Genomic DNA, 143852 nt, shown 5'->3' with positions numbered 1-143852 from the left:
GCAGGGAGAGAAAAGCCAAAATAAGCCTTTTCTTATAGTAATGAACCATTTGCGGGCATTTATCCCCAGGAAACTACTTCTCCCATATGAGTGCATATAGTTAATGTGTGTGACTCTGGACAAAGAGATGGCCGATAAACATTAGAAAATATAGAATGTCTCTTAATATGTAAAGAGATCTTTCTACCATTGTGTTGACTTGTAAATTTTGTTTTCTCCAAAATGATGTATGGCTTGCAAATTGAACATGGTCCTATCATGTTAAGGGCATATGACTATAACCAATAGTGATAAAGGGCACCTAATTGCAATTTTTGCTTCTATACTTCCTGCTTGCAAAACTATAAAAACTAGGTAGAACAAAGTGCCAGCGCGCTCTCCCTCAGATTTCTGTCTGAGTTGTCGCCGCTTGGCCAAGCTAGACAATAAAGCTTTGGTGTGTAATTGACGGATTTTGTTCGTGTCTTCAATGTTTCAAGTCCCTCCGGACTATCTGTCCCTCTTTCTGTCTCTGTCACACACACACACACACACACACACACACACACACACACACACACAGTGCTTCCCTCTGTGGAGGTGAGCCAGGGTCAAAGGAGGGAGTGAAACTAACTTTTCATTGGATATTCTTTTTTTTTATTTTTATTTTATTATTATTCACTTTTTTTTAGAGAGGAGAGAGAGACAGAGAGAGAGAAATGGGGAGGAGCTGGAAGCATCAACTCCCATATGTGCCTTGACCAGGCAAGCCCAGGGCTTTGAACCGGCAACCTCAGCGTTTCCAGGTTGACGCTTTACCCACTGCACCACCACAGGTCAGGCTCATTGGATATTCTTTTATACTGTTTGACCACCTACACATTTTATTTATTTTCCTTTAAATTTAACTTTTAGAGAGAGAGGAAAGGGGAGAGAGAGAGAAAAAGAGAGAGAAAGATAGTGAAAGACTTGTTGTTCCACTTACTCATGCATTCATTGATTGATTCTTGCATGTGTCCTGACTAGGGATCAAACTCGCAACGTTGACATGTCGGGACAATGTTCTAACCAACTGAGCCAGAGCTCCATATGCATGCTTTTAAAATATCAAAACATTATTTTAATAACATCTCTTTAATGATAGATCACCTCAGTGGGAAATAATTTAATGATTTTTAATGATTTCACCAGGTCATCAACTGACTTAGGAAAACTGGAGGCTATTAGCTGCCCTCTTGAGATATCTGATGGCTTCCCTGGATGAGCAGGAGTCCAGCGAGATCCTATGGAAGGCTGTTTCCTTTTGTTGGCTTCAAGAAAAAGAATTAATAGCTTTAAATACATATTTAAAAAGAAACCTCCAAAGGCTTTCAACATGTGAAGCCTAGAAACAAGGCACTACGCTATCAGATGCCTCAAAATCCCCTAAGATGCAGAATGCAGGCTGTTTTTAATTGCTTGCCCTGCTCAGAACTGCAATTATTTTGCCTAAATTATATAGATTTCTTTTAAAAAGTTCTCATGTTCTTTGTCACAAGACATCTAATTGTTAACAGCAAAATAATTCACTAAAATAAGAGCACAAACTGCTGACCTTTAAAATTCAAAATTTAAAGCAAAAATACACTTATAAGTATTATACTTTAGCTTAGCATATAGTACAATATAGTCATATAAACCAGCAAGGGCACTAAATCACTTGCTATTTGTGTTCCTAATAAAAGCAATAATGTCAATCAACTGTCGTCTATATGTGTTTTGATTCTTTACCTAGGAAATTGGGAACAAGCTCTTTGCTTCCCTCCCCCTCCCTTTTCACTTTAATGGCTATAATTTAACTGACTTTAGCCTTGGGACATTAAGTAGGAATAAAGTCTACTGCCTGACTGAGTTCCAAAGTTTCACCATCCACCCTGGCCAGATGGCTTGGTTGGTTGGAGCATCAACCTGATACTGTAAAATTTTCAGGTTCAATCTCTGGTCAGGGCACATACAGAGATCAATGTTTCTCTCTCCTCCCTTACTCTGTCTCTCTAAAATCAGTAAATAAACATTTTTAAAGTTTTAAAAATATGCCAGGTCTGACCTAGCTGGATAGCTCAGTCTGTTAAGAGTGTTGTCCTGAAACTCCAAGATTGTGGCTTTGATCTCCAATCAGGGGACACAAAGGAAGCAACCAATAAATGTACAACTAAGTGTAACAATAAATAAATGCTTCTCTCTCTCTTTTCCCCCCTTCCTATTTCTCTGTCTCTCTAAAATCAATCAATTAAAAAAAATGCCAGATCTATGTAGGGAGCTGGTCATGTACTATCTTTTGTTCATTTTTAAACATATATTAAATACCTATCATGTATATATATGACAACCTGCTATGGTTAGATACACCAGCAAAGACTGTGGGTAGCCCATAGACAAATCCTCACATTCTTGAGACTGCTCTCTCTGGGAAACACCACAGACACAGCCTGAGCTCCAGGCTAGAGAGTGGCTCATGCCACAGTCGATTTACAGAGCAGATTCCACACTGAGTTTCCCCAAAGGCTTTCAATTTTTAGTGTTTTTCTACTTTTATTTCAATTCTTAAAGAATCCACATATATGATTTTTATGACTTTTTAGATTTAAGAACTTCTATTTCTAAAATATTTTTAAACATATCCCTTATTTGAAAGCTAATAGTATTGAAATAACAGTAAAAGAAAAGCAATAGTTTCTTCCTGTTCTGTTTGCTCAAATTTTATTAATACCATACATTTCTGAAGTGACAGCGAATTTTAAACTCTTAAACTTGTCTATGACTCTTTTATCTACCTTGAGGTAGATCATTATTGAGGATTTGGCTTTTATTCATTTTTTGCGGATTTGTTCCCTTATTTTCTCAAGAATGGTCCAATTCCGAAATACCTCAGGATGTGCTCCAATCTGCTACTGGTATTTTCCCCTAAGATCTTCCTTTTTGGGGAAGGCAGAGGATCATCAGATATCGTTCTTTCTAGGCCTCAGGCATAGTGGGACTTTTGACTTAGGAATTGTCCTGTCTTGAACTCCTGGGGTCCTGGGGCCTACATACTTGGCAACCAGCCAGGGATGTCTTGATAGTCTGGGCTGACCTTGGATTGACTTCTAGGGCCTCATAAATAGTCCTTTATTTATGGTGGTTTGAATCAGGCCAGCTCAAAGGTCTTGCTCTGAGATAGCTGAAAGTCTTCCAATCCACTCTGGGAGAGCCCTTGCTCTTGGAAATGGGGCTAGGAATATGACCTTTGGAGTAACTTCCTCTTATAAGAGCAAGTAGAGCCTACTTGTGCTGGTTGGTTACTTTATTTGCCCCCTACCTTACCCGCCCAACCGCTGGACACATTTTCTGCCCTCCCTACCTGATCTCTGTGTCCTGGACTATGTTCCAGGCTCTCTTGCCCTCCGCCTTCCAGTTGGGTATGGTCCATGGGAGGCACATCCAGGGGAATGGAGGGTGGGAGGAGAGAGAGGCCAGGGTATTTCTTCCCATTGCTGTCTCCTCTACATGAGGTGGTTCTGGCAATGACTGCTTCCTCATTGGCTGCAGCTCCTATTTTGTGCCCATTCTCCAGGATTCTAGCGCCCTTCTTTATTCCTACTAGTATAGGCACAATAATCTCTTCCCACTTTTGCTAAGCTCTGGTTAATTCCCTAAACTCTGCCCATACCTCTGTAATTGTCCCTTCACTTAAAGCTGTTTAAGTTAAAATCTTTTGCATGTGCCATCAATTTTCATCCTGGAAAGGACCTTGACAGATAGTCATACCAGGTTATACTACCTCCACCGGGAAAATGTGAAGACCTTTCCAATTAGAAGCAGCCATGGCGTCTGTATCCACCTTTAACATCCACAACTAATACAAAATCTAGAACATGAGCCAAAGTTTGCTAGACTGAAGGCTCTTCCACTGCAGGAACACTGTTCTGAGCATCCCCAGATCTCCACCACCCTTGCCACCCCCCAGTCCTTGGCATATAGTAGGTGCTCAATAAATGTTCCCTATAGAGGCAGCACCATTGGGCCACAAGAACTTCAGCCTCAGTTCCCTTTTTCCTCTTCTCCTCCCCCACACCACCTACTGAACTGCTAGCACCTGTAAGATCTGTATCATGCAGGCCAGCTGGTTTATTTCTTATTGTTCCTGACAGAGGAAGTTCATCCACGTGATTTTTTTGCAGTATCCAGAAGGGTGGGTACACTATGTCCTGCAGTGAAAGGCTGTGGAGGAATGCAGGTTTTAGTCTCATCCCCACATCTCTGCTATTCCTATGGGAAAATTGTTCCTCCTCATGCAGACACTGTCTCCATACCACACAAAAGCCTTAAAACATTTAATTTTGAGATGTGGGATTAAGTATATGCAATGAGCCAGGAGCAGATGACCAGAAATAGACCCCAACTGTGTTATACACCGGAGACCTTTTCCAAAACACTCAGAGTAATTATTATTCAGTCTAGACAGCCATGAGGCATCTTATTTTTTTCAGAAACATTTACATCTGGGTAGGCCTGAATTTTTAATATCCTTGGTGGGAAGCACTTTGAACCATAAAGACACACACACACCAAAAGGCAATTGCTATGGAGACTGAGCCTCTGATGTGCATTCCTGAGTTTTCTTCTTGGGCGCTTTAACATCCACAAGGTGTCCTAGGAACCCTGCTATGGGTGGGAGGCCGGGCACAGCAGAGTTGGGGGGGGGCACCGACTTGGGACTGGAATCCTACCCTAGGATTAAAACCTGGAGATGGCTGCCCCACGTAGTGTGTGTATGTCAGAGGTGGGTGGAGGGTAGGTTCTCAGGGTGTGCAGGCCCCCAGCTCGCCAGCCTTGTAGGGGACCACGTGTGGGGTCCCCTGGCGCGCAGCCGTGGTGGGTGCCTGCACCCGGCCCGGGGTATCCCGAGTGTACCGCGTGCGCTTCTGGGTGGGCGGAGGGCCTCGCGCCGCCCTGCTACCCACCCCTCCAAACCCCGTATGCGTGTGTGCGCGCGTCCTCAGCTCATCGCCCTCCGAGCGGTGTGTGCGACCGGGAGAGCGCGCGCGCACCCGTGCGGTGTGTGTGTGTGTGTCTGTGTGTGAGTGTGTGACAGTGTGTGTCAGGTGACTTGGGTCACGCAGTCTCTCTCCCTCCTCGGGGAGGAACTGCCGCGCTCCGGCTGAGTCCTCCGCCAGCAGGCGGGAGGGGCAGCGAGGGGGCTCCGGGTGCGCTGGGAACCGCGGGACCCAGACCGGAACGTCGCCCGCCGGGGGGGCTTACAGCCCCCGCCTCTGCCGGCTCCCGCCACGCTCCAGACAAAACCCAGTTCAGAGAGGTTGCGAGCCGCAAGCAAGGAGGCTTAGCCCCTAACCCGGAACTCGCCGCCCCCGGGCCGGCGAGCCGGTGGGCGCAATGAGCCAGGTGCTGGGGAAACCGCAGCTGGAGGATGAGGACGACGACGAGGAGGATGAGCTGGTGGGGCTAGCGGACTACGGAGACGGGCCGGACTCCTCAGACGGCGACCCGGACAGCGGGGCGGAGGAGGGAGGTGAGCGCAGGATCCCCTGCCCGGCCCCCAGCCCCGCGCGTCCTCAGCCGGTACCCCGTCCCTTCCCTCTGGGTCTTCTCACCCCTGGCCGGGCCAGGCAGGCGGGCCCCGGACTTGGAGGTGATCCAGAAGAACAAGAGTTGCAGGGTGGGGGTGGGGATGGGCGCCAAAGGAGCGATCGCAAGCTGCAAAATGGGAGAGCCCGAGTGCAGGCGGCAATGGGGGGACCCGGATCAGTGAGGAGAGCAGAGAGAGGAAGCTTATGGGCTGAAGAAACGTGCGCTCGCTGGCTGGTTCCAGGGCGATTATCTCCCCCACCTCTCACCCGAACTCTCGGCAGGATCTGGAGGTTGGGGAGGGAAGGGACCGCCCGGCTCGCCCTGAGATCTCTCTCTCTCTCTCTCTCTCTCTCTCTCTCCCTCTGAATGCTGTTGAAGTGGGGTCAGATGTCGTGGCTAAAAAAGGCAGTCAGCAGCGGCATGACTGACAGGGTCGTCGGCAGCTGCGGGTGTCAGTCTTGCCCCGCGTCGTTGCGGGAGGGGTCGTGGGGCCGCCCAAGTCTGCGGCTTAGGGGCACCCGTGGAGAGGCGGGGAGATGCACCCAGGTGATAAGAGAGTTGTCGAGTGGCCGAAGGTTTCCCGGGATTCAGGCAAACACTGTTGTTAGGACACCTTATCTGCGCACAGTGTCACCACCTGGGCATGGCTCCTCCTGCCCTGGAGTGAGCGCGTGGTGGGGGGAATACATTGCCACTCAGAAGTAAACTGTTTACTGTTCAAGAAGTGGAATGTAGCAGTTGTTCAGCCTGCTGGGGGGCTCTCCTGCTTTTAATTCGTAAGGCCTGAGGAAGTTAAGAGCTTTTTAGGCTTCCAGAAATGTTCATCGTTTTTGTTTTCCTCCTAAGCAAGGAAAAAGTCCTTTATAGTAAGGTCACTTGAAAATGTCAATAGAAAGACTCTGTTAAACATAGCATCAGGTGAAGCTGTGTGCCTCCAAAGAAGGAACTTCCAAAGAAGGAACTAACTTGAAACATTTTCACATGTTGAGAATTGTGTGAGGGTTAAAAATACCTTTGTGATTGTTGACTTTGAACTTTTGAAATCCATGGAATTTATTCTAATTTCCTGTTCAAAACCTTTCTCGGGGAAACAGTTTCATTATTTTGAATATGGTAGGTGCTACATTCAATGATTCAGAAAGGGATGAAGGTTATCTAAACCTTGAGCCTGATTGATGAGAGAGAAGCTTTCCAAACCACCCTTTTTCATCGTGATCTGTCTCCAGGGAGGATTTATGCTCATTCCCCATTTGTTTAAACTGGTGTGTGCACCTGTGCACTTCTCTCCTGCACTCTCCATAATTGGTCCCACAGTTGAGCACATGGTTACATTTTTGTAGATACAGGCTTTCAACTCTTTTGTAGGAGTCCCTATGGCTACCTCTGGTAATTAAATTGTTCAGTCACTTCATTATTATTCAAATTGCGTTCGGTGGTTCCTCCTAGATTCTTGGGAGACTCAGAATGGGGCTGAATTTGCAAGGTATTTGAAATGGTAGACACATAACAGGATGTATTTGTAATACTCTAAAGAAAAGAAAAGTAAGAGACAATATCCAGGAAGAACAGCCCTGTAATTTGATATTGTCCTGGGGGCCAGAGAGGTTCCTGTGAAAGCACAGGACCTGTTTATTCTGCAGCTTGTGAAGGGGGCACTTTTAAAATTGATTTGGGACTTGAAATTGAAGTGAAAGAATAACCCTGCCTAAGGGGTGGGATTTCCAGAACAAAGGGCTTCCCCAGAGTCTGGTCTCAGATGTTCCCGCTGTTCCTAACCTATATTGCAAACCCTTCCAGAACTGATCCTTTTGATTGCTTCACTGATAAAATCCTCCCTTGTGAGTTCTTGCATCAACCTGGAATATTTTTTTAAATTAATTAATTTCAGAGACAAGAAGGGGGAGAGGCAGAGACAGAAACATAAACATCAACATCGATCTGTTCTGTATGTGCCCTACCAGGGATGGAACCCACAACCTCTGCACATTGGGATGGTGCTCTAACCGACCAAGCTATCTGGCCAGGGCAGGATCAACCTAGAATCTTGCTATAAAATAATAGCATTGAGTATATTTCTGTAGTAAGAGGACCCACAAATGAACATTTGCTCTTTCAAACACTACTGAAGCCAGACCTTTCTCCACTTGGGCCTGCTGTGGATACGTGGTCTCTTCTCAGAAGACATTCCATTATCTCAGGCTCCTGTTTCTAACGCATGTTCCTGGCTTTGATTTGGGGTTTCAGGCCTGAATGCAGAATCTCTGTCAGAATATTCGCTTTCTAGAGTAGCAGGTAGGCTTCTTGGTCATCAGCACAAGCAATAACTGTCCATTCCTGGGATCTCAAGGTGCCACCATAGGGTCATCTTGATTTTTTTTAAATTTTTTAAAAATGTATTTATTTTTTACAAAGACAGAGAGTGAGTCAGAGAGAGGGATAGACAGGGACAGAGAGAGATGGAGAGATGAGAAGCATCAATCATTAGTTTTTCATTGAGCATTGCAGCACCTTAGTTGTTCATTGATTGCTTTCTCATATGTGCCTTGACCGCGGGCCTTCAGCAGACTAAGCAACCCCCTGCTGGAGCCAGCGACCTTGGGTTCAAGCTGTTGAGCTTTTGCTCAAACCAGATGATTCTGCACTCAAGCTGGCGACCTGGTGGTCTCAAACCTGGGTCCTCTGCATCCCAGTCTGACGCTCTATCCACTGCTCTTCCGCCCGGTCAGGCTCATCTTGATTTTTAATGGGCCCTGGGCATGTGTTGCAGTGTAATCCTGTTATTTTTTTGGTAAAATTTACATTTACCTACTCTCAAACTTTAAACAAAAAGGAATGTGGGAGTAGGGGGAGGGACTTATTTATATTGAGAAAAGGTGGGTATGGTGTACTTTGAACCATGAGAAAGCGTTTCTCTAATGAACTCTGTCTCCCTTTACCTTCCAAATGGACTTGGTTTAGTGCCTGCGCTCAGTGGAAAGTTGGGGATTTTTTCGGGAGGTTCAGAAATCTGCCCTGGCAGGCAGGATCTGACTAGCATCACTCTATAAAAGAAAATGATTGAAGGTGGATAGTGTGATTTTCATTTCCCATATTCTTATAAGGAACCTCTGATTTTATTTTTAAACCGACTGTCTTGAAAGTTTTACCACATTGTGCAAAGTTTGAAAACCTAGTGCAGCGAAGGTGAGACTTAAGTTGCACTTCCCTGGCTTGCTCCAAATTTTATTCATGAATACCAAGAGTGTTCTCGGGTACGTTAGTTTTCTGAAGGACAGATTTGGGTACCTCTCAATGCTCCTTTCTGAATAGTTAATCAGAGATAAAGTAAGTTTCAGCTTCAACTTCCACCCTTCAGATAAAACTCCAGAGAGAGGAGGCAGTAAATAATTAAGTCATTAAAAACCATTGCATTGGCCCTGGCCGGTTGGCTCAGCGGTAGAGTGTCGACCTGGCGTGCGGGGGACCCGGGTTCGATTCTTGGCCAGGGCACATAGGAGAAGCGCCCATTTGCTTCTCCATCCCCCCCTCCTTTCTCTCTGTCTCTCTCTTCCCCTCCCACAGCCAAGGCTCCATTGGAGCAAAGATGGCCCGGGCGCTGGGGATGGCTCCTTGGCCTCTGCCTCAGGCGCTAGAGTGGCTCTGGTCGCAACAGAGTGACGCCCCAGAGGGGCAGAGCATCGCCCCTGGTGGGCATGCCGGGTGGATCCGGTTGGGCGCATGCGGGAGTCTGTCTGACTGTCTCTCCACGTTTCCAGCTTCAGAAAAATACAAAAACAAAAAACAAAAAACAAAAAAAAAAACCCCATTGCATTGGTCCTGGCCAGGTGACTCAGTGAATAAAGCGTAGACCCCCCATGCCAGAGGTCATTGGTTCAACCCCTGCGTGGTCAGGGCACCTACCAGAAGCAATCAATGAGTACACAACTAAATGAAACAACTAAGGGAAACAGTGAGTTGATGCTTCTTCTGTCTCTCTTTCCCTCTCTCTCTCTCTCTTAAGTCAATGGAAAATAAATTTTTAAAATTGCATCAAAAATAATGATGTTTTTGATACATGGGCTTTAAAGCTTTAGAAATTATGGTGCTTTAAAAGCTGTAATAATGAGGAAAGCAATTAAAAGACCATATTTAATCAAAAAGTGAAATTTTTCCCCCCCACAGTCTCAATATTTAAGGGAAACCTGGCTAACACAGCTGCTCACCCACAGTCCAGCTAAGTACAGGCTTGTTTCCATAGCAGCCTGTGTTCTCTCTTAGGGTTTGAGGAAGTGACAGTTTAGGTGGTTACTGGAGGCACCAAAAAAAAAAGAAAGAAAGAGAAAAGAAAGAACAACCCAGGATCAGCAGGTGGTATTTCCCTGATGAGTATAAATGCTGTGAATCCAGAATTCACATCTATGAATTATTAATCAGCTTTTTTTCCCTTTAAAATGATTTAAAATTTTTTAGCGAATTCATCTTCTCTCAGTTCCTTGAAAGTAAGCAGAGATCATTGTTCTCCTGATATGCTAGCAATGCCAGGGGACCTGTCTGCAGCCACAACATGATGTAGAACTGAAGGCTTAGGAGAGGGTCAAGTTTGTGAAAATGTAAGTCTCTTTTCTTATAATTCTGCTTTGTCCAAAAAGAACTGGGTTGACTACAGCCCTGGCCATAACTACTCTCTTTATTTGGTTTCCTTCTAGCACTGGAAACACAGAAATACAAAGAATTGGAATAGACGTAAATACAGAATAGTTTAAAATCTTTGACCAAGGTCATACCTGTAGGCACAGTGCTTGTTGGAATATATATATTAGAGAACGTATGTTTTTAAAAAAATACCCTGTTGGCCCTGGCCTGGTTGTTCAGTGGATAGACTGTCATCCTGGCATGCTGAGGTTGCTGGTCATGGGATCTTTCTCTCTCTCGCTTTCTCTCTCTACCTTCCCCTTCCAAAAAAAAATCAATGAAAAAAAGAAGAAAAAAGTATATTCTATTAACAGTTTATTATAAATTTGTTTCACAGGCCCCAAGGAAATACAAGGACTATGTATAGTCTCTTGGGAAACAGGCAGGGAGCTGAGGAGGCCCAAGATGAATCTAGAGCCTTGGTGGGTGCATTCCCAGGGGAGGGGCCCTGCCCTGTAAGGGAAACTAGACAGTCCAGTGAGACTCCATGTACAACGGCGTAGCAAACAAACCCCAACGGGTCTAAGGTAGCATGACCCTGGGGAACCTGCCTACTGCTCTGTGGAGCTACTTCTATAACTCTGGCCAAAGGTCAAAGAAGGCCTAGCATTCCTGGGTAGCGGCCACATTCCTCGAAGGGGCATGCCCATTGGATTCCTCTTCCAGGGGGACCCAGGGGAGGCCTCCTACCAGGAAGTGAGTGCATCACGCCTGGAGGGGGTTCCCCTCTGCCCATAGGTAGGGAAGGACCTGCATGGCCAGGTGAGTGCTGGGTAGGGGTCCCTGCAGTACTGGCTGTGGCAGCAGCTGCAGCAGCAACAGTGCCTCTTCTTTTGGGGGTCATCCCCTGTTGGAATGACCCGCCAACTGCACAAACTGGCCCAGCAAGTCCTGCAGGGGCCTGAGCCTGGGAACACCATGGGGGATTCCTCTCCCAGCAGCCCTGCCATCCCTGGGCCCCCAGCAGCTCCAGCAAGTGGCACTTGGACAATGCCTTTATCTTTGGGAGGCTGTCCCTCGACTGTCATTGAGGCCAGGTTCTCCCCTGAGGCAACACCTGACTGCGGGACTAGCTTCTCTTTCTGCTTGTTTTGAGTTCTTCAGCCTGATCTTCCTCAGTTAATCACTGTCACAGAGGATCAAATTCATATGCTTGTTGAAAGCCTTGCAGGTGCCAATGAAGATACAGCTCCTTGTAGGCTACACGCAGTGGTCCCCAAACTTTTTACACAGGGGGCCAGTTCACTGTCCCTCAGACCATTGGAGGGCTGCAACATACAGTGCTCCTTTCACTGACCACCAATGAAAGAGATGCCCCTTCCGAAGTGCGGCAGGGGGCTGGATAAACGGCCTCAGGGGGCTGCACTCCGCAGGCCGTAGTTTGGGGATGCCTGTGTGGGTGAACTGCAGTGTCCGGCCACTCTTGCTCACAGTCATGGTGGTGGTTCTCATGGCTCTGATTCCCGCCAGAGAGCGTATTTTTATATTGGATGGTTTGTAAACGTGTTTCAGTGATTCAGTGTGTCATAGAATCTTGACTCTACTCTTATTAGAAATCTCTCCCATTTTAATATTAGAACAGACATAGGGTAGTCTAATGGAAATAAGAGGCAGAAACATAAAGTTCTGGAGTTCTAGATAAGCGGTGTGGATCTTAGTGTGAAGGTCATCTTTTTCAGTCCCTAGGTGACTGTCTCTCAGAATTTACTCTGCTTCATTCAGTCTCCCACACCGAGAGCTATTGTTGGTGACACATTTCACTTCCTACCACAGCCACTGCTTTCCTGTTCATTTTTTTCCTTCTCTATGTCTTTTATTCTTCCTCTCCTTTTTTATTCTCTTTTTTCTGCAAAAGCCTTAAAGCACTCTGTGACAGTGGCTTTCCCGGTTCTGCCATGACATTCAGACCTAAAGTGTGCAGGGAACTGGCCAACTTCTCCTCTTCAGGACCTCTGGGAAAGACTTCAGCTGGGTTTCTCTGTGTAAAACAGGGCTGTGTAAAACCAACCTGGATCATTCTCAAAGTGATTGTTAAAAAGAAGTACACAAGAACAGTTTTCCCTTCTTGCAGGAGCATTGGTAGATCAGGATACATATGTTAAGGAAATAGTCATAGATGAAGTCATGTTTTTTAGTTACCTGCCAGTGTAATAGATTTCAGAAAAAGATTTGGTCTTCACATATAAATAAAATAAAACTCACCTTTATGCCTTTGAAAATATGTTTTATTTGCATTTAATTCTCCTGACTAATCAAATGGACAGCGAATAATCTTCATGATTTTTCAGTCTCTTATTAATGGTACTATTTATTATGCATGTATTTAATTCCACTTGGGTTGGAATTTCTTACTGAACTCCTGGTAGTTCTAATGTTCAGGAATGTAAAGGCCCATAGGTAATGTTGCAAATTGAAATGAGACCTCGCCTGACCAGGCGGTGGCACAGTGTATAGAGCGTTGACCTGTGGTGCTGAGAACCAAGGTACAAAATCCTGAGGTCGCCAGCTTTTATGCATGGGCTCACCAGCTTGAGTGTGGTGTCACTGGCTTGAGCGTGGGATCATGGACATGACCCTCATGGTCGGTGGCTTGAGCCCAAAGGTTGCTGGCTTGAGTAAGGGATCACTGGCTTAGCTGGAGATCCCCCCACTCCAAATCAGGGCACATATGGGAAAGCAGTCAATGAACAACTAAAGTGATACAAGTACAAGTTGGTACTTATCTCTCTCCCTTTCTGTCTATATATATGTCTGTTTTTCTCTCTCTTAAAAAGAGGCCTCTTCCTAAAACCATAAATAAAATAGAACCTTAAACCATTGTTGGCCTTGGCCAGTTGGCTCAGTGGTAGAGTGTCAGTCTAGCATATGGATATTCTGGGTTCGATTCCTGCTCAGGGCACACAGGAGAAGTGCCCATCTGCTTTGTCACCCCTCCCCCTCTTGCTTCTCTCTCTCTCTCTCTCTCTCTCTTCCCCTCCTGCAATCATGGCTTGATTAGAGAGAGTTGGCCCTGGGTGTTGAGGTTGGCTCCATGGCCTCTACCTCAGGCTCTAAGAAGAGCTCAATTGCTGAGCAATGGGGCAGTGCCCCAGATGGACAAAGCATCACCCCCTCAGTGGGCTTTCTGGGTGGATCCCAGTCAGGGCCCATGCAGGAGTCTATCTCTGCCTCCCCTCCTCACTGAAAAAGAAAATACCTTTGTTGACCCCACAGAATACTGATAGGGAAGAAATTCTAACTTTCCTTTTAAGGCTTAGTGAGCCTTTCACTTTAATCACATTCCACAAAAGCCCCTTTCCTTACCTATGCATGTGTTCACACATGCTGATAGAGACTGACAGATGAAGAAATAAAGACTCTTGGACTAGGGGTCATGTAGAAGGTGGTATAGCTGGTAAATGACAGCGCTGGGACTTGAATCCCAATCTGGCCCTAACCCAGTACTTTTTTTTTTTTTAATTGATTGATTTTAGAGAGAGGATGGGACACACACACACACACACCACCCTGACCGGGATCAAACCTGCAACCTTCATGTTTCTGGACAACACTAAACGGCCAAGCTGTCTGGCCAGGGCATAACCCAGTACTATTTAAAGCAGTGGTTCTCAGCCTTTCTAATGCCGTGACCCCGCAATACAGTTCCTCATGTTGCGGTAACCCCAAACCAAAATATAATTTTGGTGGCTACTTCATAACTGTAATTTTGCTACAGTTATGATTCGGAATGTAAATACCTGATATGTATTATGTATTTTCCGATGGCTTTAGGTGACCCCTGTGTTTTGGTCCTTCAATCCCCGCCGGGGTCGCAACCCACAGGTTGAGAACCGCTGATTTAAAGCATTCCACTTGCCATCTCTAGGTCGTACCATGTTATTCTTATTCTTTCATTAGATCTTTGTGTTATATTCCCTTTTGGACCTGTGTAAAGGTGTGACCTCTTGGAGAACTTAACTACAATAGTTCTCAGTTGTATAATACATCAGAGTTTATGAAGTGCATTTCATTCAGTGTTTTATTCTCTTCAGAGAGACCTCTTGAGCTCAGGAAGGCTGAGCCAACCTCGTTAGAATTGTGTAAGGAGGGGCACATTGCCCTTCAATTCCCATTTTCCTGATTTCTGACTCCTTTTTTGTTGTAACAATCCCAACCTACAGATCAGCCAGACCTGGCACCCAGGTGGCCTTGTGCACAAGGCACTCAATCTATCTTTGTCTCCCTTTTGTATTTACACAGCCAGTTACTGATTAAGTAATTAGCCTGCAGGGGTTAAAGATGGTAATGGCAGGGTTAGAAGACCCTTCCCTATCGGGCTGATTCTTGGGGGAATGAGTTTCCCTGGGATCTCTAGCAGTCTAGTTTTACAAAGCTGGGTTTGGGAAAATTTGGTATTGACAGGACCCAGTACAAAATAGGTAAGGTATATTCAGTGCCCCTGACTATAGTAGATGAACTCTACCTAGTCAGAAAGCTCATCCTCTTGATACCCAGGTGCTGGACTGGGCCAAAGTCAGATATAAAGTTTCATTTTAAAGCCTTCAGTGAATTTATCTTTCAGGTCTGCTCAGTTACTTTCATTCACTCATCCTAACCAACAAACACCTAAAAAGAGTGTTTGTTGTGTTAAGTCCTGGGGTATCAACTTTTGCATCTGTAAAGAACAAACATTAATTTGAGTATTAAAGATGCTGCTGACTGCTATGCAGATGGTTAAAATGGTAACTGCAGAGTTATAAGAGCAGCTTGGCTTCAACTGTTTCTTGGTGGCTGAGGCTAAAACCTCTCACGGGTGCCCTCACACTCAGCCAAGATCAGATGAAAAGGGCCAGCAAGGCATCGATGGCCTTAGCAACCTGAATTCCCATCGCAGACCTGTCTGCACCCTCAGTCTTACCGCCCTTCTGAGCCCCAGAGCCTTCTCTCACCTGAGCCACAGGCCCACAGGCACCCCAGACTCAACTTAGATAGCCTCTTTTCTGTGACCGTCTTGCTGAATGGGCCCTGTGCACTTGGTCTGCCAGGTGGGCAACTCAGTGCTTCTTTCTCCACTCATTGTCCCCTGAGTCCCATGCATCATCAGATACTATTCAGTTGATTTGAACTTTTCACAAATCCATTCCGTCTGCCATTTCCCACAGGCCATGCCTTAGTTATTCCATTTCTCAATTGTGTTCTAGAACTCCCGACTGTGGTCGAGAGGAAAAACTTTTTCTCTATTCTCTTAGATTCTGAATTGGGGGCCTGTGAATTAAGACAGATCAAGAGAAAAAACAGATTTAATCATGTACGGATACATGACCGTCCACAAAAAAATTGGACTTCAGGAGGCAGGTAGAATTTAGGGCTTTTATACCATATTTTATCCCCATATACGGGGGGGATGGGGAAGGGCAGAGGGGCGCTTCTGGGAGAGTGAATGACTTCCTGGGTGGGGGAGGGGTGAAAAGGGCTTTTATGGAAAACAAAGTCACTTTTTGGAAAGATAAATGGGCTCATAGGAGAATAGGTGGGAGATATCACAGTTTTGTTTTTTCTCCTTAAATTTATTTATTTTAAAGAGAGAGGAAGGGAGAAAGAGACCGAAATATCAATCTATTTCTGTGTGTGCCCTGACCTCTAACCAAGCAAGCTGTCTGGCCAGGGCTTGCTTTTTTTTTCCTCCGGGGTGAGGGGGGGATCACAGTTTTGTGACAATGTCTGTTTGGATGTAGTGTGCTGACTTCTCTTCTTGGCTCAGGCTCAGTCTCTAATCTTCTAAGAGGAGATTAGAGATGCTCCTGGGGAGATTTATGCCAATCGAGTTCTTTTGGGAGGCTCTGCTGTAGGCAAATAAGGCATCAGGAACTCAAATGCCTTTAGCTCAAAATAATTTTCATGCCAAAGTGGCTTATTTTAAACCCCTTCCCTGTCTACACATTGACCCCCCTCTAGGGAGTCTATTTCCAGAGTGAACTTACTGAAGTGTATGTAAATCTGATCATGATTGTCTCCCTGAAAATCCTTAGTGATTTCCTCTTGGCTTTCAGAGGAGAATCCAAACTTCCCAGCCTCTCATTCAGGAGCCAGCCTGTTACTTCTCTTCCTTGTGTTTTGTGTGTGTGTATATGTGAGAGGAACAGACAGTAAACAAGTAAATAAACAAGAAGACAGAGTGAGAAGATAATTTTGTATGGTGAGAAGTACAGTGGTCCCTCGTCTGTTGCGGGGGTCTAGGTTCCAGAACCTCCTGTGATAAGCAAAAATCTGTGAAGTAGCGACCTTGTATTTATTTTATTATTTATATATATTTTAATGCGTTATGAACCCTCCCCACACTCGTATAAACCTTTCCTACACTGTTACTAACCTTTTCCACACCTATAAACACTTCCTACGCTCTTACACACTTTCTACACTCTTAAACCTACGTAATTTTAACAACACATAAAAAATACCTATATACCGCAAAAATCCTGCGATATAAGGAAAAATCATGATATAAAATTAGATATATACGATTTAAAAATCCGCGATACAGCGAGACCGTGAAAAGTGAACCACGATATGGCAAGGGACAACTGTACTAGTAAGAAGACAAAGGGTTAGGAAGCGATGGGCCCTGGTTTCCATCAGAGGAGGTAACATGGTCGCTGGGTTGAGGGGAAGCCTGGAGGAAGCTGGCCGGAGCAGCCGGTCCAGATCCTGAGGTGAGGAACCAGAAGGCCAGGTGGCTGCAGCATCAGGAACTAGAGGGGAAGATGAACCTGGCATGGGATGAGAGAAAAACCCACGTAGGACCTTTTGAGGCCAGAAGACATTTGGATTTTGTTCTACATGCAGTGGGAATGGACAGTGTGGAGCCTCTTCTTGCCATTGAAGTGCATTCCCTAAACTCCAGGAGGGCCAGAATCTCTTCGTGGTGCAGTCTTTCCCGCATTCATCTCTTTCATGCCTCCTTTAAGACTCAGATATTATTTCTCCAGGGCGCACTCTCTGAGCCCATAACACCTAGATAGCAGCGAATTGTCAGTTTTTCTTGTCCATTTCCCCCTGACATCGCTAAGGAATGAATCTTTTCTTTGTGTCTGCAGCCCCTGGCTCAGCCCTGTCTAACATTTGGCTGACTTTCAGGGAACCTTTATGAAATGGAACAAACTGCCCTCTTATAAATCTCACCTCACTCCTGCAGCTTTCTCCAAGCCTTTCTGACACTTTTAAAGAACCCTCTGTGGAGTTCCGTCCAGTCCCAAATCCTGTAGTTCCTTTCTGACTGCCTTTCTTTTTTCTTTTTTTTTTAAGTACCAGCCACATTCAAAGCAACTTTGATGCTCCATTCTTTTCACCTTTCTCAGGTTGTGCTTACTCAACTTTAAGTGGGTGATGCTGGGGGCAGTGTGGGCTGGAGAGGGCCCAGCCCTGGCCCGGAGGCCAGGAGATTATGAGGTGTATGTTCCTGATGTAAACCCCCTGCTTTTCCCTCACAGCTTGAAATGAGACCTTCTGAGAAACTCTGAGAAACCACGGGGTTTCAGAAGTGGAGATTCTTGAGGAAAGGGTGGGAAGGGATTAGAGGGCAGATTTTTGTCAGCAGTCCTTTTATAGATAAGAAACCTTTTCTGATCAACATCAGTGATCTACAGATTTTTTAAAAACTGTGGTCCACAATAAAAAAATGCACTTTTATATTGCAAACCAGCACTTACATACTCACATGTGTATAAATAATCCTAGCAGTATTTACTCTTAATGCATGATGTTCTCTCTCTCTCTCTTTCTCTCTCTCTCATATACACACACACACACACACAGGGATTTTACTTATTGATGTTTAGAGAGAGGAGAGAGAGAGAGAAAGAAAAAGGAAGGAAGGAAGGGAGGGAGGGAGGGAGGGAGGAAGGGGTGGGACAGAGGAACAGAAAGCATCAAATCAGCAATTATTTCTTATATGTGCTTTGGGTAAGCCCAGGGTTTCGAACCAACAACCTCAGCCATTCGAGGTCAATGCTTTAGCCACTGTGCCACCACAGGTCAGGCTATACATGTATAAAAATATCTAATATTTTTATTCTGATATTTTCTATGCTGCAGGTTTTGTTTAATGCCATCTGATTGGTGGTTAGAGCTCTGATGAGGGCTCCACCACACCCCAGCCTGAGCCTTGTGCAGGCTCCTTCCCACTAATTCCTCAGGTGTAGAGTAGATCTGTGCCTCCTCGTGGGGTGGGTGAAGTTCTAGAAATGTCTAGTGAAGTCACTAGACATTGGTGTGTATATTTCTGTGCACAGCAGCTGAGTATGATAAAAAGGTGTCTTTGTGGGTCAGAGGGGTCTCCAGGAGGATGGGTGCTGTTGCTCTCTGGTCCGCCACTTGCCAGCTGTTAGCCGTTGGTGGCCTTCTTGAAAATGGTCCACCCTTGCACCTGCAGGGAAAAGGAAGTATATACTTCCAGCGGTGTGTGTATGTGGTGGCTATATGTATATTTCACTTCCCAGCCACTCTGTAGGTCAGTGGTTCTCAACCTTTCTAATGTTGTGACCCCGCAATACAGTTCCTCATGTTGCGGTGACCCCAAACCAAAAAATAATTTTGGTGGCTACTTTCATAACTGTAATTTTGCTACAGTTATGATTCGGAATGTAAATACCTGATATGCATTATGTATTTTCCGATGGCTTTAGGCGACCCCGGTGGGGTCGCGACCCACAGGTTGAGAACCACTGCTGTAGGTGATTGTTGCATATGTACTCCCTCCTCTCGTTACCGTGGGCTCCACCACCTTCCCTCTCCTGGGGAAGAGATCCAGCCTGCAGGGCACCAGCATGGAAGCTCATGCCACATAGAGATTTGCAGATCCTGCTGCAAATAAGTTAAAATGTACACCTATATCCAGCAGTATAAATTGGGAAGAAGTAAAGACATTTATAAACACCTAAATATATTTTTGTGCTTGTACATAATTTAACGTATAATTTTGCTTTCTTTAATTGGAGGCAGTGTTGCACAGCAGAAAGAGAATGAGTGCATAGACTTTGGATGGTCCAGCCTTCAGTTTAAATGTTATTTGACCTTCCTGAGCCTGAGTTTCTTCACTGAGTTTCTATGAAATGTGTATAATAGCTATTCTTTTTTATTTTTATTTATTTTTATTTTAGGGAGGGAGGGCAGACGGGGACAGACAGGAAGAGAGAGGGAGATGAGGAGCATCAACTCGTGGTTGCAGCACTTTGGTTGTTCATTGATTGCTTTCTCATATGTGCTTGGAATAGGAAAATATGCATGCAATAATAAAACCTCATAGCAACCATTGCACTAAGCACTCGACACACTTCATCCCATTCATACTTGAGCGACCCATGCTCAAGCCGGTGAGCCTGTGCTCAAGCTGGTGAGCCCATGCTCAAGCCGGCGACCGTGGGATTTCAGACTTGGATCCTCTGCGTCCTAGTCCAACTCTCTATCCACTGTGCCCCTGCCTGGTCAGGTGAGTGTGTGTGTGTGTATGTGTATTAAAAACAGCTGTACTGAGTTATAACCAACATAAAACATGATGTACCTATTTGATAGAATTTTTTGTTTTTTCTGTGACAGAGAGACAGAGACAGAGAGAGGGACAGACAGACAGGAAGGAAGAGATGAGAAGCATCAATTCTTTGTTGTGGCTCTTTCATTGTTCATTGATTGCTTTCTCATATGTGCCTTGATTGGGGGGGGGGCTCCAGCAGAGCAAGTGATCCCTTGCTCAAGCCAGCGACCATGGGGTCATGTCTATGATCTCATGCTCAAGCCGGATGAGCCTGCGCTCAAGCCAGTGATCTTGAGGTTTCAAACCTGGGTCTTCTGTGTCCCAGTTCAACACTATCTATTGCGCCACCGCCTGGTCAGGCCCTATTTGATAAAATTTGACATGTGTGTACACCTGTGAAACCATCACCAGAATCAGGATGAATACATATTCATCACCTTCAAAAGTTTCCTTAATGTAGTTTGCAGGTTTTAGAATTTTATGTAAATGGAATCATAGAGTATGCCCTTTTTCACCTGGCTTCTTTCATGCAGCATAATCATTTTGAGATTTGGCTCCTTTTGGAACTTATTTGGCACATAGTGGGGCTTCTGAATCTTATTCCTGATGTCACATTAATGTTTATTTCACACTTTCCAGTGCTCTATCCCTTTGTAGTGCATTCTGAGAGAATCTGACTTTTCTGTTCAGTATTTGTCCTCTTTATCTAGAATAGCTTTTCAATCATTTATCTTTTTCTCCCCACAAAATTGTATTTTTATTTTCAAGATCTCTAAGCCCTTTTTCATGACTGCTTTTATTTGGAAACTGTCCTTATTTTATGAGTTTCATATTTTCTCTTATCTCTGTGTATTTTATTTTACTTACATTGAAAGTTTGCTCTGCCTGACCTGTGGTGGTGCAGTGGATAAAGCGTCGACCTGGAATGCTGAGGTCGCTGGTTCAAAACCCTGCACTTGTCTGGTCAAGGCTCATATGGGAGTTGATGATTCCTGCTCCTCTCTCTCTCTCTCTCTCTCATTCTCTCTCCTCTCTAAAATGAATTTAAAAAAAAGAAAAAGAAAGTTTGCTCTGACTGTATTATGAGCTCTGCTTTTTCAGGGGTACATTCTTCCATTTGTTGAGTCTCTGTTCTCTTCTGTGTTCTTGGCCTTCCTCAAATGTTGGCATTTGAGGAACTGTCTGAAGGGAAGATGGTGCTATTTCCACCTCCCACCTCTTGAACTCCATACACGTTTAGGGAGAGTTAGGAAAGGTCAGAATATTAAGAAGGCGGTAGTGTGGTTGCTCCCTGTTCCCTTGGGGCATCACTAGCTCCTGGGGCACTGCCTCCCCTCATAACCAAACTCCTAAGTTACTGCTCCCACCTGGGAGATAGTTTGTAGTATGCGTAGGATGGTATTTGGTAGATGGACAGTGGTGCACAGAGTTTATCTCCTTGACTCTTCTCACCTTGATTCTCCAAATAACGACCCTATTGGTTGTCTTCCTGTCCCTTCCTGCCACCCCTTCTCCCTTTGGCAGCAGAACCCCTCCATTCACGTCAAGGGCTCAGGTTCCCTTTCCCATCCAATCTTTCTGTTGGGGATTTTTCAATGGCTTGTCAGTTTTGATTTTTCTTTTTTGTTTCAGGCTCAGCTGAGTTTGAAAATATCCATGTTTATTTGTTCATATGTTTATTGTTTGTACCTTCTCTGTTATATTTAGAAATTTAGTATGGGGGGGGTGAAGATTGCATTGCAATCTGCTATCAGTCGGATACTTTTGAAACTGGAAATCCTGTTTTCTTTTTCAATTCATGTCCTACTTTTGCTAAGATTGACTTGTAATGGCAATACTGCGAATAAGTAACATACTCACTGATAAAAGAGAAAGCTGGTGACCTTCTTTCTGGGTGCTTTACATCCCCGTCATTGCTTCTGTTGTATATCATCAGCAATCCGATGGATTGGGTTAAGCTGAACTGGAAAAATGTCTGTGGGTAGGGCAGGGTAAGATGTTGCTTATAATAGAGTAGGTCTGTGTACATCTGCACCTGCTTACTTTAATCATTATTTTACCCAAAATATATATGTTTACCTATACCTTTTGCAAATTCAAACATCAAAATAGTACGATAAAAGCAAAACATTTAGGAAAATACCTTAATGTGTGTGTGTGTGTGTATATATATATATATATATCCATATTTGCCTATATTCTGCTTTTTTTCTGAAAATGTTGGTTTTCTTTCTCCAAATTTTATTTTCATTTATTATTTTATTTATTTTGGTAATTCGTGAAAACTTTTCTTTAAAAAATTGAGATATATTTTACATACCGTAATATTTGCCCTTTTAAAGTAAACAAATGAGTGGTTTTAACATATTCACAAAGGTGTGTAATTATCATTACTATTTAATTCTAGAACATTTATATCACTCCAAAGAAACCGCATACCCATTAACAGTCACTTCTCCTTTCCTTCCCTGTTGCCCTGGCAACCACAAAGTATCTTTTGTCTCTGAATTTGTTCTATTCCGGACCTCTCCTATAAACGGAATCAAGCAATATGACCTTTTGTACCTGGCTTCTTTCACTTTCAATGTTTATTCACGTTGTGGCGTAAATCAGTACTTTGTTCCTTTTTTATAGCCGAATAATGTTCCATTGTATGGGCATACGTATTTTGTTAATCCAGTTATCAGTTGATGGCCATTGGGTTGTTTCTATTTTTTTGGCTATTATGAATAATGCTGCTGTGAACATTAATGTACAAGTTTTTGCTTGGACTTATGTTTTCATATTTTTTAATATATTCCTGGAAGTGGAATTTTGCTGGGGGATATGATGACTCAACATTTAACCTTGTGAGGAGCTGCCAAACTTTTTCTTTTTTCGAAGCACACCATTTTACATTCTCACTGGCAGTGTAGGAGGATTCCAGTTTATCTACATCCTTACCAACACTTGCTGTTACCTTTTTATTTTTATTGCAACCATCCTTGTGGATGTGAAGTGGCATTTCATAGTAGCTTTGGTTAGTATTTCTCTGATGTCTAATGATATAGAGCAGTGGTTTTCAACCTTTTTATTCTTGGGGATGAGTGAAAATAGGAGAATTATTTTGGGGACCACTAAGGCAGAAATAATCTGAGCATAAGTGAATTCAGCTGTGATCACTGGGTCTGTAATCTTCATACAGCATCAGCATAGTTAACTCTTTTGTGGATTGGCACAAAATTTCTGGTGGACTGATGTAAAGAGCATCTTTTCATGTGCTTGTTGGCCATTTGTCTATCTTCTTTGGAGAAATGTCTATTTAGATAATTTATTTCTTACTGGATTGTCTTTTTATTGTTGAATTGTAAGAGTTCTTTTTATATTCTGGAAACGAAGCCCATAACGCACATATGATTTGCAAATGTTTTCTCCTGTTCTGTGGGTTGTCTTCACTTTTTTGATAGTGTCCTTTGGAGCACCGACGCTTTTCATTTTGATGAGGTCCTGTTTATTTTTTCTGTGGTTGCTGTGCTTTTTCGTATCATAGCTAAAAACCATTGCCAATCTAAGGTCATCAAGATTTATAATTATGATTCCCTTTAAGGGTTTTACAATTTTACCTCATAAATTTACATGCTTTTTCATTTTGAATTAATTTTTGTATGCGGTATAGGATAAATGTCCAACTTCGACCTGACCTGTGGTGGCGCAGTGGATAAAGCGTCGACCTGGAAATGCTGAGGTTGCTGGTTTGAAACCCTGGGCCTGCCTGGTCAAGGCACATATGGGAGTTGATGCTTCCAGCTCCTTCCCCCTTCTCTCTCTCTGTCTCTCTCTCCTCTGTCTCTCTCCTCTCTAAAAATGAATAAATAAAATAAAATTAAAAAAAAAAAGTCCAACTTCATTCTTTTGTTTTTGGATTTGTTTGTCCCAGCACCATTTGCTGAATAGATCTTATTTTTAATAATCATTTTAGGTCCTTGACCTCCTTTAATTATTGTAACAGCCCTATAAGATTTTCATTGTCATTATCAACTATATTTTGAAACTGACTCTGACAAGCCAAGTATCTTGCCCAAGGTCTCATAGCTCAAAGCCCAGGTTTTAGACTTCAGGCCCTAAGATTTAACCACTATAAATACTTCCTTGGCTTCTATGAAATTGTACACACTCTTGGTCAAGTAAGAATGCTTCTCAGAAATGAACTAGTTGTTTAGAGCTGAAGAACATTGTAGAACTAACATTATATGTTTTAAGAACAAAGAAAAGAGAGAGTCCAACAAGATTTTGAGCTTTTAAACCAGTTCCTCCTTTTCTCCAGTGATGCTTAATCCCTCTAGGACCCTTAGCAAAGGATCTTAGGACTGAATGTTTGCCACCAGGGACTAGAGTAATACTGAGCTTTAGAACTTTCTTTGATGTTGACAGTTCTGTGTCTGTGCTCTTGTACCATGTGACTGTTGAATACCTGAAGCGTAATTGTGCAAGTGAGGAATTGAGTTGTTTTTATTGTGGTAGAGCATACATAACATAAAATTTACCGTTTATACAGTTTCGTGGTACTAAGTGCACATACAATGTTGTACAACCATCACACTCTCCATCTTCAGAACTGTTTCATTTTCTCTGTCTGACTCAGCCCAGTTACACTAACTCTGTCCCCCTGGCCCTGGAAGCACCGTTCTGCGTTCTGTGTCTATGAACTTGACTCCTCTAGGAATGTCTTAAGAAGGAACTGGAGTGCCTGACCTGTGGTGGCGCAGTGGATAAAGCGTCAACCTGGAAACACTGAGGTTGCCGGTTCAAAACCCTGGCTTGCCTGGTCAAGGCACATACGGGAGTTGATGCTTCCTGCTCCTCCCCCTTCTCTCTCTCTCTCTCTCTCTCTCTCTCTCTCCCCCCTCCTCTCTAAAAAAAAAAAAAAAAGCCCTGGCCGGTGGCTCAGCGGTAGAGCATCGGCCTAGCGTGTGGAGGACCCGGGTTCGATTCCCGGCCAGGGCACACAGGAGAAGCGCCCATTTGCTTCTCCACCCCTCCGCCGCGCTTTCCTCTCTGTCTCTCTCTTCCCCTCCCGCAGCCGAGGCTCCATTGGAGCAAAGATGGCCCGGGCGCTGGGGATGGCTCTGTGGCCTCTGCCCCAGGCGCTAGAGTGGCTCTGGTCGCAACATGGCGACGCCCAGGATGGGCAGAGCATCGCCCCCTGGTGGGCGTGCCGGGTGGATTCCGGTCGGGCGCATGCGGGAGTCTGTCTGACTGTCTCTCCCTGTTTCCAGCTTCAGAAAAATGAAAAAAAAAAAAAAGAAGGAACTGGATATTTTGGGGAAAGGGGTATTACATTTTAAAGTTTTTTTTTCAGTTACAGTTTATATTCAATATTTTTTATTAGTTTGAGGTGTACAGTATAGCAGTTCTGGATTATTAATTTTAGTGAGTTTTAATTTAAACGACTCTATGTGGCTAGTGGCTATCTTACTAGACAGTTCAGGCTTAGAGCCAAGGTGAGCCTGGGAGAGGTGTGCCCCTCACGAAGTTTACATCTGCTTTCTAACACAGCCTGAGTCCAAGGCATCTGGAACATGCCCATTTTCTTGGCCTTTGTGGCATATGAGAGCACTGACCAGGAAAGGGTCTCTGACAAAAGGTGAACAAACAACATCTTTTCTGCACACAGAGACCCTGATGATCTAGGCCAGGGGTCCCCAAACTTTTTACACAGGGGGCCAGTTCACTGTCCCTCAGACTGTTGGGGGGCCAGACTATAAAAAAAACTACGAACAAATCCCTATGCACACTGCACATATCTTATTTTAAAGTAAAAAAACAAAACGGGAACAAATACAATATTTAAAATAAAGAACAAGTAAATTTAAATCAACAAACTGACCAGTATTTCATTGGGAACTATGCTCCTCTCACTGACCACCAATGAAAGAGGTGCCCCTTCCGGAAGTGCGGCGGAGGCCAGATAAATGGCCTCAGGGGGCCGCAGTTTGGGGACCCCTGCTCTAGGCAAAGAAGGACGTTGCTACGGAATGCTAACACTGGGTTCTTTCCCCAGATGGTCAGCCCCTGGAAACCTCTCCTAATCCTCTAGATTCCCTGCCTGTGCTGTGGAATTGTGCAGGCTTTCTGGCCCCCGGGGATGCTTCTGCACGTACTAAAAGCTGGCCCCTCCATGAGTGGGGTGATGTAGATAGTACTCTCCATATTTGGAAAGGTCGAATTGTCTGTGAATCATAAATCAGATCTGAGGTGGAAGTGAAAGTCCTCGAATTACCCGCTGTGAAGGCATCTCACCCTCATTTTTGTTTTGTGGTTTTCTCCAGTTCTGGACTTCAGCGATCCCTTCAGCACCGAGGTGAAGCCGAGGATCCTGCTCATGGGGCTGAGGAGAAGTGGCAAGTCATCGATTCAGAAAGTTGTCTTTCACAAGATGTCTCCCAACGAAACACTGTTCTTGGAGAGCACAAACAAGATCTGCCGGGAAGATGTTTCCAACAGCTCCTTTGTGAATTTTCAGATTTGGGACTTCCCAGGACAGATTGACTTTTTTGACCCTACATTTGACTATGAGATGATCTTCCGGGGAACAGGAGCACTGATATTTGTGATAGATTCCCAGGTAAAGCTCAGTCTTGGGTACAGTGGGACAGCAGGCTCCTGTCCCCCATGGAGGCAGTCACTCCCCTGGGTCCAAATGATTTCCTTTGTGATGGTTTGGTTTAGGCTTTGGTTTTTAGCATTGAAAATAGGTCCCTTTCCCAAGCAAGTATTTCTCAATGGGGGCTGTCAGGGTTTGCAAAGAAGTCTCCCTTCATACAATCCTGACCAACAGGCGATGACGTTAGGGAGTTGTGTGGCTGTGTACATCTCAGTAAGTCACAGGCCTGGGAAACCTCAAATGGGGGGGGCTACCATATAGGCCGAACACAGCACTGATCTTTCCCCCTCTGATACTCCAGCGGACACCTATAAAAGATCATAGGTTCTGTGCAACAAAAATATGCTTACATTTTATAATGTTTACTATTTCCTATGAAGATAAAGTTCCGAGAATGAAATTTTTTCTTCTGAGTTAAAATTATTGTAACTATTGCTAGTGCACAGTTGAAAAAGACAGCATTACCATTATGTATTTTATAGGTTAAATATAATGTAAAATTTGAGGTAACTATATCTCTTAATTAAGAAGGTGGATATTTTTCCACTGAATTCATGTATGCATGCTTGAATAAGACAGGAGTTGGCATCGATGCTATTTTTGTGTCCTGTTTGTATAGATATAAGTGTGAGAAGCCCCGTTCTTATAAATCGGTAGGTAGATATAGGGTGAGTTTTGGTGTAGCATTCACTGAATTACTTAAACTCCTTCCAAGTTATGTTCCCTAAATTGCTCAGTTTTCTATTACAAAAAAATTATTTTTAGTCGTTTACCAACACACGTGCTATTGGGTTTTCCTTAACTTTGCTAAAAACAAAAAATTGGGAGCTCTTTGACTTACTACTCAGGCATAGAGTCATTTACTTTATCCATTATTCAGACCAGCTTTCTGAGTTGTCTCTTTGGAACCCTGGGATTGTATACCCGAGCCTTTCTCCTAAGTGGGAGCAGGGCCTGTGTTAAAGGGGAGGTTGGAAAGGGAAGCAGTGAGACCACCAGTGCATCTTGGGCAGGTCAGTATAAGCAGGAGCACAGGCAGCAGGATCGGGACCTTGGTGCCCTCCAGACTCTCCATGGTCAAGTATCTTACAAAGTGTCCGTAATGTGTGGCCCAGCTGAAAGCCCTCCCAAGGGCTCTCTTTTGCAGCTGTGGGGGTATAAAAGGCAACAGGTCCTACAGGAATGCACTAAACAAGCTCTCAGTTCAGGTCCAGACATTTTCCTGAAACTTAGATCTCCAAAGAGACAGGTGGACCATTCACTCCTGGCCCTTGCAGGAGCACCAGAGTAGTTAGCGAGAAAGCAATATGAAGACTTAGACATAGTGGTTCTCAGCCCCCGCTTGGAAAACTATTCTCTGAGAAGACTGCTTGTGCCAGATAGCATTCCTGGAACGAGAAATTTAATATAATAATCAAATTTTCAACTACAGCCTGTCAGTTTCAAGCAACTGCACTTGACTTCTAGTGCAGCTGTGGGAGCTTGGCCATATGGTTGGAAAGGGTTCTTTCTTTTGTGCTGGGGTATAGAACGGGGAGCCTTTAAATTCCAATGCCTGATCTTGGAACAGCAGTGCCTCTCCTGCCTTGCACCCATCCCGAAATGCATGCTTGTAGACACCTGCATCAGGTCCAGGGCCTGCTGTCATTCTCTGCATTCCTGGCTGTCCCACTTACGCTGACCTGTTTTCTGGCCCATCTGTGGCCTTGGCAGTATCCCCTGCCTTTCTGCCTCAGGTCTGCCAGCACCATAAATTAGGGAGCCGGGAGCCGGAGCAGAGCGGCCAGAGTGTGTACATGCCCTTGCATGGGAGGTGAGATTCCAGGGATGGCACGCTCATCTGACTCTTCTGAGCTACACTTTTTCCCTAAGTCACATGGCTGCTCTTTCTGTAGTAGTTGAACTAGGTAGTGTCAGCCAGTGAGTGAGTAGATTCCAACCAGACGACTCACCATGTCAAGACAGTGGCTTGCTTAGTAAGTAAATACTTAACTGCAGTACCATGTTGTGCTTGTCTAGCAATTTGCATTTATGGAATTCAAATTTCCAAAAACAGATCTATCTCAGGTGTTTGTTCGCGGGCTATAATGGGGCTAAAATAGGTACACTGTTTTTAAATTGCAACCATTATTTGGTTTTAATTCTACCTGAACATGAAAGTGGACTTTAGTTTGGGTTGTTAAAATGTGTTTTCGTTTTATTTTGTTTCTTGGATTTTTGTTTGTTTGTTTCTTTAGCTATGGGACTAAGGTAGAAGAATGCTTGCAAATTCATCTTTTTAAGTTATACTTTTCAAAAAGGGTAGGAGAAACATTGCTGAGACCTACCATTTACCTAAAACGTATAAAATAATTAAATAAGCAGTTTCAGAGTCTGTGTACTATACTTCCCTATTGGAAGCAGCTGTAAAAATCTTATTTGTGAGAATCTTTACAGGAGGAGCTTGTAAGCACTGAAGAGAAGAGCGCACGATAGGGAAGTATCTCAGCAAAGCTTCAGCATCATTGTCTTTATTTCTAAGCATTGCTTTGTTGGTCTGCACCTCTTTTTTTTTTTTTTTTTTTTTTTTGTATTTTTCTGAAGTTGGAAATGGAGAGGCAGTCAGACAGACTCCCGCATGTGCCCAACCGGGATCCACCCGGCATGCCCACCAGGGGCGATGCTCTGCCCATCTGGGGCACCGCTCTGTTGCATCCAGAGCCATTTTAGTGCCTGAGGCAGAGGCCACAGAGCCATCCTCAGTGCCCGGGCCAACTTTGCGCCAATGGAGCCTCGGCTGCGGGAGGGGAAGAGAGAGACAGAGAGGAAGGAGAGGGGGAGGGGTGGAGAAGCAGATGGGCGCTTCTCCTGTGTGCCCTGGCTGGGAATCGAACCCGGGACTCCTGCATACCAGGCTGACACTCTACCACTGAGCCAACCAGCCAGGGCCTACACCTCATATTTTTATTTTTTGCTGGTGAATTCCTCAGTAACAGGATTGCCAGATAAATATATCACCAGGGAGAAAATGTGTCCTCACAGAATGTTGTGAAATAAGAGAATGAAAGCATTGAGAGTCATTTCCCACAACCTACAGGTGTGCTACCAGCAGCCCCGAGCAGGGCCCACAGATGCACTGGATCTCTAGGCCCCTGCGGCCCCCAGAGCCATTCCATGTGGACCTGAGGAATGTCTTTAAATCCTAGATCTGATTTGGGATCGCAACGAGGCAGTGTATTTTTTCTTTATTTGTTGTAGAGGATAATAACAAACGTGTTAGGGAAAAAAAATATCCAGAATCCTTCTGCTCTAAGATACCAAGTATTTTCTTCTTTTTAATGTCATTGGTAATACTTAATCAGTTAGTTGTTACTGATACGCTCTTTCGACATTGGTTAGTTTTGCTCATAGACATGTCCCTTTCATTCCCCTCTTGCTTGTGTTACACACATAAACAATAACACTTTTTTTGAGGTTAATGTAAATACAATAAAATGCCCTCATTTCAGTGAACAGTTGAGTGAGTTTGACCCCTGTTTACACCTTGGAACTACCTCACCATCAAGATGCAGAGTGTTTCTACCACCCCAGAAGGTTCCTTTGTGTCCTTTCGCAGACAGTCCCCAAACCTAGCTCCAGGCAACTGCTGACGGGCTTTCTATCACTAGAGATCAGCTTGCCTTTTCTAGAATTTCATATATGTGGAACCGTACAGTAGCAAATTTAGTTTCTATTTGGAATACTTCAAGGTATTTAAAAAGTGCTGCAAATTATTCATCTAGAATTTTCCCAAAATGCTATTAAATCCCAGTGTTCAAAATTTTCTTTCATTTTAAACAACTCTTTAGAGTGTGAGGACGAGAAAGATTTCATTTGCTGTTTGTTCTCTTCATATTGCAGTTTCCTCTTAGGAACTTTAATATTTTGATTTGTCTAGAGCAGTGGTAGTCAACCTGGTCCCTACCGCCCACTAGTGGGCGTTCCAGCTTTCATGGCGGGCAGTAGCGGAGCAACCAAAGTATAAATAAAAAAATAGATTTGACTATAGTAAGTTGTTCTATAAAGATTTATTCTGCCAAACTTAGCAAAAATCCAACATAAAGTACTTGGTAAGTAATTATTATTATATGCTTTAACTTGCTGTAACTCTGCTTTATAAATTTTATAAAGTAAAGTTACTTCCCTACTTTATAAATCACCGTGGGTGGTTAGAAAATTTTACTACTAACAGAGATACAAAAGTGGGTGGTAGGTATAAAAAGGTTGGCTACCCCTGGTCTAGAGACTAGGGTTACAATTTTATTAATTTAGTTTGGGGAATAGAAGAATGCCAGAAACAAGCCCTTATTTACTGGCTTTTCTGTATTTGTCTAGGTTTAAATTCTGTCCTGCAGGTCCCTTTTCTTTTTTTGCTATAAAAATAAGACCTGTTCACACCTTCATACTGGCAATAATGAAGAGATCAGACTGAGTGCTGGTGAGGGCCTGGATCCTTGGTTACTCGTACACTCTTACTGAGTCAAATGAAGGGTGCTCATTCCTATGACTCAACACCTGCCCCTCAAAACTCACTCACAGACATAAAGACGCATGTATAAAACCGTCTACATTATCGTTGTCTGGAAACATTCTGAAAGCTCATCAACAGTTGTCAATAATGATAAATTATAGACCACCTATGCAATGCAGTTTTGTAAAGCTGTTAAAAGGAGTTATGCACTTCAATGTCTGTCTCACTGACATAATGTTGAGTGAAAAAGGCAAACTATAATATACATGTACCTTGATATTTTTGTAAATATTAGAACGATGTAAGAGTTCCGTATGTTGTGTAAGGGTAGATATGTATGTAGTGATGTCTAAAGAGATGAGTGAGAATAAACTCTCATCTCTGGAGGATGGGGGGGCAGTGATGCGGTGGGCTGGGGAGAGGGGGAGAAACACAGGGCTGCAGTGTCTCATGTTTGTTTCTCAAGCACAGAGGTGCACGTGCAGGTGTTTATTACACACTGCTCACAAAAATTAGGGGACATTTCAAAATGAATATGAAGCGATAAAATATCCCCTAATTTTTGTGAGCAATATGTGATTATATAGGTACCATCTGTAGGAAGGATAAGAAAATAGTATTGTGTTACTTGGAGCAATGATTGTATTGTAAACCATGGTCAGCAGTTTTTTTCTGTAATGGGCCAGATGGTCAATATTTTACACTTTGCAGTCTATCCTATTTATGAGAAGTTTCCACAGAGAAAAACTATTCAGCTGCCATTGTAGCATGAAAGCAGCCATAGACACGATGTAAACAAATGAGCGTGGCTGTGTTCTGATTAAACTCTACTTACAAACAACAGGCGTGGGCCGATTTGGTTGCTGGAGACCAGTGGTTCTTAATGTTTTTTTTTCTTCCTGGCTCCTTCCTCATTCTCCCAGTGACCATATCATGTTTTCATCTCTAATAGTTTATTACAGTTTACCAAGAAACTCAAAAACTCAGAGGAATTGTATTCCAAGGGAGGTCCCAGGTGACCTTTGTAATTTTCAATTCACAAAATTGCAACTCTGATCTGCATGATTATCACCAAGCTCCTCCTAACTGCCTACAGCTGTGTTTTTCCAGCCTTTTTTTTTTATCTCTTTGTTAACAAAACTTAAGTTTTCTTATTTTTTTTTTTAGTTATTTTTTACAGAGACAGAGTGAGCCAGAGAGAGGGATAGACAGGGATAGACAGGGACAGACAGACAGGAACAAAGAGAGATGAGAAGCATCAATCATTAGTTTTTCATTGCGTGTTGCAACACCTTAGTTGTTCATTGATTGCTTTCTCATATGTGCCTTGACCGCGGGCCTTCAGCAGACCGAGTAAACCCTTGCTGGAGCCAGCGATCTTGGGTTCAAGCTGGTGGGCTTTTTCCTCAAACCAGATGAGCCCGCACTCAAGCTGGCGACCTCGGGGTCTTGAACCCGGGTCCTCTGCATCCCAGTCCGACGCTCTATCCACTGCGCCACCGTCTGGTCAGGCAAAACTTAAGTTTTCAAACTTGAATTCTATGAAACCAACTTTTATTGGGCTTTTTTTTTAAGGCTATTTTTGTAGGTTTCCAAAGTAAGAATGAATGTGGGAAGGAAAACAATGGTTAACTGTGAGGTGAGGTGCTGGAAGGGTTAGTTAGCTTGATTGGGGGGATCATTTCCCAATACATACATGTACTGAAACATCTTTGTTGTTGTACAATATCTAGTTGTCAAGCATATCTCGGCAAGCCTGGGAGTAAGAAAACGTGCATGTGAAAGGCAGCTGAGAAGGGAGTAGAGAGCAAGGCAGCCTCCCCTGACAGGAGTGTGTCTTTGTTCCCAGGATGACTACATGGAAGCCTTGGCCCGGCTGCACCTCACAGTGACCAGGGCCTACAAAGTGAACACTGACATCAACTTCGAGGTGTTCATTCACAAAGTGGATGGTCTGTCGGATGACCACAAAATTGAAACCCAAAGAGATATTCATCAGAGGGCAAACGATGACCTTGCAGATGCTGGATTAGAAAAAATTCACCTCAGGTGAGAACAGAACCCCTCAAGGTCATAGTAATGAATGAAAAAAGCAGATTTGGGATCCAAAGTCACAAGTGATTTTGCATGGACATTCAATTAACTTTTTTACCCCAGTTTGTACTATAGGCAAAGGAATTGCATGTGGGAAAAGCAAGCTTTCCATATGCTAATTCTAATCTTTGGGAGAATCTGTGGGATTTTAAAAAAAAGTTTGTTTGTTTTTTTAAAACAAGTGGTCTAAGCTAAGGTTCTTCTCCTGTTTGAAAAATATGTAGCATAAAACCCATGAGCATAATCCAGGAAGTTAATTGATACTGAAGTTTACAGGGTTTTTTTGTTTGTTTTGTTTTGTTTTTTAGGTGAGAGGAGGGGAGATAGTGAGGCATACTCCCACATGTGCCCCGACCAGATCCATCCATCCGGCAACCCCATCTGGGGCTGATGCTCGAGTACCAAGCTATTTTTAGCACTTGAGGCTGACAACCCAACAATCCTCAGTGCCTAGGGCTATGTTTGAGCCAATTGAACCTTGGCTGTAGGAGGGGAAAAGGGAAAAAAGGGGGAGAGGGAGGGAGAGAGAAGCAGATGGTTGCTTCTCCTGTGTGCCCTGATGGAGACTCAAACCTGGGACATCCATACATCAGGCTGACACGCTGTCCACTGAGTCACCAGCCAGAGCGGATTCTTTTATTTATTTATTTATTTTAAAAGTTATTGATTGATGTTAGAGAGAGAGAAAGAAGTATCCGTTTGTTGTTCCACTTAGTTGCACATTCATCAGTTGCTTCCCATATGTTCCCTGACTGGGGAGCGAACCCACAACCTTGTCGTTTAGGGAGATGCTCTAATTGACTGAGCTAATAAACCAGGACTACTGTTTTTGGTAAATATAAATAGTATCTAACTCTGAAGATAATTCAAATAAAAATATTCACAAAAACTTCCCTATAATTATTTAAAATTTATTTTAGAGAGATAGAGGAAGGGGGAGAGAGAGAGAGGGAAAGAAATAAACATCAACTTGTTTTACCTTTTTTATGCATTCATTAGTTGATGTGTGTATGTGCCCTGACTGGGGATTGAACTTGGCAATATTGGTGTCAGGACTACACTCTAACTGAATGAGCTATGCGGCCAGGGCTTCTCTTTTCTTTTTTATTTTGAGAGAGACAGACAGACAGACAGGAAGGGAGAAAGATGAGAAGCATCAACTTGTAGTTGTGGCACTTTAGTTGTTCATTGATTGCTTTCTCATATGTGCCTTGATGGGGAAGGGGGGATCCAGCCGAGCCAGTGACCCCTTGCTCAAGCCAGTGACCTTGGGCTCAAGCCAGCAACCTTTGGGCTCAAGCCAGCGACCATGGGGTCATGTCTGTGATCCCACGCTCAAGCTGGCGACCCCGTGCTCAATCCAGATGAGTCTGCGCTCAAGCTGGCAACCTCGAGGTTTTGAACCTGGGGTTCTTAGCATACTAGGTTGACGCTCTAGCCACTGCACCACAACCTGGCCAGGCAACTCTTATCATATTTTTGTGGGCTGCTACATGTATCATTCATTTTGCAAATTGGAAAATGAAAAAATTAGTTACTTCATATGAATAAGATAATCATTACTAGCCTACAAGGCATGTGTACAGATGATCTGGAATTTATGCTCTTGCGGAATAGAAGGAAGCTGATATGGACACATACAATGCATCTTTTTTTTTTAAGTGAGAGGTGGGGAGGCAGAGACACACTCCTGTGTGTACCCCGACCAGGATCCACCCAGCATGCCCCTACAGGCTGATGCTCTGCCTGACCAGGCTGTTGCTCTGTTATTCAGCAACCAAGCTATTTAACCAAGCACCCGAGGCGAGGCCATGGAGCCATCCTCAGTGTGTGTGTGTGGACTTTGCTCGAACCATTGAGCCATGGCTGCAGGAGGGGAAGAGAGAGAAATAGAGAGAGGGGGGAGGAGTGGAGGAGCAGATTGTTGTTTCTCCTGTATATCCTGACAGGGAATCGAACCCAGGACTTCCACACACTGGGCTGACACTCTACCGCTGAACCAGTTTGTCCAGGGCCACAAATGCATTTTCTAAAAATATGGAATACTTCACAAATTTGCATGTCTTTGCTAGGGCCATGCTAATCTTTTCTGTCTCTTCCAGTTTAGTGTATGATGCCGAAGGGAGCACTACAGTGCATTTTTAAGCTTGCCAGTCAGCCAATAAGAAAGGGCACAGTTCTTGCTTTTTGGGTGGTGGGGAGGAATGGCCTGTTAAGACATGTTGTTTTTAAAAAAATTTTTCATTTTTATTTATTGATTTTAGAGACAAAGGAAGGGAGAGAGAGACAGAAACATCAACCTGTTTCTGTATGTGCCCTGACTGGGAATCAAACTCACAACCTTTGCATATTGGGACAATGCTCCAACCAACCAAGCTATATAGCCAGGGCCAGACATGTTCAGTTTTTACTGTAGCCTTTTCGAATTCTGAAGAGGCCAGAACGTGTGTGTATAAAGTGTAGATACCGAAGGCCAGGGTACTGGTGTTATGACAGAGCCTAAGCAATCTATTCCTGTCAAGGGGAAAATGTGATGAAATATTGTTTCCTCTTTCAGCTTTTATCTGACAAGCATATATGATCATTCAATATTTGAAGCTTTTAGCAAAGTGGTTCAGAAACTAATTCCACAACTTCCTACCCTGGAGAATTTGCTAAACATCTTTATCTCAGTAAGTAAAAAAATACTGTCTTAAACGTCATATACAGAATTTAAGAAAAACATAGCAAGAGTGAAAACGGCCTTTTTTCTGTTTACTCTTAGAATATTTCTAGGTCACTGAATTACTACTTTTGCAGGTTGCTCCTACAGTTTGTTTTGGATCCTTTAAAATTGAACCCCCCAAATGAATTCCTATACTTCACTGGTATAATTGGAGTGTTTCTTCAAATTGTAGACAATCATGCAGGGTTAATAGAGCCCAACCAGACGTAGGGAGCGTAAAAGTTGATTTGGCAATAATACGCATACTGTTAACACTGAATCGTGTGCTGGCTGAATGAGTCCCAGGTACTACCAGCTCTAGTCCTGCTCCGCAGAGTAGAATTGAGGCAGACCTGTTGGTTGGACTCACATTAATTCTCACTACACAATTTGGGATTTGCTTGTTTGGATTTCTTAAATTTATTTTTAAATTTAAAATGAGTAAAATTAGTGTTTTTACTTGGTCACCATTTAATTCTACTTCCCATTTTTTATGCAGGTTCATTATAAAGAAGTATAGAACAAATGAGGTTTAAAATGTAAATAAAATGGAACAACCTAAAATTTTAGTAACTTATTTTTTGCTCTTTCATGTTTTACATAGAGGATGACATATAGTTTTATGTAAACATCACCTGGTCTGAAATCAGCTGTTGCTTTAAGTCAGCATCTTCTTTTTGTTTCAGAATTCTGGAATTGAAAAGGCATTTCTATTTGATGTAGTCAGTAAAATTTATATTGCAACTGATAGTACCCCAGTTGATATGCAAACCTATGAGCTCTGCTGTGACATGATCGATGTGGTTATTGACATCTCTTGTATTTATGGGTAAGTAAAATATTCCTAAAGGCTACAAGTAAGCCATGATTCTCTTTCATAACCTTTGAGACATTTTTTTTTTGTTTTGTTTTTGTTTTTGTTTTGTTTTGTTTTATTATTTATTTATTTATTTTTAATGGGGTGACATCAGTAAATCAAGATACATATATTCAAAGGTAATATGTCCAGGTTATCTTGTCGTTCAATTATGTTGCATACCCATCACCCAAAGTCAGATTGTCCTGTCACCCTCTATCTAGTTCTCTTTGTGCCCCTCCCCCTCCCCCTTCCCTCTCCCTCTCCCCCCTCCCCCCGTAACAACCACACTCTTGTCAATGTCTCTTGGTCTCAGTTTTATGTCCCATCTACGTATGGAAAAATGCAGTTCCTGGTTTTTTCTGATTTACTTATTTCACTCCGTATAATGTTGTCAAGATCCCACCATTTTGCTATAAATGATCCGATGTCATCATTTCTTATGGCTGAGTAGTATTCCATAGTGTATATGTGCCACATCTTCTTTATCCAGTCATCTATTGATGGGCTTTTTGGTTGTTTCCATGTCCTGGCCACTGTGAACAATGCTGCAATGAACATGGGGCTGCATGTGTCTTTACAAGTCAATGTTTCTGAGGTTTTGGGGTATATACCCAGTAGAGGGATTGCTGGGTCATAAGGTAGTTCTATTTTCAGTTTTTTGAGGAACCACCATACTTTCTTCCATAATGGTTGTACTACTTTACATTCCCACCAACAGTGGATGAGGGTTCCTTTTTCTCCACAACCTCTCCAACATTTGCTATTACCTGTCTTGTTAATAATAGCTAGTCTAACAGGTGTGAGGTGATATCTCATTGCAGTTTTGATTTGCATTTCTCTAATAACTAAAGAAGATGAGCATCTTTTCATATATCTGTTGGCCATTTGTATTTCTTCCTGGGAGAAGTGTCTGTTCATATCCTCTTCCCATTTTTTTATTGGATTGTTTGTTTGTTTGTTGTTGAGTTTTATGAGTTCTTTGTATATTTTGGCTATTAGGCCCTTATCTGAGCTGTTGTTTAAAAATATCATTTCCCAATTAGTTGGCTGTCTGTTTATCTTGTTATCAATTTCTCTTGCTGAACAAAAACTTCTTAGTCTGATGTAGTCCCATTCATTAATTTTTGCTTTCACTTCTCTTGCCTGTGGTGTCAAATTCATAAAATGCTCTTTAAAGCCCAGGTACCTTTGAGACATTTTACATTTACTTACTAGGTTTTAATATTTTTGTTTTAAATGATTGAGATCTATAAATAAATATAATATTTAGCATGCAATAATAAATATCGAATAAATTTTTGACATTTTGCTAATAACCTCATTGCATACATTATTGCTGTGGTAATCAAATACAATGAGCAACACAGTTAATCTGGCACATTGCATACATTATATCATTTAATTCTCCACTATTCCATGAGTTGGGAATGACTGTCCCCACTTTAAAGATGAGAAAACTGAGGTTCACATTGGTTAAGTTTCTAATCTTTACTCACCCTGTCAATAGGAACAGAACTGAAATTTGAACTCAAGCTTAACTGATTCCTGGGATTTCTGTACTGAAAATCGGTAATCATATTGTAATATCTTACACACTTGGGAGAGGCTAATAGAATCTTTGAACTCTAAATAAATATCTCATATTAACAACAGTTCTATTTTCTCCTTTGTACTGGGCATAACTACTTTTTTTTTAATATACTTTTTATTTTTTATTATTACTTATTTATAGTTGACATTCAATATTATATTAGCTTCAGGTGTACAGCATAGTGGTTAGACATTTAAGTAACTTACAGTGATCCCTTCAATAATATAATTTGATTATCATCTGTTGTGGGCAGCAGAGAATTTTAAACAAAGCAAACATGACCTGTTTATTATTATGACCTTACATTCTTAGGAAACAGAACTTTTTGTACACTTAAAATCATATAAAATAAACAAAGAGTGGGGAAAAATGATTGTTTCACCAGACATAGAAACGATTCCACATAATTATAAATGTGCTGAGTGGGTGTCATACAGTGAATGAGTATGAACTAGTTTGTCTCTTAAGACATCAAGTTGTTTCTGTCTGTTTATGTTGGATTTATAACCTCATCCAATCATTGATGACTTTAAGCTTTTGTTCATCTTCCTCTTTACTCACTGTGACCTGCTTGATATAGCCTCTTCTTCTGTGAGAGTCTCAGTCTCACCATTTCTCTCTTCTGTCTGAAAATCCTGTGCCCACTCAGTTCAGATTCTCTTTGTTAACTGTGTTACACACATGTGCATGCACATTCCCTTGTTATGAAAAAGGGGAAGTGATACTTCACAGGACTGTAGTGAGGGTTTAAAATCCTGGATAAATGTAGCTGCTATAATTATTACTATTATTATCATTATTGAACACTGTCATCTGGCTTTAGAAGTAGACCTTATTTCCTAAGATTATTGTCCCACAGTAACTGATTATTTTTAAAGTGTAAGTGTATGACCTTGAAATAGCCATGGAAGCTGAATGTACCCCTGATCACATTCTAGGCTGCCGTGGTGATCAAATACAATGAGCAACACAATTAATCGGGCACGTATTTAACTATATGCATAATCATTATTGTGCCATATGATAATTAGACATAAGTGGTAAGTTGTTCATGTAATTGACATTCATCCGAGTTACTTTTACCCAGCTAAAACAACATGAGGAAGGAGGGGAGTGAAAGAGGAGGGAACTGGGTCCTGTTGGATTGTTTTTCTGTGGTTGAGTGCAGTGATCCTGAGAAACCACCACGTACAGTGAGAACCAGTCTGGGTCACAAATGGGGCCCTAGGGTTTTCTCAGACTGTTTTATTGGGCTGCCAAGGAGCCAGCCTAGTTACGAGTGGGGGAGGGCGGGGATGTGTGCAACAGCCCAGGAAGCAGGCGGGTTGCCAGTTCCCAGCTGCTCCCTGGAGACCAGCTGGATTTAGAAGCAGGTGACCTGGAGCCTCAGTCAGCCTGCTCAGGAATGTCAGCTGAGCTTCTGCTAAGGCCGGCCAGCTCTACACACGCACGCTTTAAAATACATCTCATCCTCCTGTTTTCATGGCTTTGTAGATGGAAATACGAGTAGTAGAAACTAGTTGTTGCAGTCATGAAACCTCACCAAATGTTTACTTTTCTCTGATTATGAATGTAATTTGTGTTTGTGTCTGTCTATATCGCATAACATTACATTTACTTGGAAGTTTTAAATGTAGTTTTCTTCAATGGTTAAAATTTTTAAATGTTTTAGTTTATTCTCCGAATATTACTTATAAGCAAGAGAAATTCAGTCTAGAAAAAGAGTAACTAAAAATAGTACAAAGGAAGGTAAGAATTCTGTTAAAACATTGTTAACATCTGAGGTGTGACACTTCTGAAAATTTTTCTTTACTTTTCTGATAGGTTATAGTGAGTTGAATCCTAACTAAAAAACAAACACAATTTACTTTAAAAAACACACATTTCATGTGCTTTTTTTTTAAATTTTTATTTATTTATTTTAGTGAATAGAGACAAGGAGAGAGATAGAGAGAGAGAAAGAGAGAAGGGGGAGAGGAGCAGGAAGCATCAACCCCGCTATGTACCTTGACCTGGCAAGCCCAGGGTTTTGAACTGGCAACTTCAGCATTCAGGTCTATGCTTGATCCACTGCACCACCACAGGTCAGGCCACAATTTACTTTTAAGTAACCATGTATGTGCCAGTGCAAAATACTCTCAAAACTAAAAACCTGCATTTCCTTTAAAATACTCTGCAACTCAGGTGTAGAGCCAGTAACTGCGGTCGCCATCACAGCCACCTGGCCAGCATAGGTTTGCATTTGATTCGGAATGATGGTAATGAAGCAACAGAGCCAAAAACTGGTGTTTCATTTTCCTTTAATCCTAGCTCTCACCCGGAGAGTGAGAATATAAACACAGCGAGAAACACTTTCCTTTCAGGGCTCCCAAAGCCACTGCTGACTCATCCGAGTTTTCCTAGAATCAAAGGCTTCCACCTCACCAGTCTTATTCACCTCTGTTCCCCATCTCCTTCTCCTTCATGAACTGGCTTCTCCCTCCCCCATTCCACCATTTTGGCTGCCTCTCCACGTGGCTTCCCTGCCCGGCTCCAGCCTGGGCTCCTTTTCCCTACAAGAATGTGGCCATTCTCCCCCAAATGGCCTCCTAGCTCCTCCTTTTAAAACATTTTGGCGTGGCCTGACCTGTGGTGGCGCAGTGGGTAAAGCTTCGACCTGGAAATGCTGAGGTTGCAGGTTCGAAACCCTGAGCTTGCTTGGTCAAGGCACATATGGGAGTTGATGCTTCCTGCTCCTACCCCCCTTCTCTCTCTCCCCCTCTCTCTCTCCTTTCCAAAATAAATAAATTAAAAAAAACAAAAACAAAAACCTTTTGGAGTGAAAGCCCTCCCCCAACACACATTAGCATAACCATGCCCATCCCAAGCAAGAAGGGCAACTAGTTGTATCACGTGAGGGCAACGGCCATCTTGAACAATAAGGGTGAGAAAAAATAACTTTATCTGCCCAACATCAGTCATTTTCATTTAATCTTGCTTGTCAGGCTATCCTCTTGTGATATTTATGAGATTAAAAGCAGTAATAAAATTAGTCAGATGAGTTTGAAGTCCTGGCTATGCCCCCATCATCAGTTTTGACCAAAGTTATCTTATTTTCCCCAATTTCCATTCTTCAATACCTTGGAGGACTCTTGTGCCAGACAATAAAATGCATGGTTTAAGAACTAAGACCAGTGCCCATCGCGGAGTACATGTGTAATAAACCCTGGCTTTTACTATGCAGAAGTGATAAGGTTTAGCAGCAGCTGAATTATTATGCTGCATTAATAAGGCTTATTTGACAAAAGTTCAACTAAGTCAGATTTCAGGTCAGTTGTTTATAAACTTGGGAAGTAAAAATAATTCAGAAAATGTGTACACAGTTTCAAATAAGGGGAAGAGGTATAGGGAAGTACTCCTTTGTCTATGAGCAAAGAACACAGAAAACTGATTACATCAGCGTTTCAGAGGGTCCTGTTTCAATCACTAAGGCCAGGGGTCCCCAAACTACGGCCCACGGGCCACATGCGGCCCCCTGAGGCCATTTATCTGGCCCCACTGCACTTCCCGAAGGAACACCTCTTTCATTGCTGGTCAGTGAGAGGAGCACATTGACCATCTCATTAGCCAAAAGCAGGCCCATAGTTCCCATTGAAATACTGGTCAGTTTGTTGATTTAAATTTACTTGTTCTTTATTTTAAATATTATATTCCCGTTTTGTTTTTTTACTTTAAAATAAGATATGTGCAGTGTGCATAGGGATTTGTTCATAGTTTTTTTTTATAGTCCGGCCCTCCAACGGTCTGAGGGACAGTGAACTGGCCCCCTGTGTAAAAAGTTTGGGGACCCTGACTAAGGCTATGGGAACTCTGAACTATTCACCTCAAGTGATGTGCCTTTGTGGTATGCAGATTGTTTTTGAGCTAAAGCCAACTTTAGCCTGGGGCTCAAGAGAAACTTCTGTTCCACCCCCCTAAACTACCTAGAAGAACTTGAATTAGGCGCCTTGCCCATAGTAAGAGATTATTAGTGATAACCTTTCTGACCCACCTATCTGGCAGGGCAGACTTTTACTGACTAAATATTTTCTTATCATTCTTCAATGACCCTTTGAAGCCCTCAAGGTATATTACCTCATCCATGGCTCAGGATGCCTTACAAACCTCAGTCCCCCTTGTTGTCTCAATCTCTCACGCATGTGAGAGGTTATAAGGTGCTCCCATGTATAAGATGCACCTTCAATTTGGGGCTGAAATTTGGGGGGAAAAAGTATTACATAAAGTTATTGTACTCAAGTTTTATTCATCATAAAATTCACACAACTCTTCATCACTGTGAGAACTCCCATCCATTAATTAGCTTGTCCTCATCTGTGTCTGATGACAGATTACTGTCTTCAACAATGAGCAAAAAAACAAGCGTGAAAAAGTGGGAAATGCAAGTAAAAAAATCTACAACCACTGTAAAAGATGCACCCAGTTATAGACCCCAAATTAAAAAAAAAAAAAAAAAAAAAAAAAAGTGGTGCATCTTATACATGGGAAAATACGTTAATTTGTCTCTTGTTTAGTTATTAGACTAGCCACAAGAACTTTGAGGGTAAAGGAAAGTTTGTTCCACTCCAACAAGGCCATAATAATAATAATAATAATAATAGCAGTTAACGTCATTATGCATTTTGCATGTTCTCAGTACTATGCTCAGTGCTATAATATGTATTGTTTCATTACATTAGGAAACTTTGAAGTAATTACTGTTAGTATACAGTTGAGGAAATTGAGGCTCAAAGAAGTCATTCCACTTGCCTAAGTTCACATAGTAAGTAAGCTGAGATTCAAACCCAAATCATCTATGCCTGCAGCCAAGTGAAATAAGCCAGTCAGAGAAAGAGAAGTGCCATATGATTTCATTCATATGTGGAATCTAATGAACATAATAAACTAACAAACAAAGTAGAAACAGAACCTGGCCTGTGGTGGCGCAGTGGACAGAGCATCAACCTGGAATGCTGCGGCCCCCGGTTTGAAACCCTGGACTTGCCTGGTCAAAGCACGTAAGACAAGCAAGCAGGAAACAACTAAAGTGAAGCAACTATGAGTTGACACTTCCCACTCCTCACCCCTTCTCTGCAAAATTAATAAATAAAATCTAAAAAACAAAATAGGCCTGACTTGTGGTGGCACAGTGGATAAAGCATCGACCTGGAAATACCAAGGTCTCCAGTTCAAAACCCTGGGCTTGCCTGGTCAAGGCACATATGGGAGTTGATGCTTCCAGCTCCTCCCCCCCTTCTTTCTCTCTCTCTGTCTCTCCCTCCCCTCTCTAAAATGAATAAATAAAAAATATTTTTTAAAAAATTAAAAAAATAAAATAAAATAAAAAACAAAATAGAAACAGACGTATAGGTAGAACAGACTGACAGCTGTCGGGGTGGAGGGTTGCAGGGATGGGTGAAAAAGATGAAGGGATTAAGCAGAGGAATAACAACAACTCATAGAGAACAGCATGGTGATTATCGGAGGGAAGTGGATGGGAGGAGGTAGCAGAGGGTAAAGGGGATCAGTGGTGATGGAAGGAGACTTGACTTGGGGTGGTGAACGCCCAGTATGATATACAGATGATGTATTAAAGAATTGTACACCCGAAACCCGTATAAATTAACCAGTGTCGCCCCCAATAAATTTAATAAAAAGTAAAAGTAAAGCAAAAAATAGACCAATCTAACTTTTTATTTTAAAAGGTATCAAACCTACAGAAAATGTGCAAGAATAGTACAATAAATTCCTATATAGCCTTCATTGGGATTCACCCATTTTTTAATCATAATTTGCCATATTTGCTGTCTATCTCTCTTTATTCCGTATTGTTTGTGCTGAACCATTTGGGAGTAAGTTGCAGTCATGATTCTTTGATCCTAGTTACTTGAACATCTGTCTCTTAAGAACAAGGACTTTTTTTTTTATAGGACCACAGTGTAATTATCCAAGTAAGCATATTTAGCATGGCTACATTACTCTATTCTCTAATACATAGTTCATATCCAAATTTTACCAGTGGTCCCACGTCTATCTTTTATATTGGTTTTTCCCCAATCCAGCATCTACTTCATTGGCTGTCATGCATTTTTAGTTTTTTGAATTTGGAACAGTTCTTCAGTCTTTCATCAGAGCATGCCCTGTTTCTTTTTTTCTTTTAATAATTTTATTTTTTTAATGGGGTGACATCAATAAATCAGGATACATATATTCAAAGATAACATGTCCAGGTTATCTTGTCATTCAATTATGTTGCATACCCATCACCCAAAGTCAGATTGTCCTCTGTCACCTTCTATCTAGTTTTCTTTGTGCCCCCTCCCCCTTTCCCTTCTTTTCTTTTTAATGTTCATAAGAAGTCCCCCCCCCCCACATTGATTTGAGAGAGAAAGAGAGAGGAAGGGAATGGGGGAAAGAGAAAGAGAGAGAGAGAAGCATCAACTCGTTTTTCCAGTTAGTTCCATTTAGTTGTGCACTCATTGGCTGCTGCTGTGCCTTGACCGGGGGTGGAATCTGTGACCTCAGCATGCCAGGATGGCTATCCACTGAGCTACCCAGCCAGGGCAGCCCATGGTTTTGACAGCCTGGTATTCAGTCATGAGAAAACAATAAGCCCTTGTGGGCTGCAAAGGGGAGAAGAGCTAACCCCCATCCCTCACCTGTGTCCCTCCGTTGCCTGGAGAATTGACCAGCTGCCACAAGAGCCGCTCACTGTGTCAGTAGGAAAGTGACTGTCTATACTGTGTACATTCTTGTGATTTTGTGTGTCTGAGATCTTTAGCTGAAAGACACTATAAGTGTAAACTACTTGTCGTTATCATTCTTTGTGTTAAAGCTGGTCTTTGTTGCCAGGATACAACTTGTTCTTTCTCAATGGTCAAATATGTTTTGGTTTCTGTCTCCATTTAGTCTCAAAGAAGATGGAGCAGGAACCCCCTATGACAAGGAATCAACAGCCATTATAAAGCTGAATAATACCACAGTTCTTTATTTAAAAGAGGTGACAAAGTTCCTGGCTCTTGTTTGCTTTGTCAGAGAGGAAAGCTTTGACAGAAAAGGTAATTTGTATGTGTGTGATTTAAATGAAGCATTTCCATTCAGACTGCCTTTACTGCTTCTTGAATGTGGACGGGGAACAGCATGCCTCTGGAAGCTTCCAGACTTCAGTCACAGGCCCCCTTGGCTTCTGCCCATATTAGTCTTGTTTGGGGGATCTGTGAGCCAGCCTGCCCTCTAGAGAGAGCTGCAATGAGGTGGAAGTGGAAACAGCTGTCTTCCCAGGAGCCTAAGCTTTTCTGGGGATGAAGCTAACTGGGGTGTTGCCAGGCTGTAAAGTTGCTCACCAAGGGGAGGGCGCCTAGCCGGCAGTGAGGCCGAGGCCCTCCTGGTCCGCACCCTTAGAAGGTTTTAGGGACATGTGACTTCTTGTGCTCCTGTGTAAAGGAGGGAGGGGACTCATACAGCATTAAAGGTAGACAGTATTTAACTTCTGTTCAGCCTCTGTATATTCTTCAGTCCTCGAAACACAGGGATGACATCATGATTCTGAAAAGAGAAGGGATGGATATACTTAATGGCATCACCAAATTTCTTTTTTTTTTTTTCATTTTTCTGAAGCTGGAAACAGGGAGAGACAGTCAGACAGACTCCCGCATGCGCCCGACCAGGATCCACCCGGCACGCCCACCATGGGGCAACGCTCTGCCCATCAGGGGGCGATGCTCCGCCCATCCTGGGCGTTGCCATGTTGCGACCAGAGCCACTCTAGCGCCCGAGGCAGAGGCCACAGAGCCATCCCCAGCGCCCGGGCCATCCTTGCTCCAATGGAGCCTTGGCTGCGGGTGGGGGGAAGAGAGAGACAGAGAGGAAAGCGCGGCGGAGGGGTGGAGAAGCAAATGTGTGCTTCTCCTGTGTGCCCTGGCCGGGAATCGAACCCGGGTCCTCCGCACGCTAGGCCGACGCTCTACTGCTGAGCCAACCGGCCAGGGCCCAAATTTCCTTTTTTTAGTTTTATTTTAAAACCAAAGCAGTTTGCCTCATAAAAGTAATCACTTTCTTCCTGCTACCTAAACAGGGAACCGCTGCCTTACTGCTGTACCTGGGATTTTTGCTAGTAACTAGGGTATGATTTACCAATTTGTTGGGTAAAAAGATTCCCAACAAAGTGACAATAGTATTATTTTCTGAATAGTCTTTTTTTCCCCTTATAAATAGCAATACATATTTATTATAAAAATACTTGGAAAATTTAGTAAAGTATAAAGAACAAAATAAAACCACTCAGTTTTCACCTTTTAGAGCTAAATCTCATGTTAAATTTCTGAAAGTTGCTTTTTTTCTTCTGCCCTCCTTCTCTCTCCCTGTCATCTTCCCTCCCTCTCTTTCATCATCTCTTCTCTCCTTCCTTCTAACAGAAATGCGACCAGGTTGTCTATAGAGTTTTAGTAAATTTTTTTTTTTTTTCATTTTTCTGAAGCTGGAAACAGGGAGAGACAGTCAGACTCCCGCATGCGCCCGACCGGGATCCACCCGGCACGCCCACCAGGGGCGACGCTCTGCCCACCAGGGGGCGATGCTCTGCCCATCCTGGGCGTCGCCATGTTGCGACCAGAGCCACTCTAGCGCCTGAGGCAGAGGCCACAGAGCCATCCCCAGCGCCCGGGCCATCTTTGCTCCAATGGAGCCTTGGCTGCGGGAGGGGAAGAGAGAGACAGAGAGGAAAGCACGGCGGAGGGGTGGAGAAGCAAATGTGCGCTTCTCCTGTGTGCCCTGGCCGGGAATCGAACCCGGGTCCTCCGCACGCTAGGCCGACGCTCTACCACTGAGCCAACCGGCCAGGGCTCTATAGAGTTTTATATGGTGTTGTTTTCACTTACTTTTATCTTGAAATTTTAAAAAATTCATTGAGCATGAAAACAATTTAGATTTTTACTTTTTTATAAAAGTAAGATTAATTTAGAAAATTTAAAAATAACAAATAAGCAAAAACAATTATTGATAAGCTTCTCACTCATATACTATTAACAATTTCTACGATAAGCTTTTCAGATACTAACAATTTCTACATAACTTTCCAGCCTTTTTCATATATATATTATATATGTGAGATTGTATGATAAATACTACTTTATAACCTTCACTTAAATTATTATAGACATCTTTCCAGTTTACGAAATCTTTTTTACCACATCATTTTAATGGTTGTGGTAGTTTCTTCTATTGTTAAAAATTTATATTTTTAGATTTTTTTTTTCTGAAGTGAGAAGCAGGGAAGCAGAGAGACAGACTCCCGCATGTGCCCATCCGGGGTTCACCCGGCATGCCCACTGGGGGGCGATGCTTTGCCCATCTGAGGTGTTGCTCCATTGCAACTGGAGCCATTCTAGCACCTGAGGCAGAGGCCATGGAGCCATCCTCAGCACCTGGGCCAACTTTGCTCCTATGGAGCCTTGGCTGTGAGAGGGGAAGAGAGAGATAGAGAAAAAAGAGAGGGGGAGGGGTGGAGAAGCAGATGGACACTTCTCCTGTGTGCCCTGGCCAGAATCGAACCCAGCACTTCCACGTGTTGGGCCAGTGCTCTACCACTGAGCCAGCTGGCCAGGGCTTTTAGATTTTAATATTACAAATAATCTATGATGACCTTCTTTGCACTAAGTATTTGTCTGCATCTTTGGTTATTTTCTCAGGGTAAACTTCAACAAATGGAATTACTTATATCAAAGGGTAGACACATTTTGGTGGCTTCTAATACATTATTACCAAAAATGTTCTTTAGAAAGTTGTTTTTGTTTGTGTGTGTGTGTGACAGAGACAGAGAGAGGGACAGACATGGAGAAAGATGAGAAGCATCAATTCTTTGTTGTGGCACCTTAGTTGTTCATTGATTGCTTTCTCATATGTGCCTTGACTTGGGAGCTCCAATCAAGCTAGTGACCCCTTGCTCAAGCCAGCGACCTTGGGCTTCAAGCCAGTGACCATCCATGCTCAAGTTGGATGAGCTTTTGCTTAAACCTGCGACCTTGGGGTTCCAAACCTGGGTCCTCAGTGTCCCATGCCACCATTCTAGCCATTATGCCACTGCCTGGTCAGGCCTCTTCTTATTTTCATCTTGCAGAAGGTAAGAACAGATCATATAATAAATTCATGGAATTATTAAAATAGTATCATACCTTGTTTCACTCTCTCAATTACAGGTGACTTTACCCAGATCCAGGAAATAGAAGTGACTTTCTCCCAATATGAGCTCAGGGCATCAGTGTACAGCAGTCAGGGCTAAAGATTCCTGGGCTTCTCCCTATGTCCCTGTGTGGGATCAGTTGTGTACATTGTGTTTAAACTATGATATGTATATTTCCTTGGTTAAAGATATTTTCAGAATTTATATTTGATGATTACTATTTCCTGTTGATTTTGGAAGCTAAGAAAAATAAAAGTAATAACAAGTAGTTCAAATACAGTTCCCAAACCATCTAAGATGGTAGCAAGTCCTAAAATCATATTAATCTGGAAAGCTTATTTATTTTGAACTGATTTTAGATTTAACAGAAAACTTCTAAAAAACAGTACATAGTTTACATATATTTTTATCTAGCTTTCCCAAATGTCAACACCTTACATACTATATATAGCACAGTTATCAAAACCAGGGAATTAATATCAGTATAATGGTATCAATAAAACTATAGACCTTATGCAAATTTCACCAGTTTTTCCAAAAATATCTTCTGTTCAAGATCCCAAATCCTTGGCTGGATGCTCAATTCCTTGGGTCTTCAGAAGCATCATCTGAGTGGAGAGAAATAATGGTTGGGCTGGTTGTTTTAATAAGTTTTAAAGATAGAACCAACTGCCCTATCCTAATTGGTGTAAACATCAGGTTGATCTCAACACTGACAATCCAGTGCTGATGATGACCAAATACACTCAAGACTTTGTACTACTAATTGATTACTGAAAACACAGGAAGATTCTCCCCTGCTCATTTAAAATGTACATGATATTTGAGATCTGAGAATGTCATTGCTTGTTGAACTCATGAGCTTGAGTTGACATAGGGTGACTGCTACCAGTGTACAATTGGGGACTTTGCTTTCCCCAGGGCTTATGACAATGGTTGAAATGTAGCATATATCCAGTACGTATTGATTGGTTACTTGATTGATAGCCACACTCAGTCAGGCTCTACTTCCACTTAAGAGTCAATTTAATAATGCCTTTTGGGGAAAAGTAATAGTAAATATTTCATTTAAAATATATCTTTATTGTAAAAAAAATTTAATTCTGAGAAGTCAAAAAAATGTGCAGTTCACTTGGTTTTTCAAAACTTTTGGGTCATAGACACCTTTGAAAATGTGGTATATACTCTGAAAATTTTCCTTAGGGAAAAATATACATTCATAAAACTTTGCCTTCAATTCTTTTTTTTTAATTCTTTTTATTTATTTATTTATTTTAGAGAAGAGAGAGATACAGAGAAAGAGAAGGAGGGGAGGAGCAGGAAGTGTCAAGTCCTATATGTGCCTTAACCGGGCAAGCCCAGGGTTTTGAACCGGTGACCTCAGTGTTCCAGGTCAACACTATCCACTGTGCCACCACAAGTCAGGCTGCTTTCAATTCTTGAAGGCCAGCTGCAGACCCCGGGGTGGTCTGTGGACCTTATGTTAAGGCCGCTCCTCTACTGCCCCCTACTGGTTCATCCTCGCCATAACTGACATGAAAAGATGGAGATTATTTCTATGTGACATTTCTAAATATTTTTGTTTTCTTCTCCAGGGCTTATTGACTATAATTTTCATTGCTTCCGGAAGGCCATCCATGAAGTTTTTGAGGTGAGAATGAAAGTGGTAAAATCACGAAAGGTTCAGAATCGGCTGCAGAAGAAAAAAGGAGCCACTCCCAATGGGACCCCTAGAGTGCTGCTGTAGGTGAGGTTTCAGGAACATCTTTTGAAATGAGACCTTTCAGTGAGGCTGCCGCACTGTGTTGCACTAGGAAGAGGAAGAAGGTGATTGGGACATGTGACATAAATTTGTAAAAAGAAATTTCTGCAACCGTCTTGATCTTTTCTTTTTTAAATAAAGCAAGCACTTTGAAGCAAAAACTTGTATATTAACAATGAAGTGAAATCCACTGTAATTTCATTACACAAATGTAAACTTTTATGGTCTGTAGTCAGAAAAATCCTGTGTGAGTACTGCCAGGAACTGTATGTATTTTGCACTTTTTCATGTTTTCTTCTCATTGAACTAAACTTTGATAAAACAACTTTTCTAAGCTTTTTTCTGTACTTGGTGTCAAGGACATGCATACTGTAGTTCCTAGCTCTGTGGCAATCGGAAACTAATGAGAAGTGATGCGTTAGCAATGACTTTTTATAAATTTGGGAATCTTTGTTACCAATTATTGAGAAAAGTCATTTTTCAATGGAGATGGAACAGATTGGGGCAGCCAGCCCCAGGAGCACTAAGAACTGTCCCTTGTTTATAAGTAGATAAACAGGAGTTTTGTTGAATAATATTAGCCCTAAACTTATCCGAACATGTCTGTAGCCGTGTCAGCGCTTTCCTGTTCAGCAGTTTTTACAAAGCTCTTCACCTCAGCACACATCTCTATCATCATTTTTACAGAGAGGTTGTTTCTTTTTGCTGTATTACTGTTTTTCAGAACATTTGGGACCAGATTTCCAAAATGGTGCCGGTCATTGGAGACAAATAAGAGTGTCGTTGATTTGCAAGGTTTCTGGAGGCTTTGTTGTACCTGCCACCCAGGCTAAAGTAGCATCAGAGGCCGTGTGGTTTCCCAAATATAGGTGATTGGCAACAGCAGGTATAAAAACAGATGCACAGTTATTCTGTATGTTTGGCCCTGTGGAATGGGCCTGTTACTGTACAACATTTGAAATGTTTATTTAGGACCAGCTATTTTTTACTGCTCCATGATCACAGAAAATGTCTCAGATCTCTACCACAGAGCTGAACCCTGCTGGGTACATTTGTCACCTCTGAGTGTCCTTCTCATCTGTGACAGTGTGCCTTGTAGACTCTGCCTCTTCCCACCTTATGATCAAACTAGAGCTCAGCTTGCCAGCAGCATTCCCTGTAGCTGAAAAGCCATCCCCAAAACCCCTAAAGATCAGTGGGAAGGGGACAGCCAGAGGCAGCTTTATAGTTACCTATGTATTTGTTTCTATGAAATTCTTTCACTTATGTTTACTTTAGACTAGTAGCAAGTTAAGAGACTCCAAAATCTACCCACTTCCCAAACTATTCTACGTAAATGATAATTCTAGGTCCATCCCAAGGGTCAGTCAGTGCCTAAGGCATGCTTATGGGTATTAGAAAAGAATTTTTTTTTTCTTTTAGCAGAGATGCTTAGGGATATCAAAGCTGCTCCTAGCAAACTGTATCAAGTTCCTAAAGCAACTAGTCCTTGAAACGCTCTCACTTCTGTCTGTGGCTTCTTACTCTCCCCTCTCCTGTCTCTCTTCAAGTCCTTCTTTGAAGCTGCTAATTGCAGTTTAAAATAAGAGCTGATGTGGCGTTTACAGTTTAAGCCCTTCCAAGGGGCTATGGAAGAAAATTTCTAAAAATCATGAAGGAGCCCTAACTCCCTTCCTCATAATTTTTGCTCAGAAAACTGGGTGAGTAGTCTTTTCCCTGATTTCCATACCATGTTGGATCTTTGCCAGTAGGCCTGGTTCAGGTGGGTTATTCTTATAAATCTAAGTCTCTAAAATTTTTATACAATGTTTCTTTTTGAGTAAACAAATAAAGAATTGCTTTTCTAATGTGACTTTATCCTCAAGATAGAGACATTTGCCTACCTGGTAGAACACACATTACTTAGGTACACACATACGTTATGGTAACCAGGTGGAGCTTTCATTTTTGAGCTGGGTATATGATGGGTTTTTGTTAAAATGTGCCTTAAGCCTATTACTTCAGGAGCAAGTGATTCTTTGGGGGAAAGGTAAAATGAATGCTATGGCATAAGGACCCAAGTTTTGGTACAAAGTGTACTCTTTGGTTAATCACACACTAATATATATATAGATTACTGCCTCAAACCTGTAAGCATGGCAGTGACCTCTCGCTCAAAGAGAGATGTAGCAGTTAACGTCTAAGCATTCATTTTTCGAAGTCTGTGCCATTGGAATTACAAAATCTCTCAATTCCTTTTGCATTTTATTTATAATATGGGACTTAGCTTACTGTGATGTTTATGGCCACATTTAGGTCTCAAATCCAAGACTATAAATACAAAGCTGAAATACATAGCTACAGCTATACTGCTCTAGAACATTTTTGCTTATTTTCAAAGGTTGAGAACTGGACATACAGGTTTCTAGGGCAATTGAAATTTCTGTGTGGAGGTGAGATTGTGAATATCAATCATCTTTGGTTATTTTCAATTATGTAGATTAGTGTGTATGAGTGGGGTAGAATGTTTTTGAAGGAATATAAATAAAAAACTGTTGACATTCTTGGACAGTGTTATTTTGTGAACATAGTATATTTTGGACCCTTAAATATAAAATGACTAAAAACACAGCAATATTGTTATATACGGGTTATATACTACTAACTCTGTTTGAAACATACTCCAGAAAAACAGCCAATGGTCTTGATTATTAAAATACAGTATGCATTCAACTTATATGGATTGTGTGTTATTTGTAATTAAGTATCCTAAATTTTACCTTGGCATCATTTATAACCATTGTTAAACCATTGCTTTCACAAATGTTAACCACCAGTTTAAAAGCTTGTGCCATACACTCATGATTGGGTAAGCTCTCATTTTATTTTAGGCATACTCATAACTAATCTTTCAGGTTTCAGAATGGTCTCTTTGGTGAAAAGGAAGTGTGGTGTTTCATGTTTGTAAGGTTGTTTACCATACACACATATTACCTCTTTATTGGCCCTCTTTGGTCCCTTTTGCAAAATGTGTTTGTTCTGCCTGACCAGTGGTGACACAGCAGACAGAACATTGACCTGGGATGCTGAGGTCCCAGGTTTGAAACCCTGAGGTCCCTGGCTTTGAGCATGGGCTTATCCAGCTTGACCACAGCATCCCTGGCTTGAGTGTGGGAACATTGGCATGATCCTAATTCCTAGTCATCTGGAAATTCTCTTTCTAATAGTCCACCTTATCACTCCTTACTTGTTTAGTAAGATTCTACTCTGTAATGACTTGTACAGATCCTCTAAGAGTTCTCAGAGAGGGCTAGCCTTATGAAATCCTCTTTCTGTTGGAAAACCTGATCTGAAATGATTCCAAGATTTTTAATCATTGCTGAAGATGAGTTTAAGAAAAAGAAAACATTGTCTTTAACACCTTTTTTTTTTTTTAGGTGAGGGGTGGTGAGATAGGCAGACTCCTGCACCCTGACTGGAATCCACCCAGCATCCCCATCTGGGACAGATGCTGGAGAACCAATCTATTTTAAGTGCCTGAGGCTTATGCTTTCCAATGGCACTGTCCTCAGTGCCTGGGGCCATGCTCTAATCAATCAAGCCATGGGTTATAGGAGGGGAAAAGGGAGAAAAGGAAGGGGGGAGAAGCAGACGGTCACTTCTCCTGTGTACCCTGACCCAGAATCAAACCAGGGATGTCCATACATTCTGGCTGATGCTCTATCCATTTAGCCATCATCCAGGGCCACAACAGAATTATTTAATACTCAATAGATACCAAGTACACACGGTGTACCACATGCTGCTCTTACAGGCGTTTATATAACTTATTTTGATAAACCCAAAAGGTATGTGCTGTTATCACTCCTATTTTACTGATGAGGCAACTGATTTCAAAGAAGGGAAATAATTTGGTAAAGATCACAAAACTAGTAAGACATGAGGTTCAGAGTTCAACTCAAGAATCCATTCTATCAACTTCTACCCTGAGCAACCTCATCAGATGTCCCTTAAATGCTCTCCTTTCGCAACTATGAAAAGGGAGATTAAAGTTTAAGATTTCTGCTGCATGAGTTTATGAAGGTTGAGATGCAGAGATATTTAAAATACCTTTCCTTACACGAGATTCAAGAGGACACTCTTCAGAATGTGCTTCACTCAGAGAAGAAAGGCAACAAATACTATTTTTTTTCCTGATCCAGTCAGTCACTCTAGTGCCAAAAATAATATTAACAGAATGTTGAAATATCAGAAGTCCCTGCTGGTTGGCTCAGTGCTAGAGCCTCAGCCTAGCATTGGAGGTCCCAGGTTTGATTCCCCATCAGGGCACGCAGGAGAAATGACCATCTGCATCTCCACCCCTCCCCGTACACTCCCCCCCCCTCCCCACAGCCATGGCTCGAATGGTTCTAGCAAAGTTGGTCCTGAGCACTAAGGATGGCTCCATGGCCTTGCCTCAGGTGCTAAAATAGGTTGGTTGCTGAGCAATGGAGCAGCCACCCCAGATGGGCGGAGCATCACCCCATAGGGGGCTTGCTGGGTGGATCCCGGTCAGGGCACATGCAGGAATCTGTCTCTCTGCCTCTCCACCTCTCAATAAAATAAAAAAGAAGATAAAGGAAACTTAAATACATTTTACAGTCCTTTGGTTTTCTAAGATGCAATAGTATATCAAACCTGAGAAAACCAAGAGAAAAGAACCCGTGTATTTAACTTTTTACTTTGAGTTTTTAATATAGGTAACAATTTATAGAAAATAAAATATTGATCTGGATTAAAATTCAGAAAGATACATTTTAGTCCTAATCCTTCAGACCTATATTTAAAATTGCCTTCAGTATATTTCTGCTGGACTGTTCTATAAGAGGAGCCTCAAATTTAATATGTCCATTCCTGACCAGGCAGTGGCACAGTGGATAGAGCGTCAGCCTGGGATGCAGAGGACCCAGGTTCGAAACCCTGAGGTTGCTCTCTTGAGCACAGGCTCACCAGCTTGAGTGCAGAGTCGCCAACTTGAGCATGGGATCATAGACATGACCCCATGGTCACTGGCTTAAAGACCAAGGTTGCTGGCTTGAGCAAGGAGTCACTCACTCTGCTGGAGCCCCCTTCTCAGTTAAGGCACATATGAGAAAGCAATCAGTGAACAACTAAGGAGCCACAACGAAGAATTGATGCTTCTCATCTCTCTCCCTTTCTGTCTGTGCCTATCCCTCTCTCTGTCTCTCTCTGTCTCTGTCACAAAAAAAGAAAAGGAAATAACAAAATCCAAAATAAGACCTTTAATACTAGTCCAGTAAACACCCATCAATGGTCTGTCTTTGTAGAATATTACATTTTTAATTTTAATAAATGATTTAGCAGTTAAAGCTGAGATGGGAGTTGGTCCTTGGTATTTAATCTTGGGAAAATAAATTATCTTTAAAAATGGAATGACCATGTAAACTTATACTCAAAGCAATATGTTTGAGTGGTATGATTTCAACTGCTCTGGGACAGAACTGTAGGAATTAACCCTTTATGAAATGCATTTTAAACTGTTGTTCAAGCCCTGGCCGGTTGGCTCAGTGGTAGAGCGTCGGCCTGGTGTGCAGGAGTCCCGGGTTTGATCCCCGGCCAGGGCACACAGGAGAAGCGCCCATCTGCTTCTCCACCCCTCCCCCTCTCCTTCCTCTCTGTCTCTCTCTTCCCCTCCCACAGCCAAGGCTCCATTGGAGCAAAGTTTGCCTGCGCGCTGAGGATGGCTCTGTGGCCTCTGCCTCAGGCGCTAGAGTGGCTCTGGTTGCAACAGAGCAATGGTCCAGATGGGCAGAGCATCACTCCCTGGTGGGCAGGCCGGATGGATCCTGGTCAGGCGCATGCGGGAGTCTGTCTGTCTCCCCTTTTCCAACTTCAGAAAAATACAAAAAAAAAAACTTTGTTGTTGTGAGCCACAATAAATACAATGTACATTATTACATACTCATATTTGCAAATATTTTAAAAGTTCTCATGAAGTACTATCCTTTCTTTATGCAACACATTCTAGTATTTATCTCTCATTTAAAAAAATTTTTAAAGGATTATTTTTTTTTAAGATTTTATTTATTGATTTTAGAGAGAGGAGAGAGGGAGGAGAGAAAGGGGAGAGAGAGGAGCAGGAAGCACCAACTCAACTTATAGTTGTTGCTTCCCATATATGCCTTGACCAGGCAAGCCCAAGGTTTCGAACCTGAGACCTAGGCTGTCCAGGTTGACACTTTATCCACTGCGCCACCACAGGTCAGGCTTTATTTATTTTATTTTTTTAAATCTCACAATTCACTAAATGGGTCATGACCTGCAATTTGTAAAGCACTGCTAGAGTGAACCCATTGGTCAGATCAGAAATTCCTGAGTATTTTCTTTCCAAACTAAAATATTTCTTGTTCTCTCTGTTAATTTTAACATCTTAAGAAATGTAGGGAAAATTCTGATCAACTTCTTGAATTTTTCTTTCATTTGGTCAGGGTCTTCTGCTGTGTTCACCAGAGCAGAGCGGTTTTACTTATCATTGCCTATCCTTGGATGTTTTGTCTGCTGGCTTGCATTATAAGTGGAGGCAGGAGGGTTCAGGGGGCTAAGGCCCTGAAAGGGTCATCTATTACTATAGACTCTATCCTTGACTATAATAAATAATTAACTTTATTTGGAGTTTAGTACCTCATGAGTCCATATGTAACTTCTATGGGGTCCTTTGTTAATTTAGATGATATTGGTCTTATACAAATAAAGAATCCATCTGTTTGCCCTTGTATGCTATTCTGACACTCCAGCTAGACAAGCTCTTTCCTTATGGAAGGGAGCTGATAGAGCCTCTAAACTCAGGGCTGGAGGAGTGGGGTGGAAGGAGGCATCCACTAGCATCAAGCACCGCAGGTTTTGACCACCCTGCTTCCTCTATCTGTGCAGTCCCCCCAAACTGAAAGTCAAAAAACTAAGACCCTTCCCTGAATGGCCAACTACAGTAGAGCAATTAAGAACTCAGATTCTCCCATGCTAACTTCACTGCCACTTTGGAGAATTCCATTCCTACAGCTGTTTCTGTTTGCTGCCAGCTTCCATTATTGCTTAAGTCTCAGCTTCGCTCTCTCCGCCTCTGGCCTTGGGGAGAGCTCACCCCTGTTGTGCTCTGCCTTCTTCAGTAGTCAGTACCAAGACTTGCTTCCTTCCAGTCCTCTCTATAGCGTGGTCCTGGCAGTCAGGCTCTCACTTCCCCTCCCTGGGAAGCAGTCATTAAAGGGGCTGCTTGAGAAAGACCAGTGCTCTGTCTTTATCTTGGTGGAAGAGGGGGGATATCAGACTTTCAGTGTGCAAGAAATAGTACTTTCTTTTTTTTTTTTTTTAATAATTTTATTTTTTTAATGGGGCGACATTGATAAATCAGGATACATATATTCAAAGATAACATGTCCAGGTTATCTTGTCGTTCAATTATGTTGCATACCCATCACCCAAAGTCAGATTGTCCTGTCACCTATCTATTAAATAGTTTTCTTTGTGCCCCTCCCCCTCCCCCTTTCCCTCTCCCTCTCCCCCCCCCCCACCCCGTAACCACCACACTCTTATCAATGTCTCTTAGTCTCACTTTTATGTCCCACCTACGTATGGAATAATGCAGTTTCTGTTTTTTTCTGATTTATAAGAAATAGTACTTTCAATTCATGTCATAATGCTTCATTTAATGCCCTAGGGGGCTTGGGCCAGTGTTTCACAAAGTTACCTGGTCTTAAGAATCAACAAGCGCGCTTAAATGCAAATTCCTATCTCTACCCCAGTCTTCTTGAATCAGAAACTCTGGTCAGGGGTGTGGGAGTCTGTATTTTAATAAGCACTCTAGCGCAATTCTTATCATTTAGGAGACATTGTTTGGCCTGTGGTTGTGAAAAGGGGTGGTGAGGGAGGACTAGGATTAGAGTCACCTGGGGAGCTTCCATCATTTCTCCACTCCTCCATAAACACATACAAAACCCCTCAAGTTTTAGTGTTGCTTTCCAACTTGATCATGTAGCTTTTTTAATCTCCCTGTTTCACAGGGAGGGGAAGCAAGTGCCTGATTACCAGGATCACCTCATCGAGGTCTGGGAGGAGTCAGGGCCTGGTTACTGACTCCTGAAGAAGGCAGAGCATGATAGGGGTGAGCTCCCCAAGGCCAGAAGCAGAGAGAACGAAGCCGAGGGACTTCAGCAATAATGGAAACTGGCAACAAACAGAAACAGCTTTTAATCTACAATTTTATGGATATAAATTAAATAACTAAAAAGTCTATTTAAACCATTTACTAATTTAGATATATAAATACTTATTCACATTTACTATCACAAATTATACAAAATGGTATTAATTTGCTTTTTTCCTCACTCAAATCATCCTTCACAGGCGTCTTCTATAGCAGGGTCTTTATGAACATTGGAACAACATTTTGAGTCATCTAACAGTTTCTTTCTAGTTATTTAAGATAGAATATGTTTTAAGTTGAGTAGGATGCTGTCAGTGGAGATTTTACTGAGTCTCCAGAACCATCTGTTAAATACTGGACAGCTCCCTCCTCCTGCGCCCTCCCCCCCTACCTTGCGTATTCATAATCTCCACATTTAAGTACTTGTGTTCTTCTTTTCAGTGATTGTTTAAAAAGTCAATGAATAGGCCTGACCTGTGGTGGCACAGTGGATAAAGTGTCGACCTGGAAATGCTGAGGTCACTGGTTCAAAACCCTGGGCTTGCCTGGTCAAGGCACATATGGGAGTTGATGCTTCCAGCTCCTCCCTCCTTCTCTCTCTCTGTCTCTCTCTCTGTCTCTCTGTCTCTCTCTCTCTTCTCTCTCTCCTCTCTAAAAATGAATAAATAAAATAAAAAAAATTAAAAAAAAAGTCAATGAATAATAATCCTCAATAATTAACTAATATGTTTTCAGCTATCTCCCCCTGATTTTGTTATGTGACCCTTATAACACAGAAAACTGCCATTGCTTGAGGTCCTTTCAAGACATTGCCTACTTGGGAAGTATTTTGTTGAAATGGCACAAAATAAAGACAAAAATGTCAGACGACTCTTTTCCTGAACAATGATATATCTGGGAAAGGTTTGCTGTCTATTCTGGCCACATAAGGTATATATTTCCATTTAAGGACATCTGCACCTAAACCCAACTTCAACTTCTGGAAAAGTCAGACTGGCTCAGCTATTTATTTACTCACAAAATACTAGAACGCGGATGGAGGGTGGCACACTTCCACCTTTTGGTTATTCTGTGTTAAAAGAATATATCACAGGACCTGGCTGATTGGCTCAGTGGTAGAGTGTTGGCCTGGTGTGTGGAAGTCCCAGGTTCGATTCCTGGCCAGGGCACACAGGAAAAGCGCCCATCTGCTTCTCCACCCTTTCCCCTCTCCTTCCTCTCTATCTCTCTCTTCCTCTCCCACAGCCAAGGCTCCATTGGAGCAAAGTTGGCCCGGGCACTGAGGATGGCTCTATGGCCTCTGCCTCAGGCGCTAGAATGACTCTGGTTGCAATGGAGTGATGCCTCAGACGGGCAGAGCATCGCCCCTCAGTGGGCATACTGGGTGGATCCTGGTCGAGTGCATGCGGGAGTCTGTCTCTCTGCCTCCCCACTTCTCACTTCAGAAAAATACAAAAAAAAAATTAAATATCACAGGAAAGTCCAGGACTGCTTTTTAGAAGTTGATGGGTTGGTTATTATTCAAAATTTGCCTGTAATCATAAAGTGGGTTTTAAGGGGAAGCAGCATAGGGCTGTTTATCTTAAAGACATTAATAATATTGCTAGGATGCCCTGTGGCTGCAGAATGACTATGAAGTTCTGTAATTCTTGTGTGCACTGAGCATTCTCAGTAGACTGAAGAATATATCACATATCTATGACTATTTTTTTTGGAAGTTTGTGGATGCTATAGTGGTACATAAAATACAAATTTGTTTAAAAGTACTGAACTCACAGTAATTTTTCTGTCATTTTGCATTTTTCTTTCCAATGAATAGGAACTAACACTGCTTTGAAGGTGGGGAGCAGTTCTAAGCTATTCAGGCTGGTTTGTAGGTGACTCAGTGTCATTAATCGGTAAATGGACAAAAAGGGTCCAGAGGATGACACATTGGGGTGACAGGATACGAAGACACAAGAAAAGGCATAAAGACAGTGGCACAGGGACAGTGCCCAGACGAGCTGTTAGGAGAGGACTCAGAATCCACAGCTGGGTCAGAGCCAGCTGCTGGCACATCACGAAGGACCTAGTCTTTCACCGATGAATGATCCAGTTTCATTTTAGTTGCAGGTGTTTCCTTCAGAGCTAAATTTAGAGAATGAAATACCTTTTGTCAAACTCATAAGCTCATCAGAACTAAGGAGTAAGAAATAACACCTTTATTATGAGAAAAACAAAAAACTGTAATCCATGTAAATAAAGCAAAAGCACAATACACAGAATAGGTTTCTTGTTCCTCATCCCTAATAAGAACAGATGTAATTTGGGGGGGAGGTGTCAGATAATTCAAAGCTATGGTAGCAAGTTGGGTCCCCAAGAAAAGACAGGTTTTAAGAAAGCCACAGTAAAAATGATTTTAATAATGATGTAAACAACTATTTACAACTGCATTTACTAAATGCTTCTTTGCTTACACTGGGGAACAATTTTTTTTTCATTTTTCTGTTGCATGAGGTTTTAGAACTTTTTCTATATGTTTCTGCATTGCTGATTCCAAATCTGAAATCCCTTTTTTTGGTGCATGCTCTAGTTTTTAATGCAATTTTAATTTCTTTTTGTTAATGTTAATGGCATGCATTGGTTTTTAAATTGGGGTTAAAGGGCAACGACTCTTGAACATAACCACAAGGCAATTAATGTTTTACAAACATCACTTTTACATAATTGTAGTTGTTTTTAAATGTAAAAAATTATCTGATAAAAACACCCTTTCATTTTGTTTTAAAATTGAATCATAGCGTCTTCGAATAGGCTTAAAAGTAAGAATAGTCCTGACCTGTGGTGGCGCAGTGGATAAAGTGTTGACCTGGAATGCTGAGGTTGCCGGTTCAAAACCCTGGGCTTGCCTGGTCAAGGCACATATGGGAGTTGATGCTTCCTGCTCCTCCCCCTGTTCTCTCTCTATCTCTCCCCCCCCTCTCTCTCCCCCCTCTCTAATAAAAATGAATAAATAAAATCTAAAAAAATAAATAAATTTAAAAGTAAGAATAGTCCTGACACCTTCTGTTATATATGTGGCTGTTACACACTTCAAAGTTTAAGGCGCAATGTTTCATCATTTGTGACACGTGCATATATTGCCTATTTTCAAGTTCCCCTTGGCAATCAAGACAAGAATTGGGCTCCTCATATTGTGTGTCATAATTGTGAGGAAATGTTTCATGACTGGACAAAAGGAAAACGCAAAGGAATCGCTTCTGGTATTCCCATGGTTTGGCGTGAACCTAAGGACCACAGCAGTGACTGTTATTTCTGTCTGATCCATACAAAGGGCATCAGCAAGAGAAAACGGCATACAATCACATATCCTAATATTCCTTCAGCAATATGACCTATCCCACACTCTGAGACACTCCTGGTTCCAGTTTTCAATGGTTTTATTTCTTCTAAGGACAAAGGAAGTGAACATGGTGATCAAGTGTATTTTGATAAGATGCATGAGGAAATGGTTGTAGAATCTGAAGGGTCTTCTTCTGATGCCAAGCAGTCATTAACCCCTCAGCAGTTTAGCCAACCCAAATTGAATGACTTAGTAAGAGATTTGGGCCTATCAAAGAAAGCAGGTGGGTTATTAACCTCCAGGCATCAAGAAAAGAATGTACTTCACTGGTCAGCCATTTCAGGAAGCATGAACAAATTTTTGTGGACTTTTTTTCCCTGAAGACAAACACTTTGTTTACTGTCATGATATCAGGCAGTAGTCTTCTCAGCCAGCTAGATGTTACCACTTACAGTCTAACAGAATGGCGGCTATTTCTTGATAGCTCTAAAAGGAGTCTGAAATGTGTTCTACACAACGGTAATGTTTATGCAGCGGTTCCAATTGGTTATTCAGCTCATCTGCGAGAAGATTATAATGACATAAAAATTGTCCTTGACTTACTGAAGTATGAGGAGCATAACTGGATCATTTGTATGGATCTTAAAATGGTAAATTTCCTGCTAGGACAACAGTTTCACGAAGTATTCTTGCTTTCTGTGTTTGTGGGACAGCTGAGCTCAGCAGAAACACTGGACACAGAAGGAGTGGCTGCAACGTGAAGCTCTGAAGTAGGGATGCAAGATATTGTGAATGAACCTGTAGTTAATTGAGACAGGATCATTTTTCCCCCACTTCACATCAAACTTGGCTTAATGAAGCAGTTTGTCCAGGCTTTGAATAGAGAAAGTGAATGCTTTCAACATATTATTTCTGCTTTTCCTGTCTTGTCTTTTGAGAAGATAAAAGCAGGTGTATTCGATGGACCTCAAATTTGAACCCTCATACGTGACGAAGAATTTGCCAGGAAGATGAATAAGGAGGAGAAAGCAGCATGGCAGTCTTTTGTAGCAGTTACAAAGAACTTCCTTGGCAACAAAAAAGCAGAAAAACTATAAACTTCTGGTTCAAAGGATGCTGTTGGCTTTCCGCCACATTGGATGTAACATGAGCGTTAAGATTCACTTCCTGAACAGTCACCTTGATACGTTTCCCGAAAATCTTGGAGCTGTTAGTGATGAGCAGACTACTGCTGGAACATCAAACGAGATTGTCCTTAACAAGTACACAAACACAAGAGCTACAAACGCCAATTTTTGCCTGAATAGAATTTAAATAAGTTTTGCGCAAATTTTATGATTAAAGTAAGTGTTTTAATATGTTCTATTTTGAAATTGTAGACAAATTCTGATGCAATCATGTCTTTTAGTGTATTTGCTGCATTATATAAATCATTATATTTTCACAAAGATGATGCCCAAGAAGACATTCTCCTTTATTATGTTAAACTAAATGTTGAAAATTTTACAATAAGATGAAAACCTAAAATCTTGAATTGCAAAACAACTGTAGCTTACAGAGAAAAACTAGTGTCAGATTTGAAATCAGCACACTTGAATTAGGTAAGAACGAGTGTTTTTTGTGGATTCAACAAAAATTTTGTTCCCCAGTGTTATTAATGTGGAACACCTTAAAATGAGCTTCTGCTACAACAACGAAGTGCTTGTAGGCCTGATGTGGGAGCTGTGAGGCCCGGAGACCGTTCTTGCAGGAATGGGTGCACCAACATGTCCCGTGGTTCCAGCACTGGTTTTGACCACTATATTGCCAGTTTTTCATCAGAGGTCCGGCTCTACCAAGTACAATATGCTTTTAAGGCTATTAACCAAGGTAGCCTTAATTCATCAGCTGTCAGAGGGAAAAAATGTACAGTAATTGTCATACAAAAGAAATTATTGGGTTCCAGCACAGTGACCACTTATTCAAGTCAACTAAAAACATTGGCCATATGATGACAGGAATAGCAGCTGATGACACACCTCAGGTAGAGAGAGCATGCTATAAGGCAGCTAGTTGGACATACAAGTATGACCATGAGATTCCTGTGGACACGCTGTGTAAAAGAATTGCCAGTTTTTCTTAGGTCTACACACAGAATGCTGAAATGAGGACTTGTGGTTGTATGATTTTAATTGGTCTGAGATGAGCAAGGCCCCTCAGGTGTACAAATGTGGTCCTGCAGGTTACTACTGTGGGTTTAAAGTCACTACAGCAGGAGTTAAACCAAGTCAACCAGTGTTCTTGAAAATATTATATAAGACTCACCCTTTTCCAAAAAATTTGGTGTCTAAAAACTGGGTGCATCTTATACAGTGGTTGTAGAAGTGTGGCATTTCAAATGCCATAGATGGAACTGAGGACAAGGCAATATATGAAGACAGTGATTTGTCATCAGACACAGTTGAGAACAAGCTAATGGATGGGAGTTTAGACAGTGATGAAGAGTTGAATGAATTTTATGATGAATAAAACTTGAGTTCAATAACTTTACGTAATACATTTTTTTTTTCAAACTTTGGGACCCAAAATTAAGGTGCATCTTATACATGGGTGCGTCTTATATATACATGGGGAAATATGGCATAAGTACTCTGCTGGGTTTCAAATATACTTACTTTTGATAGTTCTCAATAATATTTTCTCCTGGAATACAGTTTTAGAAAAGTGTTCAAATGGAATGGGCAGTTAAGACGTATCTTGAACATCAAACTGAGAAAGAAAAAATGAAGTTATATTCTCTACAGGAGCTCTTGGCTGGCCACCAGATAGATGGTAGACAAAATCCTAGCTATTAGACCTGCAAAGCAGCAAGGTGGGGCACACCAAACTGTTAAGCCTAATCCAAAGGGACCCAAAACATTGAAGACGCGAACAAAGTCCGTCGATTACACATCAAAGCTTTATTGTCTAGCTTGGCCAAGCGGTGGCAACTCTGACAGAAATCTGAGGGAGAGCGCACTGGCCCTTTGTTCTACCTAGGTTTTATAGTTTTGTAAGTGGGAAGTATAGAAGCAAAAATTGCAATTAGGTGCCTTTTACCACTATTGGTTATAGTGCTATGTCCTTTAACATGATAGGACCATGTTCAATTTGCAAGCCATACATCATTTTGGAGAAAACAAAATTTACAAGTCAACACAATGGTAGAAAGATGTCTCTTTACATATTAAAAGGTATTCCTATATTCTCTAATGTTTATCCGCCCTCTCTGTCCAGAGTCACACACATTAACCACATGCATTCACATAGGAGAGGTAGTTTCTGTGGGAACAAATACCCGCAAATGGCTCATTGCTATAAGAAAAGGTTTATTTTGGCTTTTCTCTTCCTGCACCTGGCTAGCCATTCACCCCTTTCCCCACAGGTGTGATGGAATGTCTGGGAATCCATGTTTTCCTTCCCTTTACATTTACAATACAATGCCAAGGGCCATCCTGACTATGCCAATCACACAGTACAGAGACTATTCTCACAATTTCTCTGCACACCTTAACCCAAATTAATAAAATGTTCTTCAAGCCTTTTAAAATATTAATATTAATTCTGCAGCTTTTGGTACTTTACAACACCTGCGGCTGAAGTGGCGCAGTGGCTCCTCACAAACAAAGAACTTCCTGTCGGGCATTTTTGTTAAGGAAGCCAGAGTTTAAACTCATGTCACTGATAATAACCAACATCTAACCTTAATACCAGCTACAACCCTATGGAAAAATCAGTCCACTTTTCTTAACCCACTAAAGGGGAAATCCTGGGGGGAAAAACAATAGAAAAAACTATGGCTGGGTTTGTTTGTTTTTTAATGAAAAAAAAAAAACTATTAAATATTCAAAGGAATTAATAAAACATTTACAATAAAGTTCATCTATGGCTTTCCAAACTGTTTCTTGTTTTAAATTACACACTAGGAAGACACTGATGTAAAACTAGTCAATTCATGGTATCAGTTTAAGTGATCATAGCACTGTGTTGGGCAAATAAGTTTGTAAAATCTGTATCTTCAGAGTTTGCTCACTTTTACTGTTAAAAATGGCCGCTGCCCACGTGAATGGTGCTGCGAGGTGAAACTGCTAATCACTTCCTGCTTGGGGAGGGTCATTGTTATGCTAATGTTGCTGGAGGAAGAAGGAAGCCAAGATGGAGGGGAAAGAGAGAGAAGCCAGTTTTGTGCAGAGATGAGAAGGGAGAAGGTACACAGATGGGAACCAGAGGGGTGAGGGGTCTTGTGAGCTCTGCTAAGACTAGTGGGGGGCCTTTGATTCTAGTGAAAAACAGAAAAGATTCTCCTGGTGTGGAACCGGAGAACGTGTGAGTGGGTTTTGGTGCCCTGTGTGTGTTTTACTTGCTGACCAGTTGCGAGGCTAGAATAAAGGAATGGCTCACCAGTTTTTGGCTCTGCAGTTTCTTTACCGTCTGTCCGAATCTAATGAGAACCTGCAAGTGCCTGGCCATGATGGCTGTGACTACAGGCCATACACACTGCGACTTGCAAAACAAGTAATCAGTGTGAACAGAGATTGCCAGGGTGGAGTCATTTATGTCAGGGGAAACAAATGGAGCCAGGAGGCCAAGAAAAAGTTTGTCATATACACGTTCCACCCAGCATGTTTTTCCATACATTTATTTTTACCTCACTCTATTTACATTTCAACAAGTTTAAATCCTTATTACACAGTTACAGCAGTTACATGGATTCTGTGTTCAATGCCCTCGGCAGGAAGGTTGCTCTGGAATTTGACAGGAACTATCCACTGCTTCCAGTAGTTAGTGTAAGTTACCTTTCCCCAGATGATGACTCTGGTTTTGTTCAGTTTGCCACCAGGAGTCACTGTGCTATTCTTTGCTTTGTACATACAAGCACATCTTTTGCTCAGATAGAATTCATTTTCATCTTGAGGATAAAACACCTTCAATTTTACAAAGAGCAGTGTGCTCCCTCTGGTTCCAGAGACCCTGCTTATAGCCAGCAAAAATGGCCTTGAACCACAACCTTCCACACATATTTGTCACTGTAGAAGCCCTGTTCCATGCAGGCCTCCACAGGCTCCAGGATGGCAGGAAGAGCTCTCCTTAAACATATATTTTTTTAACATAACAGGATTTTTTTTTGAAAAAATCTTATTTATTGATTTTAGAGAGAGTGTGCACATGAAAGAAACATTGACTCATTGTTCCACTTATTTATGCATTCATTGGTTGACTCTTGTATGAGCCCTGACCTGGGATGGAACCCATAACCTTGGCCTATCAGGGTGGATGCTCCAACCAACTCAGCTACCTGGCCAGGGCTCTCCTTAAACTTTTGAACTCAGCCATGCCTCAACTTTATCTTTTCCTCACCATAACAAACAGATCATCTATATTCTTTACTTTGAAAGGAGCCATCCTATTTTGCCAACCAGTATCCTTTGTTTGTGTGTTAAACTCAACCAATCCCAATTAATCTAACTAGAATTCTTCATTCATTTCCATAAAGAGGGCCAGATGGAGAAGGAGCCTTTATAAGCCCTGGCTTTGTTTCCTTTTAGCTTAAGCCTCTTTCTAGGGTTATACCAGTTAGCTGATGGCAGATATTTTTAGTATAAAAAAAAGATATACAATGAAATTTTAACTCTGTTCAAATATCTGTGATTTATAAATAAAGGCTCAAGGAAAATACTGTAAAATGTTCATGATGGCATTTCTGGGCAGGTAGATTGTGGGAGATTTATATTTTTGTTTATATTCCAAATACTGAATAACAATCATGTATTACTTTATGATCAAGAAAAAATATCATTTAAAAAATAAGAAAAGTTTTCAATGATGAAGAAAAAATAAAGTGTGTGGTCCAAGAATAGCTCTGAGGCTCTGAGAAACACACCCCTGTTTTTTTTTAGTTTGTTTTTTAGGTAAGAGGAGGGGAGATAGTGAGGCAAACTCCTGCATGTACCCTGGCGGATCCACCTGGCAACCCTGTCTAGGGCCAATGCTCAAGTCAACTGAGCTATTTTTAGTGCCTGAGGCTGATGTTCTTGGATCACTGGCTGCAGGAGGGGAAGAGGGAGAAAAGGGAGAGACAGTGGGGAAGAGAAACAGATACTCACTTCTCCTGCATGCCCTGACCGAGAATCAAACCTAGGACGTCAGCATGGTGGGCAGATACTCTGAGCCACCGGCTAGGGCCTTGTTTTCTATCTTTCTGTTTTTTTTTAGAGAGAGAGACAGAGAGAATGATGGGGGAGAAGTGGGAAGCATCAATTCATAGTAGTTGCTTCCATATGCTTGCCTTGATCAGGCAAGCCCAGGGTTTCAAACCTGGGACCTCAGTGGTCAACGCTTTATCCACTGTGCCACCACAGGTCAGGCTTCATATCCCTGTTTTCAAATGGGGGTAAAAAAGGCCTTGTGTGGCACAGATGGCCAGATTCTCTTTTAGCACAGCAAAAACAATCCAGATTTTAGAGTAAGAAGTCCTGGACTTCTTCAATCAGTGTTCTTCCACTTTCTAGGTAAGTAGCCTTGAAAATGTGAATGAAACCTTAAGAACCTTTGTGAAACAGCCTGACCAAGGAGCGAAGTAGGTGGTGGTTAACGTCTAAAAGAAAGGCAAAACATTCCCCTTTCTATGGAAAGGAAGAAAGGAGAGCTCCAAAGGGCTATTGTATCCAGAGTTTGACTAATGGATCTAAAGGCTGAATAACCAAAGGCTTCCTAGTGCTTCTACCAATGTTTCCTCAGCTATTAGATGGGAACACAGTACTTGCTTCACAACTCTCTATTGTGAAGCCTAATGAACAAACCATGGGCTTTTGCAGGGCTGTGGTACAGAGAGAGTGTCAAGAGTTAAACAATTTGAAGATTCAACACAAAGAATTATTTAAAAAAACAAGATTCACCTGAGTAAATTTAACGATCAACTTGGCATATTCAATGATTCATGAACCTACTGCATTTTAAATGGCAAATAGAAAGGAGATCCCTGAGCTGTAGAAAAGGGAAGGTCTTTATAAACAGAAAGGTGTTGGGAAAAAGGAAATTTCTAGCAAAGATGATTACCAATCCAGAGTGTGTGTGCCCAAAATGCCAAAACTCAAAATGTCAGAGTTTGAAGTAAGAAAAGATTTATTGATTGAAAAGTTGCCTGGCATTAGAGAAAACAGAGGTTCTGGTCCTCAAGTCCACTTTAAGAAACCACAAAGTTCAGGCTTCTTTTATGTCAGGGAAAAAGAAAAATGGGAGGGGCTGTATTTGTAAAATCTCAGCCCCAAGCAGAATTCCTCTAATGTTTAGCAGGAGCTATTAGCCTGAGCACCTTGGAAATAACGTAGGCTTGAATAAGATGGAGTCAGAGAGACTGAGCATTTCAGTTATATGAGTGAGTAGTTTCAGACTTAAGTCATTCTCCCTTGAGGGAATCATAGGGGTCTTTAGGGATAACTTCACTAGTGCTAACCAGGAAATTCCAGACTGACCAACTGAAACTACATTCTTGGGAGTGGCTAAAACTAGTTAAGTAGGTATGAAGTCTTGACTAGCTGACATGAGGCATAGCACAAGTGACTCCATTGTAGGCCTCTTGCTTCTTTTCTAACAGAATGAATGAAACAGTATGTTTGGCTTTGCTTGCATATCTTGGCTATTCAGATTATCAGTATACTTTTCAGAAAACAATATTATGGAATGGCTTAAAAATATATCATCTGATTTTATTTTAGCTATCCTCCATGCCTCACCCCACACCTCCAATTTCACTCTTTACAAAGGGGTGCTGGTACAATTCAGATACCAAACACTCAATTCACTATTTATTTATTTATTTATTTTTCTTTATTTATTCATTTTTAGAGAGGAAAGAGAGAGGGAGAGAGAGAGACAGAGAGGAGAGAGAGACAGAGAGAGAGAGAGAAGCGGGGAGGAGCTGGAAGCATCAACTCCCATATGTGCCTTAACCAGGCAAGCCCAGGGTTTCGAACCGGCGACCTCAGCATTTCCAGGTCGACACTTTATCCACTGCGCCACCACAGGTCAGGCCACTATTTATTTATATATTTATATTGCTTGAGAGAGGGAGAGACATTTGTTGTTCCACTTATTTATGCATTTCAGGTGGATTAAAAATGTATTTATTGATTTTTTATTTTATTTTATTGATTTTAGAGAGAGGGGAAGAGAGAGAAACATGGGTCTGTTCCTATATGTACCCTGACCCAGGATCATCCCTGTAACCTTGGGTTTTGGGGACACTCTAACCAAACAAGCTATCTGGCCAGGGCTCATGGGTTGATTCTTGTATGTGCCCTGACCTGGGTTCAAACCTGAAACCTTGGCGTATGGACAGGATGCTCTAGCCAATTGAGCTACTCAGCCAGGCCAATTCATTTTAGACTTAGGTTCTTAATTTTAACAACAGAAAATGTAAGGGAGAAAAAACTGTCCCTCTACCCTTCTCAGTTCTTGGCTGAACAGAAAAAACGAATACAAATTTATTAATATATATCACATGTACATATGAGAGATACCCAGGGAAACCAAGTAACTCCCTGAGATGGCCCAAACCACCAACTTAGAGTACCATCTTCCGCTAAAAACAGAAAAGAAAGAAAAAAAAAGATGGGGTTGGGGACACCGGGGATGTTACAGGAGAAGCGGGTAGGAAGGGTAAAGTCGGTTATGCAGATTTGTCAGGGCCTTCTTCTCCATAAGATTCTCTGGTGATTTAGAGTCAAATTTCTCTTCCAGATACACAGAGGGAGACAGGACAAATAGAGATTTCCTTTACAAATGTAAATTTCCTTTACAAACGGAAACTTCTGTTTTCAGAGATTCTCCTGTGCCCCCTGTTTCTCAAAACAACTCAAAATAATCCTTGTGCCGAAGATGCGCATTTGGAGGTAGCATATTATGCTACCCTTCAAAATCAAAGTTTTCTATCTTTGGATAACAGAACAAAACTTGAACAACCTGATAAACTCTCTTCATACCAACCTGGAACTCTTTCCTTCCCTCTTCATCCTCCTCACATCCCGATCCCTCCCTCCCGCATTTCCTAAATCCTCGCTCCTCTTTGAAGCCGTCAGAACCCGCAGTTCTCTTTCTCTCCATCCCACTAGCTCCACAATGAACCACGAAGTGTGTCCTTTGAAGTTAGGCTTTTCATATTTGTATGCATTCCCCCAAATTCAATGTAATTCCCTTCGTTTTATATTTTGACAGGTTTTAATTCTTTTTTTTAAAAAAAATCTCCAACAATGCTTAAAGGTGTCTGGCACCTATGCACGTTATCTTAAAAAAACAAAGCAAAACAAAACAAAAAACACACACCTGTTACCAGAGCCCCAACCAATTCCCTTATCACTGGAATTCCCTACTTAACTGTTTCCACCACAAGCAGCTACTGGAAACAGCTACTGGGTCTAAAAAACGGAGCACTTTGCAGACACCGCGGGGCCGCGCGCAGGCAGAGGGCTGCGGAGAACTTGCGCGGGGCTCGGGCCACCTCAAACAGCCCGGGGCCGGGGGCCGGAACCCCCCGCAGCGGGTCCCGTCGGGGCGCTTCCGGCCTCGCCGTTCCTCGCTAAAACCCGCGAGCGCCTGGGGTCCCCGGATGGGCCTGGCGGAAGATCTGCCTCCGGGGAGCCCGGGCAACAGGAAGACGAGGGCGCCGCTCGCTCTAGCGGCAGCGGGGCGAGCTTCGAGGGGCCGACGGCCGCGCTGACAGGCCGCCACGAAGAGACTGCCACGTCAGGGCAACTTCACAGAACCCGGGCGAAGGCGGTGACGCAAGCGGCGGCCCCGCGGGGTTTTGTCCGCGGCCAATCGCGGAGCTGACCTCCAGCCCGGCGCTCGCTTCAGCGACGCCCGCCGCCGCCGGCGTCCGCCCGGCCCACAGGGACGGGGGCGCAGAGCGGGGAAGGCGGTGTCGCGGTCAGCCAGCGCCTCGCCCGCGTCCTCCCGCCCCGCCCGCCCGCAGTCCGGCCCGGGGCTGGGCGGTGTCCGGGAGCTCCCAGGCCTGGCCGCATCGGCCCGAGCGGCGCGAAGACCCGGCACCGGCGGCGCGGAGAGGAGACCGAGCCGGGCCAGCCGCCAGCCATGGAGACCCGCTACAACCTGAAGAGTCCGGGTGAGCGGGGGCGGGGGCGGTGGGCAGGACGGACCGCAGAGACCCTGGGCTCCGGGGCCCGGCACCGCCGTCCCCTCGCGTCCGCCGCCGCTCGGGGCTCTAGTCCCGGTGTCGCGCTCTACGCGAGACCGCTGCCTGCCGGGCTGGAGCAGGCCGCGGGGGCAGGGCGGCCGGGCGGGCACCGGCTGCCGAGCCTGGGGACGGGCCAGCGCCCCGCAGCACCGGACTCTCCCTTCCCCGCCTGCGTGGCGAGGAGCCGGGCTCCAGACTCATCCCTCAGAACAGGTGTAGGGAAGGTGTCCGTGGGTCGTAGTTAGCCCCTGGCCGCACTGCCGCCCGAACACCGTCGTTCTCTTCGCCGCCGCCGCCGCCGGGCTTTGTTAGTTGTTTGACTCACTCGCATTTGATGATTTAGTTTAAATATCCTGTTTGCAGCATTTAGGGAAAATAGAATTACAGACATAGAGGAAATGGTCTGTACTAAACTGGTTAGCCAGAGAGCTAAGAAAACTAGTTGGGTCGTGTGCTTTAGAGCTATGATTTTTCGCCAAATAGAGACTTCTTTTCCTGTATTTAATGCTTCTGCTTAGTTTCCAGAAGTAGCCCAAACAATCCTAGGTTCACATTCTTTTCTGGTGCATTATAAAGATACAAGAAAAGCGGTCGGCACTCTCAGTTTAAGGCAGGGTTGAAATGAATCACTATAAATGGTATGTACTCTGTCTGTACCGTGATAAATCTGTCAGGAGAAAGACAGTACAGCTCTCTGAATGAGAATCCTAAAATATCAGCAGTGGTTGGACCAATTCTTACTGCTTCTTTTTTTTTTCCTTCCAAAACATTTTCTCAGTAGGAATCAGCAATTAGCATTCTTATGGAAAGAGTTGACATTGCGAATCTTTGATTTTTTTTTTAATACTTAAGAATATGCAGACTGCAGGAAAATCTGAAGATATTGATAGAACAGGGCTTTGTTAACTTGAGTATTGTCAGGCTAAGAAATGTTCCTAGGTGACCAAGTATATAGAATGGGCCATAACATTTGGGGGCTGGGCTTAGACTCCTTTAAAAATCTAGTAAAGGCTGTGGGCTCTTCAAGAAATAATTCATACAATTTAATTTTAGTGGGTTCAGGACTTCGTTCCTTCAACCCATCTCTTAAGAATATCAGCGGGGAAGAAAAGGAAGATCAAAGAGAAAGAGGGATGGTTAAATTATTTAGATTGTGGTAGATTTATATAACACTGGGAGTAAAAGTGTATGGTGACTCCTTGGTCATCTGGTACAAGTTCCATAGGACACCTGAGGTACTTAGAAAAATGTCCAGAGATAATGGAAATGTAACAGTACAGTTTGGAATGGAGATTGTTGTCAGAAGGTCTTGCTCAATTTTATAGGTTATCATACCTGAGATTATGATAAGCATTTAATGTTCTCCAGAATTTTGTACATTTCTAAAGTATATGGCCTATTGTCAGCAGGCAACTTTTTCTAGCTGTGTAAATAAATTAATTCCTCATTTTGGTTTCATTTCCTCTAAGGTGATACTATTCTAAACAATTAAAAAAAACATTTTATTTATTGATTTTAGAGCCAGGAGAGGGAGAGAAAGAGAGAGAGAAAGGCGGGGGTGGTAGAGGAGCAGGAAGCATCAATTGTAGTTGTGTACTTGTTTCTCATATGTGGCTTGACTTGGCAAGCCCAGAGTTTTGAACTGGTGACCATTTCAGGTTCACTCTTTATCCACTGTGCCACCACAGGTCAGGCTAAACAAAATAAAAAAAAAAACTTTTTTTATTGTTGTGAATCATATGGAGTTCATGGAGAAGGTGTATTAAGGGACTTAAGAGGCTTAGTGAAAGTGTTTCCTTTGTTTTATTCTAAGTCCTGTGATATTTTTAGAGTAATGTGTATATGAAAGGAAGTTGTTAAAAACACTACATGATGTAAGAGATCTCATGTGGAGTTATCTTAGAGGTATGGCTGGGACAATTAAGTTAAGACAAGACTGATAATCTGGGGTTAAAGGCCAGTGTGCTAGTGTGTGGATAGTAAATCTGTTCATTTTATAGGTGAGAAAACTTATTTCTTTATGATTTTTCTGGAATGGACATAAAGTTGTGGGCGGAGCTCTGTGTGGGAACACCTTGTAAGCCCTCTGATTAGCCTATCAGTATTTGCCTCTGGATCAAGCTCTCTGATTCTTTTTTGGGGTCTGCTCTGGTAATAGGGTCTCAGAGTACAAAGAACTACATATAATAAAGAACCTCTTGTGGCAGCCTTCCTCAGAAGGGACTGATGGGCATCTTTAGTAGGTGATTGCATATGTGTGAGACTGGAGCAAAGGCAGCCACTGTCTCCATCGGAAACCTAGGAGTTAATTCTGTCCATGCCCTTGGTGTCAAGTGCACCTTCATTCTAATCATTCTCAAGCTTTAGCGTACAATTCAGATCCTTCTCTCCTTTTCCTAGGCTGTAGATACATAGAACTTAATGGTGATTTAACATCTTCACCCAGATTTCCCACAGACCGAAGAAATATCTGCAAGGTATAAACAGCAAATTTATCAGTTTTCTTTCCTCCCACAAACTTGTACCTCACTTTAAGATTCCTCATCCCCAGGAATTGACAGCAGTCATGCACCAGTGGGAGTTATCTTTGATGTTTTAGTCTACTCCTTTACTCCACCCCCTATTTTAAAACTCATACACACAGGTATTTGAGCATGGGCGCCAATACCCACAGACACACATATATCTCTACCAGTCACTATGGCCACCAGATCTATTAAAATAAAACGCCAGGCCGGTTGGCTCGGTGGTAGAGCGTCGGCCTGGCGTGCAGAAGTCCCGGGTTCAATTCCCGGCCAGGGCACACAGGAGAAGCGCCCATCTGCTTCTCCACCCCTCCCCCTCTCCTTCCTCTCTCTCTCTTCCCCTCCCATAGTGGAGGCTCCATTGGAGCAAAGATGGCCCAGGCGCTGGGGATGGCTCCTTGGCCTGTGCCCCAGGCGCTAGAGTGGCTCTGGTCGCAACAGAGCGACGCCCCGGGGGAGTCTGTCTGACTGTCTCTCCCCGTTTCCAGCTTCAGAAAAATACTAAATAAATAAATAAATAAATAAATAAATAAATAAATAAAATAAAACCTGAATAGCTCTCTTCTCAAATTGAGAAGTTTTCAGTAGCTTCCTGTAGCTGTGATCAAGTTCAAAGTAAATTGTTTTGCTTAGCCTCAGGGGCTGTTCATGATTTAATCTTTCCTTTTCTCACCAGCCTTATCTCCTACCCCTCCTATGTCCTTCCCCCTTCACCATCTACCCACTTTGCCTGAGTGTCCCCAAATAAAATAGCTCTTCTCACCTGTATGCGTAAGTCCCTATTGGAACCTCTGCTTGGAATGCCTTCCCTTTAATCGTTTGAAATTCTTGTTCTTCAGACTTCTTTAAAGGTTCAGTCTTGTCCAACTCCTGTAAGGCAGACTAAGGTAGTCCCTATATTTGTATATACTTGGTCAGTGTTTTTGTTGTAATTGTTTTCATGTCTTACTGTGAGCTTTTGAAAATAAACAGGTTTTGGTCATTCTTCTATTTCCATTGCTCAGACATTCTTTAAATTTCTTTTGAATAGATATCGTTGCAAGGTCTTTCTGAGCCGAAACATTAGTCCTTATGTTGTACATTTGCAGAATTGCCTTCATATAGGATCAGGAAGAGGCGGTTGGGGAGCATGACACTGGATTCACGTCCTCAGTACACCTGTGTCTTTTTTATTTTACCCATGCTTTAGAGATTGATGATATCAAGATTATTTACTTTCTAAAAGAAATAGATGCATAAGAGACAGTGACCTATTAAAGATACCCTTAGTTAAGGCTTTGTTTCCAAAACCCCCAAAAAAGTCCAGTGAGCTAGTCTGGGCATGTGCAGAATGCTAATGATTAGGCTTAGGGAGCCTAGAGCTTGGATCCAGAGTGATCACGAGACCTCTATGAAAAGAAAGAACAAGAGCAAGCATGCAGGTGCTCCCTACCCGTCTTCCTTTCCCTGGAATATCTTATCTCACCCTGATAGGAGAATTCCATTGAATAACCTTGCAGAGATAAGAGAGGAGCTATGGGCGGGGAAAGTTTTCTCTCTAGTCTTGTAACTAGAAAGAGATGGAGTGTCAGGAGTGGCAGACTAAGCTCTAGTCCTAGTTGCCAGTTGATACTTTGAATCTTGACTATTACAAAGCTGTGATATTTCCCTTTGGGAGCCCGGGAGCTATGCCATATAGGCAATGACGTATGCTCAAGGCCTGATTTTGAAACAGAATTATTGAGGGCCTTATATCCCAATTCATTTCTGACTTTAATAAGTTATGATCTGGGAAAGAGGGAGAGTTAAAAGGAAAGGAGAATTATGTGGAGAAATTATTGACTACCATTTTATAGATGTAAACATTGAGGCAGAATAAGATTAAGTAACTTGTTCAAGGATTGAGGCTTAAGGAATCAGAGCCAGGATTTTAATGAAGCTCTAATTCCAGAGTCCACGTTCTTTTTCACTAAGATCTTTATGCTATGTTATTTCAGAAAAAAATAGATTATGAAAACACCAGTTTCCTCCTCTATTTGGCTGTGTGGCCTTAGCTCTCACATGGTATGTGCCTGTGTAGTTTGTGAACTAATAAAATCAACTGTTTAGTTGTTAAACAAATGATTGTTCTTTTAAATGCATTAAGTGAGAGATAGGGACAGACAGACAGGAAGGGAGAGAGATGAGAAGGAGCAACTCGTAGTTGCGGCACTTTGTTGTTCATTTATTGCTTTCTTGTATGTGCCATGAGGGGGGGAGGCTCCAGCCAATCCAGTGACCCCTTGTTCAAGCCAGTGACCTTGGGATCAAGCTAGCAACCTTTGGGCTCAAGCCACTGGCCGTGAGGTGTTGTCTATGATCCCACTCTGAAGCCAGCAATCCCCCGTGCTCAGTGTGGTTTCAAACCTGGGTCCTCAGCATCCCACGCTAATGCTCTGTTGACTATGCCACCTCCTGGTCAGACTAAATGCATTCTTGTAGCATTTCTGATCCTTCATATATCTCATAATATCCAGGTACTACTAAGTGTTTATTTTCCTCTGTCCAACTGAACTGAGCTAAGTGAGGAGGAGGCAGAGAAAATGTGATAAGGGTATATGGAATGACAAAATCGTCAGTTTATTAATATTGGAGAATGAAGGACAATCTCCTTGTCATCTTTGATTGCTGACAGCAAACTAATTAACTTCATAACATCTTCCATGATTTTATTTGTATCTAATATTAAATTAGAACAACAGTATTTTTATGTGCTCCAAACCAGGGGTTTCAATTCTTGTTCCTTGGGCCCCTTCGATAGCATAAGGGGTGGAAGGAAGGTAAATAGCTTGAAGGCCCTTCCATGTTGGCAGTTTAAACCAAAACAGCTGTTACCAGTTTTACATATTGATGTTCTCATTAAGCTTTTCTTTAAACAAAGGATTTTATCTTATTATCAAATAAGTTTGAAAACCACTACCTTTAATCAGGTCCTTGGTAAGAGATTTATTAGGGGAAGATAGTAAAAGTTTATTCAACTAATATTTAAGTGCTTACAATGTGCTAAGTCAAGAGGAGACTGCAGTGAAGTAGGTTGTTTAAGCAGGAAAGACAGGTGTTAAATAATTACAAATGAGGAACTTTATAAAAGAGAGTGTTGTGGAGACTTACAGTAAGGGCACCCAACCTCGTGCGTAGCCCTGGTTGGCAAACTATGGCTTGTGAGCCACATGCGACTCTTTGGCCCCTTGAGTGTGGCTCTTCCACAAAATACCATGTGTGGGTGCTACCTCCATAAGGAATGTACCTACCTATATAGTTTAAGTTTAAAAAATTTGGCTCTCAAAAGAAATTTCAATCGTTGTACTGTTGATATTTGGCTCTGTTGACTAATGAGTTTGCCGACCACTGGTAGGGCAATGGCTTCCAAACCTGATTGTTCATTAGCATAACTTAGAGAGCATCCCTGGTCTTCACTCCCTTCCAGAATTCCTCAGGGGTTTTTATCTGCCCAGATGGGAATCTCTAGTTGCTCCTCTCCAGGTGGACAAGGGAAGGCGTCAAAGACACTTTCCTGAGGAAGCTACTTAAAGGTTTGGAAGCTACTTAAAGCCAGTCTAGAGGATGAGGTAGGGTTGGGGATGGGAGCAGCATTACAAGCTGAGGAACCGGTATGTAGGAAGTTCTGGGAGTAGAGAGAAATGGAGTGTCTAGAACTTGTGGAAAGAGCATTTCAATATACACTATTTCTAAAATAGCATTTATCAAACTGTTTTATATTTAAACCCCCCCCCCAAGACTATAAGCTCCTTGATAACAGAAACTATTTTATTTTGGTTGTAGATTCAGTGCTCAATAATAAATATGAGCTCAATAATAAATATGTGATGATCAAGTGAACAAAGTCTCTGTCTGTAGGGGCCTATTTGAGAGTAGGAGGTGGAAGAATATTAATAATTATGGAATAGGATAGTGACTTAATAACTTCTTTTTTTACCTTAGGAACCCTTGATTAACATTAAATTTTATGCAAAAGTCCGGACATTTTTTAGCACGTGGAGCTTGAGGTGGGAGGGGCTGAGATAAAAGGACTGACCTTTGAGAGCAAATGGGAATGGAAAGAGGGTACAGATACAGATAGGATTGTTGATTGTGATTGGCTGCTAAAGGTCATTTATCATGGAAATAAGAGGCTGTGCCATTAACTGAAAGAGGATGAAGAGAGATGAGATGTGAGTAAATAAGTGTGAAATAAGTTAGGGTGCTGGGCCAGTGGGCTTACTAGCAAAATATGAAAACATTGGATGGCATTGTGTCGCAATGGAAATTGTTGCTAATAACTTTTTTTTTATATCCTCCTTCAGTAATGCTCAGCATTTTGGGTATAGACACCAAATAAGAAGATGGTTGGGTTGGGTCAGCTAGAAATGAATTTTCTTGGAGAAGTATGAAAGAGGAGCCTCTAGAGTCAAGAGTGGGGGTAAAGAGGAAAGTGAATATAGGGATAGGTGGGGTAAAGAAAGTTGTGGGGTCAGTGGATTGGAGGTGTTCTTTGTATTTTTCTGAAGTTGGAAACGAGGAGGCAGTCAGACAGACTCCCACATGCGCCCCACCAGGATCCACCCGGCATGCCCACCAGGGGGCGATGCTCTGCTCATCTGGGGTACCGCTCTGTTGCAACCAGAGCCATTCTAGCGCCTGAGGCAGAGGCCATAGATCCATCCTCAGCGCCCGGGCCAACTTTGCTCCAATGGAGCCTTGGCTGCGGGAGGAGAAGAGAGAGACAGAGAGGAAGAAGAGGGGGATGGGTGGAGAATCTCCTGTGTGCCCTGGCCAGGAATCGAACCCAGGACTCCTGCATGCCAGGCTGACGCTTTACCACTGAGCCAATTGGCCAGGGCGGATTGGAGGTTTTAATTAAGCTGAAGAATCATTTCAAAAAGGAAATCAGTTAAGGCTATAGAGTTCAGTGACTTCTGGAGTTCCATTAAGTTAACGTAATATACTGGGTGGAAAGTTTCAAGAGGTTGAAAATATAAGGGGATTTACTATTCATTAGCATGAGTTACAGAGGGCATGTTTTTTGTTACTGTAGGCATTTTAACGTGGTAGAAGTGTATTCCCTGTGTTGGAATTCCAGCTCTGTCATTTACTAATGTGTGACCTTGGACAAGTTTCTTTGTCTGGAAAATAGGGATTTTGAGTGCTACTAGGAAGTGTATGTAAGTACTTACTGAATAAAAATAATATCTTTATAAAACTTACCTATATATTTAATGTAGTATATAACCCTGCCAATGCTTAGCTACTGTTTCCTCTCCCCTCTAATTATTACTATTAATCACATAATTAAATTTTACCGTATATTCAGTTGAATCAGCCTTCTGTACATGTTTTGTTAACATAGAAACTTTTTTGTTAGGTTTGTTAATTTGTGCTAAACACTTGGTAAAGTATGTTTTAAATGTCTCTATCTTATGAATTTTATTTTAGCTGTTAAACGTTTAATGAAGGAAGCGGCAGAATTAAAAGATCCAACAGATCATTACCACGCGCAGCCTTTAGAGGTTAGTTTCTGTCTCTGTCATCTACATATGGATTTTAATATTTTAAACAAATTTCTTAAAATTGTTTTTTATCATTGCCTTGCAGATGTGTTGATGTGGTTTATTAATATATTTTACTCCCAGTATTTCCTGATTGTTTCATTAGCCATTGAAAATCAGGCATTTTAGAAGAAACAGATTTCTGGTCTCATAAAATGGGTCTCAGATGCTAAATTGGCTTTAGGTCCTAAATCTGAGGGATGGAGAGGAAGTGGAAAGAACCCAATACTTTGTACAATTTGGAAGACAGCCCCTTGAGGGATCTTGGCAGCTAAGTGTGGGCTTTTTGTGTAAAGATTCTTCATCTCTTCAGTCTTATCATCTGTAAAAGGAGGGTATTTAAATGTCTAGTCAGTCTAGTTTCCATGGTAATAGTGAGAATAAAATGTAATAATATCTGCACAAATGTTTTGCAAACTGTAAAGTACTTAGTAACTGTAAGATGATATTGATAGTATATGTATTAATATTACTAGTCACTTATAAAGAGGCTGTTAGGTATCTATGAGGAATAATTTTTAAAGACTGTTAAAATAGTTCAAATTTTTATTATTTGGTTATACAGTAGACTCGAACAACGCAGGGTTTGGAGCCCCATGCCCTATGCAGTTGAAAATCTGTGTATAACTTGACTCCCTAAACATTTAACTACTACTAATATAGCCTACTGTTGACTGGAAGCCTTACTGATAACATGAACAATCAACTAACATTTTTTTTTATGTTACATGTATTATGTACTTTCTTCTTATAATAAAATAAACTAGAGGAAATAAAATGATATTAAGAAAATCAGCCTGACCAGGCGGTGGCGCAGTGGATAGAGCGTTGGACTGGGATGTGGAAGACCCAGGTTCGAGACCTGGAGGTCGCCAGCTTGAGCGTGAGCTCATCTGGTTTGAGCAAAAGCTCAACAGCTTGGACCCACGGTCGCTGGCTCAAGCAAGGGGTTACTCAGTCTGCTGAAGGCCCGCGGTCAAGGCACATATGAGAAAGCAATCGATGAACAACTAAGGTGTCGCAATGCGCAATGAAAAACTAATGATTGATGCTTCTCATCTCTCCGTTCCTGTCTGTCTGTCTCTGTCTATCCCTCACTCTGACTCCCTCTCTGTCTCTGTAAAAAAAAGTAATAATAATAAAAAATAAAAAAAAAGAAAATCAGTAGGGCCTGTCCTGTGGTTGTACAGTGGGTAGAGCTATATACCTGGAACGATGAGGCCGCTGGTTTGAAACCCTGAGCTTGCCTGGTGGAGGCACATACAACAAGCAAGCAATGAACAACTAAAGTGAAGCAACTGTACTTCTCATTCCCTCACCCTCTGTAAAATCAAGAAGTAAAACACTGGGGAACAATTTATTTTTCATTTTCTGTTGCATGACGTTTTAGAACTGTTTCTATATATTTCTGCATCACTGATTCCGAATCTGAAACCCGTTTTTTGGTGTATGCTCTAGTTTTTATGCAATTTTAATTTCTTTTTGTTACAGTTAATGGCATGCATTGGTTTTTATTTTTATTTATTTTTATTTATTTTTTTTACAGAGGCAGAGATAGACAGGGACAGACAGACAGGAACGGAGAGAGATGAGAAGCATCAATCATCAGTTTCTCGTTGCACTTTGCGACTTCTTAGTTGTTCATTGATTGCTTTCTCACATGTGCCTTGACCGGGGGCCTTCAGCAGACTGAGTAACCCCCTGCTGGAGCCAGCGACCTTGGGTCTAAGCTGGTGAGCTCTTTGCTCAAGCCAGATGAGCCTGCGCTCAAGCTGGCAACCTCGGGGTCTTGAACCTGGGTCCTTCCGCATCCCAGTCCGACGCTCTATCCACTGCGCCACCACCTGGTCAGGCTGCATTGGTTTTTAAATTGGAGTTAAAGGGTAATGACTCTTGGATTGAACATAACCACAAGGCAATTAATGTTTTACAAACATCACTTTTACATAATTGTAGTTGTTTTTAAATGTAAAAAATTATCTGATAAAAACACCCTTTCATTTTGTTTTAAAATTGAATCATAGCTTCCACGAGTAGGCTTAAAAGTAAGAATAGTCCTGACACCTTCTGTTATATATGTGGCTGTTCATATATACTTCAAAGTTTAAGGCGCAATGTTTCATCATTTGTGACACGTGCATATATTGCCTATTTTCAAGTTCCCCTTGGCAATCAAGACAAGAATTGGGCTCCTCATATTGTATGTCATAATTGTGAAGAAAGGCTTTGTGACTGGACAGAAGGAAAACGCAAAGAATGCCTTTTGGTATTCCCATGGTTTGGCGTGGACCTAAGGACCACAGCAGTGACTGTTATTTCTGTCTGATCCATACAAAGGGCATCAGCAAGAAAAAACGGCATATGTTCGCATATCCTAATATTCCTTCAGCAATATGACCTATCCCACACTCTGAGACACTCCCAGTTCCAGTTTTCAATGGTTTTGTTTCTTCTAAGGATGAAGAAAGTGAACATGGTGATCAAGTGTATTTTGATAAGATGCATGAGGAAATGGTTGTAGAATCTGAAGGGTCTTCTTCTGATGCCAAGCAGTCATTAACCCCTCAGCAGTTTAGCCAACCCAAATTGAATGACTTAGTAAGAGATTTGGGCCTATCAAAGAAAGCAGGTGGGTTATTAACCTCCAAGCTTCAAGAAAAGAATGTACTTCACCGGTCAGCTAAAGTGTCCCATTTCAGGAAGTGTGAACAAATTTTTGTAGACTTTTTTTCTGAAGACAAACACTTTGTTTACTGTCATGATATCAGTAGTCTTCTCAGCCAGCTAGATGTTACCACTTACAGTCTAACAGAATGGCGGCTATTTCTTGATAGCTCTAAAAGGAGTCTGAAATGTGTTCTCCTACACAACGGTAATGTTTATGCAGCTGTTCCAATTGGTTATTCAGTTCATCTGCGAGAAGATTATAATGACATAAAAATTGTCCTCGACTTACTGAAGTATGAGGAGCATAACTGGATTATTTGTGTGGATCTTAAAATGATAAACTTCCTGCTAGTACAACAGAGAGGTTTCACGAAGTATTCTTGCTTTCTGTTTTTGTGGGACAGCTGAGCTCGGGAGAAACACTGGATACAGAAGGAGTGGCCGAAACGTGAAGCTCTGGAAGTAGGGATGCAAGATATTGTGAATGAACCTGTAGTTAATTGAGACAGGATCATTTTTCCCCCACTTCACATCAAACTTGGCTTAATGAAGCAGTTTGTTTAGGCTTTGAATAGAGAAAGTAAATGCTTTCTGCATATTATTTCTGCTTTTCCTGTCTTGTCTTTTGAGAAGATAAAAGCAGGTGTATTTGTTGGACCTCAAATTCAAACCCTCATACATGACGAAGAATTTGCCAGGAAGATGAATAAGGAGGAGAAAGCAGCATGGCAGTCTTTTGTGGCAGTTACAAAGAACTTCCTTGGCAACAAAAAGCAGAAAACTGGGAACTTCTGGTTCAAAGGATGCTGTTGGCTTTCCACAACATTGGATGTAACATGGGCATTAGATTCACTTCCTGAACAGTCACCTTGATAAGTTTCCCAAAAATCTTGGAGCTGTTAGTGATGAGCAGACTACTGCTGGAGCATCAAATGAGATTGTCCTCAACAAGTACACAAACGCAAGAGCTACAAACGCCAATTTTTGCCTGAATAGAATTTAAATAAGTTTTGTGCAAATTTTATGATTAAAATAAGTGTTTTAATATGTTCTATTTTGAAATTGTAGACAAATTCTGATGCAATCATATCTTTTACTGTATTAGTGTATTTACTGCATTATATAAATTATCATATTTTCACAAAGATGATGCCCAAGAAGACATTCTACTTCATTAGGTTAAACTAAATGTTGAAAATTTTACAATAAGATGAAAACCTAAAATCTTGAATTGCAAAACAACTGTAGTTTACAGAGAAAAACTAATGTCAGATTTGAGATCAGCACACTCGATTAGGTAAGAACGAGTGTTTTTGTGGATGCAACAAAATTTTGTTCCCCAGTGAAATCTTTGAAAAAAAAAAATCATAATGAAAATACATATACAGTACTATACATATTTATTGAAAAAAATTCAAGTATAAGTGGACCCGTGCAATTCAAATTCATCTTGTTCAAGGATCATCTGTATAATAATTATCACTAATTAATATTCAAGGACTAATTTCTAGGTTAAATTTATAATCTTATTTATGAATACATAACAATGCTTAGATCTTTTAAAATGCATTTTAAAAAACGATTTAGCTATTGTGGGACATGAAAACTAGATTAAATAGCTTGTAATTATAAATTTTATATTTGAGACATTTTGTGCATTAGAAACTGTTCTAGTAATATAATTAACTTTTCTCACTCAATATTTTAATAGTCATTATTAAGAACAAACTTTCAATGTTACTGATTCCTTGTTGGATATTGTTTTTGTTCAGGATAACCTTTTTGAATGGCACTTCACAGTTCGGGGGCCCCCAGATTCTGATTTTGATGGAGGAGTTTATCATGGACGAATAGTACTGCCACCAGAGTATCCTATGAAACCACCAAGCATTATTCTTCTAACGGTAAGAATTCTTGGCTTTTTAGAATGCTTGTGGTTTAACACTTTATGGTGGCTTCAAAATATGGTCAATGTACTTCTTTACATTAAGAAATAAAGTGGCCCTGGAAGTTAGTCTAGGTGGTTGCAGCGTTGTCCTGATACAACAAAGTTTTGGGTTCGATCCCCAGTCAAGGCACATACAAGAATCAACTATTGAATGCATAAATAGAACAACAAATCGATGTTTCTCTCTCTAAAATAAATAAATAAATAAATAAAACAAAGAAAGTTAAAAAATCTTAAAAATAAAGAAGTGGAACATTTATAATTTTGCTTTTGGGAGCCAGTTCTTGATATTATAATTTTCTCCCCAAAAAAATAATTTAAAGAAATTATCAATGCTAATAAATGTAAATTATTATAGTGTGGTTGTTAGAATTCAAAGAATTAATATATGCAAAATACTAGGTACAGTGTCTGGCACATGGTAGGTCCCCAGTAAAGCTTAGTTAATGTTATTATACCTCTTAATCATATCATCTCCTTTAACCTGTCACTTTTCTTACACTCTGTTCCTCAGTTTCCTTATTTTTATATGTAGCTCATAGAGTAGGTTACATAGAGTCCTCCATAAATCTTTGCTATATTACTATTTATATCTTAGAATTTCTCTCTATGTTGACATATTCTATCTCCATGTGAAGGAAAACTATTAATCCAATTTTCTCTTCTCTTTTCTGGGATATGTTCCATCAGTAAATTCCTGTTTTAATTTTTAAGGTTTCCTTTCCTGATTTTCTTTTATTTTTAAGTGTGTTTAATTATCCCCAGCCTTGACAAAAGCAAACAAAACATAAAAATTTTTCTGTTTCTCTGGTTACCATTTTATGTTGTCTTGTTTTTTCTTTGTTAACCTTCAAGGCACCTTTACTTTTATTTACCTGCTGCAGTCTGATTTCCACACATGCTCACTGCACTAATCTCAAAGACCAGTTTGAGAAATCCCGCCGCCTCTTCTCAGTCTTGATTCTATTCCATCTAAGTTATACATCTGACACGCACAGATAGAAAACAGTGAAACAAAGGGTATTCATTAATACACACCCAGTTAATGCTGTTTTTTTATCTGTATTTGTTTTAGTGGAATGAGCATTAGTTTTTAGAGCCAGTAAACCTGGATTCTGACCAGTGCTGTTTCTAGTTTATCACAGGCAGGCTACATAATCTCTTCGAAATTTAGTTTTTTCTTCTGTCCAAGGGGTTGTGTATGGTAAATATAATCATACTTTATAAAGTTCCTCGCATATAGAAGCTCCTTAACAAATATTAGGTAATAATTAGAATTGTTAGTGTTGGCAGTAGGGCTGGAGCAGGGTCCCAAAGGGACCCTACTGTGTTAGGAGGAAGTTTCATTTGCTAGATCTTGGGGAGAGCCAAGTGATAGATGGGGAGGGGCTGGTGTATGGGGAAACTGGTGGTGGTGGATAGTTGGAGCAGCAGCTGTTGACCAGCAAGTACAGAAATATTGCAAGAGTTAACCAATGATACGGTCATATTTAGCACAGTGGCTGCCCTCCTGATTTTCAATATTTGCTCTTTCTGGTTCACTTCCTCTCTTTTGAAAACTTCCCTCTGTTTTCCAACCTTCATTCAACAGATATTTATTAAAACACGTGTCATTTACCCTGTGGGTGTTGCAGAGAATAAGTCAAATTTTCTGCCCATATGAAGCATATATTCTAACTTCATTCCTCTTCTTCTTTCCCCTTCCCCTAAGTGTGGATATTCTACAAGTTCAGACTTCAACTGTTTTTTCTTATTTCTATGAAATGGCTTCAGTGATACCTCTGCAAAGTCAGGTATATCTTCTGATATCAAAAATGTATATCTTCTTTTGATATCACCATCTATATATTTCTGCCTGCTAGACATCATCAATAGCTCTTCACCAAGAAAACTAGATTCATGTTCAAAACTGAAATCATTGCCTCTGATCTTCCTCCTTTGTGTCTCTATCTTATGAAATTGTATCATCCTTCTGAAAATCACTCCCATCCTTCTCACCAATATCTGGTTAGGTGAAACAAAGTTCTTAGGTTTTATCCTAGTCTCTGTATGTCTTTTTTTAGATTCTTTACAGAGCCTAGCACCATACTAAGCACAGAAAAGTACATCAGGACATTTTTATATACCAATTATTTAGATAGAATTTGTATAATTCAGTTTCAGGAAGGAGCTATAACTTCTAAAAACAGCTTGTATTATTTATTCAGAATCCAAGAAATATTTGTGGAGTATCTGTAAAATATATTTATACTTGTGAAGTATAAAACATTAAACACATCTATAATTTTTAAATGCCTTATTTATTCCTAAGGCTAATGGACGATTTGAAGTAGGCAAGAAAATCTGTTTGAGCATCTCAGGACATCATCCTGAAACTTGGCAGCCTTCATGGAGTAGTGAGTACTAATTTAAAGTGAATATATCTTATATAACTTTAGTCAGTTCGTAATTATAAAGTATAATACCTTCTTGAGGTTGAATCTGTTTTTGTTAAATAATTTAATATTATTTAATAAATGATAAAACTGCTTTTCCTTATCTAGATTTTGGCTATTATTTTACTGCAACCCTCCTACCTGTACCTCCTCACTGAAAGCCTGAGTCTTTTTCTCTTTCCAGAGTAAATCCATATCCTTTTACAAAGCAATTTAGATTGATGTTTACTTTTTATTTCAGTAAGAACAGCATTATTAGCCATCATTGGGTTTATGCCAACAAAAGGAGAGGGAGCCATAGGTTCTCTAGATTACACACCTGAGGAAAGAAGAGCACTTGCCAAAAAGTAAGTTTTGCATTTCATTCTTTGTTAAGACCCCAATATTATTCTGGGAAATGGCTATTGGGAAATGGGCTCTTTGTCTTACTTTGTGAATTATCATTGCTACAGGTTCCTTAGTTTTGCTATGTTAGAAATTTAATTGTACCAATTTACTCAGGGTCGACCAGAGTCAGAATCTAAAGAAAGTGGTTTTAGAAAGTAGTTGATATCTTCTCCTAGAAAACAGTACAGGTCATTGTCTCCACTTGGACATTATTATAGGTGGAGGAGAACTGGACACATTATTTATATGTAGCATTCCACAAGATTAAAAACTCCTTGAGGGCAAAGAGGAAATCTGTCTTTGTGTCTATAGCATCTGGCGCATAGTAAGTGCTCAATGAATGATCTGGAGTAAAGAAAAGGAGATTTTATTAAGTTGTGGTTTCTCAGTGGTATTGCATTTTCAGTGTTTTCCAGGTTCATCTGTCTGTATAACCCAGATTATTCGTTAGATTTCGATTATTCTCTCCTTTGAGTAGTGCTAAGACTAAGTCTTGATTTTTGATCATTTTCCTGTTCTGCACTCTGCTGCCCACCCCTCTTCAAACATACTTTATGAGTTAAATTGTACAGGGGTGGACAAAATAGGTTTACAGTTAGGAGTATATGAAACAGTTTGTTTTTATATTAATATTTATTAATTATTGTGTTATGTTCCATATGAACGACTATAAACCTACCTTTGCCCACTCCCGTAGTAGATCTTACCGTAGCACAGTTCAGAATAGGCCCTCTACTGATGTTTGTTAAATCAGAGATTTTAGTGTCTGGAAGATTTGGTAGACTTCCTAATTTCATCAGTAACTTTTCTTTTTAAACCTTATTCCTAAGTACTGGGGATATAACCTTACTTGCAGCTACCATTCACAAATTTTAATACGTATTTTTGAATATGTGATACTTGTTTTATTTGATTATTATTTTCTTTTTTACAGGGACAGAGAGAGAGTCAGAGAGGGGATAAATAGGGACAGACAGACAGGAATGGAGAGAAATGAGAAGCATCAATCATCAGTTTTTCGTTGCGACACCGTAGTTCATTGATTGCTTTCTCATATGTGCCTTGACCGTGGACCTTCAGCAGACTGAGTAACCCCTTGCTTGAGCCAGCGACCTTGGGTCCAAGCTGGTGAGCTTTTTGCTCAAGCCAGAGGAGCCCATGCTCAAGCTGGTGACCTTGAGGTCTCGAACCTGGGTCCTCCACATCCCAGTCCAACGCTCTATCCACTGCACCACCACCTGGTCAGGCATTATTTGATTTTTTATGTTGGCTTTCTATATTGGCACTTTTATTCAGTTAATTTCATGTACAAGCTAAAAAGTAAGTTTGGTCTTTTGTTCTAGACTTGTCAGTGCATATATTCTAGGTTCTTAGTCTGTACTAAAGGCTTTTAAAAAAACCCGATTTTGCATTTAACCATGGTAAATTAACTTTTATTGTGGGTAAATTGATATATCCAAAGTAAATATTCTCCTTTAAATTTTTTCTGACTTCTCAGTTAAAAGTGGACACATTTTAAGGCAGATAATTTGGATACAGCTGATTATCAAAAGGATATGGATAGGAATGCTGCTTCTGGTGAAACAAAACTATTCGTTAATAAATAATACTACTTTGACATATTTGTTTATACGAAGCTATTTAATAAATTTAAGTGGCATGCTCTTCAAGACAAGTCTTCAGTGTTGAACTAGATGCACAGAAAAATGTTTCTTAAAAGGAAATTGAGCAGTTTAATGATATATATTTTTACCTATTATACATATTTACTTCTAATTATACAAATCCTCAGCACTCTTATGAGCTTTAGGGTACTTTTTGGATATATCTGGATCACAAAGGAAAAAATGAAAACATGAAAAACAATGAAATCTTATGAAAGTCTAGTTAATAGGTTACTTTGAGTACCTATTTAATATAATCAGTGATACATTTAAGTCTGGGTTTTCCACGAGTTTTTGTCTTTCAGGTTGTACTGCTATTTAGATTAATATGATTTGTGAGGGTTTTTTTTTCCTGGAAATATCTATAAATTCTTTTTAAATTGGCTTCTTTACTGTTTTATATATTTTTGTTAAAAATAATTTGAGCTTTATAATGGACTTTTCAGGGGCTTAACATAGGTTTGTTATGTGTGATTGGGAGGACAGTGTAGTTAGACAATTTATATCTTTTTGTCATATAAATCTAAAGCATAATTATTTTCCTTTAAATAATATATTGGGGAAATGAAATCTAAGCCTGGATTTTAATATTAGGTATTTTAAAATATTGAGACAATTGATGTGAATTTTTTTATACCAACCTAATTTGTGTACATGTCTTAGAGCTATAATTATTATCATAATTGTCTAATTTATGTGTAAATTGATGCGGAATTATCCAGTGTTCTTTTCTTTTAAATTTAATCATTCATTATTTGAGTGTCTTGAATTAACATTCACATATTTGATTTGTACTCATTAAAAATTTTTTTTCCTACCAGATCACAAGATTTTTGTTGTGAGGGATGTGGCTGCACCATGAAGGATGTCCTGTTGCCTTTAAAATCTGGAAGTGATTCAAGCAAGGCTGACCAAGAAGCCAAGGAATTGGCTAGACAAATCAGTTTTAAGGTACTCTAAATTGATAAATAAATTCAAATTTTGTAGCCCTTTTATTTACTTTTAGAAGTAAAATCTAGTCTTACTGCAATAAGGTTTTTACAATTAATTTTTTACTTATAGAACTAATATGCATTTACAAAGGCGTTATATAGCATTGTGGTTAAAAGCTTAAACTCTGGTATATAGTGCCAGGGTTCAAATCCTAGCTTTTTTGCTTATTAATAATAAGATATCAGATATATTGGTTAACCATTTTTTCCCTTTTTCTCACCTGTAAATAGTAACAGTTCTTATCTTGTGGGATTCCTTTTATTTTATTTAATAATTTATATTTTAAGATTTTACTTATTCATTTTAGAGAGGGGAGAGAGAGAGAGAAGGGAGAGAAAAGGAGTGGAGGAGTAGGAAGCATCAATTCCCATATGTGCCTTTACCAGGCAAGCCTGGTGTTTCAAACTGGTGACCTCAGTGTTTTGGGCTGACACTTTATCCACTGCGCCACCACAGACAGGCCAGGCTTATTTAATTTATTAATTTATTTTTTTAAAATTTATTTATTGATTTTAGTGAGAGAAGAAGGGAGAGAGACAGAAACACTGATCTGTTCCTATATGTGCCCTGACCAGGGATCAAACCTACAACCTTTGCCTGATAGAATGATCGATGCTCCTACCAACTGAGTTATCCAGCCAGGGTTTATCTTGTGGGATTCTTATGAGGATTAAGTGAGTTAATACTCACGTATATGTATTGTATTTAGAACTATCCCTGGTGCTTAATAAGTTTTAGCTATTATTAAAGAAAATATAGATAAGCAGTAAGAAAATAACAATCATATAATCGCAGTTCCAAGAAATAACTGCTGTTATTATTTTGGCATATTTATTTTCCTTATATCCTTTTTATTCTGCATATATTTTACCCAGACATATAAATGCTTCTGTAATTGAATTAGCTCCATAAAAATTGTTAATCTGCATTAAGCAACATGTTAACCCCTCCCTCTTCTCTACCTCTTTGTATCCTGTCTGTCATTCCAAGGTCTAGTTCTTGGGAGAAATATTTTCTTTTATGGTTTCTGAAAGAGGAGAAGCTTAATAAATATTGGTGATTTTCTTTCTCCAAAATATTCTTATTGCATATAAAATTGCTTCTCTGAACATCTTAGGGCCAGATGTGTTTTGTGCTTCAGAATTTCAGATTTTAGAAAATATCAAACATAAACCATATATTAACATTCATAGTGGGAACTGGGGCAGCACCCTATAATCAAATTCATTAAATTTTATTAGCAAACCTAGGAATATCTACACTAATGTGGAATAAAGACTGTTAATAGCTTCACATGTCAGGCTTTGCCTGAAAATTACAAAAAACTTTATTAGAGATTGTTGGAATTGTGGATTGTGAACCTTGGGTGTTACTTTTGTCCCTCACCAAGTAATGTCTCCTTGAGAACAGGGATTGTCTGTGCGTCTTCCTAATGCCCAGCATAGTGTTGGACATGAGTTCTCACTGTGTAACTGATAGATGTTGATATTAAAATAACAATTAAAATAAACCTAAGAAAGGAAATTTAGTAGGTTGTGGATTATTATGTACATTTCCTCTTGTAACACTGCTCTTGGGTATTATCTTTTTTTATAGGCAGAAGTCAATTCATCTGGAAAGACTACTGCTGAGTCGGACTTAAACCACTCTTTTTCATTAAATGATTTACAGGACAATATACCTACAACATTCCAGGGTGCTACAGCCAGTACATCGGTATGGTTCTTGTCTTTTACATATATGAGTATCTATATCATTATTGTTATTTACAGTAGTAGAAGGAGATTCCTAGAGGAAATATCTGAATATATTGGTTTTCCTAAATAGGATTCTAGTCCGTTTCTTCCTCTAATGAATTACTGTATTTTCTTGAGTAAGTTATTTATACTTTTGGGCCTTCGTTTTTTTTTGTTCAGTGGAGCTGGACTATCATCCCTCTAGAATTTTATGATTTCTCAGGAAAGTTAGTTTCAATATAGTGCTACAGTCAGAATAAAACAAATTATATATACATTAGCCACTTTCTAAATAGTCACGCTGTCTTTGGCAGGTTTGTTAAGCTGCATTACGGCACTTAAAGGCCTAGAGCAAAAGATTTGCCTTAGACCTACTCTGTTCAATATAACCACTGGTCAGTGTGTCTTATCTAATTCCGTATTTAAATTATTCTGAATCAGATTAAATTAAATATTCAGTTCCTCAGTCACACTGGCCACATTTCAAATAATTCATAGCCACATGTGGCTAATGGCTACCGTATTGGATAGCATAAATATCAAACATTATCATCACTGCACAAAGTTCTTTTGGACAGTGCTTCCTTGTGCAGACTAAATGTCCAATAAATAATTATTGACTGAACGATTAAATGAACACTATGGCTGTTGTTAATTGTGTCTTGATCTATTGTTTAAATATTGGAGGAGGAATACTAGGTTATTAGACCAATTAAGAAAATGTGACTGAATTGTTGCTAAATAATTAGGATTATGGGGGAAAACTGACTTTATATAAGAGATGAATTATCTTTCGGGTTGTTTTGGTAGATAAAACAAATCCTCCTTGCCCCCCCCCCCCCCATTTATAGGGGTTATAAAGGGTCAGAAAAGTTGGAATAGAAATTTGCCCTTTACTGAGGAATAACTCATTGTAAAGTGGGACTAAGTAGTGTTGGGTGGCTCTCTCCTAGTTAGGGAGTGAGATGGCAGAGAAGTAGGTTGGAGAATGCAAGGGAGCGGGTGCTCTGAAGGAAATGCCTGGAGGCCTGGAGATGGAGGTACAAGAAAAAAATGTGTGTTGAGAGTTAATTGTTTTTATATGATCTCCATGTAATTTTATGAATTGCAGAGGAATATAATGAATTCATTTTAGTTAGTGTATATTTTAACTTTTCACCTTTAAAATGTTGGTGTTTCATAAATAGTTCTTTTTTGGGGGAGGTATATTTCTGAAGTTAGAAGCAGGGAGACAGACTCCCGCATGCATCCAACTGGGATCCACCTGGCATGCCCACCAGGGGGCGATGCTCTGCCCATCTGGAGCGTTGCTCTGTTGCAACCAGAGCCATTCTAGTGCCTGAGGCAGAGGCCACAGAGCCATCCTCAGCGCCCGGGCCAACTTTGCTCCAATGGAGCCTTGGCTGTGAGAGGGGCAGAGAGAGATAGAGAGGAAGGAGAGGGGGAGGGGTGGAGAAGTAGATGGGCACCTCTCCTGTGTGCCCTGACCGGAAATCAAACCCGGGAATTCCATATGCTGGCCAACGATCTACCGCTGAGCCAATCGGTCAGGGCCCATAAATAGTTTTTTAGAAATAAAAATATCTTATTCCAGAGAGGAGAATTATAATCTTTATTTCACCTGTAAGGACCATCTAATATTTATGTCTTTATTTTAAATCTATGTCATTTTCCTGTTGCATATTTTAGTTAATACTTATTCCAGTTGTAATTTATTTTATAATTAATTATTGGCTATCTTCTCATAATGTAAGTTCCTTGTAGATGAGGGCTTTGTCCCAGTGCCTGGCATAGTACCTTGTATATAGTAGGTGGTTGTTGATTGAATAAATGAATCATAGGATTAGCTCTTTAAAAAAAAAACTAGGAGTACAGGTAAAGAAATCAAGAATTTTAATAAATTAGATAGCATAAACAATAATGTTATTATAGTAGTATTTTTTCTTTTGATTTTAAAGTGCATAAAACTTGAATTATTTCATAGATACCAGTTCTGGTTAAAACACTGACAAGAAATAAATTGTCTACAATTGTGAGTTAAACTTTTAATTACATTTACAAACAAATCTCATGGTGTGATTGTATAATTTGATCACTATGGAGGTAACTGAAACCTGGTTTTGGCTAAGGTGCCTGTTTTGCATGCAAGTATGATATAAATTCAGTGAGATGTTATATATTAGATCCCAGATAAGCTGTTTTTTAGCCTTGAGGGGGCGAGAGATTACTGAAAGTCTAAGTACAGCAGATAACATTAGGCCATCTGTTGCTTGCTGATGCAAATTTTTTAGCTATGTGGAAATGGGAAAAATACTGATAGTAGCTTTATGTTCTTCCAGTCTGTCAGATTTTTTTCTTTTTCCTAGGGATTGAGTTCTGAATAAACCATTCCATTTTGTATTAAAAAGCAAATGCAAAACTCCTTCACAGACAATGATTATTCTAGGTTATTATAGAAAACTTTATATGTGACTTACCTGAGACTGTGATTTAAAATTAAATACAACATCCATTCATCCCAGAAACGATTCCTTCATCTTAGTTAAGGGAACGGAAACTATTATGACTTCAATATTTATTCTGTGATAACACAGTTAGACAAGTTTAGTCAAACAGCAAATATTTAGAAGTTCTGCCACCAATCTTAAAGCATTTTGAAAATGCTAAAGCCAACTTGATTCTCCATCTGGCAGTTAATATAAACTGCCAAAATGTAGTCCAATTAGTCCTTCAACTCCAAATACACTAGGTTTCTCAGGATCTATAACCTTAGATTGTTTTTCCCTTGATGTGATTATTTAAACAGGAAAAATTTAGAATTTTATAATACTACAGTACTAGGTGTTAGAGTAATACATTCTCCAAAAGGCACCAGAAACACAGAACCTAATTAAAGTAGTATATCTATATAAATATTTCCATTAAGTACATATACTAAAATAGCATCTAAAGTCAGTGTTTTAAGGGATTGCTGTTTTTTAGGGTTTTTTTTTTTGTATTTTTCTGAAACTGGAAACGGGGAGGCAGTCAGACTGACTCCCGCATGTGCCTGACCAGGATCCACCTGGCACGCCCACCAGGGGGCGATGCTCTGCCCATCCGGGGCGTTGCTCTGTTGCGACCAGAGCCACTCTAGCGCCTAAGGCAGAGGCCACGGAGCCATCCTCAGCGCCCGGGCCATCTTTGCTCCAATGGAGCCTTGGCTGCGGGAGGGGAAGAGAGAAACAGAGAGGAAGGAGAGGGGGAGGGGTGGAGAAGCAGATGGGCGCTTCTCCTGTGTACCCTAGCCAGGAATAGAACCTGGGACTTCCACACGCCAGGCTGACGCTCTACCACTGAGCAAACCGGCCAGGGCCGGGATTGCTGTTTTAACTATATTAATCTACTAATAAAGGTCCAAAAAGCAGTCCTAAGTAAAGTCATGACTTTTTTTTTCCTTTTTCATGACTTTTTTTAACCTAAATCTTGTGGCCTCAAAGGAATATAATAGTAGTAAAAATATTAATAATAACTAATATTTAATAAGCAATTATATATCCTAAGCACTTTATATTATTATTCTGTTTAATCCTCACAAGTACTGAATTGGATATTAGCCTCATTGTACAGATTTGGGAGCTGAGTATGAGGTTAAATGACTTGTTTAGGGCCATGCGTTTATGAAGTGGCAAAGCCAGCCTAATAATGATACCGTTCCTGATTTTAGTCAGGTGTAGGGACAATGTAATTTTCTCCCCTCAAGCTAATGGGGAATATAAAATAAAAGATTTAAGCTGAGTCTATCTTTTGTGCTAGTTTCTGGATTGATAGGACCTCATGTTTTTTATTTTCCTTAAGAACCCATCTCCCTTTATAAGCCATGAGTACTTTTGCTCTATCAGATACTTTTATCTTGGCTGAGCAATAGAAAGAAGGAGAGATTTCAAATGGAAAGTTTTATTGACTTCTGTAATTCAGTTCAACTCAGTGAATATTAAGTCACTGTATGACACCTGTGACCATGTAAAACCTCATAAAATGCTGCAGCTTTGTGTATCTGCTCTCTTCAATGAGTAGATTGCTCCTGAGAGTCGTGGAGTGTGGAAGTCCAAGTTCATGCAGCTCTAATTTAGTATCAGCACTAACATATTTTTAACTCAAAATCAGAAGTTTCTTTCTGCTGCTGTGTTAGGGGTTAGTACATTTGAGTGCTTCCAAAGGATAGTTTGGTTTTTTATTTTTAGATTTTATTTATTCATTTTAAGAGAGAGAGGAGAGAGAGAGAGAAGGTAGGGGGAGGAGCAGGAAGCATCAACTCCCATATGTGCCTTGACCAGGTAAGCCCAGGGTTTCGAATCCATGACCTCAGTGTTCCAGGTTGACACTTTATCTACTGCACCACCACAGGTCAGGCCAAAAGGATAGTTTTAAGAAATACAGATTATATAAGCCTTTTAATTCTGAGATGACTATCAGATTTAAAATTTAATTTCTTCCGCAGGTAACTGAGCTGAGTAGTTTTTTTCCTAATGTTTATAACTGTTGCCAGTACAAAGCCTATCTTATCTTTTATAAAAAGTATTTGAATTACATTATTTGATTTTTTTTCTTCTAAACATTAAATTTTTTTAATGGAAAGTACTTAAAATATTTTATATTTGCTCAGTTATTACAGTTAATCTGAATAAAACGTGTTCTTTTTTATTTGAAAGAATGTGTATTGGCACTAATATAATCAGTATAAACTTCTTTTCAATAAAATTAAAGACCATTGGGTTATTATAAGTAAAGTATCTGTATAAATAAAATGGAATTCATATTAAAGAGCTTTCTTGTCTATAAAATAGAATATTTTGACTTGGCACCACATTGTGGTTATGCTTTGATGAAGCGCAGTCATTAAAAGATAGAAAGCATTTGACATCCAGTGCTTTGGCAGAGGGGGGCAACTTGTGCCCAAGTAAAGGGTACATTGAGTTTCCCACAACTGCCTCCACATTTTTCTCAGTACATACCGAGGGAACTCCTGACATCACATAAAGTAACACAATTCAAACATACAGTCAAGGGTTCTTCTAGACTTGTGCTCAATTCAGTTGCCAAGAAGTATGGGAAAGGATAAGCCTAATTTGAAAACCACATCTAATTTTTACAACAATATTGCTGTGAAGAACATATGGTTTGACATAATTTTCTGTGCTCGATGATCATTGGTGGAAGCATGTTGACATAGTAAGGTAATATTGAAAGAAATGGAGATTATGAGCGGCACACTGTTGAGAGTTGCTTTTTTTGCCAGTTAGAATGGCAAATTTTCAAGCAGAAAGTGGAAATCAAATTGCTTCTCATTAACTCTCCTGAAGAAGGGAGATGTTAGATGCCTAGCACATTTGTTGGAGTTGCTGCTGAGGGACAGTGCAAAGCCTCTATGGAGAATATAAGTAAACTCTGCCCTTGTCTTACTTGTTTCTGGTAAACTCCTCCATCTGGTAAGTATTCAGAATTAAGTTGTGTTGCTGGCTTACTCAGAACTGTGAGTTATTAGTCTCAACAATTAGGTAATTCTTGGTAATTTTGCCCTCAGTTGTGGTTAATGCTGAGATTCTTTGTACTCTTGACTAGATAATAGGTATATGTATACGTTTTCTTTGCCAGTTTCAAACAAAATTTCTTAAAATTTCCTAGTATGCAGTCCAGAACCCCTCAGGAGCATCTCTTCAACAGCCTGTCCAAACTGTAACTAAGAATACCTCCCTGAGTCCTCGACAGCGCAGGGCCCAACAGCAGAGTCAGAGAAGGTCGTCTACTTCACCAGATGTAATCCAGGGTCAGCAGCCAAGAGACCACACTGATCATGGCGGATCTGCTATACTGATTGTCATCTTGACTTTGGCGTTGGCAATTCTTATATTCCGACGAATATATCTAGCCAATGAGTACGTATTTGACTTTGAGTTATAATATTGTTTTGTGTCTTAAGAGCTGTGGCTCAGCTGCTTCATTAAACATTCTACATTGGGTATAATCTAAGAATTGTTTACAAAAAATTATTTTGTATTTACCCTTCATTCCTTTTTTGATCGTTATAAATTCAGTATAAATACAGCCATTCAGTCCTGCTTATTTTTGGGACTGGAAGTCCCTTGTCTCACTATATGACCTGCTTTACAGGGAAATAATTTGTTATTTCTCATGCCTCAGCTTCTTTTTATGTAAATTTGTCATAGTTTTCTGGATAACTCTTTTAAATTTTTGGATAAATGATGGTGTTTTAAGTTCCAATGAGTATTAGTAGTTACTCAATATCATTTATTGAGTTCTCTGTTTCTATTTATATAGAATTGTATAGTGATGAGTTGAAAGGCAAAGTAAAAGCCCTCCAATAGCATACTTAAAATGTCATTCATAGGAAATGTATAGAGATACCCATTCTGTGACATACCTTATGTCCTAAACATTTTCAGTGAAAGTTACTGTTTCAGTCAAACATTTATGAAGAAATGCGATTACATTTTGGTTACTGGATGTTACTTGAAGAGGGAAGAATGCTTTGTAACCACTTTGATATGCTATTATCCCATTCTCTCCAATGAGCACATAAGATTTCAAAAGAAAGAAAACAATCTTCCATAGATCTTTGTTTTAAAGAAGGAAGGAATGGTTCAGGTCAGGAAATCATTTGATTTTTTCCCCAGCAGTTAAGTGGGAATATCTTAAGATTCGAGTGTTTGGTTTGCTTTGTATTGTATATCTTTGGAGATATATATATGCCTAGCTTTATAGTCACTATAAATTTAATTATTTGGAATATGCATACTGTTGAACTGTTTCATGTATCATATTACTGGAAAAGTTCAGGGCCCAAGCAACAGTGATAGAAATTAGAAAAACCTTTACTTGGAATTGTCCACCTATTCAAGGCCCAAAAGATCATTTTCAGTATAAAATCAAATGTAACATAGTGCTAGCTAGCTCTACTGACTCTAGTAGATAATTTTACCATCTAATGCTTAGTGAGAACATATAATCACAGAAAAACATTGTCTCCAGCATGTTCCAGCAACTTTGAAGGCATTCTTGAGAGTATTGTTAGTAAGGATTTAATTTTTAAATATAGGCGGTTCCTAGCTTTTAAATAGGTTATGCTCTAAAAGTGCGTTTGTAAGTCAAATTTTTTACAACTAAATGTTGTACATGGTGTTTAGGTTCTAGACCAGTCCACAAAAGTTAGTCCATGATAAATATTGAATAATTTGGGGATGGTAGTCATAAAGTCCTTATGTGGTTTTAACTAACCGAGATTATGGGCAAGGTAGAAACAATTTGTAAAATGATTTTAAAGGCAAATTTAACTTTTACCCCTGCTATGGGATTTTGGTTCTATTAACTGCCAGACACAATTTGTGTCCCTCTCAAAGCCAGTTTTCCTTTATGTCTGCATTTAAAATAAGAGCATATTGAAAATTATGATATAATATACAGTTGTTTTAAACTTTAATAAATTAGTATTTTAAAAGTATTTTCAGATTGTTTCTGTTATAGCTATATCTGAAGTTGGTAAAGTCTGAAAAGCCCAAGGACTTTATGACATAATATGTCAGGAAAATTATAGGTTACCATTTTGTAATTTTATTGCTATGAGAAAATGCATTCTGAAGTCTTGGTTTAGAACATAAGTTATTAGAAATACTGGTTCAGTCAGCAGTGGTCTAACAGAGGCACTAACCGTGGAAGTCCAGGCCATGTCTCCACTGGAGGGGGGATCCCGTGCTCTCAGCCTGTGCACAGATTAATCTTGTGCTAGGGACAGCCTTCTCTCCATTTCCCCTCAGTCACACCTGAACCTCCTCTGGCTCTGAGTGATCTTGTTGCATGTTCCCATGGGCTGTACTTATACTTGCCGATTGATGAAGCCGTGAAGATTTTGCATTGTGCAGATCCTTTTTTGATTACCCTCTCTTCCTTCACCTGTCAGCTGACGCACCACTTTCTTTTTGTAGGAATTTATTTTTTAGCATCTGATGCTCATATCCGAAAATGGCATCTTTTATGCTCCTTCCCTTTCAACTCAATATGTTACTTAAAAATTTTTAAGTTGTTAATCTGACCCCCACTGTGGACTTTATGAGCAAAATTGGTCTTTGAGGCCATTCTTAACTCAGACCCCACCTGATGGACCTCTTCAGAGAACTATTATTTTTAAAGTTCCACTTTAACCCCTTATTTACAGTGTAAGGTCAAAATCAGATGTATGATCTGGCAAGCAAAGCCTTAGGACTCATTCTTTCCCCAGTCCTCAGATGTCGGGAACTCAATGACTTTTTCATCATAGCACATGTCTGTATACCAAGGTAGTGAAAATAGCATGCTTAAAAAAATATATGATGCCTGTTTCACCTGTAACTGTTTAAGCAAATGAAATCTTTCCAATTTTATGTATCTTGGGGCTTTTATGTAGCACTTTACATTTTCATGCTGCTTATTGTTTTTATTCTACTGAAATAAATGACTTTCATCAGAATTCTCAACTAATTTTTAAAAACCTTCAAAATTGTTTGTTATTTTGACTATGGAAGTATAAAATTTCTATTTCAGAAGAATAAGAAATCTTTTGTTATTTTTAGCTATGAATAAACTCGTATTTTTTTTTGTGACCTCCCATTTTATAGACCAAAATCAGTTAACAAGCAAACCTCACATTTGGACTTACTTGAGCAGAAATCTAGGCTGACGTACTGAAAAGTCTGTATTGTTTTATTACTAGCAAGTAAGTATATGAAAGGTGAATGCATTTAGTGTTCCTGACTTTTAACAAAGAGTACTGTGTACATTAATGTGTACTGTAAGAGCCTTTGCAGGTGGCTGTGCATTGCTCAAAAGCTGTTTGGAACTCCTCTTTAACAGTTGCCTTTAGAACTAGTTTGAGCTGCTCAATAAAATCAGTGACTTTATTCATACCTCGTTTTGACCAAAGGTTGAATTCTTTGTTATCTGGCCGTCTCTCCTTTCCATTCTATATCCTTGAATACTCTCTCATATCTTTTCACTTCATGCTCACTGCCACTGCCCTTAATTAGTCATCATCTCCTCTGAATTGGTGCAGTAACTACTACCAGTCTCCAGCCTTGCCCCTCTCCCGACACTACAGCCAGAGTCTTCCGGGCACAGATCTGACCCTGTGTCTCCATTGCTCTGATAGGCTCAAACCCTTAATGTGTAGGAATTAAGGCGGTATGTGACGAGTTCCACCTAGCTCTCCAGACTAACTGTGGGACTTTCCCACAGCTCTGAACTTGAGTCACTGGGGTGAAGCATCTGTCCTGAGAGAAATAAACATACAACAATTAACTCAAAATGGATCTAAGACCTTACTGTAAAAGCAAAATTCTTATAAGAAAACGCTGTATCCTTAACCATGGGTTAGGCAGTGGTTTCTTAGATCAAAAGTACATACAACCTGACCTGTGGTGGCGCAGTGGGTAAAGTGTCAACCTGGAAATGCTGAGGTTGCCGATTCAAAACCCTGGGCTTGCCTGGTGAAGGCACATATGGGAGTTGATGCTTCCTGCCCCCCCCTTCTCTATAATAAATAAATCTTTAAAAAAAAAAGTGCATACAACCAAAGGAAAATAGATCAACTATATTTTATCAAAATAGAACTTTTCTGTTTTAAAAATCATTTAGAAAGTGAAAAGAACACAGTGGGAGAAAATATTTGCAGTAATATATCTGATCATGGATTTGTATACAGAATATCTAAAGAACTCTTACAACTCAGTCTGATTTAAAAATTACAGAATATTTGAATAGACGTTTATACAAAGAAGATACACAAATGATCAAACCACATATAGAGATGCTCATTAGTCATTAGGAAAATGCACATCGAAACCACAGTAAGATACCACTTCACACCCACTAGGATGGATAGGTTCAGGAAAATGTGGTTGGTAAGGACATGGAGAAATTGGAACTCTTAAACATTGTTGGTGGAAATGTAAAATGTTGCAGCCACTTTAAAAAGCTATTTGACAGTTCCTCGAAAATTTAAACATAAGAGTCACCATATGACACAGAAGTTTTATTCTCAAGAAACATACAAGAGAAATGAAAACATGTTCACGCAAACTAGTACATTAATATTCATAGAAGCATTATTGTTAATATCCAACAACTGGAAACTCAAATGGCCTATTAATTGATGAATGGATAAACAATGCTATTTCTATACAATGGAATATTATTTGGTAATTAAAATGAAATTATATGCTACAACATGGATAAATCTTAATTAGCCATCATCTTGCTGAGTGCAGCCAGCCACAAAAGGCTACATATTGTATGATTCCATTTATATGAAATGTCCAGAATAGGTGAATCCATAGAGAGCAAGTAGCTTGGTGATTGCCAGGGCTGAAGGGAAGGGTCAACGGGTAGTGACTGCCAAAGGCATGACGTTTCTTTTGGGGAGATGAGAATGCTCTAAAATTAGATAGTGGTGATAGTTGCACAATGACTTTTAGAATATACTAAAAACCACACTTTTAAAGGGGTGAATTTATGGTATGTGAATGATATTTCAATAAAGCTGTTATATAAAAAAAGTTACACTGTCTCCAACTGTGGTTTGTTTCCTGTTGTAATCACACAATTGAATTACTAAAAATAAGAGTTAGAAAAATGGGTAGGCCTGACCAGGCAGTGCCACAGTGGATGGTGTTGGACTGGGATGCAGAAGACCCAGGTTCGAAACCCTGACCGGCTGGCTTGAGTGCAGGCTCATCTGGCTTGAGCACGGGCTCACCAGCTTGAGTTCAGGGTCACTGACTTGATGATAGACATGACCGCATGGTTGCTGGCTTGAGCCCAAAGGTCACTGGCTTGAAGTCCAAGGTCGCAGGCTTGAGCCCTAGGTCTCTGGCTTGAGCAAGGGGTCACTTGCTCTGCTGGAGCCCTCCAGTCAAGGCACATATGAAAAAGCAATCAATGAACAACTAAAGTGCTGCAACAAAGAATTGATGCTTCTCATCTCCCTTCCTGTCTGTCTGTCCCTATCTTGTCGTTCTCTGACTCTGTCAAAAAAAAAAAAAGATCTAAAGTTACATTTGGAACACAAATATTTCTTGAAACCCAAAATCTGGCACAATTCAAGGGTTCCAGCCAGTCCTTTGTAGACTTGTTCCAAATGGAAGAAAGGAAGGAGAGATCTTTTGAACAAAATCTATGGAAAAAGAACTTTAATAGGTCTCTCCCCTTCTCCACTAAATCTTTGGCAGGAGTGAGGCTTTTAAAGAAATTGGATAATTCTGAGGAGTGGACAGGTGTGAGAACCACTGAATTAGTACCCATACTGAATTATCCCCACTCCCATGTTCCTATTTAACTCACTATAATTTGTCTTCCCACCACATTTCACAACTGAAACAACAGTTACTGTATTTTTCACTCCATAAGATGCATTTCTTTCCCCCAAAAGTGGAGGGGAAAATGCCCGTGTGTTTTGTGGAGCGAATGTTCATTTTTTTTAGCTGCTGCAGGTTCCCGGACAACTAGAAGAGTATTTGAACATGAAAGTCTCTTCTAATTTGTTAATAACAGTGTTGATGGTTAATACTGCTGTTGAGTTTACAGTTGAAATATAATTGTAGTATATTAAATATTTTAACACACCATTTGGTTCAGAATATTTTTTTTCTTATTTTCCTCCTTAAAACCCTAGATGCGTCTTATGGAGCGAAAAATATGGTAACTGAAGTTAGGAATGATCTTTCTGGTTGCCAGATCCAGGAACCTGCTTTCTTCTCTCCCTTCTTTACAGCACTGACTATTGATTACCCCCCTTCCTGAAACTCTCCTTTGGTTTCCATAGTCAACTTCTGCTAGTTCTATACTTTTGTTCTGAGAGGCCATTCATCCTTTAAAAGTATAGATTTTCTAGGATTCTGTGCACTTGGACCCCTTCTAACTCCTTGGAAGATTTCACCCTTTCCTGTGATTAAATTATCATGCACTGATGGCACCAGATCTGTTTCTCCAGTCCAGACCTTTCTCTTGAGCTCCAGGCTCCTATTTCAGCTGCCCACCGGGCATCAGGAGATCCCATGACACCTCAAACTCTACAGGTCAAAATTTATCTCATCTCCCCACCTAACTTGCCTACCTCTAACAGATAGCAACTAATGGTTGTACCATTACCAGACCTCCTTCCAAACTAGAGCCTAGATGTAATTGTTGACTATGACTATGTCGTAGTCAAGGTCTGTCCCCCGTCTTCTCTTCTCTTAGGGCTGGACCTCATCCTCTTTTATTATTGTAACTTCCCTGATTCAACTGAATCTAGTTAGAAATTTCTTTAAAAATAAAGTGACTCATGTCATTCCCCTTTGCTAAGAAATGAAAAGAGCTTCTTTTGATTCTCTTACATAAAATGATAGGAGCCTAATTTAATTTTACTTCTGGCTACTGGTCCTCCTGACCTCCATCCTCATCTCCCTAGTATCTACCACGCTCAAGTTTTCTCCATTCCCAGGAAGCAACAGGCAGAAATGAATCGTTTTACATGCTTTTATTTTATCAGTAGGTTAAACATAACCACATGTATCTTTATGCTTCTGATGTTCGTAATTTCATATCTTCAGTTAGGCATCAAGCCTAATTTATAATGTTTGACATTATACATTTTAGGATTAAAGACCATAGTTAATCTAATGCTCAGGATAGGAGGAAAAGCTTATGTAATCGTGAATTCTTTGGTTTATGCTTTCCTTCAAAATCAAAATGTATTTTATATTTTGATAAGATCTGATTTAAAAAAAATCTGATGTGTATACGGGGGAAAGCAAGCCTCCTTGGTCACGGGCAAAACACAGTCTCAGAGAAAGAAATAAAGCAACCCCGTGAAAACAAGACATTTGTGAGTTTACTCAACTTCCTGAGCACATTCATACATTCATCCCCATGCCCACCAACTCTTCCCTGCAAATCCACTCAGAATCCTAGCTGACTCCCTGGTGAATGTGACAGACTGGTTTTATGAAGCCAGAGAGACGGATTAATGATCTCAGCAAAAAGCTGACATGTTCAAGAGATTTAATTTTTTTATATAACAGTTTTAACCAAAGCTGCTCTAGAACTCAGCGGAAGCAGAGTTTCATAGGAGGACAAACTTGTTGACTAATAGACCAATCACTAAGCAGCAGGGAAGACAAACCCTTGGCGTCTGTGTCACATTCTGGGGAGGGGTGGGTGGGTGGGACAAGCATCAGTATCAAATATTAAAATCGGGAGAATCAGTCTGGCCAGCCATGCCCACGCAGGCCCTCCAAGAAGCGTGGTCACAAGGCAGCAAATTGTGTCAATGGTTAAGCCCTCGGGGATTTACCCCACTGCAGGTCACTGGGAAGCAGCTTGGGGCATCCTAGACATTCACAAAATGCCTTATTTTACAAAACTCATTTTGTTCTTGTTTTGCCTGATGGTTCTTGTGGAGAGCAGAAAGCCCAAGAGGAGGAGGTGGACAGGGCAGCTGGAAATGCCCAAGCCAAGGTAAAGTGGGTGAGGGGAGGGAGGGCATGGATGTGCTCATGTCGCCAGCAGCGAGACAGCAGAGCTAGACTGGGTCGAGCCTTCTTTCAGATGTCTGTTCAGCCAAAGCACTTTGATTGAAGGCAGGTAGTTGGAAACTTAGAAGGTAAAAGATCTGTATTTCTCAGATTGGGCTGCTTTGTATCTCAGGATTTTGTCCTCTTGGGACCACACATGGCCCGCTAAGTAATTACACTTGGTATTTTGCGGGGAACCGTATATAGGAATTTAGCTTGATTTATTAAGAAAAAATGTACTTGGGAGTTGTCTTTAAATTAGTTGATTGAGAATAACTTTATAATGGTTGTAGGTTGCATTTTACTGTTTTGAATCCTAGATATAGTGTTTGAAATTTGCTAGGTTATCAGAAATATATGACTGGACACCAGGGAATGCCATTTCAGGATATAATGGAAACATTTCCAAGAAAAACTGGTTAGCCCCAGAATTTGCATTCAAAATCATTACATTACTAATCAAAGTACCGTAATCAGTTTGTTTTGAACTGATGTACAGAGCAGGGTCCTCCAAGCCTGACCAGACATGAAGACTGTTCAGCATGAATGAAAGAGCAAGTGGCTAAGACAGAAACCCCATGTGGGAGTTGTCACACATTTGTTTTCCATTCCACCAAGCATTGTGTGAACTCGTGATTATGAGTATAAACTAATATCTTGTGGCACATTTTCTAGGTTAGTGTTCTTTATTTTTAATTATGCACCATTATCAGTTAACACTTTTTGAAATTGTACCACCAATATATGTGTATATTTAATTACAAATTATATACATGTACTGTTATAAATATGTATATTAAAGCTTGAATGCTTCCTTATTTTTAGATAAAGACTAACTATAAATAAGAGTTAGAATCTCCACTTCCTGCATCCCCGTGGACCATCTTGAGCACCTGGTGTGTGCCCAGGCTTTGGAGACTGCTGCTCTGGAGACAAAATGCTCTTAGAGCCTGATCCTACTCAGTCAGAAGCAAACATAAACATCTGGGGTGCGGGAAAGAGATGCTGCTCTGGGAGACCCAGCCTGGTTATGTTGTCAGAATCACAGGCTGTGGACACTGGAAAGGACCTCAGGGGTCATCTGGTCCAGCAAGTCTCCTGAGTGCTAATTCTGTGAAATGTGCATAGATGTGGTGTCAAAAGGGGGGGGTGGGTGTTCAGGATCAAAGAAGCTTGGGAAACCCTGGTATAGACCATTTAAAAATAGATATCTCTATAGCAGAACTTTTAGAACCTTATTATGCAAATAGACATTGTGGATCTTGAAGAGGGGGACACATTATGCCATGTTTAAAAACCCATAAAAGGCCCTGGCCGGTTGGCTCAGTGGTAGAGCATTGGCCTGGCGTGCAGAGGTCCCGGGTTCGATTCCCGGCCAGGGCACACAGGGGAAGCGTGTGTGCTTCTCCACCCCTCCCCCTCTCCTTCCTCTCTGTGTCTCTCTCTTCCCCTCCCGCAGCCGAGGCTCCATTGGAGCAAGGATGGCCCGGGCGCTGGGGATGGCTCCTTGGCCTCTGCCCCAGGCGCTAGAGTGGCTCTGGTCGTGACAGAGCGACGCCCTGGAGGGGCAGAGCATCGCCCCCTGGTGGGCAGAGCATCACCCCCTGGTGGGCGTGCTGGGTGGATCCCGGTCGGGCGCATGCGGGAGTCTGTCTGACTGTCTCTCCCCGTTTCTAGCTTCAGAAAAATACAAAAAAAAAAAAAAAAACCAAAACAAAACAAAAAACCCATAAAACCCAGCCACACTTTTCTGGACTATCTTGTGGGGTTTCATAAAACAGGTACGAGGAAACTGTCTCATATTACGGCTGCTAAAATGTTGGGCTCAAAGGCATGAGTAATGAACACAATTTGCTAGTGGCTTGACAGGATTAGAATGTAGGTTTCTGGTTTATTCAGACTGGAGAAAAAGCATTGTCTGAAATTCTGTTTCGTAAGAAAGGTGCTAGGGTTCCACAAAAGCCCCTCAGGGTCCTCAGGGATCCCATTCTGCCTCCTGAGCACTCACATCTCTGTCACTCCTCGGAAGAACCAGTTTCATTCTGAGATACTTGCATGATTGAATCTGACCCTGATGGGTGAGAATTTTTTGCAATGCATCCCATGAGTTGTTAAAATGGATGAAAAAAATGAACATATGCATTTAAATAATAAAATACAATATATAATTATTGTACAGAGGGTGAAACAAAGTAAAGAGGAAGTGTCGCACCAGGCGACAAGGTTCCAAGCCTGACCGCGCCCACCAGGGCGTGCACATGGTTAGACGACTACAGAGCTAAGTCATTGACCTGTGAAAAATTTCAGCCAAGCATCTGACTGAAAATTTATTTCTTTTTTTTTTTATTTTTATTTATTTATTTATTTATTTATTTATTTTTTACAGAGACAGAGAGTGAGTCAGAGAGAGGGATAGACAGGGACAGACAGACAGGAATGGAGAGAGATGAGAAGCATCAATCATTAGTTTTTCATTGCACGTTGCAACACCTTAGTTGTTCATTGATTACTTTCTCATATGTGCCTTGACCGTGGGCCTTCAGCAGACCGAGTGACCCCTTGCTTGAGCCAGCGACCTTGGGTCCAAGTTGGTGACCTTTGCTCAAACCAGATGAGTCTGCACTCAAGCTGGCGACCTCGGGGTCTCGAACCTGGGTCCTTCCGCATCCCAGTCAGATGCTCTATCCACTGCGCCACCTCCTGGTCAGGCTGAAAAATTATTTATTGACATGCAAGAGTTAAGCTGTACTAATAAATAAGAATGAAATAACTGACCCTTCCAGTCTTAGAGCACTTCACTTCTATAGGGTAGCTTCTTTTCTTAGAAGTCCTGTTCATACACACACGTGTGCACACACAGTCATACACACATACCATGTACGACACAGGGTTTCATGCAGTCACCCAATACACAATGCATATGGTCACACTCCCATATAACACACATGGTGTCCCACACACTCACACATTCACATGTAATATATACAGTCACATTCCCACACACAGTCACACATATGCACACACACTCTGTCATGCACTATTAATATATGAACCTTTCCTGCTTCGCCCTGGCCAAGGTGCCCTCACAAAACCATTGTTCTATCAACAGCTGCTTTTTCAAAAACTGCTTCCGGTTTTCTGACCCTTCGTGTCCTTGTTTATTGAATTGCTGCCTCCTGAGCGTGTTCCCTTCGCTGTTTGTTTTGTTCTTGTTTCTCAGCCTCCTGGCTCTAATCCAGGGGTCAGGAACCTACGGCTCGCGAGCCAGACGTGGCTCTTTTGATGGCTGCATCTGGCTTGCAGACAAATAATTAATAAGAAAAATAATGTTAAAAATATAAAACATTCTCATGTATTACAATCCATTCATTTCCTACCGCTCATGTTCATGGTTGCGGGTGGCTGGAGCCAATCACAGCTGTCCTCCGGGACAACACCAAATTTTTATTGGATAATGCGCAACGTACACGGGTCGTTGTATGGCTCTCACAGAACATTTTAAAATATGTGGCGTTCATGGCTCTCTCAGCCAAAAAGGTTCCCGACCCCTGCTCTCATCCAACTCCTCCCACCCTGCTGCCTAAGTCAGCCTCTGGACCACATGCATGCTTTGCTGCCAGAGAGGCCCTTCTCCCTAGAGACTGAAAATAAACCGAACGGTGGGCCCCGGGAGTCAGGGCTCTGCCCTGGAGAACAGCCTCCTGGTCCCCAAGCCTCAGGCCCGCTTTCACATTTCTTTCTGTTTGCTGCTCCCTTGGTGCCACTCGCCCTTGGCCATCCTTCTTTTGGTCGTCATCATGGCTCAAGTTGTTGCTGGACCCAGGAGCAGCTTTGCTCTCCTGCTACTCTGGGGGCCCCTCACCTCCCCCAGAGTCTGAAGAAGGAAGTGAAGTCGGAATGGCAGGGAAACCAGGTTCCGGCCTGGCTTTGCCGTTCCCTGACCACATGGCTGTGTTTCTTGATCTTTCTGAACCTTGTTTATCCAACTGAAAAGGGGTGGTGAGATCTTTCTCACCGGGCTGATGGGCTGTGCAGCGAGGGGGCAATTCTTAAGGGCGTGGTCATTAAGATTGCAATAATTGCTGCCAAATAAATCTCAATAAAATGGCGCTAGCCTTGCTTCTCAGAGGCATAGTGAACATAATTTTCTTTTTTGCTCCCTCTTCCTCCTACCAAGTCTGGGTTGGAGGTCCCATGAAAGTTCTGGCTGCCCCGCCGTGGGGCTGGGGCTTGGGATCTGGGCCTTAGAGTCCGGGTTCAGAGAGCCAGGGTGCTGGGCCATGTCAGGAATCCCTGCAGAAGGATGAATCTGAGCTGTCTGGCTCATACAAGTAGCCTAAGGCTCAGGATACCAGTGACCGGAGGTACCACACAACCGGAGCAATAAAAACAGAGTCTGGGCCCTCATTAATGGCCCTGGGATTTCAATCTTCTCTCTTGCCAGGTGTTGGCAGTTGGGACTTCTGTTCCCCTAGTCCTCCCCTCTAATGGACGTGGGGACTGTGCTGACTGGGAGGGATTTGCTCCGTGCAAGGCAGAGGGGCAGTGAGCCGCTGTCCTCACAATTTAATGTCTGTGAGCTGCTAAGCCTGAAGATCTGCTCTTCCTCCAGGTCCCTCAGGTGTCTTTACTGGGGCATCTGAACTAGGCCCCTCAGACGGCCACTTGCATTGGGAACCGAGTCCCTGCTGACCTCTAACACGAGGCTTGGGGAAGAGAACTGTGAGAGAGGCTCCTTGGAAGTACCTCCACCATGACCACATGTGTTTCAGGGAACCGAACTTAGGTCCCTCGTCCCAGCTAGAGGGGCAGAAGTCACACTGGACGCTGCTCCTGGGTGTGCAATTACAACAGGCTTGTCTCAAAGCAAACGTGATCGTGGTTCTTCCTCCAGTTGTTCAGCACCTGTCTGTGGTGTCCCTTGGCCTTTGGATGAGGACAAAACTCTGACCCCCAGAACGTGCACGGCTGGGAGCAGTGGAACCCCCCCACCACTCTGCTTCCTGAGCTGCCCCTGCTTCACCTTCTCCCTGGACGTCCCACAGGCTTTTCGAAATCAAGATGGCTCATAAGAATTAGGTGGACCGTCACCCCCATAAACGTGCCACAGTTTTTAGCATCTCCAGGAATGTCCCCATCATTCACCCGGATGCTCAAGTCATAAACCTGGGCCATCCTTGCCCCGCTCTCATACCCCATGCCCAATCCACCAGCCGGAACTCGGCACCTCCCTCAAGTCTGCCTTCTCCACCTCTCCCCGGCCCCCAGCCTCATCCAGGCACCACGGCGTCTCGGCAGGATTCCTGGTGGTGGCCTGCCGTGTCCACACTGTCCTCCCACAGTCTCCTCTGCACATTAGATAAGTGATCTCATCAGGTCCTAAACCTCTGGGTCAGAATTTCAGTCTAAGTATCATACCCATGAGGCTCTTAGAACCTGGTCCCTGGCCTTGTCTCCCACCTCCTTTCTCGCAAGAAGGATCTCTGTTATCCCCCAGCCCGTTAGTTCTCTTACTGTTCCTCACACGAGCCAGACGCACCTCAACGTTTGCTTGTGCTCTTCCCCCTCCTAGGATGCACGTTCTTCAGATCTCTTGGTGTGCTCCCTCCCTCAGCCCCTCCGGGCCTCAGAAGGCTTTCCTGACCACCTTCCACCCCAACCAACCCATCTCTCTCTTATTCCTTATCTGTTTTGTTATATTTTTATGGTCCTCAGAACTTTCTGAAGTCACATGACGTGTCTGTCTACTTGTTTACTCTCTGCCTCCCTGCGGCAGAGCCCCTGCTGGAAGAGGGCCAGGTGGCTCTACAGGTAGGGCTAGGAGATGTGAGGCCCTGGCTTATAGCGGGATCTGTTTCTTGGGTGGGAAGACAGTTGTGGGAGGGGGCAGGGCAACCTCTAGACCAGCGCTGAATCATAAAGAGATGCAATACTATACAATGCAGTACTACTCAGCCATAAGAGATGATGACATAGTGACATTTACGACAACATGGATGGACCTTGAGAACATTCTACTGAGTGAAATAAGTAAATCAGAAGAAGCTAAGAACTAGATGATTTCACACACAGGTGGGACATAAAACTGAGTCTCAGGGACATAGATAAAAGCAAAGTGGTTACCAGGGGAGTAAAGAGGGACAAATATAAGGTGACAGAAAAGGATTTGACTTTGGGTGATGGGTATACAACATAATCAACAGTTCAGATGCTATAGAAATGTTTACCTGAAACCTATGTGCTCTTATTGATCAATGTCACCCCCTCAAATTTGTTCAAATAAAATTTTTTTTAAAATCCACAATTGTGGAAATATATATCTGCACTAATACAGCAGCCACTTGCTACCTGTGGTTATAGAGCCCACAAGTGTGGCTAGTGTAACTGAGAAATGGAATATTAATTTAATTTTATTTTCATTAGCTTAGCTGAGCGTGACTACTTTATTGATCAGCACAGCTTTAGATCTCGCATCACATTATACCGTCTGAGAGACGGGAGAGAATGAAAGTGAAGAAGAATTTCATAAGAAGGTGTCTCAAAGAACAAGACCTCTGGAGAGGACACATGTCACTTTTCTCTTACCGAGTTCAAACAGGAGGTACGCTTATTCCCCTATGGGGGGAAAGAGAATGACATGTAACAAGAACACTGAGTAAGATAAGGGTATATATAAATGATCAGCAGCACTCAAAACAAAAACTCTTCATTTACTTCCTGAAACCTTCAATAACCTGCACATAACAAACACAGTAATACTGACTCCTTCTAAAGTTGCTTATTTTCTTCTGTCAAGAATTAGATATCACATCCTGTCAAATGTCCAAATGATTTCCCTTTTCTCCCTCCCTCCCTTCCTTTCTCTTTTACCTTTTTCTCTCTTCCTCCCTTTTCTTTTTCATTTCTTTTTTTAAATTAATTTATTGTGTTTACATAGATTCTAATGTCACTGTGTTCGCCAGTACATCCTCCCTGTCTTCCTCCCCGTAACGCCCTCCCCCCTTCCCTCCAGGATTTGCTTTTCTGCTCTCATCCCATCCTATCAGCCTGTCATCCCCTTTCCCTCTGTCTGCTTTCCTTCTGGACCCTTTGATCCCGCCTCTGACTCTATTCCGCTCCTCAGTTCATATTGTTCGTCAGATTCCTCATATGAATGAGGTTATATGATATTTTCCTTTCTCTGCCTGGCTTATTTCACTTAGCATAATAGTTTCCAGTTCCATCATGTTGTCGCAAAAAATAATATTTCCTTCTTTTTCATGGCCCCATAGTATTCCATTGTGTACATGTACCACTGCTTTTTAATCCACTCGTCCACTGACGGACACTTGGGCTGCTTCCAGGTCTTGGCTATTGTGAACAATGCTGCCTTAGATATGGGGGTGCATTTCTCCTTTTCAAACTGTGCTATGGTGTTCTTGGGGTATATTCCTAAAAGTGGGATAGCTGGGTCGAAAGACAGTTTGATTTTTAATTTTTTGAGGAATCTCCATACTGTTTTCCACAGAGGCTGCACCAGTCTGCATTCCCACCAGCAGTGCAGGAAGGTTCCCTTTTCTCCACATCCTCGCCAGCACTTATCGTGTGTTGTTTTGTTGATGAGCGCCATTCTGACTGGTGCTCCCTTTTCTTTTATTCTTCCTTTCTCTCCCTCTCTTTCTCCCCTCCCTCTTATTTCTTCTTTTCATTTAGTGATAACCCTGTCAGTAGAACATTGCTTTAGAACATTTTGGATTTTATTGCTGTAGGATTATGTGTGGCTGTGATGAGGAAAAAATAACTTGGAAAGAGAGAGTGTGAGGGAGAAGAGAGAAATTCTCCTTTGTCATCTGGGTTCCAGGGGAGAGAGTGAACCGGGGTCCTCCAGCTCCAGCTCCCGCTGGGTGGAGGCAGCAGCTCTGTTTCCAGCGGGGCCTCCACCCCTGCCGCCCACGGAGGAGGGGCTGAGGCTCTGCACCGGCCTGGGCTCTGCCCACAGCTGCCAACTGGACTGATCTCAGTCTCTGGACTAATGAGGAGAAAGCCATCATTTTAAAATTTTATATTTGTCTCAAAATTTTATTTATCACAAAACCAATATTATAACAACGTAAGAGAAATGTTTAAAAGGAAAATCCCCACATTTTAATTCTTCATTCATTCAACTTAACTTCTATCCTCTACTCATAACTTTTGACAATTAAGAGCTTATCAGGGAAGAATGGTGGTTGCCTGGAGGTATTTGTTTTAGGAAGGCTCCAGAAGGGCCTCAGCCTGCCTGTGAGTCGGGTGGGGGGGGCAGAGAGGGAGGGGAATGGCGTGCAGTGTGTGGGGTTTTGAGACTGGAGAAAACGTGCCTAATGGTAGTTCTTGCGAGAAGTAATTGCCCCAAATAATCTCGCTCAGTGCCTTGGTGGGCCACGGCACAATGTCTTGCTTGTCCTTGCAGTCACCTGTATAAGAAGAACCTTGACGTGACCAAAATCCGAAAAGGAAAACACCAGCCACTCCTCAGAGTGGAGGACCATGACTTCACCATGAGGCCCGCCTTCGGAGGTAGGTTGTGTCCTTCCCTGGGCCTGTCGGGGCCTGGCCCCCCAGGCTGGCCGCTGCTGCTGGGTCCGGTCTCTCAGGTGCTTCCCTTCCGTGGGGGTTTCCCACTCACGGTGGTCAGGTAAGCCCAAGGCGGCTCCTGTTTCCCAAGGAGAAAAGAGCTTTTGCTGTTGACTGAAGGGAGCTGATGGGGTTCAGCTGTTTACATTCAGAAAGGACGTGCTCTGTTGCTGCCAACTTTCCTTTCTTAAAAAAAACAACAAGAGGCCCTGGCCGGTTGGCTCAGCGGTAGAGCGTCAGCCTGGCATGCAGGAGTCCCGGGTTCGATTCCCGGCCAGGGCACACAGGAGCCCATCTGCTTCTCCACCCCTCCCCCTCTCCTTCCTCTCTCTCTCTTCCCCTCTCGCAGCCAAGGCTCCATTGGAGCAAAGATGGCCGGGGCACTGAGGATGGCTCTGTGGCCTCTGCCTCAAGTGCTAGAATGGCTCTGGATGCAACAGAGTGATGCCCCAGATGGGCAGAGCATTGCCCCCTGGTGGGCATGCCGGGTGGATCTCGGTCGGGCGCATGCGGGAGTCTGTCTGACTGCCTACCCGTTTCCAGCTTCGGAAAAATGAAAAAAAAACCAAAAAACAAGAGTCTAGACACAAAATGACTCCCTGGCTCAGGCACCCTGTGCCAAGCTGGAAATTGTGTTTTTTTTTCTTTTTTTTAGATGATATTTTTAAGATTTTTTTTTATTGATTGATTTTTAGGGGGAGAGAGAGAGGGAGGGATAGAGAAAGATGGGGGGAGGAGAGAAGCAGGAAGCATCAACTTGTAGTTGTTTCCTGTATGTGCCTTTACCTGGCAAGCCTAAGGATTTGAACCAGTGACCTTAGCGTTCCAGGTCAACACTTCATCCACTGAGCCACCAAAGATCAGGTGACATTTGGGGTTTTGAGGGGGCCACCTTCTTTTCAGTGCAGCAACAACAATATAACAAAAGCCCCATTACAAAGCCCCCGGAGCTTCCCTGCTTTGGTGTCAGGGAGGACTGGCATGGCCAGTGGTGTCCCTTTCAGGAACTGGGAGAGGCACAGGCAGGGAGTGGGGCCAGAACAGCTGCACGGATGAGATAGGGGCCAACACCCTCCCTGTGCATGGAGGGAAACAGGCCTGAGCATGTCAGCTGATGGGCCCTGACCAAGACAGACCCAGGCAGGCTGACCTCCACTTCCCTTTATCTTTGCTCTTAATCTTGTTCTTCTCTTAGGTCCCAGCCTTCTCCTGGGACAGCAGGAAGGAGTAGGGGTGACCTGTGGGCAAGTCAGCAGCCCTCTCTGAGCCTCTGTTTGCTGGTTTGTGAAATGGGGATAGTAACCATCTACCATCAATGCCTGGAGTTGTCAGAATTAAATGCGATAATGCATGTAAAGCCCCTAGCACATACCCCTAGTGTCCCCTTCAAAAAGCTAAGCTGTCAGGCTTTCTTCTTGTGGATTAGGATATGAATTTATCCCAGAGGCCTCTGCATTTTTTTTTTTTTTGTATTTTTCCGAAGTTAGAAGCTGGGAGGTAGTCATATAGACTCCCGCATGTGCCCCATGGGTATCCACCCGGCCTGCCCACCAGGGTGCAATGCTCTGCCCCTCTAGGGCGTTGCTCCATTGCAACCGGAGCCATTCTAGCTTCTGAGGTGGAGGCCATGGAGCCATCCTCAGGGAAGAGAGAGAGAGGAAGGAGGGGGAAGGGTGGAGAAGCAGATGGGTGTTTCTCCTGTGTGCCCTGGTCAGGAATTGAACCCGGGACTTCCACACACTGGGCTGATGCTCTACCACTGAGCCAACCAGCCAGGGCTGAGGCCTCTACATTTTATTTATTTATTTTTTAAAAGATTTTATTTATTCATTATAGAGAGGGGAGAGAGAGAGAGAGAGAGAGAGAGCAGGAAGCATCAACTCCCATATATGCCCTGACCAGGCAAAGCCCAGGGTTTTTTTTTTGTTTTTTTTTTTAATTTAATTTTATTTATTCATTTTAGAGAGGAGACAGAGAGGGAGAGAGAGAGACAGGGGGGTGGAGCTGGAAGCATCAACCCCCACATGCGCCTTGACCAGGCAAGCCCAGGGCCCTGAACCGGCGACCTCAGCATTTCCACGTCAACGCCCCATCCACTGTGCCACCACAGGTCAGGCTTGGCCCAGGGTTTTGAACCGGCAACCTCAGCGTTTCCAGGTTGAGGCTTTATCCACTGTGCCACCACAGGTCAGGCAGGCCTCTACATTTTAAAAGGCCTGAAAGCCTCCCACTCAATTCCCTGAGCTCTGACACCTGTTGAGCAAAAAGAGAAAAGTAGGCAGCAGATTACAGCCTATACCTCTGTTTTATTCAAATTGAATTGACTGGGGTGACACTGGTTAATATAACTATACAGGTTTCAGGTGCCCAATTCTACAGCACATCTCTGTACACTGTATTGCGTTCACCCCACAAGTCATCATCCCCCCATGCCCTCCTCCGTCTCCCCCTCCACAGTCACCACACTGTGCCCACGAGTTCTTTTTTCTTTTTTGTTCAATCCCTTTACCCCCTTCATCCAAGTCCCCCCACCGACAGCTGTCAGTCTGCTCTATGTATGCATCTGTTTCTATTTTACTAGTTAGTTCATTTTGTTCATTATATTCCACATATGAGTGACATCATTTGGTATTTGGACATATCTTGTAGCAATATTTTTTCTGATCCATCTCCTCGGGCAAGGGAAACAAAAGGGAGACTAAACAAATGGGACTACGTCAAAGTCAAGCGTTTTTGCACAGCAAGGAAACCATTAACAAAATGAAAGAACAGCCCACACAATGGGAGAACAGATACAGCTGATAAAAGATTTTTTTTACATATATTAAAAAGTTTTTATTATGAATAATGTTCATAATATGTTCAAGTTTGGCTGTTATTTAATAAATCACATTTTACAACAAATACGGTCTGTCACATTTCTGACAGATAAAACAAAATGTCTAACAAATATAATCTATTTTATACATTCCTTAAATATTTTTATATTGCATTTTTTTCTCTAATAGCAACTCTAAAATCCATGATTTTTAAACATTTTTTAATTTTAATTTTCTGATTGACTTTAGAGAGAAAGGAAGGGAGGGATAGAGATAGATAGATGATAGATAGATAGATAAATGATAGATAGATAGAAAGATGATAGATAGATAGATAGATAAATGACAGACAGATAGATAGATGATAATAGATAGATAGATAGATAGATAGATAGATAGATAAATGATAGATAGATAGATAGAAAGATGATAGATAGATAGATAGATATATAAATGACAGATAGATAGATAGATGATAATAGATAGATAGATAGATAGATAGATAGATAGATAGATAGATAGAAATATTGATCTGTTCCTGTATGTGCCCTGACCAGGGATCAAACTGGCAACCTCTGCTCTAACCAACCTATCTAGCCAGCGCCACATATAATTTATCTATGAAAAAACAGGAACATTTTGAAAGTCAGAAAATATATCAGACTTTAAATGACATAAAATACACAACAACTTGATCTTTTGCAGCAATTTAATTAATTCAATGAATAAAATATTGTCTTGCTAGCAAATGACAGATAAAAGATGCTGTATTTCACCTAGTTTTAAGTCCAGAAGTAAAATAAAATATAGATTTCTACTATTAATTCATATTAATACTTCTGGTGTTTTTGACAACATGGAGGTTAGAAGAAGTCAGAGAAACTTAGGTTTGTAATTCAACTCTAATATTTACTTTCTTTATTCCCTGAGGCAAATTTGTTAACCTTTCTGAAATCCAATTTTTTAATCTTAAGTAAAGGAGTAATAAAATTGTCTGGTTAGATTGTTTTAATGATGACATGAGACAAAGTATGTAAAACTTATTTTCAATTCTAGCTGCATATTATGATCACTTGGAGAGCCTCAAAAAATCTCAAGCCAAGGCCCCACCTCTGCCAATTAAATTAGAATCTCTGGGGCAGCACTTAGGCAACAGAAAAGATCCCTTGGAGATTTCATTGTGTAGCTAGAATGAAAACTGCTGAAGGAAAAGCATGAGAACAGTGCCTTGCTTGTGGTAGGCATCTTATAAATGTTACTTCCATTATACTTCTTATAAGCTAGTTGCCTTCAATTTACATAAAACTTACTCCTTCTGAAAAGATAAGCCATAAGTTGTACATAAGATTTACTGAAAGATAGGAAAAGATATAATTCCTTTTGGCAAAGCATAATAAATGGAAGCTATTTTATAGAGAATTTAAAGTAGCCCCTTCTCTTTAGACTTAAATGTTAAAATCTAATTTAGCTTATTATATGCCAATAGAAATTTAATTATAAAAATGTAATTATCATAGTGGGAAGCATACACAAATATGGACATTACATATTCATGTGACAATGGTTAAGATTTATAGAAAATGCATTTAGAATTATTTGTCATTTCTTAAGTTGTCATCTTTCTGATAAGAGATTAATATCCAAAATTTATAAAGAACTTATAAAACTCAACACCAAAAGAACAAACATCTAATTAAAAACTGGGCAAAGGACCTGAATAGACTTTTCTAAAGAGGACATACAGATGGCCAATAGACATATAAGAAGATGTTCAATGTCACTAATCATCAGAGAGATGCAAATTGAAACCATAATGACATATCACCTCGTACCTGTCAGAATGGCTATCATCAATAAATCAACAAACAGCAAGTGTTGACAAGGATGTGGAGAAAAGGGATCCCTCATGCTCTGTTGGTGGGAATGCAGATTGGTGCAGCCACTAAGGAAAGCAGTATAAAGTTACCTCAAAAAATTAAAAGTAAAATTGCCTTATGACCCAGCAATCCCACTTCTGGGGATTTATTTGAAGGAACCCAAAACACAAACTCAACAGATTATATGCACCCCTATGTTTATCGAAGCGTTATTTACACAATAGCCAAGATCTGGAAGCAGCCCAAGTGTCCATCAGTAGATGAGTGGATAAAAAAGCAGTGGTACATTTATACAATGGCCATAAAAAAGAAGAAAACCTTATCCTTTGCAACGGCACGGATAGACCTGAAGAGCATTATGGGAAGTGGGATAAGCCAGGCAGAAACTCGTCTTCCGGCCCGGGAACGTTGCTCACCACTAGCAGGGTCAGGTTAGGAGGCCACTATCTCTCTGGGAGTTCTGGGTCCCTGGGGGCCTGCCATGAGTAATACCACCGAGGAATTTTATAAAAAAAATTTTTTTCCTGACCAAGCGGTTCTAAAATAACTGCATCTGCTCCAGGAAGTTCAAGCAAGAAGATGTCCCCGTAAGCAGGAAACTTGCCTTTCTTGTAGCATGTCGGTTAGGGGACAGAGGGTCAGCAAATGGCTAGAATAATAATAAAAAAGACTTTCACTTTATAAACTACCACCTTTCTAGAGATTCCTCTGTGCCAGGCACCATTGGAACCACAGTACTTACACACACGGTCTAACTTTAGTCCTCACAAGAACTCTGTGAAGTACTGTTATTATCCCCATCTGGGGAAACTGAGGCAAGAGAGATGACGTGGCTGACCCAGGCCACACTGTGCTCAGGTTAGACTCTGCCTCCTCACCTGGTCTCTTTCCTGTCCCCTCTCCCGGCATGTTCCTCAATGCAGGGCTGAAGTATCCATGAGGCTGAATGGCCATAGCATCTAAGGACTCACAAACAATACTCTTAGAGCCTCTGGAAATAATTTATTTTAAAATCAGAAAAAAAGAGAGAAATTTTAAATAGGAGAAAATGTTGTTAATATATATTTATTTTGCCCTGGACACTTAGCTCGGTTGGTTAGAGTGTTGTCCCAAAGCTCAGAGGTTGCCGGTTAGATCCCTGGTCAGGACACATACAGGAACAGACCTATGTTCCTCTCTCTCTCTTTCTCTCTCCCTCCTCCTTCATCTTTCTAAAATCAATTTAACAAAATTTTAAATATATATTTTAAGTACAGGAAGGGGCCCACAAAGGCAAAAATGTGTAGAGGCCTTAAGCAGTCATTAACATGGCCCCGGCTCAATGCAGTCTTGTGAGGCAGGTGTGTGTGTTATATTTGGAACGATGTGTTCTAACTTTCTACTGGAGGCTGTTGTTGCTGGCAGGAGCCCTGAGCTGTCACCTGGTTAACACTCTCACTTTACAGAAGAATCTGAGGTCCAGAGGGTAAGTGTGGCCACAGAACAGCTGGGGGCAAAACTAAGGTTTTTGTGGTTTTTTCCCTGCAATGTTGGCTACAAAACTGAAAGCTTTGTAAAAATGCTCCCTCCTCTGAGAGAAAGCCAGGAAAGCTGGAGTCAGTTCTCGGGAAGGGCAGGGGAAGTCCTGACATGTTCCCTGAACACCCAGCTCAGAACAGAATCTTCCACAGGTTGCAGCCACAGTCCTCAAGCTGTGTCTGAGGGGCAAACTGGACTTCCTGTGCCCTCATCCCTGCACCTGCTGGGTTCATTAGTGGTGACCACCAGATGTGGAGGGTCAGGCCAGCCCCCTGCCTGCCTGAGTAAGCTTCTGAGGCTGGGGAAGGGCCTGGCTTTGCTAGAAGCTTCAGAGGAAGAAGGTAGTAAGCTTCTGAGGCTGGGGAAGGGCCTGGCTTTGCTAGAAGCTTCAGAGGAAGAAGGTATCACCTCCAGCAGGTACAGTAAGATCCGAGGATCTTACACTTCAGCTGTCACGATCTCAGTCACCACAGCGTAGAGTGGGGGCCACTCTTTCTTTCTTTGAATGCAGTTGGTGCTCTGGGCACCTTTTATTCTCTGTAAGGCTTTCCTGGATGTCCAGATGTCACTTGGCGAGAAGAGGGGAAGTGTGTACATAGTGATGTGTCAGAGCTCCATACCCCACAAGCCTATAAATAAATGTTGTGACTTCTGGAGTCCTGGCCAAACAGGCAGGATGGGGTCATCACAGCAGGGGCTTCCCATGGCCTGGAGTTCCAATGACTATTACAATCTTTAATCCCTGGGAGTGTCTGGAGATGGTTTAGATCAGGTGTCCCCAAACTATGGGAACTGCAGGCCGCATGCGGCCCCCTGAGGTCATTTATATGGCTCCCCGCTGCACTTCTGGAAGAGGCACCTCTTTCATTGGTAGTCAGTGAGAGGAGCACTGTATGTGGCAGCCTTCCAACGGTCTGAGGGACAGTGAACTGGCCCCCTGTGTAAAAAGTTTGGGGACCCCTGGTTTAGATGCAGGCAGCCTTCCCTGCAGGTGCATCTCATTCCTGGGCAGGGGCACTGGCCAAAGCGGGCAGGTCTCTGAAGGCGGCTGTCAGACAGCATGCAGGTGACTCTGCATGTAACAAGAGGTGCCCCTTCCTTGGGGGTAGCCCTGTGCCAGTCCCCCGTTAAGAAGCAGAGCCTGGGCCCAGCCTGCCCTGATGCCAGCTCAGCCTGACACCTCCCTTTCCTTAGCACTCACACACACCCAGCAGGTCCTCTGAACAAAGATGTCCGGCACTAGTGGGGTTTCTCTTCTCATTCCTGTCTTCCCTTCCTATTTTATTATTTCTCTAAAAGGAACTTTCTTGTGGATTGATATTTGAAAGTTATTGGTAGAGAGAAATTTGTCTAAGACTAGATATCCCTTTCCAGTAAGGAAAGTGAAAAGATTAAAAATCTAGCAGCTTCCTAGTAATCCCAGGGATCAGCTGAAACAAATACCTGGTCTAAGCTCCCAGCTGCCCGGGTCAGGGCCGTGTCCCGTTTAGAGGGACCTCCAGGGCCCGGGGCTTCTCTTCCGTTAGTTAGAAGAAATATTGTGATACTGATTTTTTAACATGTAAATTTAATTTTTTAAAAATGTGTAGACTATACATAACATAAATGTTACCATTTTAACTGTGTTTAAGTGTACGGGTCAGTGGCGTTAAGCACATCCACATGTTGCGCAACCATCACCACCATCTGTCTCCGGAACTTTGTCCTTTTCCCCATCTGAAGCTTTGAGCCCACTGAACAGTAACCCTCACTACCCTCTTCTCCCAGCCTGTGACAACCAGCCTTCTACTTCCTATCTCTGTGATTTGACTAACCTAGGGACCTCATGGAAGTGGCATCCTACAGTTTCCCCCTGCTTTTTGTGACTGACTTATTTAGTTAACATGATGTCTCCAAAGTTCATCCATGTTGTAGCATGTGACAGCATTTTCTTCCTTTTTAAGGCCGAATAATAGTCCATGGCATGAATAGGTCACATTTTGTTTATCCACTCATCTGTCAATGGTTATTCGGTTGTTTCCATCTTCTGACTATTGTGAACAATGCTGCCATGAACATGTGAGTTTAAATACCTGTCTGAGGGCCTGCCCTCACCACTGTGTGTATCTACCCAGCAGCGGGATTGCTGGACCTTATGGTGGTTCTGTGTTTGATTTGTTGAGGACCTACCACACTCTTCTAAAGCAACTGTACGGTCCACATCCCTGCTAGCACAGTGCTGATTTTTAATTCAGACCGTGTAGCTGGGAGGTGAGAGTTCCTCTGAACCCTACCAAGGAGGTTGTCAGGAGGGTCAGGAAGAATGGTGGCAGCAAAGTTGGTTAGGTTCTCCAACCAAAATGCTACTGTTCTTAAGGCAAATATGTATTTTCTTTTTGAGCTGTTACTATGTGTCAGGCAGGGTCTGTGACAATTGGTGACAGCAGTGGTGAGCAAGACAGTCACAGTTCTTGTCGTTTTTATGTTCTACTGAGGGAGACTAGTGTTAATGAAATCCTCACATCCAGATGTCAGATTGTGAGAGCTGCTAGGAAGGAAGAGTCAGGAGCTGTGAGGCTGGCGCAACGGGCCTGGTCACGGGCGCAGCAGGTCTAGTTACGGGCGCAGCGGGTCGCAGGCCTGGTCACGGGCGCAGCAGGTCTAGTTACGGGCGCAGCGGGTCGCAGGCCTGGTCACGGGCGCAGCAGGTCTGGTTACGGGCGCAGCGGGTCGCAGGCCTGGTCACGGGCGCAATGGGCCCGGTCACGGGCACAGCAGGTCTGGTTACGGGCGCAGCGGGTCTGGTTACGGGCGCAGCGGGTCGCGGGCCTGGTCACGGGCGCAGCAGGTCGCAGGCCCAGTCACAGGTACAGCAGGTCTGGTTACGGGCGCAGCGGGTCGCAGGCCTGGTCACGGGCGCAATGGGCCCGGTCACGGGCACAGCAGGTCTGGTTATGGGCGCAGCGGGTCGCGGGCCCGGTCACGGGCGCAGCAGGTCTGGTTATGGGCGCAGCGGGTCGCGGGCCCGGTCACGGGCGCAGCAGGTCTGGTCACGGGCGCAGCAGGTCTGGTTACGGGCGCAGCGGGTCGCGGGCCCGGTCACGGGCGCAGCAGGTCTGGTTACGGGCGCAGCGGGTCGCGGGCCCGGTCATGGGCGCAGCAGGTCTGGTCATGGGCGCAGCGGGTCGCGGGCCCGGTCACGGGTGCCAGGAAACAGCTGCCTCAAGCAGCCAGTGACTAGAAAGAAATGCCGAGGAGCCACTCTAGCCCAGAACGCTTATGCTATTGGAGTCCTTTACATTCCATTGTTTTGCCCGAAATAATAGATTGTTCTCAAGGAGTCCACTGGGGAAACACATAAGTAAGTGCAACCAACTGTCAGAGAGCCGTCAGTGTGGGACACCTCTAGTGATGGAGTGGGAGAGCTGGGGGATTGGTCAGTTCTGCCCAGAGAGAGGACCAGAGGAACCTTCATTCGGAGGTGACGCTCACAATGAGTCTAGAAGGACATGCAATGAGTGGGTGAGCCCAGTGGATGGAGAAAAGAGGCCACTTCTCTGGCCACACTGCCTGAAACCTCACCAGTGACTTCGATTGGGCTCACCAGATCCTCTCTTAAAGCAGAAAACTCACAGCTATGTTAAGGAGCCGTGACATGAAGGCCTCGTTCATTTACTAGGCTATTTTCTAACACCTGATAGGACTCAGTGCCGCTGAATACATAAAATTGTTCACAGAAGAAGAAGAAGAAGAAAGCTCAGTAATTTGGAAGAATTTCTCCCAAAACCAGGGTTTGGAAGGGCCACAAAATGGAGAATTCAGGAGAGCCTGGGAGCATTAACCTCTGGCTTTGGGCAGGTCAAAGGCAAAGGCCAACTCCATTGCACTCAGACAAAGGAGGGCAGGGATTCCAACAGCTCTGGGGCCTCCTGAGTACACAGAATGTTTACCTCCCACACCACAGTTTCCCTGTGAACTTGAGCTGCACTCCCGGCTGGCAGTACCTCCAGAGCGCCGATGCCCCCCTCCCAGGCTTTATCACATTTCTCTTGGAAGGGTGGCTGGAGCTGTGGAGGGCGAGGCAGGCCCTGAGAACAGAGACACAGTAACAGGTATCAAGCAAACTGATATATTTTATCTGTAAAATGTCCTTCGCCAAAACCAGCTCCTGGTTAAACACTGTGAGCATTATCTGAAAACCAGGCCACAGGGGAGAGAGTCCAAAGAGGGTGATGGGCATATTGTTTGTTCCCTTTGGCTTCTGGACCACTGGGTGCTGCTGGTCACATGGTGAGCGGGTCGAGAGCACAGCCTCCACGGGGAGCAGCACCACCGGGAGTTCAGAGCTTGCACTCTGGGCGTGTTCATCTCTCGGGCTAACAAAGGGACCGGAGGACCAGGAATTAACCACCCCACTTCCTCGAGGGCAGTGTTGGAAACACACAGCCCTGTGCAAGGGTGCCGGGGTCTGAGTACTGGGAGAGAGCCCCAGCCAGGCTGCTGGCAGACCCTCCCTGGCGTTGTAAGGCCCTCCGGAGACACAGACCGGCCAACCAGCCCTGAGGAGGGGTCCACCTCGCTACACTGAGCATTCCGTTTCTGGTGCCCTCGAAGCGCTGCTGGAGCCAGGAACGAGAAGAGGAGGCGGCCTTTAGAGTGGGGCTTTCTCATGGGCTCTGACCTAAGCCATCTGTTGAGGAACACAGGAAAATAGAAAGATCAGCTTAGGCCCTGATTTTTCTGAGAGGGGGAAAAAGTGAAACTAAAAAGATAAAGTATTCATTTGCTTTCATGTTTAAGAACACAGAAAATATCTGTTAAGCCAAATTCGGAGGGCCCTGAAACATGAAAGACAGGAACAAGGTCCTTCGTTTACACATCAAAGCTTTATTGTCTAGCTTGGCCAAGCGGCGGGAACTCCGACAGAAATCTGACGGAGAGCGCGCAGGCCCTTTGTTCTACTTAGTTTTTATAGTTTTATAAGTGGGAAGTACAGAAGCAAAAATTGCAATTAGGAGCCCCTTATCACTATTGGTTATAGTCATATGTCCTTTAACATGATAGGACCACGTTCAATTTGCAAGCCATACATCATTTTGGAGAAAACAAAATTTACAAGCCAACACAATGTTAGAAAGATGTCTCTACATATTAAAGGCATTCCTGTATTATCTAGTGTTTATCTGCTATCTCTCTGTCCAGAGTCACACACGCATTTATTGAATACATAGGAGAGGTAGTTTCGGTGGGGACAAATGCCCGCGTAATGGCTCATTGCTATAAGAAAAGGTTTATTTTGGCTTTTCTCTCCCTGCACCTGGCTAGCCATTCACCCCTTTCCCCACAGGTGTGGTGGAATGTCTGGGAATCCATGTTTTCCTTCCCTTTACATTTACAATACAATGCCAAGGGCCATCCTGACTATGCCAATCACACAGTACAGAGACTATTCTCACAATTTCTCTGCACACCTTAACCCAAATTAATAAAATGTTCTCCAAGCCTCTTATAATATTAATATTAATTCTGTAGCCTTTGGTACTTTACAACACCTGCGGGTGAAATGTCTCAGGGGCTCCTCAATATCCACGAAATCTCGCTAGTAATAAATAAAATGCTTCCAGTCTATCAAACTCAGCCAAAATCCTTCATGTTGGGATTGCGAGTGTTAGCAGGCCTATTAGTGGAGGGGGCGTCAGTGAGCATCCAATGCCCTGGGCCACCTCCAGAGGCCCTCCTGCCTCTGCATTTGTGCTAAAACAAGATTGAGCCTTCTAGTTCCTTCTGTGTCAGGATCTCTGACTCTCCTTCCCTTCCCACGGCCAAAGTTTTGGTCCCTTCTGGTCCACTTCATTCCCTAAGAGCCAGACTTCCCCTGCCAGCCTAAGGTTCTCCCCACTCCGTCCACTGTGGGTGGGGCTCAGAGGCCTCAGTGCAACAGGGCTCGCCAGTGAACAATGCCTACTCCCCGGGGTCCAGTCCAGCTGCCACCTGACTCTCAGACACATTTTTGGCCTGAATGTAATAGCACTCATTCATATGTTTGACAGACACAGATTTTTGTTTTTTCCCATTCTAGGTTTTAAAATCTAAAAAATTTTATGGAAGCATAATATACATATAAAAAAGTGCACAGATTGTAAGTGTATAGCCCACTAGGTTACTGCAAAGTGAACCTCTATTGTGACGATCACCCAGACCAAGAAGGAGGATGGGAACTCACAGAAAAACTGGTTTCAGAAATCTTACCCCAGGCAAGGTGGAACTGAGTGCCGGCTTCTGGGCTGTGTGGTTTTGTGCTTCTCACCTGACGTGGCCCTAAGGGATTTCAAAACCTTGTGTGGTGTCATCTTTCACTGCGATCCCACCGTGCACAGAGATCCCATCTCCCTTCACGTCACAGCCTTCTCCGGGGCATGCCTCCAGCCCTCCGCTCGGCACTCTGTAGGTAGAGTTTGAATGATCCAATGACTCCCGCCCTGAGCATGCAGGTGTCCCCACCCTGAGTCAGAGCTTTCATTTTGTCCTTTTTAGAGGTCACAGGAGGACCAACAACCAGGGTCTCCCCTCAAGCACTAGAGCACCGTTAGTAGTTCTACCCTACAGAGATGGTTCTGAGATTAGAAGGTAGTAATCCAGCTCTTTGACTCAAGCAACAAGCATGGATCGAATATCCACCTTGGCCCAGGAGGGGCACATAAGGCAGACGCAGTCCCTGCCTTCGTGGAGAAAACTCAGGCACCCAACACATCAGGAAATAGCAAGAAAAACCTCATAGGATTTGAGTCCCTGCCTCATCCCTGCTCCAGTTGGGCTCCCCTGGGCAGGGGTCTGGGGCTGTCTTCCAGCCGGGCGGTGCGGGGAGTGTGCCTTAACCAGCTACCTTGGCTCTTCTGCAGGCCCTGCCATCCCGGTGGGTGTGGACGTGCAGGTGGAGAGCCTGGACAGCATCTCGGAGGTGGACATGGTACGCAGTGCCCTTGGTGGGCAGCCTAGGGTGTGGGGTGTCGGGTTACTTGAGAGCCTGTGACTGGTGGGGCTACAATGGTGCAGGTCGTGCCTGGGTGGGCCGAGCCGGAGTCGGAGGGAACAGTACTGGGACTTGGAAGTTGGCCCAGATACAGTAAAATCTAAGCAGGGGTTCTCAAGCTTCATGGGTAAAAATAATGGGGAGTTGACTGAGTGCAGGTCCCTAAGCCCTGCCCTACCTAGGCTTTCTGATTCAGAGCCTCTGGGAAGGAGGCCCAGCACTGTGTACTTAGCGCCCACTCCTCCAGCGGTGCGAGTGGTCCGGTGAACCACACTTGGAGGGGAACGGGAGGCAAACACTTTCAGGTTAAAATTCTGAAAGGAGGTGAGCTCCCTAAGCCGTGTCTGTCTGGCCTGCCCGGCCCCCAGGACTTCACCATGACCCTCTACCTGAGGCACTACTGGAAGGACGAGAGGCTGTCCTTCCGCAGCACCAGCAACAAGAGCATGACCTTTGACGGCCGGCTGGTGAAGAAGATCTGGGTCCCCGACGTCTTCTTTGTTCACTCCAAAAGGTCGTTCACCCACGACACCACCAAGCAGAACATCATGCTGAGGGTGTTCCCCGATGGGCACGTGCTGTACAGCATGAGGTAACTGCCCGTGGGGTCATGGTTTCTTCGTCCTGGCCCTAAAGAGTTTGCCATTGTGGTTGGGTCTGTGGGCTACATGGGATGCTACAGGCCTCTGATGTCCGTCAGAACTCTCTAAGACAAAATGGCCATGTTAGATTCGGTGACTTCCCTGTCATTGGGGATCTTAAGCCTGGGTTACTAGACTAGAGGGGCCTGAATGAGCTTAGGGCAGCAACACCCTTCTATGTACCTTCCACCCCTGAGACTTCTATATGCAAGTTTATTGGTAATAAATATTTTAAAAAAATACCTACTGTTTACCTGACCAGGCAGTGGTGCAGTGGATAGAGCATCGAACTGGGACGCAGAGGACCCAGGTACAAAACCCCAAGGTCACCAGCTTGAGTGCAGGCTCACCCATCTTGAGTGTGGGATCATAGTCATGACCCCATGGTCACTGGCTTGAAGCCCAAGGTTGGTGGCTTGAGCAAGGGGTCACTCAGTCTGCTGGAGCCCCCCAGTCAAGGCACATATGAGAAGGCAATCAATGAACAACTAAGGTGCTTCAATGAAGAACTGACGCTTCTCATCTCTCTCCCTTTCTGTTTGTCCCTATCTGTCCCTCTCTCTGTCTCTTTCTGTCTCTGTCACACACAAAAAGAAAACAACGAAAATACCTACTGTTCACTGAGTGCTGTTGCAGGTTGGCTTCTGGGCTAACTTGAGTGATTATACAATCTTATGCATATCCTCCTGGCCTGCTTGTACAGTTCACTAGAATTAGGTGCTAATACCTTTGGGTGGGGTGTGGGGAGGGGCAGAATCTTCCAGGTGTTTCTGAGGGAGGCTTGTTGAGAGCAATGACAGGAGAGTGCGCAGATGTGAGCCATTAGCAGCCAAGACCCTCAGCAGTTAGGATCCAGGCAGAGCCCCAGGGATATCTCCTACAGAAAGATAAAAGTTCAAGTTCTGTATCTTAGATACCTGGGTTTCCAAACTTCTGAAATAGATGTGAGGAGGCAGCTACTCTTGGTGGGGTCCCTGTTCTCCTTACTCTGAGCAGGTGCATGGGCCAAGAACTCACTGCATGAGCCAACATGTGTGTTTGGGTTGTCTAGGATTACAGTCACTGCCATGTGCAACATGGACTTCAGCCACTTTCCGCTGGACTCCCAGACCTGTTCTTTGGAGCTGGAAAGCTGTAAGTATCAGTATGCCTAATGACAAATCTTTGCCTTATTCCCTGTCCAATATTTGTGCCATTTTAATAACCATGAGACTGAGTCCTGCCTGCCAGTGTTCAGAACTGTTTACTCTTATGCTGGTGTAGGATTTCCCTGTGGCTTCACCCTGCATCAGAAGCAAAGGAGTCAAATTAACTGATTTTTCTCTCTCCAAAGATGCTTATACAGATGAAGATCTGATGCTGTATTGGAAGAATGGGGACGACTCCCTGAAAACAGACGAGAAGATCTCCCTGTCTCAGTTTCTGATTCAGAAATTTCACACCACTTCCAGATTGGCCTTCTACAGCAGTACCGGTAGCAAGCGAACATTTTTTTTTTTCTTTTTTTGGTGGTTCTTTCTTTTAAATTTATTTTTATTTTTCAATCACAGTCTACATTCAGTATTATTCTGTACTAGGGTCAGGTGTATGCGTAGTGGTTAGACGCTCATACACTTTACAAAGTGGTCCAGTAGCTAACTTTTGCTTGGTTTGTTTCCGTTGTGAAAGAAAACACGTTAGAATTCTTCTTCAGCTGAACCTTTCCCCTCCTAAGGAAAATACATTCTTCTTATTAAAGTAATTCATAGTCCACCAAAACATAAACAGCACTTAAAAGCAGAGAGTAAAAAGTTGTTCTCTTCTGAAATCCCATGGCCAGAGGTAATCATTTCTAACCATTTAGCCAACACCCTTGCCGACATCTTGCTTTATGTAATTTCATGAAAGTGGGGTTATATTTTACATGCTAATCTGTAACCTGATTCATTCAACTTAACGATAGGGATGGATAGCTGTCTGAGGCAATGCCTATATACCTATATTTAGATCTATAGATTCAGTTTTTAGTGCTAGCGCAGCCTCTTCTTGGACCCTGGGCTGTGTCTGTAGTTTTGAGAGGATCCATTTGTCAGCCCTTCTCTAATCTCGCAATCAGTTCTTATGTTAATTTCTTTCTTTCTTTTTTTTGTATTTTTCTGAAGTTGGAAACAGGGAGGCAGTCAGACTCCCGCATGCGCCCAACCGGGATCCACCCGGCATGCCCACCAGGGGGCGATGCTCTGCCCATCTGGGGCGTTGCTCTGTTGCAACCAGAGCCATTCTAGCGCCTGAGGCAGAGGCCATATAGCCAATCTCAGCGCCCGGGCCAACTTTGCTCCAATGGAGCCTCGGCTGCGGGAGGGGAAGAGAGAGACAGAGAGGAAGGAGAGGGTAAGGGGTGGAGAAGCAGATGGGCGCTTCTCCTGTGTGCCCTGGCCAGGAATCAAACCTGGGACTCCTGCACGCCAGGCCAACACTCTACCACTGAGCCAACCGGCCAGGGCCTAATTTCTTAGGACTGTCATAACTAATTACTACAAACTGGGTGCTTGCACCTCCTGAGGGCTCTAGGGAGGGCTCCTTTCTTGCCTCTTACTAGCTTTTGGTGGTTGCTACATCACTCCAACCTCCTTGGTCACATAGCCTTCTTTCTGTGTCTCTGTGTCTTGACAAGGTACTGCATATCTATGTCTCTGTATATCTACGTCCAAATTCCCCCTTCTCCAAGGACGTAAGTCATTGGTTTATGGCCCATCTTAATCCAATATGACCTCATCTCACCTTGATTACATGTACAAAGACCCTATTTCAAAATCAGGTCCCATTCACAGGCATTGAGAGTTAAGACTTCAACATATCTTTCTGGGGGACACAATTCAGCCTGTGACTGCTCTGCAGTAGCTCTGGGACCTTAGAGGACTTCTCACTTCATTACCCTTTGTCTCAGTGCTGAGATGCCCAGGCCCTTTGATGGGAAGGTTTTGTGCTACTGTCACCCCTGTACAGTCACCATCTCCCTGGTCACCTGCCCGCACCCACAGTCTTTGGTTCACAACATCCAACACTGGAGAAAAGCGAGCCCAGCCAAGGTTGTATTGGTGTCGAGACAGCCCACGCCTGCTTCGCTTTATGCCCACAATGCTCATCCTCATCCCACTCTTATTCATTCTGACATGTATTGCCATGCAATTTTTTTTTCTCATTTATTCTTGGCACGTTCAAGTCAACTCTCTAAAACCATTATTGAGAGTTTCTTATATAGTTTTCATAATGTGCCACTGTTTTGAGTACTTTATGTGAATTAACTAATTTCTACCCAACAAACCTTGCTGTAGATGTTACTATCCCCAGTTGACAGATGAGAAAACTGAGACTAGGAGGAATTCAGGTTAACTGAAGTCACACAGCTATTAAGTGGCCAGGCGAATTGCTTTTGTCACTATGTGTACTTCTTAGATGTTTTCTACATGGGAATAGCATGCTTGTTTGTTTTATCCCCGGTTAGAACCTGTCTGGAGTCCCGATTAAAATTTGTCTTCTTTCTGCTGCCATTATCTGCTATGTGCCAGCAAGCAGGTTTACCACCCTGTCTCAGGGAGGCGAGCTGTGCTCTCACCCTAGACTGTTTAGAACACAGAGTGTCCATTTTCACAGCCTCTGGTTCATGCCTTGTGTTTCCAAGGCAACCCTCCCTGTTTTTCTTAGACAAAAGGAAAGGATAATGGAGCAGTCCTTCACGGAATAAAAGCAGCTCTCAGCCCATCTGGAAAGGCCCTGTACAAACCTACGAAAAAACATGATTTGTTTCATTTAAGCTAATGAGATTAGACAAAGGCTGTGGGATGAATAAATAATTAGTAGTTTCTGTGTATTTGAAGATCACTTTCTATTTACCCACTGCACTAAAGGCTCCTGCCTCATTCAAACAACCCCCAAACCTGCACGGTAATTACCTGTCAAGCTGTCTAGAGCCACACTGCTGTTCCAGCCTTTTGCTGTTGGTCCAACCCTTCCTTTACCCGACTCAGGTGCTAACTTTCTAACCCAGCCAGATGGCTTTTGTCACCTCAGCAGCACTTCTCAGGTGCAGCCTGAGGTCTACCTGCATCCAAATCACCAGGAGAGGGTGTTTGACAAGCGGATTTCTGGGCACCATTGTAGCTACTGGGTCAGAATCTCGAGTGGAGCCCAGGACTCTGCCTGTTTAACATGTGACTCTTATGTATGTCAAGATTCAGAGACTGTTTCTCTTAGCTAATGTTGTTCTCAAACGATGGTGCTCGGCCAGCAACATCAGTATCAGCCAGGAGCAGTGGGGGTGACACTCAGCAGGGTTTTAACTGGTCCCCCAGCGATGATGCACACAGACCGCTGGGCCCCATTCCTCACACTTGCTTGTCAGCAGATCCTGTGTGTGATGCTCTTGCTGCTGGTCCAGGAGCAGCACTTTGAGAACCACTGCTCCAAGTCAACGTTTCTCAGCTCTGGCTGCACATTAGAATTACTTGGGGAGTCTTTTTGTTGTTGCTAGCTAGTACTTTTTTTGTGTGGTAAATTACATATAACATAGCATTTACCACTTTAGCTATTTTTAAGTGTACAATTCACTGGCATTAAGTACACCCACAATGTTGTGCACCCATCACCACCATCCATCTCCAGACCTTGTTCATCATCGCAAACAGAACTCTGTACTCATGAAACAATATCTCCCCATTCCCCAGCCCCAGCCCCTGGGAACCTCTGGTCTTTTTTATCTCTATGAATTTGACTATTCGGGGTAACTCATAAAAGTGAAATCATATATTTGTCCTTTTGTGACTACATGTTTCACTTATCATAATACTTTCAAGGTTCATCTATGTAGAAGCATGTGTAAGTAAATATTCTATTCTGTTTTAAGACTGAATATTATTCCATTGTGTGGATTATATTTAACCATTCATCCATCGATGGACATTGGCTTGTTTCTACCTTTTGGCTATTGTGAATGGTGCCACTATGAACCTGAGGAACTTTACATGCCTATCCCTAGGTCCCCATCCCAGACCAATGAAATCAGAATCACCCTGGGATACAGCAGGGCTTTGGAGAGTAGTAAAGCTCCCAGGGTTCCTTGCATGCAGCAGGCTGAGTCGCTGTCCTCACCCTGCACTGCTCCAGCTTACACTCATCTCCTCCATGAGATCTTTCTTAATCATTCTATCCAATAGTTCCTAAAGTTTCCTTTTCCAAAACCTAAGCTACTCGCTGCTTCCCTAGATGGACATTTCACCATCCCCTTCAGGCCCTAGCACAGCACTCACATGCAGCGGCCTCGGTGGTCACTGCACAACTGAAGGGACATAGTGTGAGAGGAGCCCTTGCCTGGAAAGATCTAAGTCTGTCTCCATCCCCTTCAGGCCCTAGCACAGCACTCACATGCAGCGGCCTCGGTGGTCACTGCAGAACTGAAGGGACATAGTGTGAGAGAAGCCCTTGTCTGGAGACCTGAGCTCTGACCCAAGTTCATCCTGACTCTTAGAAAAGCCTCTGAGAGTTTCCTCATGTCCCAAGTAAGAGAATTAGACCCAATCTGGGTTTCAATTATTTACGCAACACCATTGGGAAGTCTGTCGGACATACACCTATGCTGCCATTGACTTAATTTTTTTCTTCAAGTCAACTCCCCTCTCATACTTTATTTTAAAAAGGAATTTTACCTCACCATCATCCGTAGGAAACGGATATCATTTACCACTAATAGAAAATGACTTTAATAATAAATGTTATGAACACAAACAAAATAGCACCTGCCTCTGTGCTCCTGAAAGCATCTTGTTGTCACCATTGTGTGTACCTCTTGCTTTGAGGCACAGAGCTGGACCGTCTCTGAGTTCTATCGTTTCCTGACGAGGGTGGGCGGAGATGGGAGTGGGGTGGGGTGTGCACACAGCTTCAGCTCACTCTACACATTTATTCTGTCCTTACACTATCTTTGGTTCCAGTAGTTGGGTAATAATATTGTGGGTCATTTGAAACCTTAACATTTTTATCCTTTCTTTTTTTACAACCATTAAGCAGTGATTCTCAGATTGCTAGAGTGAAATAAATAATATTTATATCCTCATTTTTTTCCAAAGGAATGAGCAAATGGTAAATGACTTGCACAAGATGGAGTGACTTCCACACAGTGGATGGGGTGTCAGAAATAGAACTGATGTTAGACTTCAGAATTCTGTGAACGACTTATTTCTTCTGTGATGAATGTGGAGATGGACTACGCTGACTGATCTCGCTGGCTCCTGCCTTGGTGGTGTTGGCTTCAACAAAATAGAACCAGTCACTCAGGAAATGTGGTTGTGGTTTGCAAAAACAAACACCAAACAACTTAACCTAGACCCCTATTTATTTCTACCTTTCCCCAAAATGCTGTGGAGAGAAGTTAGATATTACTGAATAAAATAGTTAATGTACTAGATACCAGCAAGATATTTATTCATAGGAGAGAGGGCTTAGACTTTGGAAAGGAAATAGTTACATTAAGCCCATAGGTCACTCCTGTGTAACTTTCTGCTGAAGATGAGAGCCATGTCAAGGAGAGAGGGGCTCAGGGGAAGGAGTTTGTTCCTGCCTCTCAGTGGAACCTCACCGGCTTCTTCCTTGTCCCCCAGGCTGGTACAACCGTCTGTACATCAACTTCACCTTGCGTCGCCACATCTTCTTCTTCCTGCTCCAAACCTATTTCCCGGCCACCCTGATGGTCATGCTGTCCTGGGTGTCCTTCTGGATCGACCGCAGAGCTGTGCCTGCCAGAGTTTCACTGGGTAAAAGCATTTGATAAGGTGTGGTAGGGTGGTTATTATTATTTTTTTCAACTGACCACTATGTAAAGAAAAAGTAAAACCATTATTCAGAGTTCTTAAGTGATGGGCTGTCAGAGTCAAAGGAACAAACGTCCCTCCTATTTCTGGTTCTCACCTTCCCCACACTGCCCTCATTTTCCTGGGCTACATTATGAAAACGATAGCGAGCTAAAGTAACATCAACTCTGCTCGAATAATTTTAGAAAGACAGAGCCTATTTGGGGTACAGACTTCCACCACCAGCAGTGTTAGAGCTCAGTACTTTGATAAATAATGTTACAAATGCCAAAAATGTATTCAGTAAGTACAAAAACTTTGTGTTTTGGCTTTGTTTTGACAGACTAAGCATTTGGAGGTAGGGTCCATGATACATGATTTCTGGGAAGAAGATCCTGGTGACTTGTGGTTTTAGTCCTTCACAGACTCCGAATTTCAGAGTGAATGTTTACAATGAATTCTTTCTTTATTATTTTTAAGTGAGAGGAGGGGAGACAGAGACAGACTCTCACATGTGCCCCAACCAGGATCCACCCAGCAAGCCCCCTACAGGGTGATGCTCTGCCCATCTAGGGCCATTGCTCTACAACCGAGCTATTTTTTAGCACCTGAGGTGGAGGCTCCACGGAGCCATCCTCAGTGCCTGGGGCCAACTTGCTGGAACCAATTGAGCCATGGCTGTGGTGGGGGATGGGGGGGGAGAAGGGGATGAAGGGGGAGGGGTTGCTTCTCCTGTGTGCCCTGACTGGGAATCAAACCCGGGGACATCCACATGCTGGGATGACACTAACCATTGAGCAAACTGGCCAGGGCTACAACTAATTCTTGTAAATTTGGACAAAATCAGGTTGGGCCCTGAGAAATGTGAGGGTTTGACCAGCGAGGCAGTGTGAAGAAGAAACTAGCACGGCAGACTTCCAGGAATGTGCACAGTCTCCATGGATTTAATAATGGAGGGAGAGTGTGTTCATTCCTTGAGGTTTGGGGGGTTCCACTGAAGGTGTCCCTTTAGTCCCTGTTTTCAATTCCACATTTGAACAGGCCCTTTCTGAAGCACTGCTGCCCTTGTCAGCCACATCACAGAAATCCAGTGCCCCAAGGTGCTTAGAGTGAGAAGAGACAGGCAGCAGGTGGGCCGGGAGAACAGCCAGCTGCTTGTGGAGCAGAGCAGATCCTCCTTTCTCGTTTGAGTGAAGCCTGGTAAATGTAAAATAGTGACTTAGTCAAATTCTGTTCCCTCATCGGCGGCTGAACTAAAAGCAGGGTGTTGCAGGAATCACCACGGTGCTGACCATGTCCACCATCATCACCGGTGTGAACGCCTCCATGCCCCGCGTCTCCTACGTCAAGGCCGTGGACATCTACCTCTGGGTCAGCTTTGTGTTCGTGTTCCTCTCGGTGCTGGAGTACGCCGCGGTCAACTACCTGACCACAGTGCAGGAGCGGAAGGAGCGGAAGCTGCAGGAGAAGGTGAGAGAAGTTTCCTTCGGCTCCTTGTCCCTCTCCATGCTACTAGCAGGATGAGAATGGAGGGAGGGTTGCATGTAGAAAAAAGAGATGTTGAGGCCTGACCTCTGGTGGCACAGTGGATAAAGCATTGACCTGGAATGCTGAGGTCGCCGGTTCAAAACCCTGGGCTTGCCGGGTCAAGGCATATACGGGGGTTGATGCTTCCTGCTCCTCCCCTTCTCCTCTCTCTCTTTCTCTCTACTCTCTCTCAAAATTAATAAACAAAATCTAAAAAAAACAAATTTAAAAAAGGTTAAAAAGAAAAGAAAAAGAAAAAAGAGATATTGATGTAAAAGGAGGGTGATCCATTTTAGAATAGGTTCTAGTGTCTACATAAAGGACTTCACAAAGCAGAAAGTCTTTGGACAGACTAAGAACAGGAAGACATGGATTCTTTGGCCTAATTCTGCCACTTATGCTGGGTCCTTGTTTTCTCATTGTAAAAAGTATAACAGAATCGTCACCCTACCTTTCTTCCAGGCTTGTTGTAAGGGTCACGTAAAGTAATGTATGTGAAAGTTGTTTTGAAACGGTAGGGTTCTAGACACACATAAGTATTACTATTATTATTGAACATGTCTAGAGAGAACAGCTCCATACCCTATGGCCAGATAAGGCAAGAGTTCTAGGGGGAAAACAGCTTCTTTATTTACCAGTGCTTTAGCTCAGTGAAAATTTAGCCACAAATGACCTTAGTCTTTAGAGTCACTACAAGTACTATACTATCTATACTGTACTGCATTATACTATGCTATGCTATGCTATACTATACTATACTATACTAAATTACACTGTACTGTGAGATAGAGTGGAAATGAGGCATTGTTTCAAAGGACAAGATAGAAGGCAATGTGTATGGGACTTTGACACAGGGAAGGAAAGTATTTCATTCAGATTCAGATTCTTATTAATGATAATAAGAAATAAAGAGCAAACTTGTTACTAAATCATTGCTAGTCATTGCACTAATCAAAATGAGTATTCACCAAAAAGGTGTTCAGATCAGGGGAACTTTAAATTTTAGGAAAAGAGGAAGTATTGCCTTTTCAAAACGCCTTTCAATGCCAGCATTACCCCTGTTAAAAATTTCTACAATGTCTCCAAGTATGCTAGATTGTTTAAAAATTTATATTTAAAGTTCTATTCAAACCTTTTTACTTCAGCATTTAAACATTTGTTCAAATTAATAATAATCTGTACATTGATCATTCTCAAATGACTTTGGGATATATATATATGCTTTTTAATTTATAATCTGTTAGACATTTCTGTATAGAGCTGTTCAAAAAATAACAAAGTTTCCACCCAATGAATATGGGCTCATGACTAGTTCCCTGCAAATAGCTTGTACTTGTACATTGACCTGTTACCATATGATAGGGCCTGGTTTTTGCCGGTGATGATATGGCACTGTCTAGAGAGAAACAGAAATCACATGTGAGAAGACAATTGGGACCCAAGTCCAGCTCCCTGTTGTGTGAGAACAGATGCCTGGGAGGTGACAGCTTGTACTCCACTGTTGTGACATGCACCATTTAAAAGCTGAGAGGGGTAGTTGCTTGAGGGTAACCAGTGGTGGAGACACAAAATCTTTCTTCTGCTGCCCCACAGAGAAACCACTATTCACAACCTTGAAAATGGCCCCCAGTGGAGTTGAAGTTCCCAGAGTGGGAGCCCGGGAGCACCTGGCTTGGAGTCACCTTCTGAGTCTCTTAAAAATGAAGATTGTGGGCTGCACCCTAGACCTACTACTGAGTTAGAACCTCTGGGGATGGCACCCTGGAATCCTCATTGTGTTTCTGAAGTTCCCCGAAGTTCAACCTCCACTCCACAAAGGGTAGAGCTGACTGGAGCCTGCTAGGCTCACCCTGCTTCAAGGGGACCCACACTTTGGATTGAAGGGGGGGCCTCTGCCTCACTTGCACGTATTTGAATGCTAGGCATGATAATCCAGACTGTTCAACATGCCAGGAGCTGCTTAATTTTTCTTAGAAACACGGTCATGTGGAAAATTTTCATAATCTTTAACATTTCCTGATTCTAACTCAAAAGCTTGGGAGGAAAGTCTATTTTCATTTAGCAGAATGAGTTTCAGATCAGAGCAAAGAAAAGAAGCAAAGACCTGTGCCTTTAACAACAACAACAAAGGCTCCAGTGACAGTATCTCACAATTTTGTCAACATTTGGGTGTGATTATATCTAAACGGAAAGAATTGAATAGACGATCTCTTACTGACCTTTTATCACTAAAGGCTATGAGCTAGTCTATTCTAGGAATGTATTAATGTACTATATAATTATTATGGCTGATGGGATGAGACTTTGAAAAAAATAATGAAACAATCATGCCTGATTAAAAAAATAACCTCTCAAGCCACAAAAGATTTCAAGCGTAAGAATATTTCAAGTAATTCTATTTTTGTATTCTTTCATGGTATCCATTTGAGTATTTCAAGATTCCTAACAACAGGAGGCAAGTTGTGAAACGTCATTATTTCACTTTTCCTGGTGGAAAAACAGGCACTGCAGGGCTGGGAGCCAGGTTAGAAACATTAAATCAACAGGTTGAGAAGAATACACCCCTAACCAGTTGGCTGTATCAGGCAGGCCTCATGCCTTTGGCCAACACTAGCCGGTGCTGCACCAGCCGGAAGCCCTCTCCTTGTTGGCTCAGATTGTAAAAGAAGTTAAGCGAAACCTTTTCATACCCTCCAACTTATAATTTATAAACATTTTCACACTTGCAGAAATAGTTTTACAAAATAGTATAATATACATCCATGTACCCACACTTACATCCAACATTGTTAACGTTTTGCCATCTTTGTGTGATCTTTCTATATATGGGAATGTGGTTTTGTTGGAGTAGTTGAACCATTTAAAAACATATTGCAGGCATCATGACCCTTTACCCTTACACGTAACTCTTTTTTTTTTTTTTTGAAAGAGACAGAGAGAGAAAGTCAGAGAGAGGGACAGATAAGGACAGACAGACAGGAAGGGAGAGAAATGAGAACCATCAATTCTTCATTGCAGCATCTTAGTTGTTCACTGATTGCTTTCTCATATGTGCCTTGACTGGGAGGGCTACAGCAGAGTGAGTGACCCTTTGTTCAAATCAGCGACCTTGGGCTCAAGCCTGTAACCCCGCACTCAGGCTGGTGAGCCTGCGCTCAAGCTGGATGAGCCCACGCTCAAGTTGGTGACCTCAGGGTTTCAAACCTGGATCCTCTGTGTCCCATCCAATGTTGTATCCACTGTGCTACCACCTGGTCAGGCTACATGTAACTCTTTAGAGTAAGAACATTCTTCTAGTTAATCAGTTTTTGATCCATGCACAAAGAAGTGGAGTCCCACAACTGGAATAAGAATGTATAAGTTTAAAGTCTTGACTCTGACACGAGCTGTGTGATCTCAAGGGACTTGTATAGCCTCTCTGGGTCTTAGTTTCTTCCTCTGCAATTGAGGGCAGTTGGACTAATTTAGTGGTTCTAGACACTGGCTACATTGTAAAATAAACTGGGGGCTTTAAATTAGTCTCAAGTGGCTTATGGGTGTAGACATTTTTAGTCCCCATTAGGTGACTCTAATATGCAGCCAGGATAGAGACTCCTTAGCCTAAGTGATCTCTGGGGATCCTTCTAGTTGTGTCCATGGGGCTCTAGGTGCAGGGCGTGTCCTCTGCTCCTCTCACAAAGCCTAACCTTGCCTGACACCTTCCCTTGTGTTTGCTTCCCACAGTTCCCATGTATGTGTGGAATGCTTCACTCAAGAACCATGATGCTGGATGGCAGCTACAGTGAGTCTGAGGCCAACAGCCTGGCTGGGTACCCAAGAAGCCATATTCTTACAGAAGAAGAAAGGCAAGACAGAATAGTCGTCCACCTGGCCCTGGGCAGTGAATCCGGTTCCTCCAGGAAGAAGGGGCTTCTGAAGGGCCAGATGGGTCTTCGCATCTTCCAGAACACCCATGCCATTGACAAATACTCCAGGTTGATATTCCCTGCCTCCTACATATTTTTCAACCTAATTTATTGGTCAGTGTTTTCCTAGGAACTCCAAGGCTGTGCCGGTTAAGAGCCTAGACATCTACGGGGCCTGGACGACCATCTGCACGTGGACTTGCTGACCACGCCCCCTCAGCAGACAGCAGTAACAGCTGGGCTCCTAGGAGCAGTGCCCCCTCCTGGAGTAGCCCAGGAGCCTGCCAGCTGCCCTTCCTCACCTCCTGGGTTTGCCCCTTATTCATGCTATGCTGTTCCCCACCCTGTCTCTCTGGGATTATCTTCTTCTGTTCTTGTGTGTGAACAGGTAATGATAGACTCCTCCTACAAAAAAAAAAAAAAGGCTCAAATATCTTCCAGATGTTCTGAGATTCCAATGAAGCTAGGATTCAGTTGTGAAGGGAAAAGAAGGGCAAGTTTCCTAAGGACATTCTGGATAGCAGATGGGAAATTCGGATTCAAAATAGGAATAAAATATCAGTAAATCCGTACAATTTTGGATTAAGTGCCTATTTAAGAAGGAAATAGCTCATACCCTGGACAGGAAAGAATTTGACCTGTGTGAGTCTGGCAACTGGCATGATTTTGCAGTATTAGGGGACATTATTCATCCATTCAACTATTTACTGAATGTTGAGCACCAGGTGCTGTGGAAATGAACAGCTAGAAGTTCTCTTTGCACAGAGAATTCCTCTAAGCCTGTGCTCATTCTTCCAACCTTCTCCTGCCCTCTCTCCCACAGACCCATTCTGTTAGCTGGAGCTTTTCCTGCTAAGTCTGTCCAAAAAAGCATTTCCTGTCCCCTGTGAGGCCCTCAAGAATCCAACTCAATGCTTCTGTCCTGGAATCCCCATGCAGGGGGAGCCTAGCACTAGGGAGAGGGACAGGGACTGGAGAATTAGTGACAGCAGAACTTGGTCTGGGGAAAGAAGGGGGCATGGGTCTGCTGAGGAAATGTACCGTATTTCCCCATGTACAAGACATGGCTTTTTAAGAAAAATTTGGCTTCTAAAAACTGGGTGCGTCTTATAATGTGGTTGTAAATTTTTAACTTGCATTTCCTGCTTTTTCGTGCAGATGAGGAGTTGTATGACTTTTATGATGAATAAAACTTGAGTTCAATAACTTTAAGTAATACATTTTTTTTTCAAATTTCGGGCCCCAAAATTCAGGTGCGTCCTATACATGGGATCGTCTTATACATGGGAAATATGGTATTTCAAATGCTCTTTTTCCTCCCTTTCCAAGCTTCTTTCCCACAGGTGTCCTCAGTAAGCCCCATGTCTAAGCCCTGCCCCACTCCAGGGAACCCCCCCACCTGTGCCAACCCTAGAAAAATTTCCCCCTTATTTCTACAAGCTAGTGACTCTTTCCTCTAATACGGCTAAATTTAGATTAAGAAAGCAATCTGAAAAAGAAAAAAAAAAAAAAAAAAAAAGAAAGCAATCTGCTTTACTGAATCTGCAGTAAATTGTAAACAACCATTTCCCTCAACCCTGTTTTAGGTATTTGCTAATTAATGTAGTAGGATCTCTAATTAGTAGAGGACATGATTTTGAGAAGTGGGCCTTTTCTTTAAATCACAACACCTGGAATTAGAAGGCTGTTCTGGGGGAAATAGCCTTCTCAGTCAGTAAGAGTTTTTGCTTACTGAAGGAAGTTGTTCTGTTCTTTTCCCCACTGCCTCTACCACCGTCCTGCTCAGGGTCTGGGCGTTTGGTGTGTTGGTCAAGAGTAGACAAGTGGTACAGCCAAAGAGAGAGCATAAGTAACCCTGCCTTACGTAGGTCCAGGGAGCACTGGCCTGTGGAATCCGCTCCACAGCTCATGACTCCCAGGCAGGATTCTGAGTTCCTGAGGATCGGCACACACATGGATGCCAGAGCCTCCAGAACTTCCAAGTCAGGGGCCGGCAGCTACCTGACCCGCTCACGCCCTCAGTGTGACTGACTGACTGCACAGTTGCTCTCTGCATCCCAGCTTCTCTCGCCTCCTCCCCGGGCAGGCCCCTCCCATCCCTCTGTTCCCACATACCCTCCCGGTGTGACCTGGTCCCAGACGCCTGCTTCCCTACTCCACTGCTTATGTTGAGGACCAAACTCATCCCCTCCGGCCACAAGCCCTCATCTGACCTTCAGCCTACTGGTCCAGAGGCTGTAGTGTGTCCAGCTCTGGGCAACAATATGAACTATATATATAGATTACCTTGGGCAACTACAAGTTCAGGAGGTCCCTAAGACCCCAGGTTTAATAATTCTCTAGAAGTTTAAGGATTCAGAGAAAATGTACATGCTAGATGCATATATAGGAAAGGACACACTAGATCTCTGCTGTCCAATAGAGTAGCCACTAGCCATGTATCTATTTAAACTTAAAGAAAAAAAAAATCCAGTCTCTCAGTTGCATTAGTCACATTTCAAGTGCTCTGCTTAATAGCTCCATGTGGCTGGTGGCTACTGTATTGTACCCTGCAGATCTATAGAACATTCCCACAATCATAGAAAGCACTACTAGTGCCTCTGTAGATGAAGGAATCAGCCTGAGCAAAGGTGTGGGAGAGGCAGAACAGCTCAGGATTGCAGAGTACAGTACAGGGTTTATGGAACAAGTCGTCTGTTTTGGCTGGTTCCTCGGCTATGGAAAAAGGAAGTGAGAGATGCCTCTTTACCACACTAGGGGGCATGTCCCCCATGACAGTGCTAGTGAGGACAACTTCCCCTCCATAGAACTGCCTGGCCCAAGACCACTGGGTCTCCCACCTTCAAAGAGAAATGAAAGATGAAAGCATGTAAACTAGGATAATCGGGTGGGACAGGGCATCTGGACGTGTTAGGAAACCTTTACCTTCTCGGGAATCTCCTAGGTCACAATGCTGCTCAAAGAATGATAATTATATTGTCATTAAATATATCACATTACTTTGGTTGTCTTATTTAATTTCAGTATTACTCTGCTTCTGAATACACTGTCTTTAGAAATTGAAGCTCATATAGCATGGTAGCCTGTTCACGCTTTTAAAAACTAAAGCTGCTTTATTTAAATCTTAACTAGCTTATATATTTACCTCGTTAATTCTATAGTAGACACACAGGATCATAAGCAGCATTTTATCTCGTGGGACCACGATACAATGACACCATTGTGTTTAGCATTGCCTTACTGCAGTGTAATTGTCTGACTCTGTTTGAGAACAGTGGAAAATTAAAGGAAGTAAAGCGGAGACAGCAGTAGGAGTAGAAAATAGGGGCTAAGGAAGTGCCGAGAACATAATATGATTCATCCTAGAGGCAGGAAGACAGAGGAGTAAACAAAATTGTTTTCAGGGATGTTTGAATGATACTTTATTTCATTGACTCTAAGACACTGTCAAATGTAATAAGATATACCCACCTTATATGTACCACCCATTTTTTAATTAGAAAAATTTCTAATTAAATTATAGCATGCCAATAAGCATAAGATGAACTTTGATTTCACCAATATTAAATTGTGAAAAATATGCATGTTAGAATAAAAGAAATACATATGATACAAAAACTGGTGATCAGACATACTTTTTTTGTTTACCAAGGAGTCAATGTTTATTACACACTTGTCTTCAAGGCTCTGTGCCCAATTTGGGGAAAAGGGGTGGTAGCAGGTAAAGAAATGAATGGAAAACACCTTTCAGTCATTAAGAAGCTTACACTGTAGTGGGCGTGGCTCAAAGGAAGGAGAGATCTCAGAATTTGAAGAGTAAATGCTGATTGTGTTAAATTT

At 42.3% G+C, this 143852-nt stretch overlaps 3 protein-coding genes and 4 pseudogenes across 7 annotated transcripts; 4 read left to right on the top strand and 3 right to left on the bottom strand.

Moving 5' to 3' along the window:
* Window positions 1–5091: 5091 nt before the first annotated feature.
* Window positions 5092–52808, top strand: RRAGD (Ras related GTP binding D). Its single transcript, XM_066254263.1, has 7 exons — window positions 5092–5527; window positions 26071–26366; window positions 32744–32943; window positions 35546–35660; window positions 36379–36521; window positions 45067–45215; window positions 49930–52808. Exons 1-7 carry the CDS (start codon window positions 5392–5394, stop codon window positions 50079–50081), a joined length of 1191 nt encoding a protein of 396 aa, XP_066110360.1. The 5' UTR covers window positions 5092–5391; the 3' UTR covers window positions 50082–52808.
* LOC136320980 (small nuclear ribonucleoprotein-associated protein B-like) lies at window positions 10669–26036 on the bottom strand (annotated as a pseudogene).
* LOC136321725 (U6 spliceosomal RNA) lies at window positions 35020–35115 on the bottom strand (annotated as a pseudogene).
* Window positions 52809–63359: 10551 nt separating the features above from the next.
* LOC136319228 (proteasome subunit alpha type-6 pseudogene) lies at window positions 63360–65942 on the top strand (annotated as a pseudogene).
* A 355-nt stretch (window positions 65943–66297) lies between these two features.
* On the bottom strand, window positions 66298–66631 carry LOC136319227 (large ribosomal subunit protein eL33 pseudogene; annotated as a pseudogene).
* Window positions 66632–71312: 4681 nt separating this feature from the next.
* Window positions 71313–101297, top strand: UBE2J1 (ubiquitin conjugating enzyme E2 J1). Of its 3 annotated transcripts, XM_066254261.1 has the most exons (10): window positions 71313–71732; window positions 79383–79509; window positions 79781–79854; window positions 84333–84464; window positions 86820–86904; window positions 87185–87290; window positions 89816–89945; window positions 91584–91703; window positions 93708–93755; window positions 97388–101297. In XM_066254261.1, the coding sequence occupies exons 3-10, from the start codon at window positions 79795–79797 to the stop codon at window positions 97661–97663; spliced, it is 957 nt and encodes a 318-aa protein (XP_066110358.1). In that variant the 5' UTR covers window positions 71313–71732; window positions 79383–79509; window positions 79781–79794; the 3' UTR covers window positions 97664–101297. The 3 variants fall into 3 exon arrangements, with proteins under 3 accessions (XP_066110358.1, XP_066110357.1, XP_066110359.1); XM_066254260.1 differs by lacking the exon at window positions 79383–79509; XM_066254262.1 differs by lacking the exons at window positions 79383–79509; window positions 93708–93755.
* A 3691-nt stretch (window positions 101298–104988) lies between these two features.
* GABRR2 (gamma-aminobutyric acid type A receptor subunit rho2) lies at window positions 104989–142421 on the top strand. Of its 3 annotated transcripts, none has more exons than XM_066254257.1 (9): window positions 104989–105247; window positions 113732–113838; window positions 126988–127055; window positions 127487–127710; window positions 128811–128893; window positions 129093–129233; window positions 134392–134544; window positions 135854–136050; window positions 139831–142421. In XM_066254257.1, exons 1-9 carry the CDS (start codon window positions 105060–105062, stop codon window positions 140140–140142), a joined length of 1473 nt encoding a protein of 490 aa, XP_066110354.1. In that variant the 5' UTR covers window positions 104989–105059; the 3' UTR covers window positions 140143–142421. The 3 variants fall into 3 exon arrangements, with proteins under 3 accessions (XP_066110354.1, XP_066110356.1, XP_066110355.1); XM_066254259.1 differs by having other exon boundaries at window positions 135844–136050; window positions 139831–140017; XM_066254258.1 differs by having other exon boundaries at window positions 135841–136050; window positions 139831–140017.
* Window positions 142422–143852: the final 1431 nt, after the last annotated feature.

Source organism: Saccopteryx bilineata, chromosome 1, assembly GCF_036850765.1.
Source record: "Saccopteryx bilineata isolate mSacBil1 chromosome 1, mSacBil1_pri_phased_curated, whole genome shotgun sequence".
Taxonomy (NCBI): domain Eukaryota; kingdom Metazoa; phylum Chordata; class Mammalia; order Chiroptera; family Emballonuridae; genus Saccopteryx; species Saccopteryx bilineata.
The sequence above is the reverse complement of the archived record's forward strand: the minus strand, read 5'-3'. Positions and strand labels throughout refer to the sequence as shown.

Excerpts from the sequence above, each read along its gene's own strand:
- RRAGD (XM_066254263.1), top strand. The coding sequence starts at position 5,392 with ATGAGCCAGGTGCTGGGGAAACCGCAGCTGGAGGATGAGGACGACGAC. Across the intron at positions 26,367-32,743 it reads TATTTGTGATAGATTCCCAG|GATGACTACATGGAAGCCTT; the intron begins GTAAAGCTCAGT and ends CTTTGTTCCCAG. Across the intron at positions 45,216-49,929 it reads GGAAAGCTTTGACAGAAAAG|GGCTTATTGACTATAATTTT; the intron begins GTAATTTGTATG and ends TTTCTTCTCCAG.
- UBE2J1 (XM_066254260.1), top strand. The coding sequence starts at position 71,702 with ATGGAGACCCGCTACAACCTGAAGAGTCCGG. Across the intron at positions 79,855-84,332 it reads ACCACGCGCAGCCTTTAGAG|GATAACCTTTTTGAATGGCA; the intron begins GTTAGTTTCTGT and ends GTTTTTGTTCAG. Across the intron at positions 91,704-93,707 it reads GTGCTACAGCCAGTACATCG|ATACCAGTTCTGGTTAAAAC; the intron begins GTATGGTTCTTG and ends ATTATTTCATAG.
- GABRR2 (XM_066254257.1), top strand. The coding sequence starts at position 105,060 with ATGGTTAAGCCCTCGGGGATTTACCCCACTGCAGGTCACTGGGAAGCA. Across the intron at positions 113,839-126,987 it reads CATGAGGCCCGCCTTCGGAG|GCCCTGCCATCCCGGTGGGT; the intron begins GTAGGTTGTGTC and ends GCTCTTCTGCAG. Across the intron at positions 129,234-134,391 it reads GGCCTTCTACAGCAGTACCG|GCTGGTACAACCGTCTGTAC; the intron begins GTAGCAAGCGAA and ends CTTGTCCCCCAG.